This window comes from Salvelinus alpinus, chromosome 3 (genome assembly GCF_045679555.1).
Source record: "Salvelinus alpinus chromosome 3, SLU_Salpinus.1, whole genome shotgun sequence".
NCBI classification, from domain to species: domain Eukaryota; kingdom Metazoa; phylum Chordata; class Actinopteri; order Salmoniformes; family Salmonidae; genus Salvelinus; species Salvelinus alpinus.
Window position 1 is genome coordinate 76617444 of NC_092088.1, and position 129030 is coordinate 76746473.

Consider the following 129030-nt stretch of genomic DNA (forward strand, 5'->3'; position numbering starts at 1 on the left):
TTCCATACAAGGCCTTGCTGGAAGAAGCTGCGGGAGTACATGCTGAGAAGGTGCAAGATGTGTTCCGCTGGTCGAACCACCCATTCAACCTCGAAAGCTGCTCACCGTCAATTGAGGCAGATGCCTGTGAAATTGTCATGGACTGGCAAACTACCTCCTATCCTTCTCCTGGTTCTCTGTCAAAGGAAGCGGTGTCAGCAGTCCTGAGGTCGCAAGAGGAGGCTGGTCTACAGAACTGTGCGCTGCTACTGCCTCAGCTCACTCAGTCACTGGTGCCATCTGAGATGTCAGATGTGAGAGTGCTGTCCCGTGACGACCTGATATCAAAGCAGCGCCAGGATGATGCACTCGCCAGAGTTGTCTTCTGCGTGGACAGGGGCCGTAGACCTTCTAGGAGGGAACGTGGCCATGAACCAATCGAGGCTCTGCGGATTCTGAAGACCTGGGAGAAGCTCACTCTGAAAATGGGTGTACTATATCGCGTTACCAAAGGTTTGCTGTCAAAGAGGAAGACGTACCAGTATGTAGTACCCACCTCAATGAGGGCGACAGTTTTGAAGGGTGTCCACGATGAAGCCGGTCATCAGGGGCAACAGCGGACGTTGTACTTGACGAGACAGAGGTTCTTCTGGCATGGTCTGGAGTCGGATGTGAGAGAGTATGTCAAGACCTGCAAGAGGTGTGTGTTCAGTAAGGCCCCCGAGCCAGAGGCCAGAGCTCCACTGGAGAACATCATCACGACTGAGCCCCTCGAATTGGTGTGTGTGGACTTCTGGTCTGCTGAAGACTCCAACAACAAGTCCTTGGATGTTCTGGTCGTCACTGATCATTTTACTAAGATGGCCCATGCCTTCTTGTGTCCGAACCAATCAGCTAAAGCAGTGGCCCTTCAGCTGTGGAACAACATCTTCTGTGTGTATGGTTTTCCTCGTCGTATCCACTCCGACCAAGGGGCCAACTTTGAAAGTATTGCTGAGTTGTTGAGTGCTGCAGGAGTCCAGAAGTCGCACACAACTCCCTACCATCCGATGGGGAACGGGGGAGTCGAAAGGTTCAATAGAACGCTGGGAAACATGATCAGGGCTTTACCTACGAGAGCGAAGCACAGGTGGCCCCAGAAGCTGAAGTCGTTGACCTTCGCCTACAACTGTACAGTCCATGAAACCACGGGCCACGCCCCTTTCCAGTTGATGTTTGGGAGAACCCCACGTCTGCCTGTCGACATGATGTTTGGTACGGTGCTACAAGACTCAAATGTTGTAGACTATGATGAGTACGTCAAGTCCCTGACGAGAGACCTGAGGGAGGCCATGGAGACTGTACAGTTGTCGGCAACCAAACAGCTGAAGAGGCATGCGGGCCTCTACAACAGGAAGATCAGAGGAGCTCCGGTGGAGGTCGGTGATCGGGTGCTGCTGGCGAATAAGGGTGAACGTGGAAAGAGGAAGCTGGCGGATCGCTGGGAGAACAACCTCTATATTGTTACGGAGAAGAATAGTGACATCCACATCTTTAAGATACAGAACATGTCGACTGGCCAGGAGAAAACGGTCCACCGTAATCTGATAATGCCTGTAAACTTTTTGCCTCTCCCTGACACTGCCTTAGAGACACCTAATACGAGAGACCGTGAGGATCCGAGTGAGGAGATGGAGGACTCATCCATGAATGATATACCAGAAATGGACATCGGTGAGAGGACTAGTGTGTGGGTATCAGAACAGACCTCGGAGGAAACACAGTCGGAGCCCTCTGAAAAAGAGACCCTAGATGTGCTGGAAGATGGGCCACTGGCGAGGGACCCTCAGAACTCACCACATTCTGAGGGTGCCACTGGTGGCACAAGCATGTCAGAGGTAACCTTTGGAGAAGAAATGTCCGAACCCTCTGAAGAAGAAAGGCATTCTGAAGATGCCACTGGTGGCACAAGCTCCAGCAACAGTCACAGAACCTTTGACCTTGACTACCCATCGACTGTGGACAGTGACCCACCAATGGTGGTTGTAGTTGAACAGGTTAAACGTAATGATAACTCTGTTAGGACTGTCAGGTCAGGGGCTGGTCGAGTTAGGAAACGCCCAGTGAGACTCATTGAGACTATGCAGACACAGAGGGTTTTTCATACAGAATTCATTAGAGTACCTGTGTGGGTGTAGGATTAGAATCCAAGTCTGTAGCCACATTTTTTTTTTTTTTTTTACTTTTAACTTTCAAGAGACCCTATAGAGGTAATGGGTCAGGGGTCATGTAGGCCAAGGTTTTTCTGTCTGAGGTTCTTATTGTCACTGAGTGTACTGAACATGTAACAGGCATGTTTTCCTACGGGGTCTTTGAATTCCCCTAATTCTCTTTAGAGAATAGTCTTTGCACTGGAATATTTGGTGACATATATATTGCAAGGTATTGCATACCTCATTTAGTTTCTTTGTAGTATGCAAGTGTAATTCAGCAGGGGAGAATGTAACAGGGTTGGTTATGTTTCCACTTGCCTCTAAAGAAATGTGTATTTGATGTTCAAGCATTCTTATTGGTTAGTTCAACTCTGATGACAATAAGGGGTGTTGTGATTGGCCCCGCTTGCAGATAGGGGGAGATCGCGAACGTCAGGTCTTCCCAGTATGAAAATGTGATGCAAGGGGTAGGTCACGTTCTGAATACTGTTTTCTATTTTCTATTTTACAATGTGTACAAGTTTGCTGTACGTTACTGATTTTATACATGTGTGGGTATATGGTACCTGTTAGGGATTGAGGGGCTTTCTGGGATGTGCTTTGGCATATGATTGCTGTAAATAATTGTGTTAGCTAGCATACACCGATGTCATGGTCACATAAGCCACGGCTAACACAGTTGTCTTCATGCTACAGATTTTGCCATCGATAGCCATCAACACTGTTAAGTCCTGCACAACTAACGTGCTGTTTCCCATTTAACAACAGCAGAAATAAATGATGCTCAACTGGGACTACTGGCCGAAGTTATTTCTTTTGTGAAAACACAACGCATGGGGAGTACATTATACATCTGTTACATTCATTAAATAAATATGAACACGTACCACGCTGCACCTTGGTCCTCTCCTTCCAACAGCCGTTACATTTGCTTTATGAGTAGTGAGTGATCCTAGAGTGGCAACACATACATTCTAAGTGACTTCAATGAGTCTTTCTCCAATCTGATTGTTTTATACTGTTCAATTCAACTTCAACCAAAACAAATTTCAGCACTTATATCATTTCTGCATTTCCTGCACTCATTTGCAGTGGTGGAAAAAGTACCCAATTGTCATACTTGAGTAAAAGTAAAGATACGTTAATAGAAAATTACTCAAGTAAAAGTGAAAATCACCCAGTAAAATACTACTTGAGTAAAAGTCTAAAAGTATTTGGTTTTAAATATACTTAGTATCGAAAGTAAATGTAATTGATCAAATGTACTTAAGTACAAAAGTATAAATAATTTCAAATTCCTTATATCAAGCAAACCAGATGGCACCATTTTATTTTAAATTTTAAATTTACGGCTAACCAGGTGCACACTCCAACACACAAACATAATTTACAAACAAAGCATCTGTGTTTAGTGAGTCCTCCAGATCAGAGGCAGTAGATGACCAGGGATGTTCTCTTGACAAGTGTGTGAATTGGACCATTTTCCTGTCCTGCTACGCACTCAATGTAACGATTACTTTTAGGTGTCAAGGCAAATGTATGGGATAAAAAGTACAGAATTTTCTTTAAGAATGTAGTGAAGTAAAAGTTGTCAAAAATATTTAAAAAGTAAAGTACAGATACCAAAAAAAAACGACTTAAGTAGTACTTGAAAGTATTTTTAATGAAGTACTTTACACCACTGCTCAATTGAGATCATTTCCACACAGCCACGTAGGGCTGCACGATATGGGCAAATAATATAGGATTTATTGCGATTTGACTTGCGAATTAGAGCAAAACTGTTGGAATCATGGAAATAGAATGACTATTCTAATTATATAGTTAGAATATAATAGTGAGCACTTTGAATACAGTGTTGTTTGAGAGTACAACCAATTAAAATGACAGGGCGGTGTTATTGTGACAGGATCTAAAGTGTTGATACGTGTTTCCTAGGGGACCCTATAAGCTTTGGCTACATTGCATGTTTTCTCTTAGCTACTTCATGTTGCTAACATATTCTTGCTTTGCATATTCCTGTTTGATTTAGAAGATACTGTCGCACAAAGAACATACTGATTTAGGTCTACACCATCACTGGTATTATCAGGCTGTATTAGGTAGCTACGTTTGCTCTTACTCGGTACGTTTATTAGCTGTCTATTAGTGGCTAACAATTAGCGTCTCGCAAGATTTAGGGCAATTTGCTAAGAAAATACAAACTAGCTGTTTGCTGATGTAAGAAACACAAACTAATAGTGTCATTATAGAACGCTAGTGAATTTATATTAAGAAGCAAAGTGAAAACAGCATTGTTGTTGTCAACATTGTTGCATGTGCTGCATTGACCATGCAGACTGAACGCAAATGTCTAACGGTTGAGGAAATATCAAATGCGCTCCTTGAATAACAGGGGGCGTGGCTAGGTCTGTGTGGAAAGTGGCACGGCGAGAATGCGGAGAGAGATGACTCAAGTAGTGAAGTAAACCATAAAAATTGACAGTACACATGGCGTATCACATTTAACAAACCAAACATTCAAATACCGGTATAGAAGGTAAAGTAAAAACCCAAACCGGGCCCTGCCTCAATTCCGGTATATTATAAAATACGTATACCGCCCAGCCCAAATTCATTTCTATTACTGTTACTGTTAGATAACTGGAAGGATTTATGTACAACCATTTTTCATCTAGCTGACGTTAGTTGGTCATCTACATGTCACTAGCTATACATTTAGTTATATGTCTGTCACATTGAGGTATCTAGCTATAAGTTAACTCTGATCAATCAAATTAATCAGTGTAAATAATTATTATAGCTGGGGTCATCATCCGCTAAGGTAAATATAAAACATCTCAGATAATAACTATTTGAATTTGCACATAAAATAACCTGAAGCTAGTTTTAGTTTTCCTAACACTGACATTTTTCTCTTTATGTCTTCATAAGGGTTACCTCAGTGAAAGCCAACAATCTTCTCCAGTTGGAGCAGTTGGATGGTTGACCACTGAAAGCCCTGACGCCCTACACTTCGGTGAAGCCCGTGAGTCAAAGTATGTTAAGCTTTGGTTGACATTTGAGAAAGCAAGAAATGGTAGTTATGCTGAGCTCATAAAAATGTACCTCTTCAATTTACCTCTCCTAATGACTTTAGGAGCGTCAACTGTCCGGCCCACCCAGGAGGTATCCCATCCACCAGAGCCAGGATCAGTCTGATTCTCTGTGCTCTGAGTCAGAAGGGGACCAGTTTGAGGTAGGATGTATTTAAAAAACTGTTGAAAAGTACATATCTCGCCTTCATAACACTGCACTAATCCATCAAATGTTCTCACAGGTGGCTTGCGTCAGACTGGAGGAACAGGGGCAGGTAAGGCCAGCTGCTCTCTGTGGCCAGATGGAGGACCTTCGGGGGGTCATTCTTCCGTCACACTCCTGGTTAGACAATTTTACAATTGATCATGCTCAAGCTCTTTTGCATGTGCAGCATCCAGAAGTAGGAGGTCTCCTCACGGTGGGCGGCATCGCCATGCTGCCAACAGTACCAACACTGGCCCAGGGGTTTATCCAGATAGTCAGTCTCAAGGCTAACCACTGGGTCACGGTAAGTCACCTCCGCTGCCAGGTATGTACTGTTAAGGTACAGTGGGGAGAACAAGTATTTGATACACTGCCGATTTTGCCGATTTTCCTACTTACAAAGCATGTAGAGGTCTGTAATTTTTATCATAGGTACACTTCAACTGTGAGAGACGGAATCTAAAACAAAAATCCCGAAAATCACATTGTATGATTTTTAAGTAATTAATTCGCATTTTATTGCATGACATAAGTATTTGATACATCAGAAAAGCAGAACTTAATATTTGGTACAGAATCCTTTGTTTGCAATTACAGAGATCATACGTTTCCTGTAGTTCTTGACCAGGTTTGCACACACTGCAGCAGGGATTTTGGCCCACTCCTCCATACAGACCTTCTCCAGATCCTTCAGGTTTCGGGGCTGTCGCTGGGCAATACGGACTTTCAGCTCCCTCCAAAGATTTTCTATTGGGTTCAGGTCTGGAGACTGGCTAGGCCACTCCAGGACCTTGAGATACTTCTTACGGAGCCACTCCTTAGTTGCCCTGGCTGTGTGTTTCGGGTCGTTGTCATGCTGGAAGACCCAGCCACGACCCATCATCAATGCTCTTACTGAGGGAAGGAGGTTGTTGGCTAAGATCTCGCAATACATGGCCCCATCCATCCTCCCCTCAATACGGTGCAGTCGTCCTGTCCCCTTTGCAGAAAAGCATCCCCAAAGAATGATGTTTCCACCTCCATGCTTCACGGTTGGGATGGTGTTCTTGGGGTTGTACTCATCCTTCTTCTTCCTCCAAACACGGCGAGTGGAGTTTAGACCAAAAAGCTCTATTTTTGAATCATCAGACCACATGACCTTCTCCCATTCCTCCTCTGGATCATCCAGATGGTCATTGGCAAACTTCAGACGGGCCTGGACATGCGCCTGCTTGAGCAGGGGGACCTTGTGTGCGCTGCAGGATTTTAATCCATGACGGCGTAGTGTGTTACTAATGGTTTTCTTTGAGACTGTGGTCCCAGCTCTCTTCAGGTCATTGACCAGGTCCTGCCGTGTAGTTCTGGGCTGATCCCTCACCTTCCTCATGATCATTGATGCCCCACGAGGTGAGATCTTGCATGGAGCCCCAGACCGAGGGTGATTGACCATCATCTTGAACTTCTTCTATTTTCTTCTATTTTCTAATAATTGCGCCAACAGTTGTTGCCTTCTCACCAAGCTGCTTGCCTATTGTCCTGTAGCCCATCCCAGCCTTGTGCAGGTCTACAATTTTATCCCTGATGTCCTTACACAGCTCTCTGGTCTTGGCCATTGTGGAGAGGTTGGAGTCTGTTTGATTGAGTGTGTGGACAGGTGTCTTTTATACAGGTAACGAGTTCAAACAGGTGCAGTTAATACAGGTAATGAGTGGAGAACAGGAGGGCTTCTTAAAGAAAAACTAACAGGTCTGTGAGAGCCGGAATTCTTACTGGTTGGTAGGTGATCAAATACTTATGTCATGCAATAAAATGCAAATGAATTACTTAAAAATCATACAATGTGATTTTCTGGATTTTTGTTTTAGATTCCGTCTCTCACAGTTGAAGTGTACCTATGATAAAAAATTACAGACCTCTACATGCTTTGTAAGTAGGAAAACCTGCAAAATCGGCAGTGTATCAAATACTTGTTCTCCCCACTGTATATGACTCTAGTGGTCATGACACCACCCCAAAGTTTCTCTCACAACTTACCTCTCATCTTTCCCAGGGACCTCTTAACTAACCTCCAGTTAGTGTTTGCATATCTAAAGGTTCTAGATTTGTGTGTGTAATATGGCAGAAGTCTCCTGGAGTCCATTACACAGCAGGGTTGAGTCATCACCATATTGCTACACCTATCTAAGCCCCATCAGGTCAAACACTACAGAGATAGAGTAGGGGGTTGAGGGCCTTAATTAAAGGTTGAGGGCCTCCTCATCCTTTAACTCTTTCTCTTCTCTCCCTCCAGACGAAATTCTTCATCTAGTGACTTCTCATTGCCCAACAATCTGCCCACTCATCCCATCCCCTCCTCCATGTCATTATATAATTTAAAGCTACTGTTATTGTCATGTCATTATCTGCTAATAAAGTTTGCTAGCCGTATCATACTGGGCATATAATATGTGAGATACACAGATTAACTAAAAACACTAGCACTGCAAACACTCAGAACAAAGAGAGCAGCAGTGCCTGGACTTCGCAGTCTTCCTCTTCAAGTCCCCCTTCCGAGACTGCCTGTTGAGAACAAGTGACAGGCAGAACCTCCCAACCACACAGCACCCACCTCTTTATTCCACACACCAGAATTAAGTATTTCAGTCTGATTGCCATGTGAGTGCACAAAAAATAATCTGTGAAAAGAAATTAATGACACTGTATACCAACAAGTTTATGTATTAAATCTTAAATATTGCCAGGTTGGTTTTCACAGCTGTTTCATAAGGTGTTTATTATTGTAAGTTGTAAGGTATCCTTTGGTAGTATTTATTTGTTCCACATTATTCATTGTTGTATCCTACGACCAACAATAGATTCATATATATTCAACCACAAGGGTGTACCAATGAGCCGTGTGAGATAGAACAAAATGAATCATAATAGAGGACTACTGAAATGATGTTATGTCAGTGTAGACAAGGGAAGGGCAGGTTAAAATAAAAACATGACAGCCAGACAAGCCAGCTTATGAATCAAAGGGATTTGCATATAAATGGATTGGAAATTAACTGACTGTGATCTCTAAATTAAGTAACTTTAATGTGTCAAGCAGATTACACGTTTTCTTTGCCATTTCCGAAACATAGCAAAACATTTAAGACATGGATTTCATGTTGTAATGTTAACAAGGTACCAAAAAGTAGTTAGAATTAATGTTTTCATTTGATTAGCTAAACCAAACTTGTTAAAACAGCTAAACTGTTGCAAAACTCAGCCTTGTTTGAATAGCAATGATGAAAAGAACTTCATTTAGACTGCAACAATATCCAAAATTCTAATCATTAGGTCACCACACTGTTGATATAGCAATGAACGCTAATAGTTTATCGAATACCATTGTGACGTATAGGGGGACACTATTTGGCATGACAGGCCCCTCAGGGGTGCGTGCTCAGTCCCCTCCTGTACTCCCTATTCACCCTTGACTGCATGGCCAAGCACGACTCCAACACCATCATTAAGTTTGCTGATGACACAACAGTGGTAGGCCTGATCACTGACAGTGATGAGACAGCCTATAGGGAGGAGGTCAGAGACCTGGCAGTGTGGTGCCAGGATAACAACCACTCCCTCAATGTGATCAAGACTAAGGAGATGATTGTGGACTACAGAAAAAGGAGGACCGAGCACTCCCCCATTCTCATTGACGGGCTGTAGTGGAGCAGGTTGAGAGTTTCAAGTTCCTTGGTGTCCACATCACCAACATACTATCATGATCCAAACACACCAAGACAGTTGTGAAGAAGGCATGACAAAGCCTAGGAGACTGAAAAGATTTGGCATGGGTCCTCAGATCCTCAAAAAGTTCTACAGCTGCACCATCGAGAGCATCCTGACTGGTTGCATCACTGCCTGGTATGGCAACTGCACTGCCCACAACTGAATGGGTCTCCAGACGGTGGTGCGGTCTGCACAACACATCACCGGGAGCAAACTACCTGCCCTCCAGGACACCTACAGCACTCGATGTCACAGGAAGCCCAAAAAGATCATCAAGGACATCAACCACCTGAGCCACTGCCTGTTCACCCCACTACCATCCAGAAGGTGAGGCCAGTACAGGTGCATCAAAGCTGGGACCGAGAGACTGAAAAATAGCTTCTATCTCAAGTTAAACATCCAGCCATCACTAACACAGAGAGGCTGCTGCCTACATACAGACATGAAATCATTGGCCACTCTATCAACGGATCACTAGTTACTTTATTAATGTCACTTTAATAATGATGTTTACATATCTTGCACTACTCATCCCAGATGTATATACTGTATTTTATACCATCTATTGCATCTCATCTATGCTGGTCGGCCATTGACCCATCATTATATTTATAAGTACATATTCGTATTCCATCCATTTATTTACATTTGTGTGTTTAGGTAGTTGTTGTGGAATTGTTAGATTACTTGTTAGATATTGCTGCACTGTCAGAACTATAAGCACAAGCATTTCGCTACACTCGCAATAACATCTGCTAACCATGTGTATGTGACCAATACAATTTGATTTGGATTAGTGCTGAGAGATTAGTGCGTTTTGAGGTCTGTTCGGTTTCGATTATTTAAAAATAATCACGGTTTTCAGTTTCGACCAAAAAAAATAAACATGACATGCGCTATGCATTATGCGTGGTTGAACGCTGTAACAACACACCATACAACAATTAAAGTTCCATGATGGTAGTGACTGCCCATTACTGCTTATCACTTATTAACAATCAGTTATACTTTACTTTAATAAGATATTTCAGTTGTACATTTGTTTTATTTGATGACTTTATTATTTTATTCCAAGTCATCATCTCATCTCTATAGAGCTACTGCCTATGCTGTCTGACAAAATCACTATTTTAGAAGTTCTTCAAAGTAAATATGACTGCTGAATACCAACTATCAATCACTTAGATCGTGTATTTTCATGTAGAGATATCTCGCGAAGTAACAGTTATCTATCCCTCTTGATCTTGCATCTTCTGACTCTTCTCTCCGGCTTCTGACTCTTCTCGCTTGCTTGCCTAAACGAAACACACAGAAAGGCGCACAATGGATTGGGGTCATTGTAGTTAATTACCACGGTTTCTGCACTAAACTATGTAGAATTTTGGACTGTTGGAAACTACAACTCCACCATCGCACAGTTCGAGCTGATCTGATGTATTTTATCTCCAGAGAAACTAGGCAATTTGCGCATTGAGTTCACAGAAATAGAATTCAAATAGTTGAACCGATGTGTAAAAGCCAAGGCCTACAGGTGTGAAATGGAAAACAACATCAGTCTATTCCATATAAAACAACGTTGTCTTCTCTCCGAAAGGTTGCTGGATCGAATCCCCGAGCTGACAATGTAAAATTCGATCGTTCTGCCCCTGAGCAAGACACTTAACTCACTGTTCCCCGGGAGCCGAAGACGTGGATGTCGATTAAGGTAGCCCTCCGCACCTCTCTGATTCAGAGGGGTTGGGTTAAATGCGGAAGACACATTTCAGTTGAAGGCATTCAGTTGTACAACTGACTACAACAACCAGCAATTAACCACAACATAATTAGGCCCGGAAGGTGTTTACATGAGACTGATGTCGATGGCCAAATTGGGGTGTGAATTGATTTTAAAGTAAGCCTATTGTGATTTAAATTAATCCGAATGCAATAACAAGAACCACCCCGGGAGAGTGAGCGCACCACCCCAATTGTCAATTCCGAGTTGATGATCTACCTAAAACCACAGCACCGAAAGTGCTTGACTCATAAATATCCTATTAAATTACTAGAGGGACTATGTGATCATAATCCCTCAAAGTTATAGATTAGGACTAAATGGCAGCCGTCTTGGTCAGGGAGAATTATCATTATAATTATAATTTCTAATTATTTGGTTTGACTAAAGCAGTGACGACTCGGATACCACGGTTTCTGCCTCCCGCCCCGCAGACACGAAGGGAAGTTTGACTCTCTCGCTGTCAGCGCAGCGGTGAATGCCGGTTTGTTTGGCCACCAGCGAACAGTTGCGTTTCTGCTCTACGTGTACATGCAAGGTGTGACAAATGCCATCAAGCGTAAACTACTCCTGGAACAATTAAACAGCCCACCCTTGGATTTGAAAGGAATTACATAGACTTCGAGTGATTGGCTTTGGTTTTTGGCTTGTTTCTGTTGTTGTTCCGTCTTGAAGAGACTGAGGAATAACTGCCAACATGTCTAGGGATCATGACAATGTGAATAAGCTGACCGAAAGTACATACAAGGTAAGCAGGCTTTTTGTTAGGCTATGTTCTCATCATCATAGCTCCCCATTTCTCCACCTTTATAACAACATGGTTTCCGTATGGCCAATGTCCATCGTCGCCTTTGGCAATAGCAGTAGGCACCATATTGGCTTCAGTTTTAGGGCATAACCAGTTAATTATTATTATAGATACATAAACCCATTCCAAAATATGGCCATAAACTTGCACAGTGCGTATGGTGAGAGCACGGGTACACTTGTGACTCGCCCGTGAGAGCGAAAAAGCGCAGTGGAGTAGGCCTAACATTTACCTTTCCAAATAACTGAAAAAACAATAATTTGTCATTTGTCAATTTAAAATGTGGCCAATAATCCATATCTTCTTGTTAGTTCATCAATTATAAGGCCATTTGGTGTACTTGCGTCAAGCTTATCACATGCCAGCAACCCCCACCAGTTCAGTACTCTGCATGTGAAGTCAAAAGTGTCAGAAACACTAATTCCACATTGTTTATGACGTTCCACAGTTTCAGCTGAAGATAAACCTGTTTCTCTCTGTTTTAATTTGTCTTCCTCCTGTTTTCTCTCTATCTGGCATGGTGCATCTAGGCCTAATGCATACCTGGCAGTTCATTGTTCTGTTGAGGGTGTGCCTGGGGAATTGAAACAGGGACTCCAGTTCTGAACAGCATTTTATTGTGGGCCATTTGAATACGAGTAGGATTGGGTTTGGTTCAATCTGCCCTGTTGCTGCAAATACTTTGTGTATAACTTTGCTCCCACAAAGTTGTAAATTGTGAAGGATCGTGTTAATGATTAAAATGTTTTATTTCAGCTTGGAGTTATTTATAGAATTAACACTAACATTTAAACACTTTATTTATGATGACATTGAGACAATCCTTTATTCTGAGTTGTTTATTAGAAACGTCTCATGATTTATTAACTTATTATTGGTCTCTGTGTATCCACTCCACAACAAGAGATAGAAATTGTGTTTTTGAAACAAAAGATGTGAAGAATAGTTACACTCACTGCCAGTATTATATTGTTCTGCCCCCTCTTGCAGAATGTGATGGAGCAGTTGAACCCAGGACTGAGGAACCTTGTCAATTTGGGGAAGTCCTATGAGAAATCTGTAGCCGGTAAGAACATGTCAATGGAGGATGGTTTGAGTCGGGTTCCTCTCAAGGTGTCTTCCTTCAAGAGAGTTGGTCCTTGCCTGTTGCCACTGTGCTGCTTCTTGCTTTTCTGTGATCTAGTCCCTGTTATATTTTTACATTTAGCAGATTCTCTTATCCAGAGCGACTTACACTTAGTGCATTCATCTTCAGGTAGCTAGGTGAGACAATCACATATCACAGTTAATTCATTAATCTTCAGATAGCTAGGGGAGACAATCACATATCACAGTTAATTCATTCATCTTCAGATAGCTAGGTGAGACAGTCACATATCACAGTTAGTTCATTCATCTTCAGATAGCTAGGGGAGACAGTCACATATCACAGTTAGTTCATTCATCTTCAGGTAGCTAGGTGAGACAACCACATATCACAGTTAGTGCATTCATCTTCAGGTAGCTAGGTGAGACAGTCACATATCACAGTTAGTTCATTCATCTTCAGATAGCTAGGGGAGACAGTCACATATCACAGTTAGTTCATTCATCTTCAGGTAGCTAGGTGAGACAACCACATATCACAGTTAATGCATTAATCTTCAGATAGCTAGGGGAGACAATCACATATCACAGTCGTAGTACGTTATCAGAAAAGTCAGTGCTAGTAGGAAAAGACAAGTGTGAGTGTTTGGGGATTTAGTCAAGGCAATCTGTGAAGAGGTTACTGGTTATTGTCACTTTGTGACAAATGTTGTTATAAACAAGGGTTATATGAACAAAATGTGATTTATTGTCCCAATTTCTGGACAAAAGTTAATTAGATGTCTCACATGATACAGTAACAAGCTTACTTTTACACTCTGGTTTCAGACACTTAGCCACGACTGGCGCAAGGGGCTGAATATGGTATCATGTAGAGATTGAGGAGATCCATTCATTTGATTGTGTTTGTTTGTCTCCTCACAGTGATGACTCTTGCTGGGAAGGCGTACTTTGATGCTGTGTCAAAGATAGGAGAGACTGCTTCCGTGTCCCCTGTCTCCAGAGAATTGGGTAAGTACACACACACATACAGTTGAAGTCGGAAGTTTACATATACCTCAGCCAAATACATTTAAACTCAGTTTTTCACAATTCCTGACATTTAATCCTAGTAAAAATTCCCTGTTTTAGGTCAGTTAGGATTACAACTTTTTATTTTAAGAATGTGAAATGTCAGAATAATAGTAGAGAGAATTATTTATTTCAGCTTTTATTTCTTTTATCACATTCCCAGGGGGTCAGAAGTTTACATACACTCAATTAGTATTTGGCAGCATTGCCTTTAAATTGTTTAACTTGGGTCAAATGTTTTGGGTAGCCTTCCACAAGCTTCCCACAATAAGTTGGGTGAATTTTGGCCCATTCCTCCTGACAGAGCTGGTGTAACTGAGTCAGGTTTGTAGGCCTCCTTGCACGCATACGTTTTTTCAGGTCTGCCCACAAATTTTCTATAGGATTGAGGTCAGGGATTTGTGATGGCCACTCCAATACCTTGACTTTGTTGTCCTTAAGCCATTTTGCCACAACTTTGTAAGTATGCTTGGGGTCATTGTCCATTTGGAAGACCCATGTGCGACCAAGCTTTAATTTCCTGACTGATGTCTTGAGATGTTGCTTCAATATCTCCACATAAGTGTCCTTCTTCATGATGCCATCTATTTTGTGAAGTGCACCAGTCTCTCCTGCAGCAAAGCACCCCCACAACATGATGCTGCCACCCCCGTGCTTCACGGTTGGGGTGGTGTTCTTTGGCTTGCAAGCATCCCCCTTTTTCCTCCAAACATAACGATGGTCTTTATATATTTTTGTTTCATAAGACCAGAGGACATTTCTCCAAAAAGTACGATATTTGTCTCCATGTGCAGTTGTGAACCGTAGTCTGGCTTTTTTATGGCGGTTTTTGAACAGTGGCTTCTTCCATGTGAGCGGCCTTTCAGGGTATGTCGATATAGGACTCCTTTTACTGTGGATATAGATACTTTTGTACCTGTTTCCTCCAGCATCTTCACAAGGTCCTTTGCTGTTGTTCTGGGATTGATATGCACTTTTCGCATCAAAGTACGATCATCTCTAGGAGACAGAAGGTGTCTCCTTCCTGAGCGGTATGACGGCTGCGTGGTCCCATGGTGTTTATACTTGCGTACTATTGTTTGTACAGATGAACTTGGTACCTTCAGGCATTTGGAAATTGCTCCCAAGGATGAACCTGTGGAGGTCTACTATTTTTTTTCTGAGGTCTTGGCTGATTTCTTTTGATTTTCCCATGATGTCAAGCGAAGAGGCACAGAGTTTGAAGGTAGGCCTTGAAATACATCCACAGGTACACCTCCTATTGACTCAAATTATGTCAATTAGCCTATCAGAAGCTTCTGAAGCCATGACATAATTTTCTGTAATTTTCCAAGCTGTTTAAAGGCACAGTCAACTTAGCGTATGTTAACTTCTGACCCACTGGAATTGTGATACATTGAATTGTAAGTGAAATAATCTGTCTGTAAACAATTGTTGGAAAAATTATTTGTGTCATGCACAAAGTAGATGTCCTAACCGACTTGCCAAGACTATAGTTTGTTAACAAGAAATTTGTGGAGTGGTTGAAAAACGAGTTTTAATGACTCCAACCTAAGTGTATGTAAACTTCCTGAATTCAACTGTACATACATACATACATACATACATACATACATACATACATACATACATACATACATACATACATACATACATACATACATACATACATACATACATACATACATACATACATACATACATACATACATACATACACTGTAATGAATCTGTCATTCGTCCTAGACACAGGTTGTTATTCCCTCTCTTGGTGCTGACTCACCACCCATTATGTTGAAGTGCTGCTGGAGACATTGAGATGACCCATTTTCCCAGATTTTTATGATCCATTAGGTAGCTTCTTATGTTTGTCACCATCCTCCATGATGGACTGCTGGGTGGATAAGGCCAACAAATGGCTTCATCTGTGTTCATGTCACATACATTATCCTTATAGTGGCTGTTATCCACAGAACATTAACAAATATAAGGTATTTTTCATGATAATGATGTTTATTCTGTAGTGCTATAGAACTTGAATTGCCTGGTAGCAGATCAGTTTGTGTTTCCAGCCAACTGAATCTAACGTTACAAAATGGAACACCAAATGCGTCCAGAACATTGCTTTAGAATGGGGAATGTCCATTTGAGGAATTCTAATTAAGTCTGGAGCTGTTCCTACTCTATTTCTATGGTTCCTCCTCTGCTGCTCAGACTGGCCTCAGTCAGCGAGACTGGCCACAGTCAGCGAGACTGGCCACAGTCAGCGAGACTGGCCACAGTCAGCGAGACGGTGTGAATTCTCTCACGCGTTACAGAGCAGGGCAGCAAACACATTGAACAAACAGACTGACAGAAGAGGACACTATTCCCACCATCACATCTATCTTTCCCTCCATCTGCTACCCTTCTCTCCTCTTCCCCTCTCAGGGGCCAGAGTAAAGATTTTGTTGTTGTCAAGATATAGACGCTGAAATTGCTGGAGTTTGATGAACAACATTTTGAGTGTGACCCCTTGTTCGATTTTATTTATTGTTGTTCGGAACATGTTCATGCTCCATGATGTAAAACAAGACAGTGTGACCTCAGTAGACCAAACCTCATGTCTGTGTGACCTCAGTAGACCAAACCTCATGTCTCTGTGACCTCAGTAGACCAAACCTCATGTCTGTGTGACCTCAGTAGACCAAACCTCATGTCTGTGTGACCTCAGTAGACCAAACCTCATGTCTGTGTGACCTCAGTAGACCAAACCTCATGTCCCTGTGACCTCAGTAGACCAAACCTCATGTCCCTGTGACCTCAGTAGACCAAACCTCATGTCTCAGTGTGCCCTCAGTAGACCAAACCTCATGTCCCTGTGACCTCAGTAGACCAAACCTCATGTCTGTGTGACCTCAGTAGACCAAACCTCATGCCTCTGTGACCTCAGTAGACCAAACCTCATGTCTGTGTGACCTCAGTAGACCAAACCTCATGTCTGTGTGACCTCAGTAGACCAAACCTCATGTCTGTGTGACCTCAGTAGACCAAACCTCATGTCTGTGTGACCTCAGTAGACCAAACCTCATGTCCCTGTGACCTCAGTAGACCAAACCTCATGTCCCTGTGACCTCAGTAGACCAAACCTCATGTCTCAAGTGTGACCTCAGTAGACCAAACCTCATGTCCCTGTGACCTCAGTAGACCAAACCTCATGTCCCTGTGCCCTCAGTAGACCAAATCTCATGTCTCAGTGTGCCCTCAGTAGACCAAACCTCATGTCCCTGTGACCTCAGTAGACCAAACCTCATGTCCCTGTGACCTCAGTAGACCAAACCTCATGTCCCTGTGACCTCAGTAGACCAAACCTCATGTCCCTGTGACCTCAGTAGACCAAACCTCATGTCTCAGTGTGCCCTCAGTAGACCAAACCTCATGTCCCTGTGACCTCAGTAGACCAAACCTCATGTCCCTGTGACCTCAGTAGACCAAACCTCATGTCTCAGTGTGCCCTCAGTAGACCAAACCTCATGTCCCTGTGACCTCAGTAGACCCAACCTCATGTCTGTGTGACCTCAGTAGACCAAACCTCATGTCTCAGTGTGCCCTCAGTAGACCAAACCTCATGTCCCTGTGACCTCAGTAGACCCAACCTCATGTCTGTGTGACCTCAGTAGACCAAACCTCATGTCTGTGTGACCTCAGTAGACCAAACCTCATGTCTCTGTGTGCCCTCAGTAGACCAAACCTCATGTCTCTGTGTGCCCTCAGTAGACCAAACCTCATGTCTGTGTGCCCTCAGTAGACCAAACCTCATGTCTGTGTGCCCTCAGTAGACCAAACCTCATGTCTCAGTGTGCCCTCAGTAGACCAAACCTCGTCTCAGTGTGCCCTCAGTAGACCAAACCTCATGTTTCAGTGTGTGTTTTTTGTGTTCATCAAAATAAATGATCTACGCTTACCACGCTGCACCTTGGTCTGATTCTTCCATCAACGAGCGTGACAGTTGTTAACAGATAGAACAATCAGCGTATCCCTTAATGCGACTTGGCATTTTTTGATAAGGAAGTCATTGACTGCTAACCGCTAAGATACATTCCTGAGTGTTTTCACTTCAAAGAAAACTGCTGGGCTTTCAGATGTTTTAGATGTGTGAAATCTGTAGGAAATAACTTTAAACAGAAAATCTGACATCTATTTATGTAGTCCTATTAACTTTTGTGTCACGCCAACCTCCCTCATTTCAATAGGAGAATTTCATACAATTGAAAAGTACAGTCCATGACTAAATTCCAACTCAAATGAATTAGTGGCTCTATTGATTTCATTTTGGCTCAAGGGAATTGAGCAGTAGAATGACCTGGCTCTGCAAACAGGGTCAGAAAGAAACTGTGAAGGAGCCCAGATGGCCAGCCTCCTTCCTGGTATTCAGTGTCATGGAAAGACCTGATTGTTGTGAGAAACATACTGTCCATGTCTCATCACAAGGGAGTACATACAGTGCCTTTTCCATATTTTGTTGCATTACAGCCTGATTTTTAAAATGGATTAAATTGTGATTTTATGTCACTGGCCTACACACAATACCCCATCATGTCAAAGTCGAGTTGTTTTTATAAATGTTTACAAATTAATTAAAAATGAATAGCTGAAATGTCACATAATAAATTGCATGGACTCACTCTGTGTGCAATAATAGTGTTTAACATGATTTTTGAATGACTACTTCATCTTTGTACCCCACACATAAAATGATCTGTAATGTCCCTCAGTAGTGAATTTCAAACACAGATTCAACCACAAAGACCAGGGAGGTTGTCCAATGCCTTGCAAAGAAGGGTAGAGGAAGGACCCGACTAGAATACAAAGAAAATATAACTATTGTAAAATAGATTGTGACTGTAAAATGTATAGAGTATGTTTCAGCTGGAAGTAGAAGCCTAAGTGTTATTGTTCATTATTTTACTCCAATTAGGGGAGGGGTGGTACGGTTAGTGGAAAATATATTTTGTAAAGATAAGTATAGTACCAGTCAAAAGTTTGGACACACCTACTCATTACAGGGGTTTTATTTATTTATACTATTTTATACATTGTAGAATAATAGTGAAGACATCAAAACTCTGAAATGACACATATGGAATCATGTTGTATCCAAAAAAGTGTTAAACAAATTAAAATATATTTTATATTTGAGATTCACCCTTTGCCTTGACAGCTTTGCACACTCATCATACACACTCAGTATATATACTGTATATTTACCCAAAAATATATGGGAGATTGGAAATGATGTAGACAATTACAGTGATGGAAGCTACAATCTATCTGCAATATTAAAGCTGATCAACCCCCTAAAACATAAAAAAATAAATACTAAACAAAATACAAAGAAGGGCACCTATTTGTGGATGGGTACAAAGAAAAACAGACATTGAATATCCCTTTGAGCATGGTGAAGTTTTTATTCAATTTTTTATTTCACCTTTATTAATTAGTTATTAATTACACTTTGGGTGGAGTATCAATACACCCAGTCACTACAAAGATACAGGCATCCTTCCTAACTCAGTTGCTGAGAGGACGGAAACCGCTCAAGGATTTCACGCTGAGGCTAATGTTGACTTTAAAACAATTACAGAGTTTAATGGATGTGATAGGAGAAAACTGAGGATGGATCAACAACATTGTAGTTACTCCACAATACGAACATAATTGACACAGTGAAAAGAAGAAAGTCTGTACAGAATACAAATATTTCAAAGCAGGCCTCCTGTTTGCAACAAGGCACTAAAGTAATACTGCAACAACAAAAAATCAAAGCAATTAACTTTTCGTCCTGAATACAAAATGTATGTTTGGGGCAAATCCAACACAACACATTACTGAGTACCACTCTCCATATTTTCAAGCATATTGGTGGCTACATCATGTTATGGGTATGCTTGTAATCGTTAAGGACTGGAGAGTTTTTCGGGATAAAAAAATTTACGGAATGGAGCTAAGCACATGCAAAATCCTAGAGGAAACCTGGTTTAGTCTGTTTTCCTCCAGATACTGGGAGAATAATTCACCTTTCAGCAGGACAATAACCTAAGACAGAAGGCCAAATCTACACTGGAGTTGCTTGCCAAGAAGATAGTGAATGTGGCCGAGTATACAGTTTTGAGGTAAATCTACTTGAAAATCTATGGCAAGACCAGAAAATGGTTGTTTAGTAATGATCAACAACCAATGTGACAGAGCTTGAAGAATTTTGAAAATAATAATGGGAAAATGTTGCACAATCCAGATGTGGAAAGCTCTTAGAGACTTACCCAGAAAGACTCACATCTGTAATCGCTGCCAAAGGTGCTTCTTCAAAGTATTTACTCAGGTGTGAATACTTATGTAAATTAGATATTTCTGTATTTCATTTTTAATACATTTGTAAACATTTCTCAAAACATATTTTCATAATGTCATTATGGGGTATTGTGTGTACATGGGTGCGAAACATTTTTATTTAATACATTTTAAATTTAGGCTGCAACAACACAATGTGGAATAAGTCAAGGGGTATTAATACTTTCTGAAGGCACTGTACTTTACATGCAATACTACTTTAGGGATAGCTATCATAAAGTATCTCTAACTGGTTCATAGTATGTGTAGGAACATTCGTTTTTTCCAGGGAAAACTAGTCTAGGCCCTAAGTATGTATTTATCATTCTGGTGAGGGAAATTATGAATTAGCATGATCACAATAATCTCATATTAGTCCCCCATCAGTGTTGTGCTTGTAGAATGTCAAATCGTGTGTTTACTATTCATAGTGCTAGCTGGCTTCTAATAATCGATTTCCTCTATTGGGAAAAACAACATTTACACTGGTCTCTATGGGATCGCATTACTGTACCACGGCAACATCACAAGAAATAGGCAGGTTATCAAGGCCGGAACCGTACTGAAGAATGGTGTGCTCCCTGCCCTTCCACCTTTTCTTCACAAGCTGTTTGTCAAAACCTCCAGCAAAGTAGTTACAACAATACTGATCCAGAGCTGTCACTCTGAGAAAAATGGTAATTACGTCCAGAAATGTAGACTATTTCTTATTTGAGTGAGGACAGGAGGAACTCAGTAGGAGGTGCGTTGGCTTTTTCATTCTGATAGTGAGTCTAGTAAGTTGGTGACAGCTTTTTGGTTCAGAACGGAACAGATTTTACTGAAGGTGACGTAGTGTTTTTTGAGGCTATGTTGAATTTCTAACCTGAGAGTTGATGGTGTGTGATAGGAATGCTTAGGTTGCATCCCACTGCACTGCCGTCCATCCATCAGCTGTGTGGGAGACAATTCATCAACCCTCCTAGGACATGGCGTCAGTGTGAGTGTCAGGGATCCCAAACATTTTCCCCAAAGTGGGCAAAAATATGACCCTGCTTCTCTCTCTCTCCATCTCACACGAACTCTCTAGGAATGTGTTGTTCTCAGGATGGACACTTTGGTCCTGTTTGAATACTTAGAAAATGCATCCTTCTCTTTCTACCTCCCTTGGAGGGATCACCAGTGGTGGAAATAGTACCCAATTTTCATACCTGAGTTAAAGTAAAGTTACATTAATAGAAAATGTCTCAAGTCAAAGTGAAAGTCATCCAGTAAAATACTACTTGAGAAAGTCTAAAACTATTTGGTTTTAAATATACTTAAGTATCAAAAGTAAAAAATAATGTAATATTTCTTATATTAAGCACATCAGATGGCACGGTTTTCTTGTTTTTAAAATTTACAGATAGCCAGGGGCACACTCCAACACTCAGACATAATTTACAAACTAAGCATGTGTGTTTAGTGAGTCCGCCAGATCAGATGCAGTAGATGACCAGGGATTTTCTCTTGATAAGTGCGTGAATTGGAGCATTCAACAATGTAATGAGTACTTTTGGGTGTCAAGGAAAATGTATGGAGTAAAAAGTGTCTTATTTTCTTTAGGAATGTAGTGAATTTCAAAGTAAAAGTTGTCAAAAATATAAATAGTAAAGTATAGTACTATTATTTTTACTTAAGTACTTTACACCACTGGTGATCACTGATGTGACATGAATTAACATATTTTTTCACCGTTTGTTTTCTGGTTTTAATTTCGGGCATTTAAATGGTAGGCTATTTTTTTGTCAACTTGTCTATAATAAGATATATGCAGCTTCTCTTCTGTCATAACATCTTGCCTGCCTAAAGTGGTGCTCACTAGATCAATGTAATAAAACGATAGAATGAATGCAATAATCTGTCATCAGTAAAGTTCTCTTTCATTCTTCTTTCTTGTGGAGTGAGGACGTTTAGGGGCCGGGGAGAAAATGCAAGATCCTTCCCGTGCAAAATGTCCAAATTACATCAGTTTGACCAGTTTTAAGGAAACGAAAAGCTGTGAAATTATTTTTCTGATTAGATTTCAGTTTGTCTTGGATGCATTTATGTGGTTGAAATACTGTCAGCTTCTATGTTTCAGTGTCAATCACTGAAAAGGATTGCGATCCCTAACCGCGCATTCACATTCTCTCAAGAGATGCTGAATTAAATAATAGTTTCTCCACTCCTGTTACTGAGACAAAAGGTAAATATTCTGTTAAATTTTACTGCACGAAATACTTAATTCTGCAGGAGTTAATATGATATACGGCTACATGTTTGTGGTTATAGGCCTACAGTTAGTGTCTAGATTTCAGTTATTTACATAAACTTTAAAAGTGAGCAAACCAGGGGGTGTGGCCGCACCTGCCGCACCCTTCTGCCGTCCTTGGAATCAATGTTTTCACCAATCTATCCAAAACGTTTAAATCTATGAGAGGGATTTCACACTTCAGAAAGACAAGTGAGAAAGTGAACACTTCCTAGGGAGTATGGTAGGGAGTCAAGAGACAGCCAGGGCCATTGGCTGCTCATTCACCCATGATGCCTCAGGCTTTCTGATCTATCACACTCCTTTCACTCACCAAACAATCCCATGCCCTCCCTAACCCCACACACCCTTCCTTGCCCCACATACTTGCTTTCTCCAGACTTTTTTTTACCATGCCATTAACCTAATCTTCAAAGGACATACCCCAAACAATTTAATACATTTCCATATTGCATTCTGTCTCTGCTGTTCATGTAGTTAAGCTTGTACTGCACTGTACAACACATAGACATCTGCTATAGAACATATTATGTGATACATCCTTCTGGCAAACTCCTCCCCCACCCACCTCGTGACACATCGATTAGCAAGTGCCGAATTATGAAATTCTGTATTTCATTGTTTCTTCCTATGTCATTGTCAATTAGTTTTGTCAGCATTTTTATCCAGTTTCTAAAGTCAGAGTCTCTAAACTCATTCCCTCCATGGGTGGGTTGTCTGAAGGATTGTAAAGAGGACATTACTGTCCATGACTAACTTATTCTATTATGTCTACTGTGTGTGTGTGTGTGTGTGTGTGTGTGTGTGTGTGTGTGTGTGTGTGTGTGTGTGTGTGTGTGTGTGTGTGTGTGTGTGTGTGTGTGTGTGTGTGTGTGTGTGTGTGTGTGTGTGTGTGTGTGTGTGTGTGTGTGTGTGTGTGTGTGTGTGTGTGTGTGTGATCCATTTTCTGTGGATAACAGCCACTCTAAGGATAATGTATGTGTGACATGAACACAGATGAAGCCATTTGTTGGCCTTTTCCACCCAGCAGTCCATCATGGAGGATGGTGACAAGCATAAGAAGCAACTTAATGGATCATAAAAATCTGGGAAAATGGGTCACCTCAATGTCTCCAGCAGCACTTTAACATAATGGGTGGTGAGTCAGCACCAAGAGAGGGAATAACAACCTGTGTCTAGGACTAATGACAGATTCATTAGTGTGTGTGTGTCTGTGTCTGTGTAAAATGTAATTAAATTATATTTGTCAGATGCTTCTTAAACAACAGGTGTCGACTAACAGTGAAATGTGTACTTACGGGCCCTTCCCAACAATGCAGAGGAAGAAAATAGAGAAATAATAGAAAAGTAAAACACATAATACTGAAATACACAATGAGTAACGATAACTTGGCTATTTACACAGGTTACCAGTACCGAGTCAATGTGCAGGGGTACGAAGTAATTGAGGTAGATATGCACATATAACTAGGAATAAAGTGACAGATAATAAACAGCAGCAGCAGCGTGTGTGATGAGCCAAAAAAGTTAGTTAAAAAAAGGTAAATGCAGTTACAGTTGGAGTCGGACGTTTACATACACCTTAGCCAAATACAATTAAAATCAGTTTCTCACAATTCCTGACATTTAATCATAGTAAAAATTCCCTTTCTTGGGTTAGTTAGGATAACCACTTTATTTTAAGAATGTGAAATGTCAGAATAATAGTTGATAGAATGATTTGTTTCAGATGTTTTTTCTTTAATCACATTCCCAGTGGGTCAGAAGTTTACATACACTCAATTAGTATTTGGTAGCATTGCCTTTAACTTGATTAACTTGGGTCAAACGTTTCAGGTAGCCTTCCACAAGCTTCCCACAATAAATTGGGTGACTTTTGGCCCATTCCTCCTGACAGAGCTGGTGTAACTGAGTCAGGTTTGTAGGCCTCCTTGCTCGCACACGCTTTTTCAGTTCTGCCCACACATTTTCTATAGGATTGAGGTCAGGGCTTTGTGATGGCCACTCCAATACGTTGACTTTGTTGTCCTTAGGCCATTTTGCCACAACTTTGTAAGTATGCTTGAAGTGAAGTGCACCAGTTCCTCCTGCAGCAAAGTACCCCCACAACATGATGCTGCCACCCCCGTGCTTTACGGTTGGGATGGTGTTCTTTGGCTTGCAAGCCTCCCCTTTTTTCCTCCAAACATAACGATGGTCATTATGGCCAAACAGTTCTATTTTTGTTTCATCAGACCAGTGGACATTTCTCTGAAAGTATGATCTTTGTACCCATGTGCAGTTGCAAACCGTAGTCTGGCTTTTTTATGGTGGTTTTGGAGCAGTGGCTTCTTCCTTGCTCCACGGCCTTTCAGGTTATGTTGATATAGGACTCATTTTACTGTGGATATAGATACTTTTGTACCTGTTTCCTCCAGCATCTTCACAAGGTCCTTTGCTGTTGTTCTGGGATTGATTTGCACTTTTCGCACCAAAGTACGTTTATCTCTAGGGGAATGAATGTGTCTCCTTCCTGAGCGGTATGATGGCCGGTTGGTCCTATGGTGTTTATACTTGCGTACTATTGTTTGTACAGATGGACGTTGTACCTTCAGGCATTTGGAAATTGCTCCCAAGGATGAACCAGACTTGTGGAGGTCTACAATTTTTGGCTGAATTCTTTTGATTTTCCCATGATGTCAAGCAAAGAGGCACTGAGTTTGAAGGTAGGCCTTGAAATCCACAGGTACACCTCCAATTGACTCAAATTATGTCAATTAGCCTATCAGAAGCTTCTAAAGCCATGACATCATTTTCTGGAATTTTCCAAGCTGTTTAAAGGCATAGTCAACTTAGTGTATGTAAACTTCTGACCCACTGGAATTGTGATACAGTGAAATAATCTGTCTGTAAACAATTGTTGGAAGAATTATTTGTGTCATGCACAAAGTACATGTCCTAACCGACTTGCCAAAACTATAGTTTGTTAAAATTAAATTTGTAGAGTGGTTGAAAAACAAGTTTTAATGACTCCAACCTAAGTGTATGTAACCTTCCGACTTCAACTGTATATACAGTAGCGAGGCTATATACAGGCACCGTTTAGTCGGGCTAATTGAGGTAGTACGTACATGTAGGTATGGGTAAAGTGGCTATACATATATGGTAAACAGAGAGTAGCAGTAGCGTAAAAGAGAGGTTGGCGGGTGGTGGGACACAATGCAGATAGTCCGAGTAGCCAATGTGCGGGGGCACCGGTTCGTCGGGCTAATTGAGGTAGTATGTACATGAATGTATAGTTGAAGTGACTATGCATATATGGTAAACAGAGAGTAGTAGCAGTGTAAAGAGGAGTTGGGGGGGGACAATGCAAATAGTCCGGGTAGCCATTTGATTACCTGTTCAGGAGGTTTCCAAACGCCTGAAGGTACCACGTTCATCTGTACAAACAATAGTACGCAAGTATAAACACCATGGGACCACGCAGCCGTCATACCGCTCAGGAAGAAGACGCGTTCTGCCTCCTAGAGATGAACGCACTTTGGTACGAAAAGTGCAAATCAATCCCAGAACAACAGCAAAGGACCTTGTGAAGATGCTGGAGGAAACAGGCACAAAATAATCTATATCCACAGTAAAACGAGTCCTATATCAACATAACCTGAAAATCCGCTCAGCAAGGAAGAAGCCACTGCTCCAAAACCACCATAAAAAAGCCAGACTATAGTTTGCAACTGCACATGGGGACAAAGATCATACTTTTTGGAGAAATGTCCTCTGGTCTGATGAAACAAAAATAGAACTGTTTGGCCAAAATGACCATCGTTATGTTTGGAGGAAAAAGGGGGATGCTTGCAAGCCGAAGAACACCATCCCAACCGTGAAGCACGGGGGTGGCAGCATCATGTTGTGGGGGTGCTTTGCTGCAGGAGGGACTAGTGCACTTCCCCAAATAGATGGCATCACAAGGAAGGACAATTATGTGGATATATTGAAGCAAGATCTCAAGACATCAGTCAGGAAGTTAACGCTTGGTCGCACATGGGTCTTCCAAATGGACAATGACCCCAATCATACTTCCAAAGTTGTGGCAAAATGGCTTAAGGACAACAAAGTCATAGTATTGGATTGCCATCACAAAGCCCTGTCCTCAATCCTATAGAAAATTTGTGGGCAGAACTGAAAAAGCGTGTGCGAGCAAGGAGGCCTACAAACCTGACTCAGTTACACCAGCTCTGTCAGGAGGAATGGGCCAAAATTCACCCAACTTATTGTGGGAAGCTTGTGGAAGGCTACCCAAAACGTTTGACCCAAGTTAAACAATTTAAAGGCAATGCTACCAAATACGAATTGAGTGTATGTAAACTTCTGACCCACTGGGAATGTGATGAAAGAAATAAAAGCTGAAATAAATCATTCTAACAACTATTATTCTGACATTTCACATTCTTAAAATAAAGTGGTGATCCTAACTGACCTAAGACAGGGAATTTTTACTAGGAATTCTGAAAAACTGAGTTTAAATGTATTTGGCTAAGGTGTGTGTAAACTTCTGACTTCAACTGTAGCCTCACTACTGTTATTGTTCACTGTCTTTTTACTGTTGTTTTTTTATTTCCTTACTTATCTGTTGTTCACCTAATACCTATTTTTTACTTAAAAATTGCACTGTTGGTTAGGGCCTGTAAGTAAGCATTTCACTGTAAGGTCTACACCTGTTGTATTCGGCGCACGTGACAAATAAACTGTGATTTGATTTGTAATCCATGATAGTTTGCAAGCCCTGCCACATCCGACAAGCCGGTATAGTAGGATTCGATCTTAGTCCTGTAATTATGCTTTTCTTGTTTGATGGTTCGTAGGAGGCCGTAGCAAGATATCTAAAAAGTGTCTGGGTTAGCGGCAGCTCTAGCCTTTAGCTCAGTGCGGATTATGGCTTCGGGTTGGGATATGTGCGTACAGTCACTGTGGGGATGACATCGTTTATGCACTTATTAATGAAGCTGGTGACTGACTCCTCAACGATATAGGATCAATCCCAGAACATCTGTGCTAGCGAAACAGTCCTGCAGCTTAGCATCCGCTTCATCGGACCACTTCTGTATAGAGCGTGTCACTGGTAATTCCTGTTTGAGTTTTCGCTTGTAAGCAGGAATCAGGAGCCTAGAGTTATGGTCAGATTTTCCAAATGGAGGGCGAGGGAAAGCTTTGTATGTGTCTGTGTGTGGATCTAGAGTTTTATGCCTCTTGTTGCACAGGTGACATGCTAATAGAAGTTAGGTCAAACGGATTTCAGTTTTCCTGCATTAAAATCACTGGCCACTATGATAGTCTTCATCCAGATCGAGGTTAGTGATTGCTGTCTGATGTCCTGAAGATCTTTTCGTTCCTAGGAAACGATGGCGGAAAAACTATCTACAAAAAAGTTAAAATCAGTGAAAAAACACACAAAATAGCAGAATTGGTCAGGAGACCGTAAAACAGCCACTATACACTCCAGTACTATTAGCCTTCTCAAGGCTGTGTGTGTGCGTGCACGTTAGCTCTATGGGCCTGGAGCTGAGTGACACCAATCTCTGATTCATATCCATGTAATATCAGAGAACAAAGACTTCCAACCATGGCAACATCACAACACTCACTCTCCCTACCTGTCATTGGAATGTGTGGCTTCAAGATTGCGATATCGTTGGCCGTGACTCAGATAGGTGTTGTCCATATTGCGTCAGACTCTTGCTGTGACATGACCCTGTACGATTTATCATTATTGTTTTATGAGAGTGACGACTATCTCGAAGTGCAGCGTTACTATCTCAATGTTCAAATGTCACTGCTTTGTTCACATTGTGTGAATTAGGCCCTTTGTCACACATGTGCATTAGGTCCTGTGTGGCTCAGTTGGTAGTGCATGGTGTTTATAACAACAGGGTTGTGGGTTTGATTCCCACAGGGGACCAGTATGAAAATGTATGGACTCATTACTGTAAGTTGCTCTGGATAAGAGCGTCTGCTAAAATATAAATGTAACTGCACGTAGCTCAGTCAGCCATAGATACAAAGGTTTAAGTTTATTCCAATGCTGTTTAGCATATTAGTAATACAGGTGCGTATGAATAACCTGAACAGATCACCTGTTGAAATCTATTGTAATTTGTCATCTAATAAAGTTATGTTTTTCCACACCATGTTTCTCTATTAGAGTCTTATGAGGGAACGGCAGGTATTCTGTTACCAGAGGCCTACACCGTTCATAAACTACATCACCTGGTAACAATGTGAAGGATGATGGACATAGTTTTCTGTGCTATCAAAACCACCATAAACCACAGAGGTATAAGGATGTTTCAATAATAATGATCAAGTCGTTATTAAGTCACTGTAAAACCAGACATCACAATGAGACTATGGCCACCACCTAGCACTATCTGAAGACATCTAGGATAAGGCTGGGATACAAGTCTTATCATCATTACTGGGTGGTTTCCCAAATGACCCACCACAAACAGACAGTCAGTCAAGCTGTGAAGCCTTTGATTATAGTGGATGTAACTATAGCTGAATGTAAGGCTAGTATTATTCATTCTTATATTGTAGATGAAGCAGTGTTTGGAGATGTACACATATACCTATCTATACAGTATTATGAACAATACTATGTATCCTTTACTGGGTACACTCTTAGAAAAAATGGTTCCTAAAGGGTTCTGCAGCTGTCCCCATAGGATAACCTGTTTTGAGTCCAGGTAGAATACTTTTTGTTTGCAGGGAGAACTATTTTGAGTTCCATGTAGAACCCTCTCTGAAAAAGATCCTACATGGAACCCAAAAGGGTTCTAGGGATCTACCTGGAACCAAAAATGGTTCTTCAAAGGGTTCTGCTATGGGGACAGATGAAGTACCCTTTAAGGTTCTACATAGATTGTCACGCCCTGACCTTAGAGAGCCTTTTTATTTCTCTATTTGGTTAGTTCGGGGTGTGATTAGGGTGGGCGTTCTAGTTTTTCTATTTATTTGCTGTCTATTGTTGTCTCTGATTGGGGATCATACTTAGGCAGCCTTTTTTCCCCATTTAGTTTGGGGGATCTTGTTTGTGTGTAGTTGAGTACTGCACTGCATGTAGCTTCACGTTCGGTTGTAGTTTATAGTTTTTTTCGTGTTCGTCAAATAAAATGATGTACGTTTACCACGCTGCACCTTGGTCTGATTCTTCCATCAACGAGCGTGACATAGATAGCACTTTTTTTCTAAAAGTGTAATAATATGTATCCTTATCAGGGTAGGTCAATCTGGAGACAGCAGAACCAGATTCAGTTGTAATGTTTTGAGAGAGAGAGATGTATTTTACAGAAAACCCTGTAGCACACAGATCACTGAGACTAAGACCAGAGCAATGTGGAGGATTACAGGGTCAAATGTCCTTAGCTAGTCATCTGCCTGGTTAAAACATCTTTTATTTTATTTTAATTTTTTTTACCCCAATTTCGCGGTATCCAATTGGTAGTAGTTAGTCTTGTCTCATCGCTGCAACTCCCGTACGGACTCGGGAGAGGCGAAGGTCGAGAGCCATGCGTCCTCCGAAACACAACCCAACCAAGCCGCACTGCTTGTTGACACAATGCACATCCAACCCGGAAGCCAGCCGGGTTGGAGGAAACACCATACACCTGGCGACCTGGTCAGCGTGCACTGCGCCCGGCCCGCCACAGGAGTCGATAGTGCGCGATCAGACAAGGATATCCCTGCCGGCCAAACCCTCCCTAACCCGGACGACGCTGGGTCAATTGTCCGCCGCCCCATGGGCCTCCCGGTCGCAGCGGTTAAAACATCTTAAGATGGAGAGGAGTACAAGGATGGAGGGGGGAGAGAGAGGGAAAGAGAGAGAGGGTCGAGAGTAAAGGAGAGGGGGAGAGCGGAATAAGGGAGATGGGATGTCAGAGGAAATCAGCAGGTGATGTTATGAAAACCATCCCTCTCACTACAAACCATCCCTCTCACTACAAACCATCTCTCTCACTACAAACCATCCCTCTCACTGCACACCATCCCTCTCACTGCACACCATCCCTCTCACTGCACACCATCCCTCTCACTACAAACCATCCCTCTCACTACAAACCATCCCTCTCACTACAAACCATCCCTCTCACTACAAACCATCCCTCTCACTGCAAACCATCCCTCTCACTGCACACCATCCCTCTCACTGCACACCATCCCTCTCACTGCACACCATCCCTCTCACTACAAACCATCCCTCTCACTACAAACCATCCCTCTCACTACAAACCATCCCTCTCACTACAAACCATCTCTCTCACTACAAACCATCCCTCTCACTGCACACCATCCCTCTCACTGCACACCATCCCTCTCACTGCACACCATCCCTCTCACTGCACACCATCCCTCTCACTACAAACCATCCCTCTCACTGCACACCATCCCTCTCACTGCACACCATCCCTCTCACTGCAAACCATCCCTCTCACTACAAACCATCCCTCTCACTGCACACCATCCCTCTCACTGCACACCATCCCTCTCACTGCAAACCATCCCTCTCACTGCACACCATCCCTCTCACTACAAACCATCCCTCTCACTGCACACCATCCCTCTCACTGCACACCATCCCTCTCACTGCAAACCATCCCTCTCACTACAAACCATCCCTCTCACTACAAACCATCCCTCTCACTGCACACCATCCCTCTCACTACACACCATCCCTCTCACTGCAAACCATCCCTCTCACTGCACACCATCCCTCACTACAAACCATCCCTCTCACTACAAACCATCCCTCTCACTACAAACCATCCCTCTCACTGCACACCATCCCTCTCACTGCACACCATCCCTCTCACTGCACACCATCCCTCGCTCTGCAGCCTGTTTGAACACCATCCCTCTCATTCTGCAGCAGGCTGTTGTTGGTGCTGTATATCAGCCTGCCCAGAGCCCAGCAACCCCCCCCCCCCCCCCTGATGTGCAATGGCAGCATTTACCACTACGTACTATTGACTATCAGAGGGCAATGTTGTTGAAGCTGTAGTCGGCCAGAGAGGTACAGCTCTGTATAAGCAGGCCTGCCTGGGGTCACACCAGGTGTGTGTGCGTGTGCGTGTGCGTGTGCGTGTGCGTGTGTGTGTGTATACTCAGTGTGTTTGGGTTGAGTCTGTTAATATGTTCTCACAGGCCCAGTCGTGGTTTTGACGTATTGAATTAATACTGAGGTGATAGGAGTGATTGGACGGTGGTTGCAGGTGTTTGCAAAGGGAATAGAAAAAAACACTAACTCATATACAATATTACATTGTGTCAAAAGCAAACCTGTTAGTGGCAGGTGGTTCTAGAATGCACCACAACTAATTCTTAACAATATGCTGGAATATTATTACAGTATACTCTACAGAACCTCTAGATGTCACCCCATTGTGTCTTGTCTGCTGTCATTGTCTACTTCTGTTTACAGCATGACTGCTATTGTGCCATGTTCCTCTATGGCGTTCAATGGTTGTTTTTTCTGTCCCTGTGTCAGACAATGTGGATCTGATCAGTAGCGACTACTTAGTTACCACTGTTCAAACATTACTGTCCGAAAAGTCATCCATGCAGTATGTAAAAACTCCTCATGATGTAAAATACACATTACATTTTGATAAGGGCTAGAGTAAGCTTTGTTCTTGACCACAAGTAACAGTTGCTTCTGTAAGCATAGGGAAAGAACAGATGCAACAGCTTTGAGGTGAAAACCCATTGTCCTCCTCGTGACGTCTCAGCCTGTCCCATGCCAGCTAGGCTATCAGGGACATCGTTGCCGCCAAGCAATGTGAGGAGAAAGGATCATAGATGTCCACAGCATATTCAAATGCAGTAGTTTCCCTTAGCCTGGTTGTCTTACAGTTTCTGCATTGATTCCACACTGATGTATCCTAGTCAACAGTATGTTGACTAAAGCGAATATAGACTAGCAGGACTGTGACTGGCACCCAGGCTAGATGTCCCTTACCTGTGTATGATGTATGATCTGTTTTCTACAGGTGTGGTTCTGATGGAAATCTCTGAGGTGCACAAGAAGGTTCACCTGGAGCTGGAGGAGAATGTAAGTTGCCCAGCTGACCTACTGTCACTTCTTCTCTTAGTAAAATAGTAATTATTTCTTTTTTGTTATGTAATTACCATTTTACCATCTAATTGCTAATTAAGTGGCAGACTGAAGTCAAGGGTTACCATTCTCTTTGACCTGGATTGTGTGCTCATGTCCACCCACATCCATAGGGCCATCCTATGCCAACTCTCTCTTTCTCACTGTGACTAGTAATTAGCAGGCCTCCCTTATCCTCTAAACACACCCAGAACACAAAGCCTAGTGAGAAATACCACCTGGACACAAGACAACTGTTACTTGCCGCTCTTGCGGCTGAATGGAAGCAAGTCTCCGCAGCCATGTTCCAATATCTAGTGGAAAGTCTTCCCAGAAGAGTGGAGGCTGTTATAGCAGCAAAGGGGGGACCAACTCCATATTAATGCCCATGATTTTGGAATGAGATGTTAGACAAGCAGGTGTCCACATACATTTGGTCATGTAGTGTTTCTGTAAGAGGGAAAGAAGGAGAAAGTAGTCAATGTTTAAAAAAAAAAAGACAGACCTGTTGTTGGAATTGTCCTTACTGAGAGAGCCATTATCACAGCTATATTCCTCTGGCTCAGCCTCACAACTGCTATCCTGATGTCACCATCCTTCCATGATTATTATTGTCATACGTTTATATATCGACTTGAACTACATTCTTTTCTTTTCAGTTCAAGCAGTTCCACAAAGAAATCATTTCTGAGCTGGAGAGGAAAACAGAGATGGATGTCAAATATATGACTGTAAGTACCTTGACCATTGTAGGACCTTGGCAAGGGACAATGTAATAGCAAGGAGTGTGTGAGTGCATCCGTGTTTGTGTAGGTGTCTGTATGTCTACGTGTACAGGTATGTGAGTACACACTAAAACATGGTCTCCAGGGCCTCCCGAGTGGCGCAGCGGTCTAAGGCACTGCATCGCAGTGCTAACTGCGTTACTATAGATCCTGGTTCAATATCGGGCTGTGTCGCAGGGAGACCCATGAGAAGATGCACAATTGGCCCAGCGTCCTCCGGGTTAGGGGAGGGTTTGGCCGACCGGGATGTCCTTGTCCCATCGCGCTCTAGCAACTCCTGTGGCGGGCCGGGCGCATGCACGCTGACACGGTTGCCAGGTGTACAGTGTTTCCTCAGACACATTGGTGCAGCTGGGTTAAGCGTGCATTGTGTCAAGAAGCAGTGCGGCTTGACAGGGTTGTGTTTCGGGAGGATGTACTTGAGTTGCAGCAATGGGACAAGACTTTGGGGATAAAAAGGGGTAAAAACAACAAAAAAACAGTCTCATATCTCCTCCTCAATATTACCAATATCCTCTATCCCCTCCTCAATATTACCAATATCCTCTATCCCCTCCTCAATATCACCAATATCCTCTATCCCCTCCTCAATATTACCAATATCCTCTATCCCCTCCTCAATATCACCAATATCCTCTATCCCCTCCTCAATATCACCAATATCCTCTATCCCCTCCTCAATATTACCAATATCCTCTATCCCCTCCTCAATATCACCAATATCCTCTATCACCTCCTCAATATCACCAATATCCTCTATCCCCTCCTCAATATCACCAATATCCTCTATCACCTCCTCAATATCACCAATATCCTCTATCCCCTCCTCAATATTACCAATATCCTCTATCACCTCCTCAATATCACCAATATCCTCTATCCCCTCCTCAATATTACCAATATCCTCTATCACCTCCTCAATATTACCAATATCCTCTATCACCTCCTCAATATTACCAATATCCTCTATCACCTCCTCAATATTACCAATATCCTCAATATCCCCTCCTCAATATTACCAATATCCTCAATATCCCCTCCTCAATATCACCAATATCCTCTATCACCTCCTCAATATCACCAATATCCTCTATCACCTCCTCAATATCCCCTCCTCAATATCACCAATATCCTCTATCCCCTCCTCAATATTACCAATATCCTCTATCCCCTCCTCAATATCACCAATATCCTCTATCACCTCCTCAATATTACCAATATCCTCTATCACCTCCTCAATATTACCAATATCCTCTATCACCTCCTCAATATTACCAATATCCTCTATCACCTCCTCAATATCACCAATATCCTCTATCCCCTCCTCAATATTACCAATATCCTCTATCACCTCCTCAATATCACCAATATCCTCTATCCCCTCCTCAATATTACCAATATCCTCTATCACCTCCTCAATATTACCAATATCCTCTATCACCTCCTCAATATTACCAATATCCTCAATATCCCCTCCTCAATATCACCAATATCCTCTATCCCCTCCTCAATATTACCAATATCCTCTATCACCTCCTCAATATCACCAATATCCTCTATCACCTCCTCAATATCCCCTCCTCAATATCACCAATATCCTCTATCCCCTCCTCAATATTACCAATATCCTCTATCCCCTCCTCAATATCACCAATATCCTCTATCACCTCCTCAATATCCCCTCCTCAATATCACCAATATCCCCTCCTCATTATCCTCTATCCCCTCCTCAATATCTTCAATATCCCCAAAGTCCTCTCCATCAAACTTATCTTATCCTCTGTATCTCTCATCCAGGCAACATTCAAGCGGTACCAGTCAGAGCACAAAATGAAGCAGGACTCTCTGGAGCGCTCTCAGACGGACCTGAAGAAGCTGCGGAGGAAGAGCCAGGGAAAACAAGCCACCAAGTATGAGAAGAAGGAGAACGAGGTGAGACTAGAACCTGATTTCAAATAATCAAGGAGAACCTGATCTGAATTAATCAAGGAGAACGAGGTGAGACTAGAACCTGATCTGAATTAATCAAGGAGAACGAGGTGAGACTAGAACCAGATCTTAGTTAATCAAGGAGAACGAGGTGAGACTAGAACCAGATCTTAATTAATCAAGGAGAACGAGGTGAGACTAGAACCAGATCTTAATTAACCAAGGAGAATGAGGTGAGACTAGAACCAGATGTAATCTAATTTCACCAAGTGGACAGTGATCAGACTGTCCACTCAATGCACCTTGGGTATACTAGTCAGAAAAGGCCCTTGTCCCACTTTTAGAATTTTCTCCATTTTGAAATGGGGTGTCTTTTTTTTTATTTTGGAACAACATGATCAGCTGAGAAGTGACTCTGTGTCCAGTTCGTTTTTTCTGATGGTGTGAGCATGTACTTGGGTTCCTTGAGTTTCTCAGAGGGCTATAGAGAGCACTTTAACAGATGGTCACGTGACTTTACCCTCATCCAAAACCACCTTTTTCTCTATGTGTCTCAATATAAAAACCAGACAGACCATTATTGCTCTTGGTTGCCATGGTTGTCATGTTTTGTTTTCACAAACAATGCCGAACCCTTCTATGGACTTCCTTATAAAGTAATGATTTACACACATGGAGCAGTAATCCACAGAACAGGGGTTCCCAATTACATTCAGCCACGGACCGATTTATTTTCTTGAGTGGATGGTCGGGGGCCCAGAACATAGTTATAAATACTTTGTACACTGCAAAATAACCACAATAATCCCAAACAGATACTGTATAGTATTTCACAAAAGCAGAATCATTTCAAACCTTGATTACATTGGGATACGATCACATATACAGTGGGGAGAACAAGTATTTGATACACTGCCGATTTTGCAGGTTTTCCTACTTACAAAGCATGTAGAGGTCTGTAATTTTTATCATAGGTACACTTCAACTGTGAGAGACAGAATCTAAAACAAATATCCAGAAAATCACATTGTATGATTTTTAAGTAATTAATTTGCATTTTATTGCATGAAATAAGTATTTGATACATCAGAAAAGCAGAACTTAATATTTGGTACAGAAACCTTTGTTTGCAATTACAGAGATCATACATTTCCTGTAGTTCTTGACCAGGTTTGCACACACTGCAGCAGGGATTTTGGCCCACTCCTCCATACAGACCTTCTCCAGATCCTTCAGGTTTGGGGGCTGTCGCTGGGCAATACGAACTTTCAGCTAACTCCAAAGATTTTATATTGGGTTCAGGTCTGGAGACTGGCTAGGCCACTCCAGGACCTTGAGATGCTTCTTACGGAGCCACTCCTTAGTTGCCCTGGCTGTGTGTTTCGGGTCGTTGTCATGCTGGAAGACCCAGCCACGACCCATCTTCAATGCTCTTACTGAGGGAAGGAGGTTGTTGGCCAAGATCTCGCGATAAATGGCCCCATCCATCCTCCCCTCAATACGGTGCAGTCGCCCTGTCCCCTTTGCAGAAAAGCATCCCCAAAGAATGATGTTTCCACCTCCATGCTTCACGGTTGAGATGGTGTTCTTGGGGTTGTACTCATCCTTCTTCTTCCTCCAAACACGGCGAGTGGAGTTTAGACCAAAAAGCTATATTTTTGTCTCATCAGACCACATGACCTTCTCCCATTCCTCCTCTGGATCATCCAGATGGTCATTGGCAAACTTCAGACGGTCCTGGACATGCGCTGGCTTGAGCAGAGGGACCTTGCGTGCGCTGCAGGATTTTAATCCATGACGGCGTAGTGTGTTACTAATGGTTTTCTTTGAGACTGTGGTCCCAGCTCTCTTCAGGTCATTGACCAGGTCCTGCCGTGTAGTTCTGGGCTGATCCCTCACCTTCCTCATGATCATTGATGCCCCACGAGGTGAGATCTTGCATGGAGCCCCAGACCAAGGGTGATTGACCGTCATCTTGAACTTCTTCCATTTTCTAATAATTGCGCCAACAGTTGTTGCCTTCTCACCAAGCTGCTTGCCTATTGTCCTGTAGTCCATCCTAGCCTTGTGCAGGTCTACAATTTTATCCCTGATGTCCTTACACAGCTCTCTGGTCTTGGCCATTGTGGAGAGGTTGGAGTCTGTTTGATTGAGTGTGTGGACAGGTGTCTTTTATATAGGTATCGAGTTCAAACAGGTGCAGTTAATACAGGTAATGAGTGGAGAACAGGAGGGCGTCTTAAAGAAAAACTAACAGGTCTGTGAGAGCCGGAAATCTTACTGGTTGGTAGGTGATCAAATACTTATGTCATGCAATAAAATGCAAATTAATTACTTAAAAATCATACAATGTGATTTTCTGGATTTTTGTTTTAGATTCCGTCTCTCACAGTTGAAGTGTACCTGTGATAAAAATTACAGACCTCTACATGCTTTGTAAGTAGGAAAACCTGCAAAATCGGCAGTGTATCAAATACTTGTTCTCCCCACTGTACCTCTTTATTTACGAGTGGGAATATATATTCCTAAATTCCTGGTGATTTTTTTTGTCTTTTATGTCCCAAAATTGTTTTAAAAAATTGGGTGGGCAAATAAAATCCAATTTGGTCCACGGGCCGTCTATTGGAGAATCCTGCCAAAGAGGATTTAAAGAAAGAAGTTTATGAAGTTTGTATTGACAGTAAACCGAGGGAAAGTCATAGGCCCAGCTGGCTCCTTGATCTTGCCACACACCGCAAGGAGGAAAAACTGTACATAAAAAGTGCACAGATGGAAGGGAAATGAACACTACACATGCACAGTACCACCACACCTATAGCTGCGGGGAGAGTCTTTGTGTTAATGTCAATGCCGTCACTGCCGTGCCCCTTCACGCATAAAGCAACACTGAAGGCTCATCGAGAATCAGATGCCTCTCATCACATTAGAATGGACAGTGTGTTTTAGTGAATGTGGGGAGTGGGAGCACTGTACAATCTTGTGTGAGTATTGTGCTCTCAAGTGTTGACCGGCTATGGGTACAGCCGACTCTGGAGTATGAAGTGTGCACCTAGGAGCTGGTAGTTTGCCTGGAGTTGGTTGGTAGTATACACTCACTGACAGGCTTCACAGGATGTAGTGGGACTGGGAACGGGTGAAGAGTTTATACATAAAAAAATGTTGCCTTAAATGGCAACAGTGGTGTCTGGTAGCATATTTAGCCACTAACAGTAATCCGAGGATACAGAGTAATAGTCTTCCTAACCATAGACTTCTTTATTAAATCAATAGGACAAGGTGAGAGATGGGCCCTAGGAGATGCTGTCTGTTGATGAAACCCACTGTGAAACCCACTCTGGCTCTGCTCAATAACTCCTCTTTCACTCGTGCTTTATTGACTGGTTTCATCGGTCCGACGTTGATGAGTGTCAGTGTGTGAGCTGGGTTTCTTTTTAACATGCAACACATGTTCTATTATTATTCTGACTGAAATCCTAGAAGCACTAGCTAACTGGGAGTTCGGAAGAGGAGAATGTTGTCTCTCTCTATCCCAGAAGCGCTAGCTAACTGGGGGTTTGGAAGAGGAGACCCCTATCTCTCTCTCTCTCTTCAGTTTCATCTCTTCTTAATTGCTTTTTGGTTGTAATCTTGTTATTAACCATCTTTGTTTCAGTCTGTATATTATCTTTGCCTATGAATGGCACCCTTTAAAAAGAGGGCTGTAATCTAGTCTGATCTTGGTGAAACTAATAGACAGTGATGTATTGTGGCTTGATATGTGGACAGAAACTCCTATGAATATTACACCTGTTGATTAGATAAGGGCCAACCCATACACACTTAGTAGTCATGTATCAGACTGTATTTAGTTTGATCTGCTGTGATCTACTTTGGGTCAGTTGTCAGAAGATATAAATGGATGAAAAAGCTAACAACCTGCGCTCTCCAAAGTAATGCATGAATGCCTTTTAATAGATAGATTATAGATGAAGTAGCATGGATCGATAATGGAATTTCCCCACATCTGTCTTTTTCAAACCTCTACAGGAGAGCACACCTTACACCGGTTTTAAGGTCTCTGCACTGACTGCCTGTGAGTTTTAGAATTCATTTTAAGATTCTTCTATTGGTTTTGAAATAAATCCATGATTGTGTGTCAGACATGCTTTTAAGACATGTCAGACATGCTTTTAAGTTATGTACCCAGTAGGTCCCTCAGGTCCTCTGGATCTGGCCTTTTAACTATCCCAAAGCCTAGGACCAAGAGGCATGGAGAGGCAGCCTTTAGTTATGATGCCCCCAGCCTCTGGAATAGCCTGCCAGAGAAACTGAGGGAGGCCCAAACTGTGATCTTAAAACACACCTTTTTAGCTTTGTTTTTCCTTAGGGTGATTTTTAGTCGTTCAGTTTTGTTATTCTTTTGTTTTTTTATCCGCTTATGTTTGTGTAGTAAATATTGACGTTTTTATTTTCATTGATTTTATTCGTTATTTTCCTTTGAAGCACATTGCGTTGTTGCATTCCATTTCTGAAATGAATAAAGCCTGATTTGATTTGATTTGCTGCAACATCTGAGCTCAATTAATTATCTCTCCGTATGTCTGTCACTCTCTCTTTCCCCACTCTCTCTTTCTCAGTCTTCCAGTCTTTGAGTGATTGTTTGCAGTAGAAATGAAGCTCCATAGTTTAGGTGGCGTGGCCCCATCATTGGGGTAAGAGAGAGAAACAGTGAGAGAGAGATAATTAGAGAGAACTGGGCTAGATATTAAAGGAGGGTCTGTGACAAAACCACAAAACAAGAACCCTAGAGACGAAAAGTCTGTCACTGTCATCAAGACAACTGGAAAAAAGGAGAGGGGAGGAGGGTGAAACAGAGAGTGAAAGTTGTTTCAAAGAGGACCTGAGCTGTCTGTGTGTAATGTCAGTTCCGTGGTCTGCTTTGTGAGGGTGTTTCAATACTGAGTCAATCGCTGGGAAGGCGTGTGTTCTGCATCCCAAATGGCACCCTATTCCCTATATAGTGTACTACTTTTGACCATACACTACATTGGGAAAGGGGTGCTATTTGGGATTTAGACACAGGTTCTTTCAGCAGAGTTATTGAGTTTCTACAGGATAGAGATGATGGAGTAACAACAGGGGGTGAGATGGAGACAGACAGCAGAGACTCATTATTCGCCTCCCAAGTGGCGCAGCGGTCTAAGGCACTGCATTGCAGTGTTGCGGTGTCACTACAGCCTGGGGTTTGAACCCAGACGGTGTCACAACCGACAGTGAGTCCCATAGGGCGGCGCACAATTGGCCCAGTGTTGTCCGGGTTAGGGGAGGGTTTGGCTGGGGGGGCTTTACTTGGCTCATCGTGCTCTAGCGACTCCTTGTGGTGGGCCAGGCACCTGCAAGCTGACTTTAGTTGTCAGTTGAACGGTGTTTCCTCCGACACATTGGTGCAGCTGGCTTCCGGGTTAAGCGAGCGGCTGTTAAGAAGCGCGGCATGACTCGACCTTCGCCTCTCCCGAGCCCGTTGGGTAGTTGCAGTGATGAGACAAGATCACAATTGGATATCATGAAATTGGGGAGAAAAAGGGGGTAAAATTACAAAACAAAATGTATGGATATATTCAAAAATAGAAAGAAATCTCATTATTCAACATTATTCAATATAAGCCCGAACATGACCTGAACAGTTAAGCAAGCCGCTTATTTCTGAGCATGCTATTACAACCTTACTGAATGGTTTAACAGTCAGTCTCCTCCCCTGTATCCTCTCATCAGTACCCTTATGGAAAAAACACATGATTTCACATGGAAAATCACATGATTTCACAGGTGACATTTCCATGTTTTGCACATGTGAAATCATGTTAAATCATATGTTTTCGAACACTTTACATGTGATATTTCACGATTTTCACATGTAATTACATAACCTTTCACATGTGGATTCGAATTTTCATATGAGATTTCACAGGTGATGCCCCGCAAACAAAAATGGGTTGTTATAATACACACACAGTGCTTTTTACATACAGTTGAAGTCGGAAGTTTACATACACTTAGGTGGTAGTCATTAAAACTACTCCACAAATTTCTTGTTAACAAACTATAGTTTTGGCAAGTCGGTTAGGACATCTACTTTGTGCATGACACAAGTCATTTTTCCAACAATTGTTTACAGACAGATTATTTCACTTCTATTTCACCGTGGGTCAGAAGTGTACATACATTAAGTTGACTGTGCCTTTAAACAGCTTGGAAAATTCCAGAAAATTATGCCATGGCTTTAGAAGCTTCTGATAGGCTAATTGGCATCATTTGAGTTAATTGGAGGTGTACCTGTGGATGTATTTCAATGCCTATCTTCTAACTCAGTGCCTCTTTTTTTGCTTGACATCATGGGAAAATCAAAAGAAATCAGCCAAGACCTCTGAAAAAAAATTGTTGATCTCCACAAGTCTGGTTCATCCTTGGGAGCAATTTCCAAATGCCAAAAGGTACCACGTTCATCTGTACAAACAATAGTACGCAAGTATAAACACCATGGGACCACACAGCCGTCATACCGCTCAGGAAAGAGACGCGTTCTGTCTCCTAGAGATAAACGTACTTTGGTGCGAAAAGTGCAAATCAATCCCAGAACAACAGCAAAGGACCTTGTGAAGATGCTGGAGGAAACAGGTACAAAAGTATCGACAGTATATCCACAGTAAAACAAGTCCTATATCAACATAACCTGAAAGGCCGCTCAGCAAGGAAGAAGCCACTGCTCCAAAACCGCCATAAAAAAGCCAGACTTTGGTTTGCAACTGCACATGGGGACAAAGATCATACTTTTTGGAGAAATGTCCTCTGGTCTGATGAAACAAAAATAGAACTGTTTGGCCAAAATGACCATCGTTATGTTTGGAGGAAAAAGGGGGAGGCTTGCAAGCCGAAGAACACCATCCTAACTGTGAAGCACGGGGGTGGCAGCATCATGTTGTGGGGGTGCTTTGCTGTAGGAGGGACTGGTGCACTTCACAAAATAGATGGCATCACGAGGCAGGAAAAGTATGTGGATATATTGAAGCAGCATCTCAAGACATCAGTCAGGAAGTTAAAGCTTGGTCGCAAATGGGTCTTCCAAATGGACAATGACCCCAAGCATACTTCCAAAGTTGTGGCAAAATGGCTTAAAAACAACAAAGTCAACAAAGCCCTGACCTCAATACCATAGAAAATTTGTGGGCAGAACTGAAAAAGCGTGTGCGAGCACCGAGGCCTACAAACCTGACTCAGTTACACCAGCTCTGTCAGGAGGAATGGGCCAAAATTCACCCAACTTATTGTGGGAAGCTTGTGGTAGGCTACCTGAAATGTTTGACCCAAGTTAAAGAATTTAAAGGCAATGCTACCAAATTCTAATGGAGTGTATGTAAACTTCAGACCCACTGGGAATGTGATGAAAGAAATAAAATCTGAAATAAATAATTCTATCAACTATTATTCTGACATTTCACATTCTTAAAATAAAGTGGTGGTCCTAAACTGACCTAAAACAGGGATTTTTTACTATGATTAAATGTCAGGAATTGTGATAAACTTAATTTAAATGTATTTGGCTAAGGTGTATGGAAACTTCTGACTTCAACTGTACATATTTGACACACTTTGTTGTGTATGTTTATTTATACAGTAATTATTATTCAACCTGTTATTACCTGGGATTTGAACTCACAACCTCTTGGTTCACAGCATTCCGACCTTCCTGCTACACCACAATGTCTGTGTCAGTAACGCATTTCACCTGTATTCCTACACTTTAAACTTCAAAGTAAATCTCAGTGTTGAAAATACTCTCAAGAAAAACTATTATATTTATCATAGTGATTCAGGAGTATCATTAAACCAGAATAATAATAAAATTGCTGAGATAAGTAAATTAAATCAATGTTGAGAGAATAGTCAGATTAACTGATAACTAAAATAACAGTCAGATGGCACTCTGTCGCTAAGTGCAGAGATGAATTATAGGGAATAAATATTTAGGAGGATGTTACAGACTTGATGGTGCAGCATAAAGAACAGCAACTCCAGAAGTTGTGACCTCAAATCCCAGGTTGGGTCATAGTTTAGCAGAACAGTGATAACACATGAATTGTAAATTGCACATTTGTGTGTTCCAAAACCATGTTTTTACATCTGAAATATCATGTGAAGTGTTCCAAAAACACATGTTTTCACATGATTTTTTCACATGTGAAATATCATATATGAATGGTTCCAAAAACACGTTTTCACATGTGAATTGTCACGTGTAGTGTTCCAAAAACATGTTTTCACATGTGAAATATCACATAAGAGCTCAATTCGCTCTTATGTAGCAAAACATGAAATTGTGTTTTTTACATTGGGTAAAAGTGAAGACTCAAAGCTAGAAAATTGTATATCATATATTACAGTTGAGGGACAATGGGAAAGTAATTCTGCTATGAAAGTTGATGAACTTGTAACCTCACTTCTGAGAAAATGGATCTTGAATATTTTTGGTACACCTGCTGGAGAGATCTTCTTTGTCTACACCCATTCAGCATTGTTCACACCCTCTTAAGCTTTAGCCCCACCCATCTCTTTAAGGATTCACGTGAGGCCATGTACTAATCAACCAAGGATTTCAAGACTATAGGCTAGTTTATACTAAGGGCGTGTTCGTAAATTCAATTTACATTTTTTACATTTTAAGTCATTTAGCAGACGCTCTTATCCAGAGCGACTTACAAATTGGAAAGTTCAGACATATTCATCCTGGTCCCCCCGTGGGGAATGAACCCACAACCCTGGCGTTGCAAACGCCATGCTCTACCAACTGAGCCACACGGGACCACGTGTGGCTCAATCTGGAGTGCCAGACTGTGCTCAGAGTGTGCTGTGGGTGTTCGTAAACTCAGAGCGTTCAGAGCACACATTGGACGCTCTGGCCGAAGAGTAGGGTTGATCCGAGCGTTCTGACCTAACAACAGTCAAGCATCCAAGCTAACTGGCTAATGTTGGCTAGCTTGCTAGCTACTTCCAAACACAAATGAGGGAACAGCTCACTCTGACCATTTTACTCACCCTAGCAGAGCTGTTTAGGCTGTTTTTATGTTATCCAGAGCATTGGTGACTGCAACTGTGCTGCTGTCAATAATTGAATTACATTTTTTTGCCAACGTTTACTGACACCAACGAGTGTTGAGCGTTTGTAAATTCGTCTGTTATTCTGCGCTTGGATTTACCAGCTACACTACCGGTCAAATGTTTTAGAACACCTACTCATTCAAGGGTTTTTCTTTATTTTTATTACTTTCTACAGTGTAGAGTAATAGTGAAGACATCAAAACTATGAAATAACACATATGGAATCATGTAGTAACCAAAGAAGTGTTAAAAAAATCTAAATATATTTTATAATTGAGATTCTTCAAATAGCCACCCTTTTCCTTGATGACAGCTTTGCACACTCTTGGCATTCTCTCAACCAGCTTCATGAGGTAGTCACCTAGAATGCATTTCAATTAACAGGTGTGCCTTGTTTATGTAATTTATTTCCTTCTTAATGCGTTTGAGCCTATCAGTTGTGTTGTGACAAGGTAGGGGGGTATACAGAAGATTGGGGTAAAAGACCAAGTCCATATTATGGCAAGAACAGCTCAAATAAGCAAAGAGAAACGACAGTTCATCATTACTTTAAGACATGAAGGTCAGCCAATCTGGAAAATATCAAGAACTTCGAATGTTTCCTCAAGTGCTGTCGCAAAAACCAAGCGCTATGATGAAACTGGCTCTCATGAGGACCGCCACAGGAATGGAAGACCCAGAGTTGCCGCTGCTGCAGAGGATAAGTTCTTTAGAGTTACCAGCCTCAGAAATTGCAGCCCAAATAAATGCTTCACATAGACACATCTCAACATCAACTGTTCAGAGGAGACTGTGTGGTCGAATTGCTGCAAAGAAACCACTACTATTAAGATGCTGCTGTGCATTTTCGAGTAGCTTAACCCTTTCACACGTACCATCACACGGGTGTGATGTTCTACAGTGGTCCCTGAAGCGTACGGTCACACCCGTGTGATTAGAACACTCATTTAGAACGCTCGTTTAGAACGGCCAGTTTCGAATGACGCAACAATCAGCGTTTGAGCTGGCCACACTTTTTTCAGAAACTATTTACACAAACACAGTCCTTACAAAGTTATGTCCAGAATGTGAGCAGTTTATTTTTGGATTCAATGTTCAGATATTCACAGAAGAATATATAGCATAACACAATCATCCTAACCGGAAAAATGTAGGCTACATTTGTCCTAGCGCTGAGGAAAGATTGACCCAACACAAGCAGTCATATTTTCTAACTCTCGGCTGACATAAACTACAATATGAATTAGCTAATAGCAATTACTATGTATAATTAATCACATCACGGGTGAGCACACCATTGATCGAAATAATTAGGTAAAGCACTTTTTAGAAATCGAAAGTAATCCGACGATTAGTTTCAGCGCGCAGCCATGCATTTTTTTCCTCACAGAAACCGAAGATAATAAGAGAAGACAGATGAGTTTGGTCTGTTTATAGTATGCATGTTGAAGGGGTGTGTCGTCTACCGTCGTTCACATCCCACCATTCATTTCCGGAAGTCCTCAAAAAACGAGTGAACTCTTACTCACCTCATTTTGTTATAACATATTTGGTCAAACAGACGATTATGTGAACCCAGAATGCATTGAATGTCAACAAACATGACTACACAGCTGGAATTAGCTTAGCTCATCATAATCAGTACAACCTTCAAAAAAGTATTTTACACACATAATATGTGCCCATTACAATCTGTGCAAGAATCGGAATGCATGATTTGTCACCTAGATTTGAAAACATGTGAATAAAACCGTAAATACACAAATAATTGCCACACAAAACATTTTCTGATAGTGATTTATTGATACAAGTGGCGCGTGCCGGCAGTCAACCACGTACCCTCTCACTCTAAACCATTCAGTGTTGTTGTTTATGTATGTAGCTAGTGAGATGAGCTGAAGCATTAGCAATGTCTTTCAAAAGGAGACAACAAACAAATGTGGAAATTCTGGAGATTTTAAAAAATTCTGACAATGAGTCTGAGTATGAAAGTCAGGAATCAGATTCTGACAGTGACAGTGAGGAGCTGCCCCCCAACCTTGTAGCCATTGAGAACCCTGAATCTGAATTTCCCTTGTCCACTGACAAAGTCCCAGTTCCCTTTGAAGATGCTGGTGGTGATGGAGGCATACCAACAGTGGATGAAGTACAGGAGTTCTGTGGTAGCTGGAAGGCCACCAGTCATTTCACCCCTCCTGGCCCTGCTGTTTCACCCCTCCTGGCCCTGGTGTTTGCTTTGATGAGTCCCAGTCTGGAGTGCAACGCCCCTTGCCATTTCCAACTGAGGCAGAGTGCTTCAAGTTGTTTCTGACAGAGGAGCTGGTGGGAGACATAGTAGAGACCAATCGCTATGCCTTGGAGCTACAGGATAAGAGAGAGCCAGGAGTGGGGGACAACCACAATTAGTGAAATGTATACATTCCTGGTGACAGTAAAGACTGCTTTCTAGTTCTGCTGCTATGACTGCATTTCATCAACGCTACTACCATCCTAAATGACCCGTTATACAAAATAAGAAATGTTAACAGCTGGCAGTAAAGTGGCATGACAAACGAGACGTCCATGTCCTCTCCACTGTCCATACAGCAACCATGTCGGCCACAGGGAAGGTGGACCACCTGACGGGAGAGAAACAAACCAGACAGAGAAACATCAAACCAGACTGCGTTCTTGACTATTACCTCAAAATGGGGGCAGTGGATGATAAACAGCTTTGTGGAATGCACTCAGAAAACGACCAAGTGGTATAAGATATTTTTCAATTTTTCCAGGGTAGCGTCAAAATACAACATGCCAATACTTCTGACGCATTTAGCATTGTTTTACAGAACTAATAGAATAATGTAACTAGATACATAAGCACGATTGAATATAACACCATAAAAGGTGAGTAACGTTACCTCGCGTGTCCGCGGTTATAAGGAATATATACAAATATATTATGCTCCATTCACACAGTGAGCTATAGTAGAAACGGTATAACACGACACAATAACGTAATTAGGCACTTACTTTGATAGAAACGCAGTCTTGATTTGAAGATGGGTGTCTGGAGTGACGCCTCTAGCACTGAGACGCTGTGCCACTTGGGAGTCATAAGGCCAGGGTAGCTTCAAAATACAACACATGCTAATACTTCCCTGACGCAATTAGCATTGTTTTCCAGAGCTAATAGGAGAATGTAGCTAGCTACCTAAGCATTGAGTATAACACCATAAATGTTATGAAATGAGTAACGTTACATCGCGTGTCCGCGGTTATAAGGAATATACACAAAAACATGATGCTACAGTAGAAACGACATAACACGACATGCAGAAACTATTATAACGTAATAAGGCACTTTGATAGAAACGCACACATTTCCAAAGGTATTATTGGTAACGAAAACAACTTTGATTGCGATAAAGGCGACAGGTGGAAAATATGAACACGTGTATGCAGGACGGCAGATGAGTAAATGTCTGCAGACTTGAACTGCACAAACAATTGAGAAGTGTTTGGGGAATTTTGTCCGGGTCAGAAATGTCAAAAAAATTAATTGGTCCGCAAAAGTAAAAATGACTACTTTTATGTGAATGAATGAGGCGGAACACACCTCATTTCAAACTGTTATTAGAAAATAAAAAACTTGTTAGAAATAATTTAAAATTGACAAATAAAAACAGGCTGCGTGCTTTTGTTTGAGGGCAGCGCGGATGAAATGTACTGTTACATAACAAACACATTCTGGAATGGAGAGAACGTTCTAATATCACGTGCATGAAAAAACTCACGCTGGGGCGACCGTTAGAGATATTTGGAACTCACGCATGAAAGGGTTAATGGCAGCTTGTTCACAGGAAGGTCATGTTTACATTTCAATAACTTAGTGTTAAAACCTTTCTAGCCCCGGCGTTCCGCTAGCGGAACTCCTCCCACATTCCACTGAAAAGGCAGAGCGCGAAATTAAAAAAATATTTTTTAGAAATATTTAACTTTCACACATTAACAAGTCCAATACAGCAAATGAAAGATACACATCTTGTGAATCCAGTCAACATGTCCGATTTTTAAAATGTTTTACAGCGAAAACACCACATATATTTATGTTAGCTCACCACCAAATACAAAAAAGGACAGACATTTTTCACAGCACAGGTAGCATGCACGAAACCAACCAAACTAACCAAGAACCAACCAAACTAACCAAGAAACAACTTCATCAGATGACAGTCCTATAACATGTTACACAATAAATCTATGTTTTGTTCGAAAAATGTGCATATTTGAGGTATAAATCAGTTTTACATTGCTGCTACCATCATAGCTACCGTCAGAAATAGCACCGAAGCAGCCAGAGTAATTATAGAGACCAACGTGAAATACCTAAATACTCATCATAAAACATTTCTGAAAAATACATGGTGTACAGCAAATTAAAGACAAACATCTTGTGAATCCAGCCAATATTTCCGATTTTTTTAAAGTGTTTTACAGCGAAAACACAATATAGCATTATATTAGCTTACTACAATAGCCTACCACACAACCGCATTCATTCATCAAGGCACGTTAGCGATAGCAATAGGCACGTTAGCGTTAGCGAATAAACCAGCAAAATATATTAATTTTCACTAACCTTCATAAACCTTCCTCAGATGACAGTCCTATAACATCAGGTTATACATACACTTATGTTTTGTTTGAAAATGTGCATATTTAGAGCTGAAATCAGTGGTTATCCATAATGCTAACGTAGCATCTTTTTTCCAGAATGTGCGGATATTTCTATTAGACTCTCACCTATTTTGACCAAATAGCTATTCATAAACATTACAAAAAAATACATGCTGTATAGGAAATGATAGATACACTAGTTCTTAATGCAATCGCAGTGTTAGAATTCTAAAAATATCTTCATTACGACATAAGGCTTATGTTATAGCGAGAGAGTGGCCAAAACCTGGGCGCAAAACTACTAGTACACAGTTCGACAGATAAATGAAATAGCATCACAAAATGCTACTTTTGGTGATCTTCCATCAGAATGTTGTACAAGGGGTCCTTTGTCCAGAACAGTCGTTGTTTGGATTTAGAACATCGTTTTTCCCTCTTGAATTAGCAAGCACACTGGCCAAGTGGCGCGAAGCTCTCCATCGTCAACAAACACAGACAACGCAACACGCCTAACGTCCCGAAAAAATTTCAATAATCTAATAAAACTATATTGAAAAAACATACTTTACGATGATATTGTGACATGTGTCAAATAAAATCAAAGCCGGAGATAGTATTCGCCTATAACGACAGCTTTCCAGAAGGCAATTCCAGGTTCATCTTCGCGCTTTCCAGAAAACAGGAAATGGCAGACACGTCATTCCAAGAGGATTTATTCCTCCTCAGACCAAGATAATCACTTCATTTCTTCTCTCACTTCCTCTTGACATCTAGGGGAAGGTGTATGACGTGCATGTATACTCATACGTATCATGCCCATTTATAGGCAGGCCCTTGAACAGAGCATCATTTTCAGACTTTCCACTTCCTGGTCAGAAAGTGTGCTGCCAAATGAGTTCTGTTTTACTCACAGACAAAATTCAAACGGTTTTAGAAACTAGAGAGTGTTTTCTATCCAATAGTACTAATAATATGCATATTGTACGAGCAAGAATTGAGTACGAGGCCGTTTAAATTGGGCACGATTTTCCCCCAAAGTGAAAACAGCGCCCTCTGTCCTCATCAGGTTAACCACAGTAGTTACAAGTGGGTTTTTGTCAAATTCACAGCAACTTACTGTAGCTGATCCATCACACTCACTGACCTGATAGTCTGGTAGGAAAGTGAGTATTTCAATTACATGGTGACTGCTTTAAAGGAAATATCAAATCAAAATGTATTTGTCACGTGCTGAATACAACAGTGAAATGCTTAATTACAAGCCCTTAACCAACAATGCAGTTAAGAAAATACCTTAAAAAAGTAAGAGATAAAAGTAAAAAATAATTAAAGAGCAGCAGTAAAATAACAATAGCGAGGCTATATACAGGGGGTACCGGTACAGAGTCAATGTGCGGGGGAACCGGTGTCAAGATAGAGGTAATATATACATGTAGGTAGAGTTATTAAAGTGACTATGCATAGATAATAACAGAGTGGCAGCAGCATAGAGGGGGGGGGGGGGGGCAATGCAAATAGTCTGGGTAGTCATTTGATTAGATGTTCATGGCTTGGGGATAGAAGCTGTTTAGAAGCCTCTTGGACCTAGACTTGGCGCTCCGGTACCGCTTGCCGTGTGGTAGCAGAGAGAACAGTCTATCACAAGGGTAGCTGGAGTCTTTAATTTTTAGGGCCTTCCTGTGACGCCGCCTGGTATAGAGGTACAGGATGGCAGGAAGCTTGGCCCTGGTGATGTACTCGGCCATACACACTACCCTCTGTAGTGCCTTGTGGTCGGAGGCCCAGCAGTTGCCATACCAGGCAGTGATGCAACACGTCAGGATGGCCTCAATGGTGCAGCTTTAACACCTTTTGAGGATCTGAGGACAAATGCCAAATCTTTTCAGTCTCCTGAGGGGTAATAGGTTTTGTCGTGCCTTCTTCACGACTGTCTTGGTGTGCTTGGACCAGGTTTGTTTGTTGGTAATGTGGACGCCAAGGAACTTGAAGCTGTCAACCTGCTCCACTACAGCCCTGTCGATGAGAATGGGGGTGTGCTCGGTCCTCGTTTTCCTATAGTCCACAATCAACTCCTTTGTCTTGATCACGTTGAGGGAGAGGTTGTTTTCCTTGCACCACACGGTCATGTCTCTGACCTCCTCCCTAAAGGATGTCTCATCATTGTCGATGATCAGGCCTACAACTGTTGTGTCATCTGCAAACTTAATGATGGTGTTGGAGTCGTGCCTGGCCGTGCAGTCATGAGTGAACAGGGAGTACAGGAGCGGACTGAGCACGCACCCCAGAAGGGCCCCCGTGTTGAGGATCAGCGTGGCAGGTGTGTTGTTACCTACCCTTACCACCTGGTGGTGGCCAGTAAGGAAGTCCAGGATCCAATTGGAGAGGGAGGTGTTTAGTCCCAGGGTCCTTAGCTTAGTGATGAGCTTTGATCGCACTATGGCGTTGAACACTGAGCTGTAGTCAATGAATAGCATTCTCACACAGGTGTTCCTTTTGTTCAGGTGTGAAAGGGCAGTGTGGAGTGCAGTAGAGATTGCATCATCTGTGGATCTGTTTGGGCGGTATGCAAATTGGAGTGGGTCTAGGGTTTCTGGGATAATGGTGTTGATGTGAGCCATGACCAGCCCTTCAAAGAACTTCATGGCTACAGATGTAAGTGCTACGGGTCAGTAGTCATTTAGGCAGATTACCTTAGTGTTCATGGGCACAGGGACTATGGTGGTCTGCTTGAAACATGTTGACATTACGGACTCACACAGGGAGAGGTTGAACATGTCAGTGAAGACAATTGCCCGTTGGTCAGTGCATGCTCAGAGTACACGTCCTGCTAATCCGTCTGGCCCTGCGGCCTTGTGATTGTTGACCTGTTTAAAGTTCTTACTCACATCGGCTGCGGCGAGCATGATCACACAGTCGTCCGGAACAGCCAATGCTCACATGCATGTTTCAGTGTTACTTGCCTCGAAGCGAGCATAGAATAAGTTATTTAGCTCGTCTGGTAGACTCGTGTCACTGGGCAGCTCTCGGCTGTGCTTCCCTTTTTAGTCTGTAATAGTTTGCAAGCCCTGACACATCCGACGAGCGTCGGAGCCGGTGTAGTATGATTCGATCTTAGTCATGTATTGACACTTTGCCTGTTTGATGGTTTGTCGGAGAGCATAGCGGGATTTCTTATAAGGTTCTGGGTTAGTCCCGCTCCTTGAAACGGCAGCTCTACCCTTTAGCTCAGTGCGAATGTTGCCTGTAATCCATGGCTTCTGGTTGGGGTATGTACGTACAGTCACAGTGGGGGACAACGTCATCGATGCACTTATTGATGAAGCCAGTGACTGGTGTGGTGTACTTCTCAATGCCATCGGAAGAATCCCGGAACACATTCCAGTCTGTGCTAGCAAAACAGTCCTGTAGCTTAGCATCTGCTTCATCTGACCAATTTTTTATTGCCCAAGTCACTGGTGCTTGTTGCTTTAGTTTTTGCTTGTAAGCAGGAATCAGGAAGATAGAATTATGGTCAGATTTGCCAAATGGATGGCGAGGGAGAGCTTTGTATGCGAAGTAAAGCTGGTCTAGAGTTTTACACATTTTACATGCTGGTAGAAATTAGGTAAAATTGATTTAAATTTCCCTGCATTAATGTCCCCGGCCACTAGGAGTGCCGCCTCTGGATGAGCATTTTTCGTGTTTGCTTATGGCCGTATACAGCTCATTGAGTGCAGTCTTAGTGCCAGCATCGGTTTTTGTTGGTAAATAGAGAACTACGAAGATCTACATCATGAGATGCTCTTCCTCAGGCGAGCAAAACCTTGAGACGTCCTTAGATTTCCTGCATGAGATCACGTGTGCACATGTGAAATTAATGTTTTTTTTTCCATAGAGGGTGTCTGGAGACAATCTCATACATATTGTCCCCACCCCACCCCACAGTAACCCATAACCCTTAATAACCTGTCCCCTCCCCCACCCCACAGTATTTAACCCTTTTTGACCCCCCGTGCCCCCCTTTACTGACCTGTCTCCCTTCCTCCTCTTCCCCTCAGTATATAGAGACCATCTCGTCACGGCAGAGTGACATGCAGAAGTTCATCGCTGACGGCTGCAGAGAGGCCCTCCTGGAGGAGAAGAGACGATTCTGCTTCCTGGTCGACAAACACTGCACGTTCTCTTACCATGTCACCACCTTCCACGAGAAGGTACTGCAGTACTGCACGGAAGGGTCCTTTAGTTAACCTTTAGTTAACCTTTAGTCCTTTAGTTCTTGAGTCCTTTAGTTAACATTTAGTCCTTTAGTTAAGCTTGTCTTAAAGGTAGACTCAGTGATATGGCATCATCATACACAGCGGGGAGAATTCACATCATCAACAACAGAATTTAAATCCACCAGAATGGACACTATTGGTTGTCCCAGATTTGTGCCCTCCCTTGAGGCATCATGCCCACCTTGGGGTTGATATGGCTGAGATGCTATGTGTTGTTCAGCACTGCAACCACTGCTCCTCCTAACCTGGCCATATAAGTCAATGGTTACCAGTGTTGGGATTAGTTACTTGGAAAAGTAATACATTACATATCACTTGTTATATTTAACACAAGTAACATGCTACTTTAAAATATTACTTTGTGTGGAACGTAACGCGTTCTTTCATGAAAAACATCTCCAAATCTCGCTGTTTGTTTGAATGTTGAGGGAGCAAGGCAAGCAGCGTGCGCTTTACCAAAGATAGGCTATTTACTAACTCTGGTTTGATCACTAGTTTCTCCTTAAATCTGTGGCGCTGCTTTCCTGTGCTAGACTTCAAGTCCTGCGCTATATATGGGCTGCTTGATTATCTATATATAGAGTAGGCTTACATCGGTACAGCTTTCCTATCTTTTCATTCAAAGTCTTTATTTCAAGCCGCCAGTTCTGGTTATAAACCACAAGTACAGTCGTGGCCAAAAGTTTTGAGAATGACACAAATATTAACTTTCACAAAATCTGCTGCCTCAGTTTGTATGATGGCAATTTGCATATACTCCAGAATGTTATGAAGAGTGATCAGATGAATTGTCCCTCTTTGCCATGCAAATGAACTGAATCCCCCAAAAACATTTCCACTGCATTTCAGCCCTGCCACAAAAGGACCAGCTGACATCATGTCAGTGATTCTCTCGTTAACACAGGTGTGAGTGTTGACGAGGACAAGGCTGGAGATCACTCTGTCATGCTGATTGAGTTTGAATAACAGACTGGAAGCTTCAAACGGAGGGTGGTGCTTGGAATCATTGTTCTTCCTCTGTCAATCGTGGTCAACTGCAAGGAAACACGTGCCGTCATCATTGCTTTGCACAAAAAGGGCTTCACAGGCAAGGATCTTGCTGCCAGTAAGATTGCACCTAAATCAACCATTTATCGGATCATCAAGAACTTCAAAGAGAGCGGTTCAACTGTTGTGAAGAAGGCTTCAGGGCGCCCAAGAAAGTCCAGCAAGCGCTAGGACTGTCTCCTAAAGTTGATTCAGCTGCGGGATCGGGGCACCATCAGTACAGAGCTTGCTCAGGAATGGCAGCAGGCAGGTGTGAGTGCATCTGCACGCACAGTGAGGCGAAGACTTTTGGAGGATGGCCTGGTGTCAAGAAGGGCAGCAAAGAAGCCACTTCTCTCCAGGAAAAACATCAGGGACAGACTGATATTCTGCAAAAGGTACAGGGATTGGACTATTGAGGACTGGGGTAAAGTCATTTTCTCTGATGAATCCCCTTTCCGATTGTTTGGGGCATCCGGAGAAAATCTTGTCCGGAGAAGACAAGGTGAGCGCTACCATCAGTCCTGTGTCATGCCAACAGTAAAGCGTCCTGACAACATTCATGTGTGGGGTTGCTTCTCAGCCAAGAAAGTGGGCTCACTCACAATTTTGCCTAAGAACACAGCCATGAATAAAGAATGGTACCAACATATCCTCCGAGAGCAACTTCTCCCAACCATCCAGGAACAGTTTGTTGACGAACAATGCCTATCCCAGCATGTTGGAGCACCTTGCCATACGGCAAAAGTGATAACTAAGTGGCTCGGGGAACAAAACATTAATATTTTGGGTCCATGGCCAGGAAACTCCCCAGACCGTAATCCCATTGAGAACTTGTTGTTAATCCTCAAGAGGCAGGTGGACAAACAAAAACCTACAAATTCTGTCAAACTCCAAGCATTGATTATGCAAGAATGGGCTGCCATCAGTCAGGATGTGGCCCAGAAGTTAATTGTCAGCATGCCAGGGTGGATTGCAGAGGTTTTGAAAAAGAAGGGTCAACACTGCAAATATTGACTCTTTGCATCAACTTCATGTAATGGTCAATAAAAGCCTTTGACACTTATGAGATGCTTGTAATTATACTTAAGTATTCCATAGTAACATCTGACAAAAATATCTAAAGACACTGAAGCAGCAAACTTTGTGGAAATTAAAATTTGTGTCATTCTCAAAACTTTTGGCCATGACTGTACACAGACCCAAAGAGATCAAATCAAATTTTATTGGTCACATACACATGGTTAGCAGATGTTATTGTGAGTGTAGCGAAATGCTTATGCTTCTAGATCCGACAGTGCAGCAGTATCTAACAGGTAATATCTAACCATTCCACAACAAACCCGAATACATACAATTTAGTAAAGGAATGGGATAAGAATATATAAGTATAAAATATATGGATGAGCAGTGACAGAGCGGCTAAGATGCAATAGATAGTAAAGAATAGATAGTGAAGGATACAGTACACATTATATACATATGAGATGAGTAATAAGAGATAAGTAAACATTCTTAAAGTGGCATTGTTAAAGTGACTAATGTTCCATTTATTAAAGTGGCCAATGATATCAAGTCTGTAGATAGGCAGCCACCTCTGCTAGTGGTGGCTGTTTAACAATCTGATGGCCTTGAGATAGAAGCTGTTTTTCAATCTCTCTGTCCCAGCTTTGATGCACCTGAACTGACCTCGCCTTCTGGATGGAAGCGCCTTTTTCGCCACACTGTCTGTGTGTGTGAACCATTTCAATTTGTAGGTGATATGAACACTGAGGAACTTAACTTTCCACCTTCTCCACTGCTGTCCCATCGATGTGGATAGAGGGGTGCTCCCTTTGCGGTTTCAATCATCAAGTCCACAATCATCTCTTTTGTTTTGCTGAAATTGAGTGAGGCTATTTTCCTGACAGCACACTCCGAGGGCCCTCACCTCCTCCCTGTAGGCTGTCTCATTGTTGTTGGTAATCAAGCCTACCACTGTTATCATCTGTAAACTTGAGGATTTAGTTGGACCCGTGCATGGCCTCACAGTCGTGGGTGAACAGGGAGTTAAGGAGGGGCCTGAGAATGCACCCTTGTGGGGCCCCAGTGTTGAGGATCAGTGGAGTGGAGATGTTGTTTTCTACCTTCACCACCTGGGGGTGGCCCGTCAGAAAGTCCAGGACCCAGTTGCACAGGGCAGGGTCGAGACCCAGGGTCTCAAGCCTAATGACGAGTTTTGAGGGTACTAGGGTGTTGAATGCTGAGCTGTAGTCAATGAACAGCATTCTTACATAGGTATTCCTCTTGTCCAGATGGGATAGGGCAGTGTGATGGCGATTGCATCATCTGTGGACTTATTGGGGCGGTAAGAAAATTGAAGTGGGTCTAGGGTGCCAGGTAGGGTAGAGGTGATATGATCCTTGACTAGTCTCTCAAAGCACTTCATGATGACAGAAGTGAGAGCTACGATAGTAATTTAGTTCAGTTACCTTCGCTTTCTTGGGAACAGGAACAATGGTGGCCCTCTTGAAGTATATGGGGACAGCAGACTGGGATAGGGATTGATTTAATATGTCCGTAAACACACCAGCCAGCTGGTCTGTGCATGCTCTGAGGACGTGGCTAGGGATGCCGTATGGGCCGGCAGCCTTGCAAGGGTTAACACGTTTAAATCTTTTACTCATGTCGGCCACAGAGGAGGAGAGCCCACAGTCTTTGGTAGTGGGCCGCGTCGCTGGCACTGTATTGTCCTCAAAGCGCTCAAAGAAGTTGTTTAATTTGTCTGGAAGCAAGACGTCGATGTCCGCGACGGAGCTGGTTTTCTATTTGTAATCCGTGATTGTCTGTAGACCCTGCCACATACGTCTCGTGTTTGAGCCGTTGAATTGCGACTCCATTTTGTCTCTATACTGACAGTTTGCTTGTTTCATTGCCTTATGAAGGGACTACCTACACTGTTTGTATTTGGTCATATTTCCAGTCGCCTTGCCATGATTGAATGGGTGGTACGTGCTTTCAGCTTTGCACAAATGCTGCCATCAAGCCACGGTTTCTGGTTAGGGAATGTTTTAATAGTCACAGAGGGTACATCTGGAATCCAATTGGTCAGACCAGCGTTGGATAGACCTAAGCACGGGCACTTCCTGTTTTTAGTTTCTGCCCATAGGAGGGGAGCAACAAGATGGAGTCATGGTCAGTTTTGCCAAAGGAGGGCGGGGAAGGGCCTTGTATGCATCGCGGAAGTTAGAGTAGCAATGGTCGAGTGTGTTACTCGCTGGTGGTCAACAATCAATATGCTGATAGAATTTAGGTAGCCTTGTTCTCAAATTAGCTTTGTTAAAATCCCCAGCTACAATAAATACACCTCAGGATATATGGTTTCCAGTTTGTATAAAGTCCAGTGAAGTTCCTTGATGACCGTCTTGGTATCTGCTTGCGGGGGAATATACACGGCTGTGACGATAACCGAAGAGAGTTCTCTTGGGAGATAATACGGTCTGCATTTGATTGTGAGAAATTCTAGGTCAGGTGAACAAAAGGACTTAGGTTCCTGTATGTTGTTACAATTACACCATGAGTCGTTAATCATGAAACATACACCCCCCGCCCTTCTTCTTACCGGAGAGATGTTTATTCCTGTCAGCGTGATGCACTGAAAATCCCATTGGCTGTATGGACTTCGACAGCATGTCCCCAGATAGCCGTGTTTCCATGAAATAGAGTATGTTACAATCCCGGATATCTCTTTGGAAAGCAACTCTTGCCCAGATTTCGTAGACTTTGTTAAATAGGGACTGGACATTAGTGAGTAATATACTCTGGAGCGGTGGGTGGTGTGCGCGCATCCGAAGCCTCACTAGAAGACCGCTCCGGCACTCTCTCCTCCAGGGGCGTTGTTTTGGGTCGGCCTCTGGAATCATCTCAAAAGCCCTGGGAGGTGCAGACAAAGGATCCGCTTTGGGAAAGTTGTATTCCTGGTCTTTGTGCTTTTAAATTGACATCTCTCTGATATCCAATAGTTCTTCCCTGTTGTATGTAATAACACTGGACTAACAATGTAATAAATAATACATAAATAACAAAATACTGCACAGTTTCCTAAAGACTTGAAGCGAACCTGCCATCTCTATCGACGCCATCTAGGGCACACTTGCCACTAGGCGGGAAATCCCTCTATGGGCTTTGCTATCACAGAAGCGATCGATGGCAAAATCAGAGGTGCACCCTCTATACCTTTCTATGGACAGCAGGTGTCATGACATTTCTCCAAACAGCCTTTCTCCGCTTGCTCAACTACTAAATGAGGAAACAAGTCAATATCAGATCATGGAAACACATACCCGGTAGAGATATGATTCTGAAAGTAACTCACACATTGTTTGACAAAGTAACTGTAGTAATACTACCCTGTTTGAACAAGTAAGATGTGACTTTACTCCATCCCCCAACACGGCTGGTTATGAATGCTTTATAAAGCTTTATTATTCCTTTATAACCTGTTTGTATCTGTTTGTATCTATCTGCCCTGTAGGCCAAAGAGCTGCTGGCAGTGAAGCTGCCCAGCTGGCAGGATAAATGCAAAGATGCCACCAAGGTCCCCGACACAGTATTGACCATGCTAGAGGGGCTCCGCACCCCCATGTCTGGGACCCCAGAAGCCTCGCCTCTCGTCGAACGCTACAACAGGGTGAGTGGGATGTCAGTGTGACGTTATGGCAGTTATTACATTGTTGTTACAATACTATTACAAGAGAAGGACAACATATAATCATTCACCTCTTTGTTTGGTTTCAAGACTTGCCTCTTCTCATAAGTGTGACCGACCGGGACAATTTGGTCTTATGTAGCAAAATTTGAAATTGTGTTTTTTAAATTGGATGAAAGTAGAGATTCCGAGCTAGAAAATGGTATATCATACACTACAGTTGAGGAACAATGGGAAAGTAATTCTGCTTTGAAAGTTGATAAACTTGTAACCCCACATTTGAGAAAATGTCCCTTGTTTTGGTACATCTACAGAAGAGCTCTTCTTTGTCTACATCCATTCAGCATCGTTCACACCCTTTTAACCTGTCTGGCTCCGGGGTTCCGCTAGCGGAACTCCTCCCACATTCCACTGAAAAGGCAGAGCGCGAAATTCAAAAAATATTTTTTAGAAATATTTAACTTTCACACATTAACAAGTCCAATACAGCAAATGAAAGATACACATCTTGTGAATCCAGCCAACATGTCCGATGTTTAAAATGTTTTACAGCGAAAACACCACATATATTTATGTTAGCTCACCACCAAATACAAAAAAGGACAGACATTTTTCACAGCACAGGTAGCATGCACAAAACCAACATAACTAACCAAGATCCAACCAAACTAACCAAGAAACAACTTCATCAGATGACAGTCTTATAACATGTTACACAATAAATCTATGTTTTGTTCGAAAAATTTGCATATTTGAGCTATAAATCAGTTTTACGTTGCAGCTACCATCACAGCTACCGTCAACAATAGGACCGAAGCAGCCAGAGTAATTATAGAGACCAACGTGGAATACCTATATACTCATCATAAAACATTTCTGAAAAATGCATGGTGTACAGCAAATGAAAGACAAGCATCTTGTGAATCCAGCCAATATTTCAGATTTTTTAAGTGTTTTACAGCGAAAACACAATATAGCATTATATTAGCTTACCACAATAGCCAGAAACACAAGCCATTTACCAGCAGCAACAGTTAGCGATCGTAACAAACCAGCAAAAGATATATAATTTTTGACTAACCTTGATAAGCTTCATCAGATGACAGTCCTATAACATCAGGTTATACATACACTTATGTTTTGTTCGAAAATGTGCATATTTAGAGCTGAAATCAGTGGTTATACATTGTGCTAACATAGCATCTTTTTCCCAGAATGTGCAGATATTTTTCTAAAACTCACCTATTCTGACCAAATAACTATTCATAAACATGACTAAAAAATACATGTTGTATAGGAAATGATAGATACACTAGTTCTTAATGCAATCGCCGTGTTAGAATTCTAAAAATAACTTCATTACGACATCCAGCTTACGTTATAGCGAGAGTGTGCCCAAAATCTGGGCGCTACCTAATAGTACACATGTTCGACAGATATATGAAATAGCATCATAAAATGGGTCCTACTTTTGATGATCTTCCATCAGAATGTTGTACAAGGGGTCCTTTGTCGGGAACAATCGTTGTCTGGTTTTAGAATGGCCTTTTTCCCTCGCGAATTAGCAAGCAAAACTAGCCAAGTGGCGCTAAGCTGTCCATCTTCACCAAACGCAAAGAACGCAACACGTCTAACGTCCCGAAAAAATTTCAATAATCTAATAAAACTATATTGAAAAAACATACTTTACGATGATATCTTCAAATTTATCAAATAAAATCAAAGCCGGAGATATAAGACGTCTATAACGATTGCTTTATGCGCTTCCTGAACAAACAAATTATGGGGTCATGTCATTCCAAGCTGTCTCTTTTGACCATAGAAAGAGATTGAGACCCCATTTCACCTCTCACAGCCTATTGACATCTAGTGGAAGGCGTATGAAGTGCATGTATAGTCACAAATCTCAAGCAAAATTATAGGGAGGCCCTGGAACAGAGCCTCGATTTGAGATTTTTCACTTTCTGACAGGAAGTATGCTGCAAAATAAGTTCTGTTTTACTCACAGATATAATTCAAACGGTTTTAGAAACTTGAGAGTGTTTTCTATCCAATAGTAATAATAATATGCATATTGTACGAGCAAGAATAGAGTACGAGGCCGTTTAAATTGGGCACGATTTTCCCCCAAAGTGTAAATAGCGCCCTCTGTCCTCAACAGGTTTTAAGCCTTAGCCCCACCCACCTCTTTAAGGGTTCACATGTGAGGCCATGTGCTAAACAGAGTGAGTACAGTAGTGTACTAAACAACCAACTATTTCAAGACTAAAGACTGATTTATACTACATCTATCGACATGTCTGTAGACAGTTGTTGCAGTGACATAATGAACATTCTATTGTCGTCCGACATCAAACTTAACTTGTCGTTGTCGTTATGAAAAAGTAGAAACACAAAAACGAAAGGCTGCATGATATCAGCAGCGTGGTGGTCCAAAATAGCATAACTGGTGTATTTTAACACCAATAAACCCACCCGTTTTTTAAACATTTTTCAGTATATGTCAATCTAGCAAACCAGGCAAGTGAAAGCAGCTTTCTAAACAATGTTTTGGTTAGTTTCTAGCTTGTTAGCGAACGTTAAGTTAGCTGGCTAGACAGTTCAAACAATGACCATATCATATGGCTGACGACGTCTTAACTTTAGCTAATTTGTATTCATTATTACAGGAAAATAAACTCACAACAAGATCATTATTTACAAGTTAATGGCAAGCTAATTACAGAAAATAGCTTACAGTTGTGAGTGTGACGAAATAAAAGCAGGGCATTCTACAGGAGAGTTTTCAAACTTGAACACTGTCTCGTTGGCCTAACGTTATATTTTAATTTGACTTTGGTGCAGGTCATGTTGTTCTTCACATTACCGTCAGGTAAATACACACTATATCAAATAAAATCTAAGTTTATTTGTCACATTGCACAGCATAGATAGGTGTAAACGACACTGAAATGGTTACTTGCATAGTAGAGTCTTTTGTTTAAGCATGTAACTAGCTAAACTATGAACCATAATCGCAACTCATAACGTTACTACCCTGCATGAATCTGCAGGTAGCTAAAGCTAACCAACTAGGTTCAAAGTTAGCTAGCTAGGTAACATTAGGCTATAACTAGGAATGCAAATGGCTCTGAGATACAAACAATATTATTACTATTACTAGCGAGCCAGCTAACAGTATGCTTTAACTTGCAATGAAAACGACTTTCTGACAAAAACGTATAATATCTGAAAATGTAGCTAGCTAGACTCTCTTACCCGTGTACATGGATAAACGCTTCTCCCTCTCTGTCACGGATGCCATGGTTGCCCTTAGTTTGAAGATGTAATCCGTAGACAGGAGTTTTATACAGCCTTCTGTGTGTTCTCTTTTCGACTCCCTCCGGATATTTGCAATCAAATGCCCGGATTTTCTCCGTCTCCTTAGCTATCATACTCTGCTTCCACCAGGTATTCCACTGATTTCAAAACTCGGTCCTCCAGAAAGTGGAGAGAATTAGCAACACTTTTGCAGTTCTTCGTGATATCTTTTTTTTTTAAACACGTTAGAAAGGACTACCTACACATACTGAGCAGCTTATGTTATAGACAGAAGCGTGCATGTCCAGCCCATCCATTATCTCAGCCAATCAAAAAAAAAAAGATGTTTAAAATAAATGTTCAAATGCCTCTCCTGGGAAGTAGTGACGCGCGACATACGCCTAGTTTCCTGAAACGAGTCACAAATGGTATTTGCTCTTCTAGATGCATTGCATGTACTGTGGCTTTCATGTTTTATGTTTTCTCTGTCCTCAGAACAACAGGGACCCGATGGTTCCCCCACCAGCCCCCCAGCTGAAGGCCCAGACCAGTCCACTGGCTAATATGTTCAACCAGGACGTCCCCCACGCCTCCTTCACATCCACATCTACATCTACATCAGACCACAACTCAGGTACTACTGCAGCCTCACACCTTAGGCTTCAGTCTTTGGATTGAAGTTTGAATATGTGTTACATTGTGTGTGTAGTTGTACTCTGTATAAAAAAATTGAAAATATTATGTTTTGGTAGCTGTTAGTTAATACAGAGATTCTGTTTAGCTTTACGAGTCCCATACCTCTTTCCCCATGTAAGTATGCTGCCTTTCGTAATCTGATCTATACAAATTGATAAAAAAGATGACAGTATAGCATTTGGTGGCTGTCCTAATCTACATGTAATCTTGTTTGGAAATATTTTATCTTGTGCGCTGGGACATTATTGAGTACGTCTGCTCGACAGAATATATACGGAAATCTTAAAAGAAGGTTCAGGATGGCATCTTAATTTCCTTCAAGTTGTGCTGCATGTATCCATTAATCCTGCTAATGTATCTATTCTTACTTCATCTAGTGTTTGTTCTCCATGTCTTCTCTTATTGAATGTCTAAATTACACAGAAGATTCTGCTGCAAAACCAATTCCCCTCTTTAATGATGCAATAGTTCTTCTCCGTGTGGCCATTTAGACCAGGGTTATAAATCACTAGCTATAAGCCATGTCTCGTTCCTCCGTGATATACTTATCCATGTATTATTTTGAACTCTGCTATTGTAAATATAAAATATTTCAGCGAGTACTTGCTGTCTTTCTACATTTTGATAATAAAACATATTGAACTTGAACTTTGACCTTCCAGACCAGGGCAGTATGGAGAACAGTGGAAGCCTGTCTCTATCCCGGTCAGTGTCGATGGGTTCTGGGCTGAACGTGGGCAGGAAGCCACGGGTCAGGACCATCTTCCCCCACACGGCCGGCAACAACGACACACTCCTGTCCTTTGATGATGGTGACATCATCATACTGCTCATCAAGGAGGAGAAGGACGGATGGCTATACGGAGAGCTGGAGAAGACCCAGCAGTAAGTCACTTCATGAAGCATTATTACACCTTTATAAACGCTTTCTAGCCTGGAGAAGACATGGCAGTAAGTCACTATTTACTGGTTATTTAGGGTTTATGAGGCTTTATGAAGGTTTATTACACATTTTTAGAGGCTTATTGACCTGGCAGTGAGTCACTGTGTATTGAGATTTTGTTCAACTTTATTACAATTTTACAAAGATTTATTACACCCTAATTAAGGCTTATTAACCAGGAGAAGACTCGGACGCAGATCTAAGGTCTCTCAGTGAAGTTATGCAATCTGTCACAGTGCTAGAGGTTATACCACTATTACCCTAAGCTTGCTAGCTACCACAACTGTAAGCGGTAGAAAGTAACTGAGCTCTTAGGGACACATGGCTTTGCTCTCCATCTTGTTGGTGGCCTCACTTGGCTGGTTGGTTTTTTGGGACATATAATGATGAATGTTGATGTGGAAACGCAACAAGAAATTCAACGTGTGAGAGGGTGGTGAGGGGTTGTTAAAAGGTAGTTTGGTCAAACCACACCTTTGAAAGACCATTGGCGATTGTGATTTCTACGCATACACAGACTGTGTGGAGAGAAAAGGATGAATGCCAACCCGTCTTCTTGAAACGCCATCTTTGTTTATGTTCTTTCATCTCTGAATACAGTAAAGGTAGAGCGTGGTACCAGCTGAATGTAGCGCACCCATTATCTTTTGTTAAGGCCACAGAGAACGATGGCTCAAAGCCAACTTAGTAATTATGTGTTTATGCTTTTATGGCTAGTCTACTGTATGGCTGTATCTCCCTTCTTCTAGCTGTTCATTAAAGTCATTAGTGCTCATATGTACGTGAACGATCAGGGAGAGAGAGCCAGATAAGATGAGGGACAGAGTCTGACAGACCAACCAACCTGCACATGTCCTCTATGCTAATTGTTATTGTTCAATGTATGGTTATTTTGACCCTTGGTTGTTGTTGTTACTGTTGTCCCGTTGACAATATTGATTATTAATTATGTTAATATTGTAAATCTCCAAAGTAAGCTTTGCATCTCAAAAAATATGTACATATTTAGATCATGCCAATAAAGGGGGGGAGAGAAGAGAGAGATTTAAGCTTTAAGCAGAGATGTTAGTCTGCCTACTGACATTTTCTTTCTGAAACAAATTAGCAAAGAAAGTCAATTTCCTGTCCCTTTGGCATAGACAGACATTATTACAGCTTTGGGAGTTTAATTTTATAACTAGGCAAGTCAGTTATGATCAAATTCTTACTTACAATGACAGACTAGGAACAGTGGGTTAACTGTCTTGTTCAGGGACAGAACAACAGATTTTTACCTTGTCAGCTCAGGGATTTGATCTAGCAACCTTTCAGTTACTGGCCCAACACTCTAACCACTAGGCTACCTAGTGGATGAAATTGAAGTTGCTTTTAATGTTATCAGTGACAGGTTGTCAAGGACAGGGACTTGGAACATACAAGTAAACAGAGAAAATTTGTTTCTTAGCAACCCGTTTAATATTAGTATAATATTTGAGATTATAAAAAAATTGATATTTACTCACTTGGGAACAATTTCTGTACTTCTCAACTTGAAACAGTGTTTTTGAAGCTGAATCTATCATATGTTTGATGTGTGTTTGACATACCTTCAGGGACATTTGGCTTACTGCAAGTGAGAAGAACTGTTCTTTTTAGTTGTGATGTTCTTCATTGTTGTTTTATTGGGCTAATATTTTGGTGTGTCTGTGTTTGTTTCAGGCGGGGCTGGTTTCCCTCATCTTACTGCCGACCTTACAATGAACCACTGATCTCAAACAGGTAAGACACATATAGCCATGTGATGATCTTATGATATTGCTTACACCTACCCTCTCAAATCTATAGGGGGCTTTCAAGAAGTGTCTAGAAACAAGGTTATTTTGGGCCAGGTAAAGTCCTAACATTTGTGTGTATCTGTCTATGTCTACAGTTTGGGGACACCGGTGCGTCGTCTGAGTGTGGCCAGTCTTCCGGAACAGGAGGAGGAGGAGCCTGTTTTGCTGCCGCCGCCAGACTACAGCGACAGGACAGGGAGCAGCCCTTTCAGCCTGGTCAGCGCCTCCACACCCTCACCCAAAAACACGGTCAGAACCCAGTCATCCCTTCCACATTCTTACCTAACAATACAGTCAGCAGGTCACCTTAAAGTGAAAATCACAGTTTGTTGGACTCATTTCAACGTTAAACCACCTACAAGGTCTCTGAAACGTCTGAACAACTTTGATTTTGATGTTGTCTATTAGCCCATATGCTGGGAAACGGTCTCCTTAGGGTGAACGTTAAACCTTCACCCTCTCCTCAGGTTTACAGTTGGCTGACCTAATGTGGAAGACATTTTATTTGTGTATTTTCACGTGGGCTAGTTAGGGAAGGACTCCCACCACCAAGCACACTTTAAGCTAGGTTATGACAGAAACAAGGCCTAAATGTCTTGATGCTGCCACTGATAATTGAGAGAGAGAAATAAAAATATATTTAAAAAATGCTCCCTGCCTGGTTTTGTCTCTGTGCAGGAATGAAGGAGGGAGGAAGAGAGGGAGGGAAGGACAGAGGACCAGGGGGGTATAGGCCTACACAGAAATCTTGCTCAACCACACATCTTCAATTAGAACCTGCACTGTGTCAGCTGGTTTGAGAATTAAGTAATCATGGTGTACAGAGCTATAGGCCCTCTCTCGCTCCATCTCTCGCTCGCTCGCTCGCTCGCTCTCTCTCTCTTTCTCTCCCCATTTTTTCTCTCTCGCTCTCCCCATCTCTCTCTCTTCTCATCGCTCTCTCTTCCCATCTTGCACTCTTTCTCTCTTTCTCTCTCTGTCTCTCTCTCTGTCTCTCTCTCTGTCTCTGTCTCTGTCTCTCTCTGTCTCTCTCTGTCTCTCTCTGTCTCTCTCTCTCTGTCTCTCTCTCTCTGTCTCTCTCTCTCTGTCTCTCTCTCTCTGTCTCTCTCAAATCAAATCAAGTTTATTTTATATAGCCCTTCGTACATCAGCTAATATCTCGAAGTGCTGTACAGAAACCCAGCCTAAAACCCCAAACAGCAAGCAATGCAGGTGTAGAAGCACAGTGGCTAGGAAAAACTCCCTAGAAAGGCCAAAACCTAGGAAGAAACCTAAAGAGGAACCAGGCTATGAGGGGTGGCCAGTCGTCTTCTGGCTGTGCCGGGTGGAGATTATAACAGAACTATGCCAAGATGTTCAAAATATTCATAAGTGACAAGCATGGTCAAATAATAATCATGAATAATTTTCAGTTGGCTTTTCATAGCCGATCATTAAGAGTTGAAAATAGCAGGTCTGGGACAGGTGGTGGTTCCATAACCGCAGGCAGAACAGTTGAAACTGGAATAGCAGCAAGGCCAGGTGGACTGGGGACAGCAAGGAGTCATCATGCCTGGTAGTCCTGACGTATGGTCCTAGGGCTCAGGTCCTCCGAGAGAGAGAAAGAAAGACAGAATTAGAGAGAGCCAAGATTTTCAAAATGTTCATAAATGACAAGCATGGTCAAATAATAATCAGGAATAAATATCAGTTGGCTTTTCATAGCCGATCATTAAGAGTTGAAAACAGCAGGTCTGGGACAGGTAGGGGTTCCATAACCGCAGGCAGAACAGCTGAAACTGGAATAGCAGCAAGGCCAGGCGGACTGGGGACAGCAAGGAGTCATCATGCCCGGTTTGCCGTGACGTATGGTCCTAGGGCTCAGGTTCTCCGAGAGAGAGAAAGAAAGAGAGAACGAGAGAATTAGAGAGAGCATACTTAAATTCACACAGGAGACTGGATAAGATAGGAGAAGTACTCCAGGTATAACCAACTGACCCTAGCCCCCCGACACATAAACTACTGCAGCATAAATACTGGAGGCTGAGACAGGAGGGGTCAGGAGACACTGTGGCCCCATCAGAAGAAACCCCCGGACAGGGCCAAACAGGAAGGATATAACCCCACCCACTTTGCCAAAGCACAGCCCCCACACCACTAGAGGGATACCTTCAACCACCAACTTACAATCCTGAGACAAGGCCGAGTATAGCCCACAAAGATCTCCACCACAGCACAAACCAAGGGGGGGCGCCAACCCAGACAGGAAGATCACGTCAGTAACTCAACCCACTCAAGTGACGCACCCCTCCCAGGGACGGCATGAAAGAGCACCAGTAAGCCAGTGACTCAGCCCCTGTAATAGGGTTAGAGGCAGAGAATCCCAGTGGAGAGAGGGGAACCGGCCAGGCAGAGACAGCAAGGGCGGTTCGTTGCTCCAGAGCCTTTCCGTTCACCTTCACACTCCTGGGCCAGACTACACTCAATCATATGACCTACTGAAGAGATAAGTCTTCAGTAAAGACTTAAAGGTTGAGACCGAGTCTGCGTCTCTCACATGGGTAGGCAGACCGTTCCATAAAAATGGAGATCTATAGGAGAAAGCCCTGCCTCCCGCTGTTTGCTTAGAAATTCTAGGGACAATTAGGAGGCCTGCGTCTTGTGACCGTAGCGTACGTATAGGTATGTACGGCAGGACCAACTCGGAAAGATAGGTAGGAGCAAGCCCATGTAACGCTTTATAGGTTAACAGTAAAACCTTGAAATCAGCCCTTGCCTTAACAGGAAGCCAGTGTAGGGAAGCTAGCACTGGAGTAATATGATCAAATTTCTTGGTTCTAGTCAGGATTCTAGCAGCCGTATTTAGCACTAACTGAAGTTTATTTAGTGCTTTATCCGGGTAGCCGGAAAGTAGAGCATTGCAGTAGTCTAACCTAGAAGTAACAAATGCATGGATTAATTTTTCTGCATCATTTTTGGACAGAAAATTTCTGATTTTTGCAATGTTACGTAGATGGAAAAAAGCTGTCCTTGAAACAGTCTTGATATGTTCGTCAAAAGAGAGATCAGGGTCAAGAGTAACGCCGAGGTCCTTCACAGTTTTATTTGAGACGACTTTACAACCATCAAGATTAATTGTCAGATTTAACAGAAGATCTCTTTGTTTCTTGGGACCTAGAACAAGCATCTCTGTTTTGTCCGAGTTTAAAAGTAGAAGGTTTGCAGCAATCCACTTCCTTATGTCTGAAACACAGGCTTCTAGCGAGGGCAATTTTGGGGATTCACCATGTTTCATTGAAATGTACAGCTGTGTGTCATCCGCATAGCAGTGAAAGTTAACATTATGTTTTCGAATAACATCCCCAAGAGGTAAAATATATAGTGAAAACAATAGTGGTCCTAAAACGGAACCTTGTGGAACACCGAAATGTACAGTTGATTTGTCAGAGGACAAACCATTCACAGAGACAAACTGATATCTTTCCGACAGGTAAGATCTAAACCAGGCCAGAACTTGTCCGTGTAGACCAATTTGGGTTTCCAGTCTCTCCAAAAGAATGTGGTGATCGATGGTGTCAAAGGCAGCACTAAGGTCTAGTAGCACGAGGACAGATGCAGAGCCTCGGTCTGACGCCATTAAAAGGTCATTTACCACCTTCACAAGTGCAGTCTCAGTGCTATGATGGGGTCTAAAACCAGACTGAAGCATTTCGTATACATTGTTTGTCTTCAGGAAGGCAATGAGTTGCTGCGCAACAGCTTTTTCTAAAATTTTTGAGAGGAATGGAAGATTCGATATAGGCCGATAGTTTTTTTATATTTTCCGGGTCAAGGTTTGGCTTTTTCAAGAGAGGCTTTATTACTGCCACTTTTAGTGAGTTTGGTACACATCCGATGGATAGAGAGCCATTTATTATGTTCAACATAGGAGGGCCAAGCACAGGAAGCAGCTCTTTCAGTAGTTTAGTAGGAATAGGATCCAGTATGCAGCTTGAAGGTTTAGAGGCCATGATTATTTTCATCATTGTGTCAAGAGATATAGTACTAAAACACTTAAGTGTCTCTCCCGATCCCAGGCCCTCGCAGAGCTGTGCAGATCCAGGACAGCTAAGCCCTGGAGGAATATGCAGATTTAAAGAGGAGTCCGTAATTTGCTTTCTAATGATCATGATTTTTTCCTCAAAGAAGTTCATGAATTTATTACTGCTGAAGTGAAAGCCATCCTCTCTTGGGGAATGCTGCTTTTTAGTTAGCTTTGCAACAGTATCAAAAAGAAATTTTGGATTGTTCTTATTTTCCTCAATTAAGTTGGAAAAGTAGGATGATCGAGCAGCAGTGAGGGCTCTTCGGTACTGCACGGTACTGTCTTTCCAAGCTAGTCGGAAGACTTCCAGTTTGGTGTGGCGCCATTTCCGTTCCAATTTTCTGGAAGCTTGCTTCAAAGCTCGGGTATTTTCTGTATACCAGGGAGCTAGTTTCTTATGACAAATGTTTTTCGTTTTTAGGGGTGCAACTGCATCTAGGGTATTGCGCAAGGTTAAATTGAGTTCCTCAGTTAGGTGGTTAACTGATTTTTGTCCTCTGACGTCCTTGGGTAGGCAGAAGGAGTCTGGAAGGGCGTCAAGGAATTTTTGTGTTGTCTGAGAATTTATAGCACGACTTTTGATCCTCCTTGGTCGGGGTCTGAGCAGATTATTTGTTGCGATTGCAAACGTAATAAAATGGTGGTCCGACAGTCCAGGATTATGAGGAAAAACATTAAGATCTACAACATTTATTCCATGGGACAAAACTAGGTCCAGAGTATGACTGTGGCAGTGAGTAGGTCCAGAGACATGTTGGACAAAACCCACTGAGTCGATGATGGCTCCGAAAGACTTTTGGAGTGGGTCTGTGGACTTCTCCAAATGAATATTAAAATCACCAAAAATTAAAATATGATCTGCTATGACTACAAGGTCTGATAGAAATTCAGGGAACTCAGAGAGGAACGCTGTATATGGCCCAGGAGGCCTATAAACAGTAGCTATAAAAAGTGATTGAGTAGGCTGCATAGATTTCATGACTAGAAGCTCAAAAGACGAAAACGTCATTTTGGGCATTGAGAGAAATACACTGCTGTTAGGGATGCTATGGTAATAGAGTAGGCCTTTCTCACCCCTCTTCTCCCCCTTGCCCCCTCATCTGTTCTACCCCTTCCCCACCTTTCACCCTTTCCTTCCTACAAGTCCCATCCTTTCTTGCTTCCATTCTTCTTTGCCCCCCCACCCACCTTTGATCATGTGATTGTGAAGAGGTGACTTTGCTTGTCGCTTAAAGATTAATGGTCCCTGATGTAAACCACTGTCTGGGGCCTCTCCCATAGCTGCCCATTCACCCTCACTCCTGGACACTGTCTGCCCTCTAGTGTAGTGGTTGTGTTAGGGCAGGCTATTCTTGGAATAGGTTGAGGAGGCCAACAGGAAAAAAAATTGCAGTGCAAAAACTAAATTCTCTGAAAGTGACCCATGTGTTATGTTTGCCCTGACCGTTGGTGAATCTATTCAATCTATTCTTCTGATTGATAACAGCCTTATCCACTGTTAGATTGGATCTTCAAAACATCAGATAAGGATAGAAAATGAACACAACTTACTTTCTGAGAGTGCTGGCAATTGTTGGTTCAATAGATACACATTTATACATCCTAAATTACCTTAAACATAGCTACGTAATCAGTTAACCGTCTGTTTTAAAACTATCTTCATCACACTCACTTGCTTGGGGTTTCGATAAGATTTCCATCTACTCAGAGAAGAGGTGTGCTGTGTGCTGGCCTTTCTAGACATTCTAGATTCCTGACACCCAGCATGAGATCATTGCACTCTCCGTCTCCATACATCCCAGAGTTCTTCACTGAGGAGTGATACAACACTGACAGCTGCAGGGGGATAATGCAGCATGTAGTAAATATACACAGCATGTATCATGACGTAAGTGTTTCTCTTTCTTTTTGTTAATAGATCTCTCTACCCAATGAGGTTGGAAAGGTTCCCTTTCTGGGGTAAGTTTTATAATAACTCTGTTATAACAATATAACCTCTCACATGATTTTGATGGGAAATAATAATGAATTCACATATGACAATGTTATTTTTAAATGATATTTTCCAGAGGTGGGAATCCCTTTGCCACTGTCAAACTGAGACCTACAGTGACCAACGACAGATCAGCACCCAACGTCTAATAACCAGAGCTCATCCAGACAGAGGAATGATAAAACACCACCAACACTACAGAATCACAGTCCAACAAGATGTCCAGAAAGCATGGATTCTACTCCGCTTCAGCAAACCAGCTCCATTGTGGCCAGCTCCGTTGTAGCCAGCTCCGTTGTAGCCAGCTCCGTTGTAACCAGCTCCGTTGTTACTAGCTCCGTTGTAGCCAGCTCCGTTGTAACTAGCTCCGTTGTAGCCGAGCCAGCTCCGTTGTAGCCAGCTCCGTTGTAGCCGAGCCAGCTCCGTTGTAGCCGAGCCAGCTCCGTTGTAGCCAGCTCCGTTGTAACCAGCTTCGTTGTTACTAGCTCCGTTGTAGCCAGCTCCGTTGTAACCAGCTCCATTGTACCCGAGCCAGCTCCGTTGTTACTAGCTCCGTTGTTACTAGCTCCGTTGTTACTAGCTCCATTGTAACCAGCTCTGTTGTTACTAGCTCCGTTGTTACTAGCTCCGTTGTAGCCAGCTCCGTTGTTACTAGCTCCGTTGTAACCAGCTCCATTGTACCCGAGCCAGCTCCGTTGTTACTAGCTCCGTTGTTACTAGCTCCATTGTAACCAGCTCCGTTGTTACTAGCTCCGTTGTTACTAGCTCCGTTGTAGCCAGCTCCGTTGTAGCCAGCTCCGTTGTAGCCAGCTCCGTTGTTACTAGCTCCGTTGTAGCCAGCTCCGTTGTAGCCAGCTCCGTTGTTACTAGCTCCGTTGTAGCCAGCTCCGTTGTTACTAGCTCCGTTGTAGCCAGCTCCGTTGTAGCCAGCTCCATTGTAACCAGCTCCGTTGTAGCCAGCTCCATTGTAAAACAGAGTAGTGAAGTGACAATGATTATGGGCAGTGCTGAAACATAATAAAATCCAGGCTACCTTCCTGACTCTTTAGCGTTCAGATTGTTTTTTAAATAAATATATATACAGTCGCTAATGAAAGTCTACACACCCGTTGCAGAGTCTTCAAAGTTTGTTGCGTTAAACTGTAATCTACAAAGGGAATAAATGTTTTTTTCTACTGACCTGACGCCTTACAACCTACTTCACATTTTCAGACTGAAAGATAAATTATACAACACCCCAGAGTTAATACTGGGTGGAAGCACCTTTGGCAGCCATTACAGCTGGGAATCATTTGTTGTTCTATTAGGGCAACATTTATCCATTGTTTTGGCAAAATTGCTCAAGCTCATTACATTTGGTTGGGAATCATTGATGGACACCAATATTCAAACCTTGTCTTTGATTTTCAAACAAAGTTAAGTCAGGACTGAGAGTGGACTACTGAGGAACACTCAACACCTCTTGGAAAACATTTTGGCGTCTTCGGCATTAACATTTGTGTAATTGTTCCGCAAAAACAACTATCCCAGGGTTAGGTTTTCAGAAGACTGAGGCAGGGTTTCCTCTAACTTCTTACCTGGACTTTGCTCCTTTCATATTTATTTTGATCGTGACAAACTCCCCAGTCCCTGCCGTTGACAAGCATACCTATAACATGAGTTATATGATCATTTACTGATCTTGAGCAATTTTGACAAAAACGATGGATATATATTTCCCTAAGAGTTGTCGAGAGTTGATAGAATCTTATTCCAAATGATTCACAGCTGTAATGGCTGCCAACAGTGTTTCCACCAAGTATCAACTCTGGGGTGTGAAGACATACACAATCAAGACTTTTTTAAATTTATTTCTTTTATTCATTTTGAACACTTTCTATAATTTCTTTCACTGAAAATGTGGATTAGGTTGTGTACATCGGTAGGAAGGCAAAATTATTATTAGTTTATTTTTGTAATATTTTTTTACAAAATGTGAAGACTGCGAAGGGTGTGTTGACCTTCACTAGGCACTGTATTCTGTCTGTAGTAGTTGTAGGAATGAGGAACAGGGACACTAGTTGGGGAAAGAAGTGCTACATTTTTTGCCATACTTATTTTTTCATTATTACGTAACCATTTTTCAATGGGGAGGCTACTATTTATGCATACGTTTTAAACAAATTAGAGATGTATCATTTTTTTTTAAATTAATTTAATCTTAAAAAAGTCTACTCAGCCCCTACTAAGTGTATTGAGTGTAAACAGTGAGAGTTTATGGAAGAATGAATATAGCTCATGTAAGTTATGTTTAAAATGAACATACGTGATTTTTGATTAGCCATAGAATATTAAATGAATGTATGCTGAATGGGGAATGGATTGACATATGGACTCTGCTATGCTATTTCTTCATCGTTTTAAAAGTATTTTTTTTCATACTTGTTTAAAGGTTCATGATGTTTATTGTTTAAAGGTTCATGATGTTTATAAAGTTGTAAGGAGACAATTTATCTTTGTTTGTTTTTCATGGTAAGCTGAAGACTGTGTTTTACAAATACACAATTGTTGTAAATCACAATAACATTGTTATTGGTAGAAATAGCGTATGAACCATGCAGTATGCAGTATATTGAAAGAGTATATAGGTTTTTCTCTTCCTTCAGTGTAGAGGAATTCATGATACACACTGCTGTCCATGATAATTGACGATTCCCAGATAAGTTTATGGTTCCTCTTCTATCTCTGTTCAGATACTGATGTGTATTCTGTCATTCTCTAAAGGTGACAAGGAAAATGCTTTACCATGGTGTTCTGTAGACTAATGTTATGTTATCTCACAGTTAAACAGGATAAACCTTACATGGTCTTTATTTTTAACAATTTTTTTTATTCATGTATTGTCTTTGCAATTTACTGCCATAACCTACTGAATATCTGTATGAAGATTGTATAACTGAAAATCTTGTATGTCCCTTAATTAATACATGAGATGAAATTGAGAATTTGGTTGTCTTTTATTGAATGAGACGTTTTTATTTTATATTGAACGAATGAGTAGGCTACCATTCTTTCCTGACCCATAGTAAATAGCTTTAAGTTATGTTAATTTGATTACCATAAACACTCACATTAATGTCTAAATAAAGATGTATATGTTTACCACTAGAGTCTGTTTGCATTGCTACTTTGTTGGTCATAAGACACATTTAGAAGGAAAAGCATGACACAATGCTGAGGGATTGTCAATAGGACATTACTGTCCATTATGTCCACTCTCTACTCCTAGAGGTTATATCTTGTGTGTGTGTGTGTGTGTGTGTGTGTGTGTGTGTGTCAATGCGGAGCTACACAGAGCCCTCTGCATTGTCACAACATTTGGTCACAACATTTGAGAGGCGCACGACGATGCGGTACAGAGCTCATGTTGGCCTCTGCGTGCCTCCAGAGGATTCGCAATTGCGTCACACCATTCATATGGCGCCTCCGACCACATTTTCGGATCAAGTATACATTGACTCTTACATTCAGTGCAAGCCACACATCACAGTCATTGTAAGTAAAACTTTCCTCAATATACCAGCTATAAGAAAATTCAGTGCTGGTAAGGAAAGACAAGTACATTGTCGATTGTATTCTATTCTTTTATCCAATGCTATCAGACCTTGTACTGCCCTTTAATAACTAAACTACGAGCGTTACCTACTGGACAAATGTAGCTATTGGTTCATTTTGGTGCAGCAGCCAATCTGCGTTTACAGTAAAACCCAACACTTCCTGTTTCGGATTAGGAAACGATTGCAATGTAAATAGATACAGTAGTGGCTAACGTGAAATCACTGTATATTCAATCTGATATGCCGGATGAATTGCAGTGATTTGCGTGAACTGCCATACCGTTTATGAGAGGGAGCACAAGGTAAGTGATGAGCTACTGCTAACTTGCAACCTATTTAATTTCTGGTTTTGCAGTGGTAAACCTCCCTATAAGCAACATAATGTCATTCAGTTATGCGGTTGTAGATTGACTGACAGCAGCAGCCAGCTAGCTATATTATGCAAAAATAGCAGACTACCTGTTATAAACTTAGCTGGCTAATACTAGTTTAGAGTGCTTTATAAGCCAACCGAAGCCGAGCTATATGTCACTTAGCAAGATTGTACTATCTACAATGTATCCATGTTGATCATTCACTGCGCTATTACAATGTAACAAATGTCATTCATTTTCCACAGTATTCTCGCAACAAGTTACAATGTTGCAGTTTGCTTGGTGGGTGACAGTTGTCGCTAAAGAGACTGTCGAGTCAAGTGGGCTATTAAAGATCATATCTCAGCTCGGTCCAGACAGTACACAGAGGTCTCTCTCTGGCTACATCACTTTATTACTTGCTAGTGACAGGGGCTACGCCTTTGAAGAGCATCACTCGCTCCAGACATTGCATAATATACAGGAAGCAAAAGAGAGGAGGGGTGTTAGTTTTAACATAAAAACTTAGCAAATCCCCTTTAAAATGATTAAGTTATTCATGATAAACGTCATACTATATTTCTGTTATGCCACATAGACTATGGTGTAATGACCACAGTGTTCAGAATATGGGGCAGTGATGAAGACACGTGACTCAGTCTACCTGAGATGTGGTTTAAATAGTGTAAACAAAGCACTGTTGTATTAATTAAAGATGCACTATGCAGAAATCACTTCGCCATTTCCTAGTTGCTAAAATTCGAATAGTTCGCCTAATTTCAGTTTATGTGACAAAAAAAGCTAGTATAGTGTAGAGAATAATTGTATAATCTAAACCGTTGTGAAATATCTTTGTATCATCTAAATATTGTTGTGTTGTCTAAACCACTGCGAAATATATTTTCCATAGCCAAAATTATTGTATTTTCAGCTGTTTTAATCTAGTGTACAAAACCGAAAGTAAAAGATGCAAAAACTAAATTTAAGAGTGGGAAGCATAGAAATAGTGCACATAGAACAGGCTCCCAAGTGGCCCAGCGGTCTAAGGCACTGCATCTCAGTTCAAGAGGCATCAATCACCACAGTCCCTGCTTCAAATCCAGACTGTATCACATCTGGCTGTGATTGAGAGTCCCATAGGGCGGCGCACAATTGGCCCAGCGTCGTCCGGGTTTGGCTGGGGTGGGCCGTCATTGTAAATAAGAATTTGTTCTTAACTGACTTGCCTAGTTAAATAAATGTAAAATAATGACAGATCTATAACTCACATTTCGGGTTGCCCCTAAAGTTCATATTGCAGCTTTAATCATGGTTATTATTGTAATCTCACAGCATGATCCCTAAATCACAACAACAACATAGAACAGTGCCCCTAGTCCAGTGGTTGCCAACAACAACATAGAACAGTGCCCCTAGTCCAGTGGTTCCCAACAACAACATAGAACAGTGCCCCTAGTCCAGTGGTTCCCAACAACAACATAGAACAGTGCCCCTTGTCCAGTGGTTCCCAACAACAACATAGAACAGTGCCCCTAGTCCAGTGGTTGCCAACAACAACATAGAACAGTGCCCCTAGTCCAGTGGTTGCCAACAACAACATAGAACAGTGCCCCTAGTCCAGTGGTTCCCAACAACAACATAGAACAGTGCCCCTAGTCCAGTGGTTCCCAACACAACATAGAACAGTGCCCCTAGTCCAGTGGTTCCCAACAACAACATAGAACAGTGCCCCTAGTCCAGTGGTTCCCAACAACAACATAGAACAGTGCCCCTAGTCCAGTGGTTCCCAACAACAACATAGAACAGTGCCCCTAGTCCAGTGGTTCCCAACAACAACATAGAACAGTGCCCCTAGTCCAGTGGTTCCCAACAACAACATAGAACAGTGCCCCTAGTCCAGTGGTTCCCAACAACAACATAGAACAGTGCCCCTAGTCCAGTGGTTCCCAACAACAACATAGAACAGTGCCCCTAGTCCAGTGGTTCCCAACAACAACATAGAACAGTGCCCCTAGTCCAGTGGTTCCCAACAACAACATAGAACAGTGCCCCTAGTCCAGTGGTTCCCAACCTTTTTATTTTACTGTACCACCAACAGAATTTTGCTCTGCCTGGAGTACTCCTGAAGTACCCCCTCATGTGCATTTTACCAGTGGGTCTATGGTCTCATGAGTCTTCTGAACTACCCCCTGTGGATAAGTCCTAGTACCACTGGTTGGGAACCACTGCCCTAGTGCAGTGGGCAATGAATAGGTCAGGATGAAGCTGGCACAGTTTACACACTGATGTAAGGTCAGGTTGGCTTTTTTACCCCCAAATGGATAGACTTGGGTTGGATGAGATTATCTTAAAGCTGTGACTGCCTGCTACAATCAAAGGGACAAAGAGACAATATACACTGAGTGTACATAGACTGACCAGGTGAATGCAGATGAAAGTTATGATCCATTATTGATGTCACCTGTTAAAACCACTTCAATGAGTGTTGATCAGTGTTCCCTTAACTGGCGGTCTGCTGGTCGAATATGGCCCGCGGGTGGTTTTATTTGGCCCCACAAGTTTTCAGAGCAAAAAAATGTAATAACCAAACTTACATTATTATTTTTATTTGTAATTTTATTGTTACACATAAAATACTATTAAAACACCAGGAAATCAGCTTATAAGTGATTTAAGTTTAAGAAATCAGTTCCCAAGTATTCCCACACATCATATACAATTTGTAAGTCGCTCTGGATAAGAGCGTCTGCTAAATGACTTAAATGTAAATAAGCAAGGTTTGAAATTATTATGTTTTAGTCAAATATTATATCTGTTTGGGCTTCTTGTGGTTGATTTGCAGTGTACAAAATATGTGTCATTTTTGTTTGTGCAGCTCGTTCCAGTTGCTAGCTGCAGCGAACTGAGAATATGAGCAACCCAGGGATGTGTGTGCTTTAGGGACCTTTAACAGAATGTGACTGGCAGAACGGGTGTTGTATGTGGAGGATGAGGGCTGCAGTAGATATCTCAGATAGGGGGGAGTGAGGCCTAAGAGGGTTTTATAAATAAGCATCACCAGTGGGTGTTGCGACAGGTATGCAGAGATGTCCAGTTTACAGAGGAGTATAGAGTGCAGTAATGTGTCCTATAAGGAGCACTGGTGGCAAATCTGATGGCCTGCTGGCTTGACCCTGAGGTAAATGTCCTTATTTTTAGACCAAACAGTTGCATTTTTTAAATGAAAGCAGTGCATCTTACTTTAGTAAGTCTCTCCTTAGGCCTGAACATGCCTGTGTCCCTGCTGTGGGCAGTGGATGTGTATGGGCGCGTGTACAGCTTGTCCACCAGAGGGCAGCAGTGGGAGCAGTGTCGTGATGCTGTGTTAGAGTTTAAGAGGGTGACGGCCGTGCAGCAGTGTTGCTGGGGTATCGCCTGTGACCATCACATCTACCTGAATGTCCACTCTAGTGATGTTCCCATTCGCTACCAGGAGGAGGCATTCGAGAACCAGGTACAGGGTGTGTGTGTGTGGGGCGGGGGGAGGGTGGGCTGTGTGTGTGTGTGTGTGTGTGTGTGTGTGTGTGTGTGTGTGTGTGTGTGTGTGTGTGTGTGTGTGTGTGTGTGTGTGTGTGTGTGTGTGTGTGTGTGTGTGTGTGTGTGTGTGTGTGTGTGTGTGTGTGTGCCTGTGTTTGTGCTTCTCTTGCACCTGATGCATTTATGGTTCTTGTAACCCTCTCTCTCTCTCTCTCTCTCTCTCTCTCTCTCTCTCTCTCTCTCTCTCTCTCTCTCTCTCTCTCTCTCTCTCTCTCTCTCTCTCTCTCTCTCTCTCTCTCTCTCTCTCTCTCTCTCTCTCTCTCTCTCTCTCTCTCTCTCTCTCTCTCTCTCTCTCTCAATTCAATTCAGTTTCAATTCAAGGGCATTATTGGCATGGAAAACATATGTTAACATTGCCAAAACAAGTGAAGTAGATAATAAACAAAAGTATTTTAAAATATTTGCAGTAAACATTACACTCTCAGAAGTTCCAAAAGAATAAAAACATTTCAAGTGTCATATTGTCTATATACAGTGTTGTAACGATGTGCAAATAGTTAAAGTACAAAAGGGATAATATTGGGTTGTATTTACAATGGTGTTTGTTCTTCAATGGTTTTCTTGTGGCAACAGATCACAAATCATGCTGTGATGGCATACTGTGGTATTTCACCCAGTAGATATGGGAGTTTATCAAAATTGGGTTTGTTTTCTAACTCTTTGTGGATCTGTGTAACCTGAGGGAAATATGTGTCTCTAATATGGTCATACATTTGGCAGGAGGTTAGGAAGTGCAGCTCAGTTTCCATCTCATTTTGTGGGCAGTGTGCACATCGCCTGTCTTCTGTTGAGAGCCAGGTCTGCCTATGGCGGCTTTTCTCTATAACAAGGCTGTGCTCACTGAGTATGTACATAGTCAAAGCTTTCCTTAAGTTTGGGTCAGTCACAGTGGTCAGGTATTCTGCCACTGTGTACTCTCTGTTTAGGGCCAAATAGCATTCTAGTTTACTCCATTTTTTTGTTAATTCTTTCCAATGTGTCAAGTAATTATCTTTTTGTTTTCTCATGATTTGTTTGGGTCTAATTGTGTTGATGTCCTGGGGCTCTGTGGGGTCTGTTTGTGTTTGTGAACAGAGCCCCAGCACCAGCTTGCTTAGGGGACTCTTCTCCAGGTTCATCTCTCTGTAGGTGATGGCTTTGTTATAGGTTTGGGAATCGCTTCCTTTTAGGTGGTTGTAGAATTTAATGTCTCTTTTCTGGATTTTGACGTCTCTTTTCTGGATTTTGACGTCTCTTTTCAGGATTTTGACGTCTCTTTTCAGGATTTTGGCGGCTCTTTTCTGGATTCTGACGGCACTTTTCTGGATTTTGACGGCTCTTTTCTGGATTTTGGCGGCTCTTTTCTGCTCTGCTTGCATTGTATGGTGTGTACACGCAGGGTATATTTGCAGAATTCTGCATGCAGAGTCTCACTTTGGTGTTTGTCCCAATTCTTGGTTGGTGGACCCCAGACCTCACAACCACGAAGGGCAATGGGTTCTATAACTGATTGAAGTATTTTTTAGCTAGATCCTAATTGTTATGTCGAATTTGATGTACCTTTTGATGGCATAGAAGGCCCTTCTTGCCTTATCTCTCAGATTGTTCACAGCTATGTGGAAGTTACCTGTGGCACTGATGTTTAGGCCGAGGTATGTATCGTTTTTTGTGTGCTCTAGGGCAACGGTGTCTAGATTAAATTTGTATTTGTGGTCCTGGCGACTGGCCCTTTTTTTGGAACACCATTATTTTTGTCTTACTGAGATTTACTGTCAGGGCCCAGGTCTGACAGAATCTGTGCAGAAGATCTAGGTGCTGCTGTAGGCCCTCCTTGGTTGGTGAAAGAAGCACCAGATCATCAGCAAACAGTAGACATTTGACTTCAGATTCTAGTAGGGTGAGACCGGGTGCTGCAGACTGTTCTAGTGTCCTTGCCAATTTGTTGATATATATGTTGAAGAGGGTGGGGCTTAAGCTGCATCCCTTTCTCACCCCACGGCCCCGTGGAAAGAAATGTGTTTGCTTTTTGCCAGTTTTAACCCTAAACTTGTTGTTTGTGTACATGGAATTTCTAATGTTGTATGTTTTCCCCCCAACACCACTTTCCATCAATTTGTACAGCAGACCCTCATGCCAAATTGAGTCGAAGGCTTTTTGAAATCAACAAAGCATGAGAAGACTTTGCCTATGTTTTTTGGTTTGTTTGTCAATTAGGGTGTGCAGGGTGAATAAGTGGTCTGTTGTCAACTAATGTGGTAAAAAGTACACTTGACATTTGCTCAGTACATTGTTTTTACTGTGGAAATGAACTTGTCTGCTGTTAATGATAATGCAGAGGATTTTCCCAATGTTGCTGTTGACACATCCCACTGTAGTTATTGGGGTCAAATTTGTCTCCACTTTCATGGATTGGGGTGATCAGTCCTTGGTTCCAAATATTGGGGAAGATGCCAGAGCTAAGGATGATGTTGAAGAGTTTAAGTATAGCCAATAGGAATTTGTGGTCTGTATATTTTATAATTTCATTGAGGATACCATCAACACCACAGTCCTTTTTGGATTGGAGGGTTTTTATTTTGTCCTGTAGTTAATTCAATGCACTGGAGAATCCAGTGGGTTCTGGTAGTCTTTAATAGTCTCTCTATATATATATATATATGTATCACATCCGGCTGTGATTGGGAGTCCCATAGGACGGCGCACAATTGGCCCAGCGTCGTCCGGGTTTGGCTGGAGTAGGCCATCATTGTAAATAAGAATTTGTTCTTAACTGACTTGCCTAGTTAAATAAAAGTTAAATAAAAAAATATATATAATAATAAAAAATAAATACATCTCCCTCTATCTCTCTCTCTCTTTCTCTCTCAGCGATGGAATCCCATGGATAACTTCTCGGATCGCTTGTTGCCGAGCGACCGCTGGCAGTGGAGTAACATCACAGGACTGGAACACCAACCCCTCGACAGCTTCTTTCTTCCCTCGACCAACTGGGAGTGGGAGGGGGACTGGTACATCCACGACAACTTTGGAGGAGAGCCCACAGAGAAAGAAGTGAATGTTCTCTCTCTTTCTGTCTTTCTCTCTTTTCTGTATCTTTCTCTCTCCTCTCTTGCCTCCTCCATTTTATATGTCCCCTCTATCTCTATTCTCTCCCTCTCTCTTTCCCTCTCTCTCCTTCTCTCTCCCTCTCTCTTTCCCTCTCTCTCTCCTTCTCCCTCTCTCTTTCCCTCCCTCTCCTCTCTCTCCTTCTCTCTCTCCTTCTCTCTCTCCCTCTCTCTGTTTTTCTTCCCTCCCTCTCTGTCAATGTCTTACCCCTCACATACAGTGATCTCCAACAGTAGACTAGCTAGGTTTCCATCCAATTGGTGACAGATTTTCATTCCAATATTCTAAAATCTGCATAAAACAATATGCCCATTTTCCCACCAGAGATGTTTCCATCAAACTGACTTTTTGTGGATAAAATGCTGTGCATGATGATGTAGTGCACATAAAAATAACTTTTTACATTCATTTCTCATGTACCAAACATTTTTTAAATGGGTTTCCATCACATTTTAAAATGTACTAATGGTTTTGTCACAAAAACTGTTGCATTGTATAGAAAATGTGCCCACTCTGGTCTTGGCACTTGTGCTCTAGCCAACAGCTGGCAGATACAGTGGGTAGGCTACCTATATTATGAGATTATTATTCATAAGAGCGATCATCATGTCACCAGAATAAGAACCTCGATATGTATTGGATAGGTCCATCAAGTTCATCACCTTGCACTTTCACCACCCTGTGAAGTTCATCATAACTTATTTCATCTGTAGCCTAATGAACTGCATGCTTTCCCCAGTCATAGTGGGAGGGCCACACAACATATCATCGATATCATGGTTATTTTCACTGCTATTTCTTGCATAATTAATTTTACAGACGCAAAAAGATCCCACCATGTCGAAAGAACAAATTGTCTGTCGGCATTTATAAAATTGTACCCTCATTTCATGTTTCCATCAGCCCGGTCTGGACTTTTTCCATGCGTCAGGTAATTCATCTGCATGAAATGGTTGGATGGAGTGAACTTAGTGACACATTTGTTGTTGTTTTGGCTCTGTACAACACTTTGGATTTGAAATGATACAATGACTACAAGATTAAATTGCAGACTGGCAGATTTAATTTGAGGGGATTTTCATCCATATTGGGTAAACCCTTTAGAAATTACAGCCCTTTTTGTACATAGTCCCCCCATTTTAGGGGAACAAAAGTATTGCGACAAATTCACTTATGTGAATTAATGTAGTAAAAAGTGAAGTATTTGGTCCCATATTGATAGCACGCAATGCTTACATCAAGCTTGTGACTTTACACATTTTTGGATGCATTTGTTGTTTGTTTTGGTTGTGTTTCAGATTATTTTGTTCCCAGTAGAAATTTATGGTAAATAATGTATTGTGTCATTATGGAGTCCCTTTTATTGTAGATAAGAATATAATATATTTCTAAACACTTCTACATTAATGTGGATGCTACGGTGATTACAGATAATCCTGAATGAATCGTGAATAAGGATGAGTGAGAAAGTTACAGATGCACAAATATCATACCCCCAAGACATGCTAACCTCTAACCATTACAGTAACAGGGAGGTTAGCAAAAACATAACTTTGTACTACTTTAATACACATATAAGTGAATTTCACCCAGGACTTTTGGTTTCCTAAAATGGGGGGACTATGTACAAAAAGTAATTTCTAAACGGTTCACCCGATAATGATGAAAATACCCTCAAATGAAAAAGCTGACCGTCTGCACTTTAACCTCATAGCCATGGTATCATGTCACATCCAAAGTGCTGGAGTACAGAGCCAAAACAACAACGTGTCAGTGTCCTAATACCGCTGGAACGGTCTGCAGGGTTGGACCTATGCCATGGACTTTCCTGCCACCTACACCAAAGACAAGAAGTGGAACTCATGTGTCCGTCGCAGGCGATGGATCCGCTACAGGAGGTACAAGGCCACGGACACCTGGGCCAAGGTGTGTATTTGGAGAAATATAATCACCTGCCGCAACCAGGATGTAACTGTGTACCTCTGCAGTGTACAGGCTTTGTATTGTACTCATCATGTACTGTAGTTTACAGCATATGTATGCATGCGTGTGTGTGTGTGTGTGTGTGTGTGTGTGTGTGTGTGTGTGTGTGTGTGTGTGTGTGTGTGTGTGTGTGTGTGTGTGTGTGTGTGTGTGTGTGTGTGTGTGTGTGTGTGTGTGTGTGTGTGTGTGTGTGTGTGTGTGTGTGTGTGTGTGTGTGTGTGTGTGTGTGTGTGTGTATTGAACTGTCTCTCTCTCTGTTACCAGATCCCGTCAGAGGGTCACAGTGGTCCCCTTCCAGACCCCTTTAATGACATCAGCTGTGGAGGCTGGGAGATCAGTGAGGAGCCCAGGGGGAGGTTGTCTCTGTGGGCCGTCTCTCTACAGGGCAAGGTAACACATACACTAACACATACACACAAACACACACACAGACACACACAGCTCAGAGGGGGAGGTCATATCTTCAGAGATCACAAAACACTGCCAGGTTGTACACAACTCTAATGTATTTCTAAATCATTTGATTGACTGGTTGTTTGATCTGGGTCATTAGGTGTGGTTTCGTGAGGGTATCCACCACCACCGCCCAGAGGGGGATGGCTGGGAGGAGGTGTCTCTGCCTGGGGAGGTGGTGCAGATCAGCTGTGGTCCAGGGGACCTTGTCTGGGCCGTGCTCTGGGAGGGACAACTCATTGTCAGGGAGGGCATCACCAGAGACTGCCCACAAGGTGACTGGTTGACAGAGGAAGTGTGTGTATCTGTGGATGTGCATGTTAGAGAGACACAGAGAGACAGAATGCTTGTGTCTGTTTGTGTGTGTGTGTAATGGAGAGAGAGAGAGACAAAGCGAGAGATAAAGAGAGAGACAGAGAGAGCGAGAGAGAAGGAGAGAGCGAAAGAAAGAGAGAGATAGAGAGATGAAGAGAGAGAGTGTACTGGTCTCATGGCCCCATTACTCATCTTCTCTCCCTGCCAGGCTCCTCCTGGGTAGTGGTGGACTCTCCCAACCCAGAGGCCGGGGCCATCCACGTGGCTGTGGGGGACAACGTAGTTTGGGCTGTCACCAAGGATAACAAGGTAAGACAATACCACTGTGTCCATAACTGAACACTCATTTCTATGCTTCATTATTGGACATAATGATACTAATAGATTTCATTTAAATAGCACTTTTCATTACATGAAGAATCTCAAAGACGCTTAAAAAATGAAACAAAAAAATGATTATGAATTTATTGATGATAGTTAATGTGGTGCTGGACAATGATGAACATGAGCTAAAGGAAGAATTCAGGCAAAAAACACAAATGTCATTTTAATTCCGCCACATGTCTACCTCTGGTTATGAATCATTCAGTCATGACTGTTTCCCTGATGATCTTCTGTCGGTACCTGTTAGGTATGGTTCAGACGTGGCGTCAACTCCTATAACCCCCGTGGTTCAGGCTGGATCGGGATGATCGGGGAGATGGTCATGATCAACGTGGGTCTCAACGACCAGGTAAGGAACCATGACCTAACTATTTCCTCTGCTTATTCAACTAATTATAAAGTTCCCTTAGACTCTCATAGCCAAGCCTTACGGCATGGGCTTAATATCATAAACTGTATATTAATTAATGAATACATTTTGCATAATGATTAAAAGGCTGTTTAGTAATGGAGAACAAACACAGTGTCATGTTAGTTTCTTGTCTGGCTCTCGCCTCATGTGTTCTGTCCCGTCCAGGTGTGGGGTATCAGCTGTGAGGACCGAGCAGTGTATTTCCGTCAGGGTGTGACCTCCAGTGAGTTGAGTGGTAAAGCCTGGAAGGCTGTCAACGTGCCCCGAGGCGGAGACATCAGGTCCCACTCCTCCGCCAGCAGTAGCAGTCTGCACAGGTGGGCTGGGGACATGAACACACACATAAACACACACACATTGTTTTCACTGCTTGGGCAACCTCGGCTGCATAAAGCGATTAGCCAAGCAGTCTGCCAGCTGGGTGCTCTGTGTAATACTAATAGTTTATCTCTCTCTTTCTCTCTCTGTCTCTGTCTGTCTCTATCTGTGTGTGTCTCTCTCTTTCTCTCTCACACAGTGCTGGTTGTTTCTTCAGTGGAGAGGTGCGAGCACAGTCTGTGATGAGTGAAGACTCAGACACAGAGAACGGTCCACAGAGGGCAGTCCTAGAAGTAGGGGCCTGCCCCTCCTCCCCTACCCCCGATCCCCCTCCCGTTGACCCCGACATCCCCAAACCACGCATCCCCAAGGTCACCAGCGACAGCTTCATTTCCGAGATGCTCGCTGACCGCAAGGTCAAACGGGAGGGGGCCACCACTGCCGTCACCGTCGGTCCCTCTATCCCAGAAGAGGAGGCCTCTCTTCGGGAAGCAGGTGCCAAGTCTCCCCCTCCGGCCCTGGTTCTGTCCCCCAGCCTGTCAGGAGGGCCTGGGGACCCCCAATGGAGTAACGTAGACCTAGAAGAGGCCCAGACTCACCTGGCTGTGGGGCCTGCTGGGGTGAGAGGGGACGCGGCTGACACCTGTAGCCTGTCTTCTGTGGCCACCTACACCCTGTGTCAGGAGGAGCCGTATGGGGCGGATGAACACCCGCTCTGGGCATGGGTCAGTGGAGGAGGCTGTGGTGTGGACTGTCACTCCCAGCTCAACTGGTTCAACTCTGCCACAGGTGAGACACATACTGTAGATATTGTATCGCCCTGAAATTATATTTCTCCTGCATATCAAAACAAGCCTAGCAATATACAAAACTCCAGCTCCAATTACACCAGAACACACCCTTCTGGCTGATGGAACAGTGTCCCTGTGCTTGTTGTTGTTGTTGTTGAACCACTGGAGTGGTTCACTCACATGTTGTTGATAAAGATTTTGATCTTTGTCTATTTGTCTCTCCCAGCCCGGACATCATCAGTCCAGTCCATGAGTCTGTCCATCAGTCCAGCCCAGACAGCTGCCTGGCGGAAACAGATCTTTGAGCAGCTCAGCGAACGCTCCAAGAGAGAGATGGACCACTTTAAACACTACGAACAGGCCATAGAACAGGTACCGACAACTTAAACGTCCTTACAACTTTAAACACTACGAACAGGCCATAGAACAGGTACCGACAACTTAAACGTCCTTACAACTTTAAACACTACGAACAGGCCATAGAACAGGTACCGACAACTTAAACGTCCTTACAACTTTAAACACTACGAACAGGCCATAGAACAGGTACCGACAACTTAAACGTCCTTACAACTTTAAACACTACGAACAGGCCATAGAACAGGTACCGACAACTTAAACGTCCTTACAACTTTAAACACTACGAACAGGCCATAGAACAGGTACCGACAACTTAAACGTCCTTACAACTTTAAACACTACGAACAGGCCATAGAACAGGTACCGACAACTTAAACGTCCTTACAACTTTAAACACTACGAACAGGCCATAGAACAGGTACCGACAACTTAAACGTCCTTACAACTTTAAACACTACGAACAGGCCATAGAACAGGTACCGACAACTTGAACGTCCTTACAACTTTAAACACTACGAACAGGCCATAGAACAGGTACCGACAACTTAAACGTCCTTACAACTTTAAACACTACGAACAGGCCGTAGAACAGGTACCGACAACTTGAACGTCCTTACAACTTGAATGCTTGCAAATGCTTTTTCTGGTTGCCATGATGAAATTAGTTTGTTTATGACTTGTTCTTGTTGTATAGAGGTTCATTAGTCTCCCTCCCTCGTCACCTCCTTCTCTCCCTCCCTCCCCCCTCCGTCCCCTCCTTCTCTCCCCCCCCCCGAATCCGTCCCCTCCTTCTCTCCCTCCCTCCCCCCTCCGTCCCCTCCTTCTCTCCCCCCCCCCCCCCAATCCGTCACCTCCTTCTCTCCCTCCCTCCCCCCTCCGTCCCCTCCTTCTCTCCCTCCCCCCCAATCCGTCCCCTCCTTCTCTCCCTCCCTCCCTCCTCCGTCCCAGTCTGTGTGGGTGAAGAAAGGGACCATGCAGTGGTGGAGGGACTGGAAGCCCCATAAGTGGGTGGACGTGAGGTTTGCCCTGGAGCAGTTCTCAGGACCAGAGGGAAACCAGGACGGCGTCCTCTTCCTCTACTACAACTTCAACCAGGAGAAGAAGGTGAGGGGAGAGCCACAGTGCGTGTGTGTGTGTGTGTATTTTGGGTGATTTGTAATTAGTTATTTATTCATAATTTTTCTCCCCTCTTCCTCTCCTCCCTCTATCCAGTACCTGCATGCGTTCATCAACGAGGTGACTATCTTGGTGCCGGTGCTGAATGACTCCAAACACACGTTTGCCATCTACACAGCAGAGAGGACCAAACAGAGGTGGCCTATCAGACTGGCTGCTGCCACCGAGCTGGAGATGCACGACTGGGTAGGTTATATGATCACTGTCTTACACCTGAACCAGACACAGATTACAAGTTCTCAATTTTCACTGAATATCATATGTTCATTCATAAGGAAATGTCATGCTAAATAAAGGATGGTGAAAGGGTTATTCCACATTTAATAAAGCATCAGATGTAAGGATATTTTATATGACCCTATGTAGCATGACTTTGCCTCTATGTAGGGCTTATGAAGACTCTGCATGCTATCCTTTATAAGTTGTAGTCTGGGAATGTTTTGACTGTCTCTCTGTACCCCCAGCTGGCCCTACTGAGTGTGTCGTGCTGTGACTCCCGGGGGATCCAGGGTCCCCCCTCTAAACAGGCCCTCTGGTCAGTCACCTGTAAAGGAGACATCTTCGTCTGTGACCCTTCACCTAGCCTGGAGGCCTGTCCCTACCCCACACCCTGCGACCAGATGTAAGACACGTCCTCTGGGCTGTTATCGATGCTTTATGAAGGCTTGATAAAAACTTTATGATGGATTTATTATTTATAGATAAATAGATATTAGATTATGCGCTTACCAACTGAATAGTCTTGACTGTCTGAATATCTTTGACTGTCTGAACAGTCTTGACTGTCTGAATAGCCTTGACTGTCTGAATAGCTTTGACTGTCTGAATAGCCTTGACTGTCTGAATAGTCTTGAGTGTCTGAATAGTCTTGAGTGTCTGAATAGCTTTGACTGTCTGAACAGTCTTGACTGTCTGAATAGCCTTGACTGTCTGAACAGTCTTGACTGTCTGAATAGTCTTGACTCCGGTAAGACGAGGGGGGACGGTCTGTGCATATTTGTAAACAACAGCTGGAGCACGAAATCTAAGGAAGTGTCTAGATTTTGCTCGCCTGAAGTAGAGTATATTGTGATAAATTGCAGGCCACACTACTTGCCTAGAGAGTTTTAAGATATACTTTCGTGGCTGTTTATTTACCACCACAGACAGATGCTGGCACTAAGACCGCACTCAGTCAGCTGTATAAGGAAATAAGCAAACAGGAAACCACTCACCCAGAGGCGGCGCTCCTAGTGGCCGAAGACTTTAATGCAGGGAAACTTAAATCAGTTCTACCAAATTTCTATCAACATGTTAAATGTGCAACCAGAGGGGAATAAAATCTAGATCACCTGTACTCCACACACAGAGATGCGTACAAAGCTCTCCCTTGCCCTCCATTTGGTAAATCCAACCACAACTCTATCCTCCTGATTCCTGCTTACAAGCAAAAATTAAAGCAGGAAGCACCAGTGACTCGGTCTATAAAAAGGTGGTCAGATGAAGCAGATGCTAAACTACAGGACTGTTTTGCTAGCACAGACTGGAACATGTTCCAAGATTCTTCCGATGGCATTGAGGAGTACACCACATCAGCCACTGGCTTTATCAATAAGCGCATCGAGGACGTCGTCCCCACAGTGACTGTACGTACATACCCCAACCAGAAGCCATGGATTACAGGCAACATTCTCACTGAGCTAAAGGGTAGAGCTGTCGCTTTCAAGGTACGGGACTCTAACCCGGAAGCTTACAAGAAATAAGCTTCTAAGCTGCTATGCCCTGCGACGAACCATCAAACAGGAAAAGCGTCGATACAGGGCTAAGATTGAATCATACTACACCGGCTCCGACGCTCGTCTTATGTGGCAGGGCTTGCAAACTATTACAGACTACAAAAGGAAGCACTCGCCTACCAGACGAGCTAAATCACTTCTATGCTCGCTTCGAGGCTAGCAACACTGAGGCATGCATGAGAGCATCAGCTGTTCCGGACGACGATGTGATCACACTCTCCACAGCCGACGTGAGTAAGACGTTTAAACAGGTCAACATACACAAGGCTGCGGGGCCAGATGGATTACCAGGACGTGTGCTCTGGACATGTGCTGACCAACTGGCAGGTGTCTTTGACTGACATTTTCAACATGTTCCTGATTGAGTCTGTAATACCAACATGTTTCAAGCAGACCACCATAGTCCCTGTGCCCAAGAACACAAAGGCAACCTGCCTAAATGACTACAGACCCGGAGCACTCACGTCCGTAGCCATGAAGTGCTTTGAAAGGCTGGTAATGGCTCACATCAACACCATTATCCCAGAAACCCTAGACCCACTCCAATTTGCATATCGCCCAAACAGATCCACAGATGATGCAATCTCTACTGCACTCCACACTGCCCTTTCTCACCTGGACAAAAGGAACACTTATGTGAGAATGCTATTCATTGACTACAGCTCAGCGTTCAACACCATTGTACCCTCAAGGCTCATCACTAAGCTCAGGATCCTGGGACTAAACACCTCCCTCTGCAACTGGATCCTGGACTTCCTGATGGGCCGCCCTCAGGTGGCGAGAGTAGGTAGCAACACATCTGCCACGCTGATCCTCAACACTGGAGCTCCCCAGGGGTGCTTGCTCAGTTCCCTCCTGTACTCCCTGTTCACCCACGACTGCATGGCCAGGCACGACTCCAACACCATCTTTAAGTTTGCGGACAACACAACAGCCTGAACACCGACAATGACGAAACAGCCTATAGGGAGGAGGTCAGAGACCTGGCCGGGTGGTGCAGAATAACAACCTATCCCTCAACGTAACCAAGACTAAGAAGTGGACTACAGTCAAAGGTGGACTGAACACGCCCCCATTCTCATTGACGGGGCTGTAGTGGAGCAGGTTGAGCGCTTCAAGTTCCTTGGTGTCCACATCAACAACAAACTAGAATGGTCCAAACACACCAAGACAGTTGTGAAGAGGGCACGACAAAGCCTATTCCCCCTCAGGAAACTAAGAGAAACTAAAGATGTGGCATGGGTCCTGAGATCCTCAAAAGTTTCTACAGCTGCAACATCGAGAGCATCTTGACTGGTTGCATCACTGTCTGGTACGGCAATTGCTCGGCCTCTGACCGCAAAGCACTACAGAGGGTAGTGCGTTCGGCCCAGTACATCACTGGGGCTAAGCTGCCTGCCATCCAGGACCTCTACACCAGGCGGTGTCAGAAGAAGGCCCTAAAAATTGTCAAAGACCCCAGCCACCCCAGTCATAGACTGTTCTCTCTACTACCGCAGGCAAGCAGTACCGGAGTGCCAAGTTTAGGACAAAAAGGCTTCTCAACAGTTTTTAACCCCAAACCATAAGACTCCTGAACAAGTAATCAAATGGCTACCCGGGCTATTTGCATTGTGTGCCCCATCCCCCCCAACCCCTCTTTTACGCTGCTGCTACTCTCTGTTTATCATATATGCATAGTCACTTTAACTATACATTCATGTACATACTACCTCAATTGGGCCGACCAACCAGTGCTCCCGCACATTGGCTAACCGGGCTATCTGCATTGTGTCCCGCCACCCACCACCCGCCAACCCCTCTTTTACGCTACTGCTACTCTCTGTTCATCACATATGCATAGTCACTTTAACCATATCTACATGTACATACTACCTCAATCAACCTGACTAACCGGTGTCTGTATGTAGCCTCGCTACTTTTATAGCCTCGCTACTGTATAAAGCATGTCTTTTTACTGTTGTTTTATTTCTTTACTTACCTATTGTTCACCTAATACCCTTTTTGCACTATTGGTTAGAGCCTGTAAGTAAGCAGTTCACTGTAAGATATTCGGCGCACGTGACAAATAAACTTTGATTTGATTTGACTGTCTGAATAGCCTTGACTGTCTGAATAGCCTTTCATTTAAAATGTTATACTTTTCCTTACTTTGTCTTCAACCCCACGTTGTGTGTCTGCAGGTTCTGGCATCAGGTGGGGGGCCACCTGCGTCTGGTGGAGTGTAACAGTCTGGGGGTGGTGTGGGGTGTTGGCTACGACCACACTGTCTGGGTCTACACCGGCGGCTATGGAGGGGGATTCTTGCAGGGTAAACACACTAAATATACACTAAACATAAACCTACTGGACTGGACTGGACTTAATGCATACGCTAAACATAAACCTACTGGACTGGACTTAATGCATACGCTAAACATAAACCTACTGGACTGGATTTAAAGCATACGCTAAACATAAACCAAGTACTGTATAGCCACTAATACAGTGGGCCAAAAAAGTATTTAGTCAGCCACCAATTGTGCAAGTTCTCCTACTTAAAAAGATGAGAGAGGCCTGTAATTTTCATCATAGGTACACTTCAACTATGACAGACAAAATGAGGAAACAATATCCAGAAAATCACATTGTAGGATTTTTAATGAATTTATTTGCAAATTATGGTGGAAAATAAGTATTTGGTCACCTACAAACAAGCAAGATTTCTGGCTCTCACAGACTTGTAACTTCTTCTTTAAGAGGCTCCTCTGTCCTCCACTCGTTACCTGTATTAATGGCACCTGTTTGAACTTGTTATCAGTATAAAAGACACCTGTCCACAACCTCAAACAGTCACACTCCAAACTCCACTATGGCCAAGACCAAAGAGCTGTCAAAGGACACCAGAAACAAAATTGTAGACCTGCACCAGGCTGGGAAGACTGAATCTGCAATAGGTAAGCCACTTGGTTTGAAGAAATCAACTGTGGGAGCAATTATTAGGAAATGGTAGACATACAAGACCACTGATAATCTCCCTCGATCTGGGGCTCCATGCAAGATCTCACCCCGTGGGGTCAAAATGATCACAAGAACGGTGAGCAAAAATCCCAGAACCACACGGGGGGACCTAGTGAATGACCTGCAGAGAGCTGGGACCAAAGTAACAAAGCCTACCATCAGTAACACACTACGCCGCCAGGGACTCAAATCCTGCAGTGCCAGACGTGTCCCCCTGCTTAAGCCAGTACATGTCCAGGCCCGTCTGAAGTTTGCTAGAGAGCATTTGGATGATCCAGAAGAAGATTGGGAGAATGTCATATGGTCAGATGAAACCAAAATAGAACTTTTTGGTAAAAACTCAACTCGTCGTGTTTGGAGGACAAAGAATGCTGAGTTGCATCCAAAGAACACCATACCTACTGTGAAGCATGGGGGTGGAAACATCATGCTTTGGGGCTGTTTTTCTGCAAAGGGACCAGGACGACTGATCCGTGTAAAGGAAAGAATGAATGGGGCTATGTATCGTGAGATTTTGAGTGAAAACCTCCTTCCATCAGCAAGGGCATTGAAGATGAAACGTGGCTGGGTCTTTCAGCATTACAATGATCCCAAACACACCGCCCGGGCAACGAAGGAGTGGCTTCGTAAGAAGCATTTCAAGGTCCTGGAGTGGCCTAGCCAGTCTCCAGATCTCAACCCCATAGAAAATCTTTGGAGGGAGTTGAAAGTCCGTGTTGCCCAGCAACAGCCCCAAAACATCACTGCTCTAGAGGAGATCTGCATGGAGGAATGGGCCAAAATACCAGCAACAGTGTGTGAAAACCTTGTGAAGACTTATGTTTGACCTCTGTCATTGCCAACAAAGGGTATATAACAAAGTATTGAGATAAACTTTTGATTTGACCAAATACTTATTTTCCACCATAATTTGCAAATAAATTCATTACAAATCCTACAATGTGATTTTCTGGATTTTGTTTTCTCATTTTGTCTGTCATAGTTGAAGTGTACCTATGATGAAAATTACAGGCCTCTCTCATCTTTTTAAGTGGGAGAACTTGCACAATTGGTGGCTGACTAAATACTTTTTTGCCCCACTGTATATATTTTGATTTGTTTAAGACTTTTTTGGTCACTACATGATTCCATATTTATTATTTCATAGTTTTGATGTCTTCACTATTATTCTAAAATGTAGAAAATAGTAAAAATAAAGAAAAACATTTGACTGAGTAGGTGTGTCCAAACTTTTGACTGGTACTGTAAGTGTTTCGACCTGTCCCCAAATTATTATAGTTGGTTCGGAGTTGGTTTTGGTATTTTAACCTGTGTGTCATGATCGCGTCTAGTGTGGATAGACAAAATCAACAGGCCACGCCTGGGGCCAGTTTGGTCAGGGTACGTTACAACAGGCCACGCCTGGGGCCAGTTTGGTCAGGGTGTAAGGGTATGTTACAACAGGCCACGCCCGGGGCCAGTTTGGTCAGGGTGTAAGGGTATGTTACAACAGGCCACGCCCGGGGCCAGTTTGGTCAGGGTGTAAGGGTATGTTACAACAGGCCACGCCCGGGGCCAGTTTGGTCAGGGTGTAAGGGTATGTTACAACAGGCCACGCCCGGGGCCAGTTTGGTCAGGGTGTAAGGGTATGTTACAACAGGCCACGCCCGGGGCCAGTTTGGTCAGGGTGTAAGGTTATGTTACAACAGGCCACGCCCGGGGCCAGTTTGGTCAGGGTGTAAGGTTATGTTACAACAGGCCACGCCCGGGGCCAGTTTGGTCAGGGTGTAAGGGTATGTTACAACAGGCCACGCCCGGGGCCAGTTTGGTCAGGGTGTAAGGGTATGTTACAACAGGCCACGCCCGGGGCCAGTTTGGTCAGGGTGTAAGGGTATGTTACAACAGGCCACGCCCGGGGCCAGTTTGGTCAGGGTGTAAGGTTATGTTACAACAGGCCACGCCCGGGGCCAGTTTGGTCAGGGTGTAAGGGTATGTTACAACAGGCCACGCCCGGGGCCAGTTTGGTCAGGGTGTAAGGGTATGTTACAACAGGCCACGCCCGGGGCCAGTTTGGTCAGGGTGTAAGGGTATGTTACAACAGGCCACGCCCGGGGCCAGTTTGGTCAGGGTGTAAGGGTATGTTACAACAGGCCACGCCCGGGGCCAGTTTGGTCAGGGTGTAAGGGTATGTTACAACAGGCCACGCCCGGGGCCAGTTTGGTCAGGGTGTAAGGGTATGTTACAACAGGCCACGCCCGGGGCCAGTTTGGTCAGGGTGTAAGGGTATGTTACAACAGGCCACGCCCGGGGCCAGTTTGGTCAGGGTGTAAGGGTATGTTACAACAGGCCACGCCCGGGGCCAGTTTGGTCAGGGTGTAAGGGTATGTTACAACAGGCCACGCCCGGGGCCAGTTTGGTCAGGGTGTAAGGGTATGTTACAACAGGCCACGCCCGGGGCCAGTTTGGTCAGGGTGTAAGGGTATGTTACAACAGGCCACGCCCGGGGCCAGTTTGGTCAGGGTGTAAGGGTATGTTACAACAGGCCACGCCCGGGGCCAGTTTGGTCAGGGTGTAAGGGTATGTTACAACAGGCCACGCCCGGGGCCAGTTTGGTCAGGGTGTAAGGGTATGTTACAACAGGCCACACCCGGGGCCAGTTTGGTCAGGGTGTAAGGGTATGTTACAACAGGCCACACCCGGGGCCAGTTTGGTCAGGGTGTAAGGGTATGTTACAACAGGCCACACCCGGGGCCAGTTTGGTCAGGGTGTAAGGGTATGTTACAACAGGCCACGCACGGGGCCAGTTTGGTCAGGGTGTAAGGGTATGTTACAACAGGCCACACCCGGGGCCAGTTTGGTCAGGGTGTAAGGGTATGTTACAACAGGCCACGCCCGGGGCCAGTTTGGTCAGGGTGTAAGGGTATGTTACAACAGGCCACACCCGGGGCCAGTTTGGTCAGGGTGTAAGGGTATGTTACAACAGGCCACACCCGGGGCCAGTTTGGTCAGGGTGTAAGGGTATGTTACAACAGGCCACGCACGGGGCCAGTTTGGTCAGGGTGTAAGGGTATGTTACAACAGGCCACACCCGGGGCCAGTTTGGTCAGGGTGTAAGGGTATGTCACAACAGGCCACGCCCGGGGCCAGTTTGGTCAGGGTGTAAGGGTATGTTACAACAGGCCACGCCCGGGGCCAGTTTGGTCAGGGTGTAAGGGTATGTTACAACAGGCCACACCCGGGGCCAGTTTGGTCAGGGTGTAAGGGTATGTTACAACAGGCCACACCCGGGGCCAGTTTGGTCAGGGTGTAAGGGTATGTCACAACAGGCCACGCCCGGGGCCAGTTTGGTCAGGGTGTAAGGGTATGTTACAACAGGCCACGCCCGGGGCCAGTTTGGTCAGGGTGTAAGGGTATGTTACAACAGGCCACACCCGGGGCCAGTTTGGTCAGGGTGTAAGGGTATGTTTCATGGCTGTTTTGTCTCAGCTCATGACTATAACCCCTCTCTTGTCTTTGTTAGGTCTGGCCAGCAGCACAGATAACACACAGATCTACACCCAGACAGATGTGAAGTGTGTCTACATTTATGAGAACCAGAGGTGGAACCCAGTCACAGGATATACCAACAGAGGCCTCCCAACAGACCGTTACATGTGGAGTGATGCAACAGGACTGCAGGAGTGTACCAAGGCCAACACCAAGCCTCCATCCCCTCATTGGACATGGGTGGGTACCAGTAACCGGACAAAACATTTCAATTTCACCCCAGGACAATATAACTTTTGAACCTGAACTAAATATGCACAGAGTGCCATTAGATGACTAAAATAGTCCTACAAAGTTTGTTCTGCTAACTGCTCTGTCTCTATCAGGTGGCAGACTGGGCCATTGACTATGGTATTTCTGGAGGGACAGACAGAGAGGGTTGGCAATATGCAGCTGATTTCCCAACGTGAGTGTATCTAACCTTCCCCAATACATATTCATTGGTCTATCTATCACATATCAAGCTGAATCTTTCCCTGCATGAAAGTTGCCATGATATGTGTTTGTTTCTGTCACTATCATGTATTTTATCTCCCTCCCTCTGTATGTACTCTTCCAGGTCGTATCATGGCCACAAGACCTTGAAGGACTTTGTCCGTCGTAGGCGATGGGCCAGGTACTTTATGTCACTACACAACAATCGCCCTGTTCCCTCATCACTATTTGTTTAGTAAGCACACTATGGTCTATCCTCAGTCTGCCCACTGTGTTTAAACAACCCTGGGTTTGAGCTCTGGGGGAAAAAATTGCCTGTAAGCTCAGATCTAGGATCAGCTTTACTCTACCTAAATCCTAACCATAACCATTGGGGGAAGGAAACACAACAACTGATGTTAGATCAGTGTCTAGGGCAGAGTTCTTCAATCCTGGTCTTGGGGACCCACAGGGAGTGCATGTTTTTGCTCCAGCCCAGTATTTACACACCTAATTCAACTGTTGGTACACTGGTCTAGGTGCGACTTAACTCCTATTTGAACAACCCTTGTATTTCCTCTGACAGGAATTGTAAACTGACGACCATAGGGCCGTGGCAGGAAGTCCCACCCATCCCGTTGAGTGACGTGACCATCATCCCGTGTGGAGCTCAGAGCATTGTTGAGCCGATCCCTCTGTGGGCCATCAGTAACAAGGGAGACGTGCTCTGTAGACTGGGAGTCACCCTACTGACGCCTGCTGTGAGTCACACACACACACACAATATGTAAACATACAACACACATGTCCACCATGAATACACAGACATTGTGGTTGATAACAGAAGTGGTTGCGTGTGTTTCTAGGGGACGTCGTGGCTCCACGTGGGCACAGACCAGCCCTTTAAGTCTATCTCCATCGGTGGGGCCAACCAGGTGTGGGCCATTGCCAGGGATGGCTCTGCCTTCTACAGGGGCTCCGTGTCCGCACAGAGCCCTTCAGGTCAGTCAGAGAATCATGCAGAACCCACCGTCTCTGACAGAACCCAGGGATTCTCCTTTCAGTCCTGTGTGTCTTACTGCTAATCAACAGTTCAGTCAAATCACTCAAATGTATTTCTGAAGCCGTTTTTAAATCAGCAGTTGTCACAAAGTGCTTTACAGTATTAGCTCAATGTTTGTTTTCGGGAGGAGCTTACCTCTCTCTGAGTTCTGGTTCCTATCACAGAGATGGACCTAATGATGAGAGAAGACTCAAATCACTGGCTGTTTAATGTACTATTGCCCCCTGTAGGAGACTGCTGGTACCACATCCCCTCTCCAGCCAGACAGAAGCTCCAACAGGTGTCTGTAGGGAGGACATCAGTCTACACAGTGGATCAACATGGTACTACAGACGAGAATGTCATGACTTACTATGACATGGACCTTTATTATTGTCAGACGTCTATTAGTTGAACCATCTCTTCTTTATTTTTGTCATGATTTTTATTTGGTGCTCTCCATCCAGGTAACCTGTGGTTCAGACAGGGCCTGACTCCTAGCTACCCCCAGGGATCGTCATGGGAACACATCTCCAACAATGTACGCAAGGTCTCCGTAGGACCTCTGGACCAGGTGAGCAGAACCTACAATCTAAAACCTGGGTGGTTGTTGTTGGCAGTAATGAATGATAATGACTTTCTCTTTTCTCAAAATTCTAACTTCTTGACATTGCACTGTGTTGAGTAACTCAGCCCTTCTCATTGTTGTTGTGTAGGTGTGGATCATAGCTGACAAGGTGCAAGGCAGCCACAGTCTGAGCTGTGGGACAGTCTGCCACCGTCTGGGGGTTCAGCCCATGGACCCAAAGGGACAGTCGTGGGACTATGGCATCGGGGTGAAACCCTTAACCTTACCTCTAACCCTGACTCACCAACCTGCTTCTGAGACACCAATGACTTTCAATGGAAAGGTTTTCATGGTGGGGGGGCTGTCTGACTCTCTCTCTCTCTTTTTCTCTCTTTTTTCTCTCTCTCTCTCTGTCTCTCTCTGGCTCTCTGTCTCTCCCTCTATCCTTCTCTTCCTCTCTCTCATCAGGGTGGCTGGGACCACATCACTGTGAGAGGGAACTCCTTCGAGGCTCCCCGTGTCCGTATGCCCTGCCTGACACCCTCCCTTACCGCCTCCGTAACAGGCCCCCTCCGCCCCCCTCCACCCCGCAGACCGCTCTCCTTCAGGAACACAGAGGAGAACGGGAACGCTGTCAGGTGTTAAACACACACACACATAGAGTATTTGCCAGTGGACACTGTATCTCTGTTCTGTCTTCAGCCCAACTCTCGCTACAAAAACAACGCCCCAATGCAACTACTCCACCATCCACACTGTACTGTAGCTCCCAGCTCCAGCCTCAACCTCTAAGTGTCTGAAGTAAAACTCTTATTCTGTCCAATCACCTGGTTGTGTTCAATTACCTTTGAACCCTAGCTCTGTGCCCTCAGCTTGACTCAGCCAATCACCTTCTCTCTTCACAACTAGCAGGTCATGTTCAACATTTCCCACATAGAGCACTAGTCATTTTTAAACAGTGTGACTCAGTCTTCGAACATTGCATCATCGTTATTTAAATCTGTGGTCTTAAGATAACTTTTTGTTTTATTTATTGTTATTGTTTGGTTGAATATGTTTTCCTGTGTGTAGGTGTGTACAGTGCTGTATGTGAATAGATGTTCTGTTTATGTTATATTGGTGATAGCTTTAACTTTTTAAAATAGAACGTAACAAGTGTTTTCTGGGGTATTCAATGTTATTGGGCCGATGTATGATTCTGTGAAGTTCGGCGATGTATGATTCTGTGAAAGTGGGCGATCAGTAGTTTTTACTGAATCTGTCCCAATAAGTTACTATACTTCCTACTTTGTACCTGCTGGTAACGTAGAGATTCCACTGGAGTCACATCAAAAACAATAAGGGTTTATTTACCAAGAATAATTTAGGTTATTAATCCTTTGATAGCACATGGCGCTTTTACAGTTATATGCCTTTCCCCTGAATGGTTTGTATCTGTGATGGCCACAGTTAAGAGTTTATATGGCCATGTTCCTAGGGGACAGTTTTTTTCTATAGCATTTTTGTGCTACTCTTGAAAAGAAAGTACATATTCTTATTTTCATAAAAAATGCAAATTGCTTGAAAAATTATGTCTTTGAAAGGCTTAAAAGTTCATTTGTTTGTTTCTCAGGAAAATAAGAGTTTTAACACTATTATCTGCATATTTTTCACCTCCTATGATTTTAGCAGTAAACTATTATCTTTAAACCACAAAGGCTGAAACTATCACGTTTGGGCATTCATTCATCTTACTGCTGTAACTGAAAGATGAAGATCCAATAGTGACTGATATACTGCAACTACAAATCATTAATTGTCCAGAAAACTGTGTATCTGTGAATACTGTCACTTTATCTTCCTATGGCAGTTCCTAATACAACAAGTGCATTGTTTGATAATGACACTGAGTACATACTGCTGTTACTACAGTACAGGATTTATCCTAAAGGAGGGACACATTACACGTATAGGTTGGGATGTGAAGGGGGTACACCATAGCATGAAAATCATAAGTCTAGCAGAGGACTTTTCACTTGAGGATTCCATTGCTTTCATTGATTATGGTGTAAACTAGAATACTATAAGCCGGTACTGTTCCAACTCCAACAAGGGTGTTATTGAGCTATATATTTCTTCCTTCTAATAGTGTGCATGGTCAATGTCCTCTCAATAAATGTGATTATTGATAAGGAAGATTCTCGTTTTACATTTTTCAATTCACACTTTTTTGGAGTCTCAGGAGAACTCAGGTTTACAAAGATATTACAGAAATATCATTCAAACACACATTGTAAGAGCAACATAATTATTACGTTCACCTTTTACACACACACCACTGTTCTAATAACATTTGAAAATATGCCATTTAGCTGATGCATTTATTCCAGGTAACTTACAGTCATGCTTGCATACTTTTTGTGTACAAGTGGTAATTGGGAATTGAACCGATTATCCTGGCATTGGAAACGCCATGCTCTACCAACTGAGCTACCGACATCCATGTCCCAGAACCATAAAAACACAAGATACCATAGGGTCATGGAGATAAAACAACTTGGTCAACACATACTGTACATTTTGACATGTACACATATGGCTCTGTGTAGATCCTGTGGTCTAGCGGTAACAGTGCTGGCTTCTTCTTCCCACCAGAGGCATGAGTTCAATTCCCTGCTCCAACCCTTCAAACTGTTTGTCCCACCTACCTGTCTTCCACTCTGCAATTAAATAACTGTGTCAACCACCCCCAAATAAAATATATACATACAAATATGTTTCTAATAATTTACACTTCATTTAAATTACAGTGTGTATTCTTTCCCTTCCTTAAACAGTACAGTATTTGACTAAAGTCTGTGGGACAAGTATAGGGAAATATATCCTTGTCTTGTACTTGACTGTTGTGTCCAGAGGCAGTCTGTGGGACCAGTATAGGTACGCATATCCTTGTCCTGTATGTGACTGCTGTGTCCAGAGGCAGTCTGTGGGACCAGTATAGGTACGAATATCCTTGTCCTGTATGTGACTGTTGTGTCCAGAGGCAGTCTGTGGGACCAGTATAGGTACGAATATCCTTGTCCTGTATGTGACTGCTGTGTCCAGAGGCAGTCTGTGGGACCAGTATAGGTACGCATATCCTTGTCCTGTATGTGACTGCTGTGTCCAGAGGCAGTCTGTGGGACCAGTATAGGTACGCATATCCTTGTCCTGTATGTGACTGCTGTGTCCAGAGGCAGTCTGTGGGACCAGTATAGGTACGCATATCCTTGTCCTGTATGTGACTGCTGTGTCCAGAGGCAGTCTGTGGGACCAGTATAGGTACGAATATCCTTGTCCTGTATGTGACTGTTGTGTCCAGAGGCAGTCTGTGGGACCAGTATAGGTACGCATATCCTTGTCCTGTATGTGACTGTTGTGTCCAGAGGTAGTGCTCAGCTGGGAAAACAAACATTGTTCCTAAAAGGTTGAAAACATTTATCTACAGCAGGGGTGGCCTGTCCTATCTACAGCTAGGGTGGCCTGTCCTATCTACAGCTAGGGTGGCCTGTCCTATATACACAGCTTGGGCCCCTGTGGGCTACAGTGTATGCTGGAGAATACTATACTTTAACAATCAGTTATTTTACATTTCTGACCAATCAGGTAACTACAGTTAATCACCAGCTAGAAAAATGACAGAATAAAATTAAGAAAACAGATGAAATGGCGCTGGAATGTACTTTGACTTGGGTCTCACCACAAATCAGAATCAGAATCCCACGTGAGATAAACTTTAAGTTCCACTGTTCTAGAAGTTATATCATGGTCCTTTGGGGATTCTGTCTGTCACAGCTCTGGCTAGGCCTTTGTCTAATCTGACATAGTCCACAGGCTGCTGGTGCTCTTTGCCTGTCTGTCTGTCTTCACTTGTACTCCACCATTATGTTTCTGAGAATGAATGTCAAGGGTACAGTGCTCCAAATCACCTCCCACCACTGTCTCATGGAGTTACTGAGGCAAGTTCTTGTGTGCTCCATTTAGTGCATGGTCAGGTATGTCACTATAGCTCACTAGCTCGTCGGAGTATAAGGCTGCCTCTCAGAAGACACCCTTTCCCCATTCTGTGCACTACTTTTGGCCATGGTCATAAGTAGAGTAGCGGTGTACAATATGGTAGATAGGGTTTCAGTTGAGATTCGCTCCTCAAGTCAAGCCTGGATGCTTCAACTCTTTGGCTGTGGAGTTAGCACCTGCAAGCTGTTAACTTTCCTGGCTGAAGCTGTGGATCTGGGTGAGGAACTGAGGCTAGATGTTAGCTCTCCTGGCTGAAGCTGTGGATCTGGGTGAGGAACTGAGGCTAGATGTTAGCTCTCCTGGCTGAAGCTGTGGATCTGGGTGAGGAACTGAGGCTAGCTGTTAGCTCTCCTGGCTGAAGCTGTTGATCTGGGTGAGGAACTGAGGCTAGCTGTTAACTCTCCTGGCTGAAGCTGTGGATTTGGGTGAGGAACTGAGACAGGTTCTCATCCCCATCCTCCTCCAGGTGCTGCTGGTAAAACTGGAGCAGTCTGGCAGCGCTAACCTCTGTCGGTGTCTCACCAGGGGGCAGGCGGGCGCTGGAAATCCCCAGGATGATGGAGGTCAGGGACTTGATGTAGTTCTCAGCCAACGTCAGCGTCTCGATCTTGGAGAGCTTCTTGTCCATTTTGACATGCGGAATGGCCTCTCTAAGAGCCTGGAAGGCGTTGTTAAGTTTGTGCATGCGCTGGCGCTCCCGCTCGTTGCTCTCCAGCCGCCGGACGTTGCGTTCTTTGTTGCTGTTGTGAGACCGTCGGTGTCTGTGGGGGCCGTGGGTGGTGCCACCGCCTCCGCCTCGCTCGCGGTCCCCGCCCCTCAGAATGCCTCTCCAGGAGCCTCCAATACGGACCGAGGCCTCAGAGCCCTCCTGTTCGCTGGTGCCTGGTTCTCTGTTCTCTGGTTCAAGGTCCAGGTCTTGCCCGGTCCAGGGTTTTCTGGATGACTTAGCGGCCTTCCCTTTAGACTTCATCCTTCAGCCTGATTTAGTTACCCCTCTTCCTCACAACAGCCTTGAAAGACAACAGAAACAACAACTAGTTATAGAAAGGACTTGTCAAGGAAGAGATAAGCAAACAAGTGGCAGTGCTTTTGCCCTGAGGGCTACAGTGTTACAGATTAGTTTAAATACTCAAGTTGGAATATGCAGCTTTTTGACCACCATTTTCCCCTTCCACTCTCAAATCAAATCATCCAATCAAATTTTATGTCACGTGTTTACTAAATTAACTAAAGTAAAAAAATAATAATAATAACAATAATGAGCTATATATATTCAGCTTTGTATATATTTCAATATATTTCAATCTCTTTTTTCCATTTTTGAATTAAATATACCTTTCTGCAACTCGCCTCATCCAATGTGGTACGGATCTGCTATTTTTTTAGACCTTATAACTGGAACCTCCATCAGATGCAAGCCATCAGAAGCTTGCCAGCTAATTAGCTACTAGCTATTTAGTCATTGTTAGCCACTGCTAGCGGTCTTTACCTTTAGCTCAGACACCAGCCACTTTAGCCCGGATAATATCTGCCAGTCTGCACAGCGCGCTATCAGCCCTGAGCATATCGGACTGCTTTTCTCCACTACATCACCGGATTCCTGCTGCAAGCTCTGGACCATTACACCGGATCATCGCAGCTAGCTAGCTGCTACCGAGTGGCTATTGTGGCTAACACCCCTGTCCAGAAGCAAGCACCAGTTAGCCTTGAGCTAGCCATGAGCTAGGCCCATCTCCCAGCTAGCCAACGAAGTACACCAACTACAATACCTCTCTTGCCAATTGGCCTGGACCCTTTGTCGACACAGAGCCCCGCCGATCCATCACGACTGGTCTGCTGACGTAATTCAACCGATGTGCTCTCAACCGGCTTCTGCGTTGTGGATGTCGGTGAAGACCCATCTGCTGGCCCCGGCCCGCTAGCTTTCTGAACGCTGTGTCTCCCGCTCGCCTAGCGTAGCAACGACTACCGAACGGCTCCCTGTTTCATCTATTGCTGCTCATTGGCCCTTATGATCACTCGGCTACACAGCTGTGTAGACTGTTCATTAACACTGTACTTCATTTTGTTTATCTGTCGGCCCCAGCCTCAAACTCAGGCCCCATGTGTAGCTAACTGACCCTTTCTGCCCATTCATCGCCATTTACCCGTTGTTGTTGTTGTCTTAGCTGTTTACCCGTTGTTGTCTTAGCCTTTGTTGTCTTAGCTCCCCCAATCAACACCTGTGATTGCTTTATGCCTCTCTCTAATGTCAATATGCCTTCCATACTGTTGTTTAGGGTAGCTCTCATTGTTTTATTTTACTGCGGAGCCCCTAGTCCCGCTCAACATACCTTAGATAGCTCCTTTGTCCCACATCCACACATGCGGAGACCTCACCTAGCTTAACTGGTGCCTCCAGAGATGCAACCTCTCTCATCGTCACTCAATGCCTAGGTTTACCTCCACTGTACTCGTATCCTACCATACCCTTGTCTGTACATTATGCCCTGAATCTATCCTACTACGCCCAGAAATCTGCTCCTTTTATTCTCTGTTCCCAACGCACTAGACGACCATTTCTTATAGCCTTTAGCCGTACCCTCATCCTACTCCTCCTCTGTTCCTCTGGTGATGTAGAGGTTAACCCAGGCCCTGTGTGTCCCCAGGCACTCTCATTTGTTGACTTCTGTAACCGCAAAATCCTTGGGTTCATGCATGTTAACATCAGAAGCCCCCTCCCTAAATTTGCTTTATTCACTGATTTAGCACACTCCGCCAACCCTGATGTCCTAGCCGTGTCTGAAACTTGGCTTAGGAAGACCACCAAAAATTCTGAAATTTCCATCCCCAACTACAACATTTCCCGTCAAGATAGAACTGCTAAAGGGGGCGGAGTTGCAATCTACTGCAGAGATAGCCTGCAGAGTTCTGTCATACTATCCAGGTCTATGCCCAAGCAGTTCGAGCTTCTCTTTTTAGAAATCCATCTCTCCAGAAATAAGTCTCTCACTGTTGCCGCTTGCTCCCAGCTGTGCCCTGGACACCATATGTGAATTGATTGCCACCAATCTACCTCCAGAGTTTGTTCTGTTAGGTGACCTAAACTGGGATATGCTTAACACCCCGGCCGTCCTACAATCTAAGCTAGATGCCCTCAATCTCACACAAATTATCAAGGAAACTACCAGGTACAACCCCAAATCCGTTAACACGGGCACCCTCATAGATATCATCCTAACCAACCTGCCCTCTAAATACACCTCTGCTGTTTTCAACCAGGATCTCAGCAATCACTGCCTCGTTGCCTGCGTCCGTTATGGGTCCGCGGTCAAACAACCACCCCTCATCACTGTCAAACAATTCCACTTCTGCGAGTAGGCCTTTCTAATCGACCTGGCCTGGGTATCCTGGAAAGATATTGACCTCATCCCGTCAGTAGAAGATGCATGGTTGTTCTTTAAAAGTGCTTTCCTCACCATCTTAAATAATCATGCCCCTTTCAAAAAATTTAGAACCTAGAACAGATATAGCCCTTGGTTCACTCCAGACTTGACTGCCCTTGACCAGCACAAAAACATCCTGTGGCGTACTGCACTAGCATCAAATAGTCCCCGCGATATGCAACTTTTCAGCGAAGTCAGGAACCAATATACACAATCAGTTAGGAAAGCAAAGGCTAGCTTTTTCAAACAGAAATTTGCATCTTGCAGCACTAATTCCAAAATGTTTTGGGACACTGTAAAGTCCATGGAGAATAAGAGCACCTCCTCCCTGCTGCCCACTGCACTGAGGCTAGGAAACACTGTCACCACCAATAAATCCACAATAATCGAGAATTTCAATAAGCATTTCTCTACAGCTGGCCATGCTTTACACCTGGCTACTCCAACCTCGGCCAACAGCTCTGCACCCCCCGCAGCAACTGGACCAAGCCCCCCCCCCCCCCCCCCCACTTCTCCTTCACCCAAATCCAGGCAGCTGATGTTCTGAAAGAGCTGCAAAATCTGGATCCCTACAAATCAGCTGGGCGAGACAATCTGGACCCTCTCTTTCTAAAATTATCTGCCGAAATTGTTGCAACCCCTATTAATAGTCTGTTCAAACTCTCTTTCGTATCGTCTGAGATTCCAAAAGATTGGAAAGCAGCCACGGTCATCCCCCTCTTCAAAGGGGAGACACTCCAGACCCAAACTGTTACAGACCTACGTATATCCATCCTGCCCTGCCTTTCTAAAGTCTTCGAAAGCCAAGTTAACAAACCGAGCACCGACCATTTCAAATCCCACCATACCTTCTCCGCTATGCAATCCGGTTTCCGAGCTGGTCACGGGTGCACCTCAGCCACGCTCAAGGTCCTAAACGATATCATAACCGCCATCGATAAAAGACAGTACTGTGCAGCCTTCTTCATCGACCTGGCCAAGGCTTTCGACTCTGTCAATCACCGTATTCTTATCGGCAGACCCAACGCCTTGGTTTCTCAAATGACTGCCTCGCCTGGTTCACTAACTACTTCTCAGATAGAGCTCAGTGTGTCAAATCGGAGGACCTGTTGTCCGGACCTCTGGCAGTCTCTATGGGTGTGCCACAGGGTTCAATTCTCGGGCCGACTCTTTTCTCTGTATATATCAATGATGTCACTCTTGCTGCGGGTGATTATTTGATCCACCTCTACGCAGACGACACCATTCTGTATACATCTGGCCCTTCTTTGGACACTGTGTTAACAAACCTCCAAACGAGCTTCAATGCCATACAACACTCCTTCCGTGGCCTCCAACTGCTCTTAAACACTAGTAAAACTAAATACATGCTCTTCAACCAATCGCTGCCCGCACTCGCTCGCCCAACTAGCATCACTACTCTGGACGGTTCTGACTTAGAATATGTGGACAACTACAAATACCTAGGTGTCTGGTTACACTGTAAACTCTCCTTCCAGACTCACATTAAGCATCTCCAATCCAAAATGAAATCTAGAATCAGTCAACTATTTCGCAACAAAGCCTCCACTCATGCTGCCAAACATACCCTCATAAAATTGACTATCCTACCGATCCTTGACTTTGGCAATGTCATTTACAGAATAGCCTCCAACACTCTACTCAGCAAATGGATGCAGTCTACCACAGTGCCATCCGTTTTGTCACCAAAGCCCCATATACTACCCACCACTGCGACCTGTATGCTCTCGTTGGCTGGTCCTCGCTACATATTTGTCGCCAAACCCACTGGCTCCAGGTCATCTATAAGTCTTTGCTAGGTAAAACTCCGCCTTATCTCAGCTCACTGGTCACCATAGCAACACCCACCCGTAGCACGCGCTCCAGCAGGTATATTTCACTGGTCATCCCCAAAGCCAACACCTACTTTCCGTCCAGTTCTCTGCTGCCAATGACTGGAACGAATTGCAAAAATCACTGAAGTTGGAGACTTATATCTCCCTCGCTAACTTTAAGCGTCAGCTGTCAGAGCAGCCCATCTGTAAATAGCCTATCTAACTACCTACCTCATCCCCATATTTGTTTTTCTGCTCTTTTGCACACCAGTATTTCTACTTGCACATCCTCATCTGCACATATATCACTCCAGTGTTAATTGCTCAAATGTAATTACTTCGCCACTATGGCCTATTTATTGCCTTACCTCCTTACTTCATTTGCACACACTGTATACAGATTTTTCTATTGTGTTATTGACTGTACACTTGTTTATACCATGTGTAACTCTGTCTTGTTGTTTTTGTCGCACTGTTTTGCTTTATCTTGGCTAGGTGGCAGTTGGCCTACCTGACCTACCTGGTTAAATAAAGGGGAAATAAAAACATTTAAAATAAAACTATACAGGGGGTACTTCAGTTTGAGTCCTTATTACTCAGAAAAACAACTACGAATTGACAAACCCAATGAAGTTCTAAAATCAAATCAAACTTTATTCATCACATGTGCCGAATTCAACAAGTGTAGACCTCACCATGAAATGCTGATTACACTGTAATTACATTGTAATTAGCTAATGGAACTAAACCTGCTGTTTATGATGATTAATGATGACTTATATATGTTCTTTACAATAAGACAGAAATATGGCCTTTTTAGAATTGTTTTTATTCAGTTTTAAATGAAGATGTATTTTCATTTGATGTGAAGAAAAATGTAAGAAACACAGTGTCTATCTAATCAGCCAGTGTGTGAAAATGCTATAATGTAATCTCCACCTCTCTTATCCTACTGTAGGCTACCCAGGCCTCCAGATAATATCCAACACAAGGTCACTCTCTTTTAATACAGACAGGGGACAGAAAAGTACAGCACAATTTTGGGGGGAGAGATTTTACGCTTGTGTACTCCATCTCATAACTTAAAGGGGAAATCTGCACTTCAAACAACAAAGTGTCACCCCGCCACTGATTTGGTAAACAGCTGAGGGCTGGCGCTGAAGAAATGTTATCACTTTCAAATTCATAAACAGAGCTATGAATGCAAGGACTGACCATCCATGATATCACAGTTATAGTTTTAAACATGCCTTGAGACTATACATTGTTTGTTTACAATTAAATAGTTTGCAAACAATTGAGTAAAACAAGCATATATTTTGGATTCTGATGGGGTACGACAGTTGCATGTAGCAATCGCAGATGTAGCAATCGCAGATTGCTCCTTTAAATTGCAGATTGCTGTGTGAGATTAACAGTAAACCTGTCTGAGATATAGGCTATCTATGATGTGAAATGTGTGTCTGTGTGGAGGCTGTTGGCCTACATTCATGTAACATGGTAACAATTGAATTCACTGCAAGGGGCTATTCTGCTATACAGCAAGTTATTCTAACAGTTTTTTCACAGCATAAAACCAACTACACACTGTTGTATATACAGAAATTATACATTCAGGATAATTTCATTGTGATGATGAGTTGGGTAACAAAGTAAAACTTTTAGGCTTTTGCTTATTATGAAAAGATTATTAAGGTTAGATTGATAATATTTTATTACAAACAACATACATGTAGCAGTTATTTTTTAACAAGTAAAAAAAATGTACAAATAAATATAGAGGTCAAAATTATTTGCACCCCTGTTTTCAATAGCTTTCAATACCTCACCTTGCGAGGATAATGGCACTGAGCCTTTTTCTAAAACGTTATATGAGATTAGAGAACACATAAGGAGGGATCTTAGATCTCTCGCCTCAGGTAGAGTACCTCATGATAAGCTGTAGACCACACTATCTACCAAGAGACTTTTCATCTGTATTTTACGTAGCTGTCTATTTACCACCACAAACCGATGTCGGCACTAAGACCGCACTCAATGATGGGAATGATGCAGACAATTACATTGGAAGCAACATTCTTTCCGCAATATTAAGCTGATCCACCCCTAAAAAAATAAATAATAATAAATAAATAAATAAAGACCGCACTCAACAAGCTGTATAAGGCCATAGGAAAACAAGAAAATGCTCATCCAGAGGCGGCGCGCCTAGTGGCCGGGGACATTAATGCAGGGAAACTTAAATCCGTTTAACCTCATTTCTACCAGCATGTCACATGTGCAACCAGAGGGGAAAAAACTATAGACCACCTTTTCTCCACACACAGAGACGCGTACAAAGCTCTACCGTGCCCTCCATTTGGCAAATCTATCCATAATTCTATCCTCCTGATTCCTGCTTACAAGCCAAAACTAAAGCAGGAAGTACCCGTGACTCGCTCAATACGGAAGTGGTCAGATGACGCAGATGCTACGCTACAAGACTGTTTTGCGAGCACAGACTGGAATATGTTCCGGGATTCATCTAATGGCATTGAGGAGTATACCACCTCAGTCACCGGCTTCATCAATAAGTGTATAGATGACGTCGTCCCCACAATGACCGTACGTACATATTCCAACCAGAAGTCATGGATTACATGGAATGGAACACTAATCCAGACGCTTATAAGAAATGTTCGAATGACGCTGAGGAGCAATGCTGTTACATCCTATGATTGTTTGCCTGAGGCTGTTGCCGCGCAGGTGCTTGTACGTGTGTACACATGCATATACACACACTAGCATTCAAATGCACACATGTGCACACACACGGACACAGACACACACATACAAATAGTGCCACACATGCACTCAAACGTATTCAGTTGGCCTCACTGTTAAGATTTTTGTTGTCCTGGATGTCTTTTGTTTTTGCATTGTTGTTTTCTTTTGTTGTTTTCCTTTGTTTTTCTCTTTTTCCTCTTTTGTTCATTTTGTTGATTGATGATGCATTGGGGGACGGTGGCTTGGGGGGGGGGGGGGTTGTTGTTTTTTTCGGGGTGGGGGGTAGTTCTCGAGATGGTTGAGGGGCAGCTCTCAGGGAACTGTGGGGGGATATTGGATGGTTGGTGGCCTGGCGGTTAGAAGCATGGCCAGTGGCAGACAGGTCGCTGGTTCTGGCCCCCGTTTTGACTTGGTGGGAGATCTGTTGACGTTCCCTTTTGGGTCACTCTGGATGTGAGTCTGTTAGATGACTGAATGTAATGTAAATGATGAGCGGCTTCACTGTATGTTTTAATATTTTTTATCCCGCTATAGCCTCAGACGAACCATCAAACAGGCAAAGTGTCAATACAGGACAATGATTGAATCCTACTACACCGGCTCTGACGCTCGTCGGATGTGGCAGGGCATGCAAACTATTATGGATTACAAAGGGAAACCCGGGCCGCGAGCTGCCCAGTGACGCGTGGCCGAAGAGCTCTTATTTTAATGTAATTTGACCATAGCACAGGTTCCAATCCAAGTGCCAATGCCATTTAGCAATGTGGATCTTCCAGCATGACAATAACCCCAAGCCCACATCAAAATTCAAAAAATGCAGAACCAAGAACAGATATAGCCCTTGGTTCACTCCAGACCTGACTGCCCTCGACCAGCACAAAAACATCCTGTGGCGAACTGCAATAGCATCGAAGAGCCCCCGCGATATGCAACTGTTCAGGGAAGTCAGGAACCAATACACGCAGTCAGTCAGGAAAGCAAAGGCCAGCTTTTTCAAGCAGAAATTCGCATCCTGTAGCTCTAACTCCAAAACGTTCTGGGATACTGTAAAGTCCATGGAGAACAAGAGCACCTCCTCCCAGCTGCCCACTGCACTGAGGCTAGGTAACACGGTCACCACCGATAAATCCGTGATAATCGAAGACTTCAACAAGCATTTCTCAATGGCTGGCCATGCCTTCCTCCTGGCGACTCCAACCTTGGCCAACAGCCCCGCCCCCCCCCGCTGCTACTCGCCCAAGCCTCCCCAGCTTCTCCTTTACCCAAATCCAGATAGCAGATGTTCTGAAAGAGCTGGAAAACCTGGACCCATACAAATCAGCTGGGCTTGACAATCTGGACCCCCTATTTCTGAAACTGTCCGCCGCCATTGTCGCACCCCCTATTACCAGCCTGTTCAACCTCTCCTTCGTATCATCTGAGATCCCCAAGGATTGGAAAGCTGCCGCGGTCATCCCCCTCTTCAAAGGGGGAGACACCCTGGACCCAAACTGTTACAGACCTATATCCATCCTGCCCTGCCTATCTAAGGTCTTCGAAAGCCAAGTCAACAAACAGATCACTGACCATCTCGAATCCCACCGTACCTTCTCCGCTGTGCAATCCGGTTTCCGAGCCGGTCACGGGTGCACCTCAGCCACGCTCAAGGTACTAAACGATATCATAACCGCCATCGATAAAAGACATTACTGTGGAGCCGTCTTCATCGACCTGGCCAAGGCTTTCGACTCTGTCAATCACCATATTCTTATCGGCAGACTCAGTAGCCTCGGTTTTTCTAATGACTGCCTTGCCTGGTTCACCAACTACTTTGCAGACAGAGTTCAGTGTGTCAAATCGGAGGGCATGTTGTCCGGTCCTCTGGCAGTCTCTATGGGGGTACCACAGGGTTCAATTCTCGGGCCGACTCTTTTCTCTGTATACATCAATGATGTTGCTCTTGCTGCGGGCGATTCCCTGATCCACCTCTACGCAGACGACACCATTCTATATACTTCCGGCCCTTCCTTGGACACTGTGCTATCTAACCTCCAAACGAGCTTCAATGCCATACAACACTCCTTCCGTGGCCTCCAACTGCTCTTAAACGCTAGTAAAACCAAATACATGCTTTTCAACCGTTCGCTGCCTGCACCCGCACGCCCGACTAGCATCACCACCCTGGACGGTTCCGACCTAGAATATGTGGACATCTATAAGTACCTAGGTGTCTGGCTAGACTGCAAACTCTCCTTCCAGACTCATATCAAACATCTCCAATCCAAAATCAAATCAAGAATCGGCTTTCTATTCCGCAACAAAGCCTCCTTCACTCACGCCGCCAAACTTACCCTAGTAAAACTGACTATCCTACCGATCCTCGACTTCGGCGATGTCATCTACAAAATAGCTTCCAACACTCTACTCAGCAAACTGGATGCAGTTTATCACAGTGCCATTCGTTTTGTTACTAAAGCACCTTATACGACCCACCACTGCGACCTGTATGCCCTAGTCGGCTGGCCCTCGCTACATGTTCGTCGTCAGACCCACTGGCTCCAGGTCATCTACAAGGCTATGCTAGGTAAAGTGCCGCCTTATCTCAGTTCACTGGTCACGATGGCTACACCCACCCGCAGCACGCGCTCCAGCAGGTGTATCTCACTGATCATCCCTAAAGCTAAAACCTCATTTGGACGCCTTTCCTTCCAGTTCTCTGCTGCCTGCGACTGGAACGAATTGCAAAAATCTCTGAAGTTGGAGACTTTTATCTCCCTCAACAACTTTAAAAATCTGCTATCCGAGCAGCTAACCGATCGCTGCAGCTGTACATAGTCCATCTGTAAACTACCCACCCAATTTACCTACCTCACCCCCCATACTGCTTTTATTTATTTACTTTTCTGCTCTTTTGCACACCAGTATCTCTTCTTGCACATGATCATCTGATGATTTATCACTCCAGTGTTAATCTGCTAAATTGTAATTATTCGATTTATTGCCTACCTCATGCCTTTTGCACACATTGTATATAGATTCTCTTTTTTTCTACCATGTTATTGACTTGTTTATTGTTTACTCCATGTGTAACTCTGTGTTGTCTGTTCACACTGCTATGCTTTATCTTGGCCAGGTCGCAGTTGCAAATGAGAACTTGTTCTCAACTAGCCTACCTGGTTAAATAAAGGTGAAATAAAAAAAATAAAAAATAAAAAATAAAATAAAAAAAAATCCACAAAGAAATGGTTAATTGACCACAAAATCAGCATTTTGCAATGGCCATCTCAGTCTCCGGATTTGAACCCCATTGAAAACCTGTGGTTTGAATTGAAAAGGAGAGTCCACAAGTGCACGGATATCAAGGACCTGGAAAGATTCTGTATGGAGGAGTGGACTAAGATCCCTCCCAATGTGTCCTCCAATCTCATAAAACATGTTAGAAAAAGGCTCAGTGCGTTATCCTCGCTAGGTGAGGTATTGAAATCTATTGAAAACAAGCATACCAATCATCTTTTTAAATATATATATTACTTGTTACACAAAATCTCTTTCTCTGAACAATTGTTTTAGTATAAAATAATACAATTTTCCCCCTTTCTTGAGAATACAATATAACTCAGTATTTGTATTATTTATTTTATACAATCTTTTTTTGCCAATCTTTACCAAGGGTGCCAATAATTACGGACCGGACTGTATATCATGTTTTTCAGTAAGAAAAGTAATTTTGATTTGAATAGTTGAAAAAACTGTGAACGTCTTAAATTGATGCAACTTCATTGGATTTCCATGAAGAAAAAATGGAATGGACAACAAATTGAAACTTAACTTACCTTTCAAGTGAAAGTAAGATTCCCCTGTATGTAGAAGAATAGTTTTCACCGTGGAACATCGATAATATCTTCAGAATGCACGTTTTGCTTAAGTGGTAGGAGCGTCTGCGGTTCCGCTCCGAGGATGAAGATAACTGTAAACATGTGAGGTACCTGTTGCTGCTGTAATGTACACGTAGCGCTCGCTTAGCCAATGGGAGTGCGCTCCAACTCCGGACATGGTCATCTGTGCCCTGCGCTACCAAAAGCCTCGTTTACACCTGGTCTAACATGCGTCCTTTGTCCTGATCTTATCCGCATTCTGATTGTGCCCACAGTGGAGCCGTTGCATAAATGCAGTGGTGGAAGAAGTACCCAATTGTCATACTTGAGTAAATGTTAAGATAACCTTAATTGAAAATGACTCAAGTAAAAGTGAAAGTCTCCCAGTAAAACACTACTTGAGTAAAAGTCTAAAAGTATTTGGTTTTAAATATACTTAAGTATCAAAAGTAAATATAATTGCTAAAATATACTTAAGTATCAAAAGTAAAAGTATAAATAATTTCACATACAGTATATTGCCGTCATTGTAAATAAGAATTTGTTCTTAACTGACTTGCCTAGTTAAATAAAGGTTCAAAATAAATAAATACAAAAATAAATAAAATATTAAGCAAACCAGATGACACAATCGTTTTTATTTTATTTTGATTTACTGATTATTTATTTACTCTTACTCTTTACTCCAGCTCCAGCACTCAGACATCATTTACAAATGAAGTATTTGTGTTTAGTGAATCCACCAGATCAGAGGCAGTAGGGATAACCATTTTCCTGTCCTGCTAAGTATTCAAAATGTAACGAGTACTTTTGGGTGTCAGAGAAAATGTATGGAGTAAAAAGTACATTATTTTCATTCGGAATGTAATGAAGTAAAAGTAAAAGCTGTCAAAAATATAAATAGTAAAGTACAGATACCCCCAAAAAACAACTGATGTAGGACTTTAAAGTAAAAAAAAAATGACAGGTCCCTCCCTGTATGCAAATTATGCAAATTATTTGAAAAACCGCTCTGGAGGTGGTCAGGAAGATAATATCACAATTAGATCACAATGAGAATGTGGACATGCTCAAGACTGTTAGAAGCAGGTATAAACAGGGCTAAAACTACACTGTCAAAATCAAGTAGAGGCTTTCCACATGTCAGTCCACTTGTTGCACCTGCCCATTCAGTGTCAGAGGGATAAAACATGATTTTTTATGTTGGTTAATCTATTTTAACTGTTTATTTTTCTATTTGCATTCACATCTCAGTGTGTGTGTGCGTTATGTTATGTTATGTTGTGGTCATCAGACCCCTCTGTTACTGTTAATGTGTTCTAGACAAATCCTTGTTGTTACGTTGTGGTCATCAGACCCCTCTGTTACTGTTAATGTGTTCTAGACTAATCCTTGTTGTTACGTTGTGGTCATCAGACCCCTCTGTTACTGTTAATGTGTTCTAGACTAATCCTTGTTGTTACGTTGTGGTCATCAGACCCCTCTGTTACTGTTAATGTGACGGCCGGCCGCCCAACAACCTGCCCGCTTGACCCTATCCCCTCCTCTCTTCTCCAGACCATTTCCGGAGACCTTCTCCCTTACCTCACCTCGCTCATCAACTCATCCTTGACCGCTGGCTACGTCCCTTCCGCCTTCAAGAGAGCGAGAGTTGCACCCCTTCTGAAAAAACCTACACTCGATCCCTCTGATGTCAACAACTACAGACCAGTATCCCTTCTTTCTTTTCTCTCCAAAACTCTTGAACGTGCCGTCCTTGGCCAGCTCTCCTGCTATCTCTCTCAGAATGACCTTCTTGATCCAAATCAGTCAGGTTTCAAGACTAGTCACTCAACTGAGACTGCTCTTCTCTGTGTCACGGAGGCGCTCCGCACTGCTAAAGCTAACTCTCTCTCCTCTGCTCTCATCCTTCTAGACCTATCGGCTGCCTTTGATACTGTGAACCATCAGATCCTCCTCTCCACCCTCTCCGAGTTGGGCATCTCCGGCGCGGCCCACGCTTGGATTGCGTCCTACCTGACAGGTCGCTCCTACCAGGTGGCGTGGCGAGAATCTGTCTCCGCACCACGTGCTCTCACCACTGGTGTCCCCCAGGGCTCTGTTCTAGGCCCTCTCCTATTCTCGCTATACACCAAGTCACTTGGCTCTGTCATATCCTCAAATGGTCTCTCCTATCATTGCTATGCAGACGACACACAATTCATCTTCTCCTTTCCCCCTTCTGATAACCAGGTGGCGAATCGCATCTCTGCATGTCTGGCAGACATATCAGTGTGGATGACGGATCACCACCTCAAGCTGAACCTCGGCAAGACGGAGCTGCTCTTCCTCCCGGGGAAGGACTGCCCGTTCCATGATCTTGCCATCACGGTTGACAACTCCATTGTGTCCTCCTCCCAGAGCGCTAAGAACCTTGGCGTGATCATGGACAACACCCTGTCGTTCTCAACCAACATCAAGGCGGTGACCCGTTCCTGTAGGTTCATGCTCTACAACATTCGCAGAGTACGACCCTGCCTCACACAGGAAGCGGCGCAGGTCCTAATCCAGGCACTTGTCATCTCCCGTCTGGATTACTGCAACTCGCTGTTGGCTGGGCTCCCTGCCTGTGCGATTAAACCCCTACAACTCATCCAGAACGCCGCAGCCCGTCTGGTGTTCAACCTTCCCAAGTTCTCTCACGTCACCCCGCTCCTCCGCTCTCTCCACTGGCTTCCAGTTGAAGCTCGCATCCGCTACAAGACCATGGTGCTTGCCTACGGAGCTGTGAGGGGAACGGCACCTCCGTACCTTCAGGCTCTGATCAGGCCCTACACCCAAACAAGGGCACTGCGTTCATCCACCTCTGGCCTGCTCGCCTCCCTACCTCTGAGGAAGTACAGCTCCCGCTCAGCCCAGTCAAAACTGTTCGCTGCTCTGGCACCCCAATGGTGGAACAAACTCCCCCACGACGCCAGGTCAGCGGAATCAATCACCACCTTCCGGAGACACCTGAAACCCCACCTCTTTAAGGAATACCTAGGATAGGATAAAGTAATCCTTCTAACCCCCCCCCCCTTAGAGTTAGATGCACTATTGTAAAGTGGTTGTTCCACTGGACATCATAAGGTGAATGCACCAACTTGTAAGTCGCTCTGGATAAGAGCGTCTGCTAAATGACTTAAATGTAATGTGTTCTAGACTAATCCTTGTTGTTACGTTGTGGTCATCAGACCCCTCTGTTACTGTTAATGTGTTCTAGACTAATCCTTGTTGTTACGTTGTGGTCATCAGACCCCTCTGTTACTGTTAATGTGTTCTAGACTAATCCTTGTTGTTACGTTGTGGTCATCAGACCCCTCTGTTACTGTTAATGTGTTCTAGACTAATCCTTGTTGTTACGTTGTGGTCATCAGACCCCTCTGTTACTGTTAATGTGTTCTAGACTAATCCTTGTTGTTACGTTGTGGTCATCAGACCCCTCTGTTACTGTTAATGTGTTCTAGACTAATCCTTGTTGTTATGTTGTGGTCATCAGACCCCTCTGTTACTGTTAATGTGTTCTAGACTCATCCTTATTGGGAGACAGGCAGACATAGCCCTGAAAGGTCAACAACTGACTCTTGGTGGTACAGTAACCTGAAAAGGGATGGTTTACACCCCTTTAGTTGGACCACTGGTCTATAAATTGTAAAGGGAGAATGTGTAGTTCACTAGTGGTGAAACAGCAAGGTCCCACTGTTGAGCTCTTCTGTTTATTTGGGTGTTTGTCTTCCTTCAGCAAACACACTTAGTCTTCTGATCCCCAGCGGCGGATCCTGGGGAAACACAAGAAAGTCAGTCAGACTTCTGTATGAAATAAAGTTGAAGTCGGAAGTCTACATACACTTAGGTTGGAGTCATTAAAACTCGTTTTTCAACCACTCCACAATGTTCTTGTTAACAAACTATAGTTTTGGCAAGTCGGTTAGGACATCTACTTTGCATGTCACAAGTAATTTTTCCAACAATTGTTTACAGACAGATTATTTCACTTATAATTCACTGGATCACAATTCCAGTGGGTCAGAAGTTTACATACACTAAGTTGACTGTGCCTTTAAACAGCTTGGAAAATTCCAGAAAATGATGTCATGGCTTTAGAAACTTCTGATAGGCTAATTGACATAATTTGAGTCAATTGGAGGTGTACCTGTGGATGCATTTCAAGGCCTACCTTCAAGCTCAGTGCCTCTTTGCTTGACATCATGGGAAAATCTAAAGAAATCAACCAAGACCTCAGAAAAAAAATTGTAGATCTCCACAAGTCTGGTTCATCCTTGGGAGTAATTTTCAAACGCCTGAAGGTACCAGGTTCATCTGTACAAACAATAGTATGCAAGTATAACACCATTGTAACGGCATTCATCGGAAGAAGGTGAGGACCAAGGTGCAGCTAGATACGTGTTCATATTATTTATTCGAAACTGAACACTGAATACAAAATAACAAAAGGAATAACTGGAACAGACACTAAACAGAAAATAACCACCCACAACTACCAGTGGGAAAACAGGCTACCTAAGTATGGTTCTCAATCAGAGACAACGATAGACCGCTGCCTCTGATTGGGAACCATACCAGGCCAAAACATAGAAATACAAAACCTAGACATACAAACAAAGAATGCCCACCCACACATCACACCGTGACCAAACAAAAAATAGAAACATACAAAGTAATCTACGGTCAGGGCGTGATAACCATGGGACCACGCAGCCGTCATACAGCTCAGGAAGATGACGCATTCTGTCTCCTAGAGATGAATGTTCTTTGGTGCGTAAAGTGCAAATCAATCGCAGAACAACAGCAAAGGACCTTGTGAAGATGCTGGAGGAAACAGGTACAAAAGTATCTATATCCACAGTGAAACAAGTCCTATATCGACATAACCTGAAAGGCCGCTCAGCAAGGAAGAAGCCACTGCTGCAAAACCGCCATAAAAAAAGCCAGACTACGGTTTGCAAATGCACATGGGGACAAGATCGTACTTTTTGGAGAAATGTCCTCTAGTCTGATGAAACAAAAATAGAACTGTTCGGCCATATTGACCATCGTTATGTTTGGAGGAAAAAGGGGGAGGCTTGCAAGCCAAAGATCACCATCCCAACCGTGAAGCACAGGCAGCATCATGTTGTGGGGTTGCTTTGCTACAGGAGGGACTGGTGCACTTCACAAAATAGATGGCATCATGAGGCAGGAAAATTATGTGGATATATTGAAGCGACATCTCAAGACATCAGTCAGGAAGTTAAAACTTGGTCGCAAATGGGTCTTCCAAATGGACAATGACCCCAAGCATACTTCCAAAGTTTGGGCAAAATGGCTTAAGGACAATAAAGTCAAGGTATTGGAGTGGCCATCACAAAGCCCTGACCTTAATCCTATAGAAAATATGTGGGCAGAACTGAAAAAGCATGTGCGAGCAAGGATGCCTACAAACCTGACTCAGTTACACCAGCTCTGTCAGGAGGAATGGGCCAAAATTCACCCAACTTATTGTGGGAAGCTTGTGGAAGGCTACCCAAAATGTTTGACCCAAGTAAAACAACTTAAAGGCAATGCTACCAAGTACTAATTGAGTGTATGTAAAGTTCTGGCCCACTGAGAATGTGATGAAATAAATTAAAGGTGAAATAAATCATTCTCTCTACTATTATTCTGACATTTCACATTCTTAACATGAAGTGGTGATACTAAATGACCTAAAACAGGGAATTTTTACTAGGATTAAATGTCAGGAATTGTGAAAAACTGAGTTTAAATGTATTTGGCTAAGGTGTATGTAAACTTCCGACTTCAACTGTAGTGTTATGGTTCCACAAATATATCTGCCGGTATCTAAAGAGAATGTCAAACACAGGTGAGCAGCTCCCAGCAGCAAAATGTACAGTGGTGATGTCCTTGAGTATTTGTGTGTGTGTGTGTGTGTGTGTGTGTGTGTGTGTGTGTGTGTGTGTGTGTGTGTGTGTGTGTGTGTGTGTGTGTGTGTGTGTGTGTGTGTGTGTGTGTGTGTGTGTGTGTGTGTGTGTGTGTGTGTGTGTGCGTGCGTGCGTGCGTGCGTGCGTGCGTGCGTGCGTGCGTGCGTGCGTGCGTGCGTGCGTGCGTCCTGCTAGGTTTCTTGAAATCAACCCAACCACACTTCAGGTTCTGTGCAAACATTTCTCGATTTTAGTTTCTCCTCAGGCCAACTGTATGTATTTAGTTTACCCATGGGCTCTGATAACTGATAACTACACTGTGCTGGGTATGCTTTAATAATGTGCAAACTAAGCTCTTACAAGCTGGCATAAATACCATAACACACACACACACACACACACACACACACACACACACACACACACACACACACACACACACACACACACACACACACACACACACACACACACACACACACACACACACACACACACACACACACACACACACACACAGGCACAAGGACACACACACACACACACACACACACAGGCACAAGGACACACACACACAAGCATGAACATGCGCATTAGAGTTGAGTGCAGTCCTGTCCTGTCCTCCAACCCTTCTGGTCATAGAGCTGTCCCCAGACTGGACTCAAGGACACACCTTGACATAGATAGACAAATAAAGGGGCCTCTCCCTCTCTTTCCCTCTCTCTCACTTCCTTTCCTTCCCTCCCGATTTCATTGAAATGACATGGAAACAACATTGATTCAACCAGTGTGTGCCCGGTGGGCTCTGTTTAAGTCCACACACACTGTGCAATTTCTTATTATAAAATAATAAAATGGATCAATATTATCTATAACTGATCAATATTATCTATAACTGATCAATATTATCTATAACTGATCAATTTGACCTATAACTGATCAATATTATCTATAACAGATCAATTTGACCTATAACTGATCAATATTATGTATAACTGATCAATATGATCTATAATTGATCAATATTATCTATAACTGATCAATTTGACCTATAACTGATCAATATTATCTATAATTGATCAATATTATCTATAACTGATCAATTTGAACTATAACTGATCAATATTATCTATAATTGATCAATATTATCTATAACTGGTCAATTTGACCTATAACTGATCAATATTATGTATAACTGATCAATATTATCTATAATTGATCAATATTATCTATAACTGATCAATTTGACCTATAACTGAACAATATTAACCATATAATTGATCAATATTATCTATAACTGATCAATTTGACCTATAACTGATCAATAATATACTGTATTATTGACTGTATGTTTGTTTATTCCATGTGTAACTCTGTGTTGTTGTATGTGTCGAACTGCTGTGCTTTATCTTGGCTAGGTCGCAGTTGTAAATGAGAACTTGTTCTCAACTAGCCTACCTGGTTAAATAAAGGTGAAATAAAATAAATAAATAAATATTGTCTATAACTGATCAATATTATCTGTAACTGATCAATACTACCTATAACTGACCAATGTTATATATAACTGATCAAAATTACCTATAACTGATCAATATTATATATAACTGGTCAATAATATCTATTTACTAGACCACTTAGTACATTGTGTAATGATGACGTCATTTGGCCTAAGGCTGAATGTGGCACGAGAGCATTACGTGCGGCAGTGTTAGCTACTACACAGTCCAGTGATCAATGTCACCAGATAGAAGGCTTATGGAGTCAGACACTGTCACAGAGCTTTGTGATGTCAGTGTAACCAACTGACAGGTGGTTTCAAACAATCGGAAATAAAAAATATTTATTTTTCTTCAAGCTAGCGATCCGTTAAATACTGACTCATCACAAAAAGGATGGAGAGAGGAGGGGAGAGTTGGGGAGAGGAGTGGAGAAGAATGGAGAGTAGGAGAAAGGAGGAGAGAGAGTGAGGGAGAGAGAGAGAATAAGTCATTTTTTCCAGGTGGTCAAGGCTCTATTGGTGACAGAAAAACAAGTTTGTATATCCAACCACTTGCCTCACTGCTCCAGGTCAGCGTCAGAGACGTGGGTGAGGACCAGACTGGAAGGTCTCAACTGTGAGCAGGCATGGGTGGATGGACCGCTCCACCTCTGGTGTGGTGGTGTAGAGGTCTGGTGGGGGGATGCTGAAGTATAGTATACTGGACTACGACGTAGATGCAGGGGGCGAAAGTGTGTGCCTTGTGAGGATTCGTAGGCAAGTGAGTAAATAGCCACTACCATCGGTTCTATTGGCCAACGTGCAATCACTGGAAAACAAACTGGATGATCTACAATCGAGACTATCCTACCAACAGGACATTAAAAACTGTTATATCTTATGTTTCACCGAGTCGTGGCTGAATGACGACACGGATATTATAGAGCTGGTGCATTGGCAGGACAGAGCAGCTACGTCTGGTAAGACGAGGGGCGGGGGTGTGTGTCTATTTGTCAATAACAGCTGGTGCACAATCTCTAATAATAAAGAAGTCTCGAGGTATTGCTCGCCTGAGGTAGAGTATCTCATGATAAGCTGTAGACCACACTATCTACCAAGAGAGTTCTCATCTATATTATTCGTAGCCATCTATTTACTACCACAAACCGATGCTGTCACTAAGAGCGCACTCAACAAGCTGTATAAGTCCATAAGCAAACAGGAAAATGCTCATCCGTAGGCGGTGCTCCTATTGGCCGGGGACTTTAATGCAGGCACTTAAATCCGTTTTACCTAATTTCTACCAGCATGTCACATGTGTAAACAGAGGGAAAAAAACTCTAGACCCCCACAGTTACCGGCTTCATCAATAAGTGCATCAACGACGTCCCAACAGTGACCGTACGTACATATCCCAACCCAAAGCCATGGATTACAGGCAACATCCGCACCGAGCTAAAGGCTAGAGCTGGCACTTTCAAGGAGCTGGACAATAATCCGGACACTTATGAGAAATCCCGCTATGCCCTCAGACGAACCATCAAACAGGCAAAGCATCAATACAAGACAAAGATTGAATCCTGCTACACCGGTCTGAGCTCGTTGGATGTAGCAGGGCTTGCAAACAATTACGGACTACAAAGGGAAACACCGCCGCGAGCCGACCCAGTGACGCGAGCCTACCAGATGAGCTAAATGCCTTTTATGCTCGCTTCGAGGCAAGCAACACTGAAGCATGCATGAGAGCATCAGCTGCTCCGGACGACTGTGTGATCACGCTTTCTGTAGCCGATGTGAGCAAGACCTTTAAACAGGTCAACATTCACAAGGCCGCAAGACCAGACGAATTACCAGGGCATGTACTCAAAGCATGCGCGGACCAACTGGTAGGTGTCTCCACTGACATTTTCAACCTCTTCCTGACCGAGCCTGTAATACCGACATGTTTCAAGCAGGCTGGTCATGGCTCACATCAACACCATCATGCCGGAAGCCCTAGAACCACTCCAATTCGCATACCACCCCAACAGATCCACAGATGACGCAATCTCAATCACACTCACACTGCCCTTTCCCACCTGGACAAAAGGAACACCTATGTGAGAATGCTGTTCATTAACTACAGCTCAGAGCTCAACACCATAGTGCCCACAAAGCTCATCACTAAGCTAAGGACCCTGGGACTAAACACCTCCCTCTACAACTGGATCCTGGACTTCCTGATGGGCCACCCCCAGGTGGTAAGGGTAGGTAACAACACATCTACCACGCTGATCCTCAACACATCTACCACACTGGGCCCCTCAGGGGTGCGTGCTTAGTCCCATCCTGTACTCCCTGTTCACCCACGACTGCGTGACCAAGCACGACTCCAACACCATCATTAAGTTTGCTAATGACACAACAGTGATCATCGACAACAATGACAGCCTATAGGGAGGAGGTCAGAGACCTGACAGTGTGGTGCCAGGACAACAACCTTTCCCTCAATGTGAGCAAGACAAAGGAGATGACCGTGGACTACTGGAAAAGGAGGGCCGAACAGGCCCCCATTAACATCGACGGGACTGAAGTGGAGCGGGTCGAGAGTTTCAAGTTTCTTGGTGTCCACATCACCAACAGACTAACATGATCCAAACACACCAAGACAGTCGTGAAGAGGGCACGACAACACCTTTTCCCCCTCAGGAAACTGAAAAGATTTGGCATGGTTCCCCAGATCTTCAAAAAGTTCTACAGCTGCACCATTGAGAGCATCCTGACTGATTGCATCACCACCTGGTATGGCAACTGCTCAGCATCCGACCATAAGGCGCTACAAAGGGTACTGCGTACAGCCCAATACATCACTGGGGCCAAGCTTCCTGCCATCCAGGACCTATTTCCTGGGAGGTGTCAGAGGAAGGCCCAAAAAATTGTCAAAGACTCCAGTCACCCAAGTCATAGACTGTTCTCTCTACTACCGCACGGCAAGCGGTACCGGAGCGCCAAGTCTAGGTCCAAACAGCTTCTACCCCCAAGCCATAAGACTGCTGAACACCTACCTACATGTACAAATTACCTTGACTAACCTGTACCCCCGCACATTGACTCGGTACCGGTACCCCTTGTAAATAGCATCGTTATTGTTATGTAATCTTATTGTGTTACTTTTTATTAAATTTTTTACTTAAGCATATTTAGAAAATATTTTCTTAACTCTATTTCTTGAACTGCATTGTTGGTTAATGGCTTGTAAGTAAGCATTTCACAGTAAGGTCTACACCTGTTGTATTCGGCTCATGCGACAAATAAAATGTTAATTGATTTAATAAGATGGAGGTCGACCATCTTAGTTTTGAGAGTGCTGTCCAAGATGGAGAAGTCATCCTCCCATTCTAAACCAACACCTGTAGAGAAGAGTGAACACAACCACCATCAGATAGAGAGATAGAGACATAATATTGTCCTCTAAGGAGACGACCCCTGAGGTTGACATTTGAGTTAGAAGGTTGACATTGCTTGGGGATTGATCGTTGGTCTCAGGTCTGTGTCTGTACATTTGCATATGGAGTTTGACCCTTGGTCTCTTTGTTGTAGGTTTCTGGTCAGTGACTTTGTAGCTCCCTGGTGGGACTCTCCTATTGAGAATGTTCAAAATGACATTATTTAGATACTGTAGGTATTAAAACATGATTCCGATGTAAAATACCAATTATCTGATAGATGTTACCTGATCCAACACATTGACAGTGACATCTTCAGAGAAAGACACCTTACTCCCATGTCCTGGTTCATCCCCTTCTGATGATGCAGGGCTGGGGGATGGCAAGGTTGCAATGGGGGGCGAAAAGACTGGCCTAGGGGACCCTCTCACCTGAGGAGAGCCAGCACTGGAAGTCTTCATGCCTGCATGGAGAAAAAGGTGATTCTTTCACATAAAATGTAGTTCATTTTATGTTATTCTTCGACATAAAACGAAACATCTATTGAGACATCCATTGTCTCCTTTTACAATGAGCCGTAGCAACAGTATATCTCCTTCAAAAAGAGGAAGTGTTAAAACGGATTACTAAGTGTGCTTTCCATCCAATGACATGGCACCCAGGCAATCATTGGAGAATTTATATTTATAATTTTCTCCTGGCCACTTACTGCAAGGCCTGAATAAATATTGGTGGCCGTCCTCGCAGGCGAACACGCAATAGGAACCTTTTTCCGTTCTGTGGTCACCGGGCAACCGTTAAATGAGTGACTCAGGAAAGGAAACGGAGATGCTGACTCACTGAGCGGTATGACGAACAAATGCAAGAGGCACACCACACACAGCCCAGAAGATGCACACATACACACTCACACACAACACACAACACACACAGCTTTAATCTGTGTCTCCTGTATCACCTAGATCAGCAACTCACTGTGTAACAGGTGTGAGTACGGGGCCACAGCAGCACTGCCCAAAATACCCCTACCAACGCCCTACATACAGACATAGCTAAAACACACACACTCGCACACAGACACACAAATACACACGCACAAACGAACAAACAACGCAAGAATGCGCACACACACGCACACACACACACACTACTATAAAAGAAAGAGGACTGTTAGCTAAAGAACATGACAATGGAACTGCAAAGCAATGGTCAACAACTATTGACACTGTTAGTAAAAGTTACATATCAGAGGCATACCATTGTTCTCTCTCATTAGTTTGCTCCACAACGACCACACCCCTTTTCGGTAGCCAATAAGATGAGGGTCCATCCAGAGACAGGAAACAGCAAACTCATTCTCTGGAGTGAAGTAAGTCTGTCAAGTGAAGATGAACAAATGTAATTTGTCATGTTGCTACATCATGATGCCCTACAACTACAGAACACTACGATGTTATGTTGCAACTTCCTGACATCCAGGTCTATCAATGTGAATTTCAAGAAAAAAGTGACTTAGAGAGAAGGTCAGAATACTACTGTACCTTGTGATTTGAGCCATGGCCACATTCAGAGGGTCAGTAATCCAGGAAATAAGACACTAAAATAGGAATTGAGGAAAAGAGAAAGAGAGAAGAGAGAGAGAGAGAAAGAGAGAGAAGGAGAGAGAGAAATAGGTATACAGTAGTCAGTCCCATGGACTTGACCAGTAGCAGAGAACAGACAGATCAATTAATTGCCTGGCTAATGTAGCAGAGCCTCCTTGGTGAGAGAGACAGTGAGAGGACAATATACATACACACACACACAGAGAGAGAGAGAGACACACACACAAAGCTCTACAGAGAAGCTGCAATGACAATTTTGACTCAAAATCCGAACCTGAACGTTTACAAGAGTGTTTGGAGGAAAGATGGTTTTAGAGGCTGGTGCAACCTCAGGACCCCTTACTATCTTCAGGACTTTCACCATGGCATATTATTACAAGCCTATGTGGGCATGAGTGTCCTCTAGTGGTTCTGTTGATAATAGCAGACAGTCGATGTCAAAGACATGTCACACACTTCAGTGGGAGAACAGCTAGGGCCGTCTAGAAATAGCTACTCTGCCGCTATGTGATTGATTCGCAGGAATCTTAAATATCTAGTTTCAAGTTTATTTGATGTTATGTAATAAATGTTTCTGTACAGATTCAATTCAATTACTACTATCTACTGAATGATGAAATACTGGATTCATTTAGTGAACATATTTTATTGAACCTTTATTTAACGAGGCAAGTCAGTTAAGAACAAATTCTTATTTACAATGAAGGCCTACCCTAGCCAAACCCAGACGACGCTGGGCCAATTGTGCGCCTCCCTATGGGACTCCCAATCACGGCCGGTTGTGATACAGCCTGGAAACGAATCAGAATGCAGTGTCTTGGACTGCTGCGCCACTCGGGAGCCCACACACAGTATATTTCCCATACTCTTTCTGACAGAGGACAAGCTGTAAGGTCCGGTCGCTACTGTCCTCTCCCTGGCAACAAAATCACTGATGCTGGAGTTCTACTTGACACACTCATGCAGCATCAGGATATTGTTCCCAGGGAGACACACACACACACTCGTCTTTCAGGTCCTCTCTGTCCCGGGTCTGAAGAAGAAGGGAAGGAAGGAGTGAAGAGAGGTGTGGAGGAAAGGAGGTAGAGAGAGATGGACAGATGGTGGTTAACTCAAATGGAGGAAGCTGCTTGTGTTTCAACCTAGCCCCTGTGTGTTTCATTAAGGGGTACCCTCCTTCTCTCCTTTCATCCCTCCCTCCCTTCCTCCATTCCTCCCTCCCTCTTCCCGTATAGTCCAGGCATCATGTCACTTAGCCTGCAAACCCTGCTCCTTCTGTTAGGTCAGCCTGATGCTTGAACAGATACTTCACACTTTTTCCACTGAACCTAGCAGTATATCAAATCAAATCCAATTTTATTGGTCACATACATGTGTTTAGCAGATGTTATGAAGGGTGTAGCGAAATGATTGTGCTTCTAGCTCCAACAGTGCAGAAATATCTAACAAGTAATATCTAACAATTACAAACATATACCCAATACACACGAATCTAGTATGATATAGGCCAGGGTTGAAAAAGCCAAATAAAATCTATTTTAATCTAAACTATTTGCGCTGTG

The 129030-nt window shown here is 43.3% G+C and overlaps 3 protein-coding genes and 2 long non-coding RNA genes across 10 annotated transcripts; 3 read left to right on the plus strand and 2 right to left on the minus strand.

Moving 5' to 3' along the window:
• The first annotated feature begins 4950 nt into the window (after positions 1-4950).
• On the plus strand, positions 4951-8164 carry LOC139571355 (uncharacterized). 2 transcript variants are annotated; one of them, XR_011674281.1, is made up of 5 exons: positions 4951-5209; positions 5311-5409; positions 5491-5523; positions 5641-5757; positions 7723-8164. It is a non-coding gene; the product is annotated as an uncharacterized lncRNA (long non-coding RNA). The 2 variants fall into 2 exon arrangements; XR_011674280.1 differs by having other exon boundaries at positions 5491-5757.
• Positions 8165-11149: 2985 nt separating this feature from the next.
• On the plus strand, positions 11150-74964 carry LOC139571357 (BAR/IMD domain-containing adapter protein 2-like 1). Its single transcript, XM_071394154.1, has 14 exons — positions 11150-11716; positions 12767-12842; positions 13787-13873; positions 32594-32655; positions 33357-33428; positions 35280-35414; positions 53240-53392; positions 58998-59153; positions 62967-63105; positions 63830-64052; positions 65809-65868; positions 66020-66173; positions 71906-71946; positions 72057-74964. Exons 1-14 carry the CDS (start codon positions 11666-11668, stop codon positions 72127-72129), a joined length of 1482 nt encoding a protein of 493 aa, XP_071250255.1. The 5' UTR covers positions 11150-11665; the 3' UTR covers positions 72130-74964.
• LOC139571356 (uncharacterized) lies at positions 46325-48347 on the minus strand. The gene is made up of 2 exons (XR_011674282.1): positions 47556-48347; positions 46325-47161 (listed from the first exon to the last, which is right to left on the minus strand). It is a non-coding gene; the product is annotated as an uncharacterized lncRNA (long non-coding RNA).
• Positions 74965-75362: 398 nt separating the features above from the next.
• Positions 75363-101276, plus strand: LOC139571359 (tectonin beta-propeller repeat-containing protein 1-like). Of its 5 annotated transcripts, XM_071394157.1 has the most exons (24): positions 75721-75878; positions 79190-79422; positions 82353-82535; positions 84393-84515; positions 84837-84962; positions 85126-85300; positions 85549-85649; positions 85972-86073; positions 86302-86453; positions 86654-87243; positions 87472-87617; positions 88554-88709; positions 88818-88967; positions 89246-89403; positions 92740-92867; positions 97056-97261; positions 97408-97487; positions 97641-97697; positions 98082-98256; positions 98362-98497; positions 98789-98881; positions 99005-99111; positions 99254-99373; positions 99574-101276. In XM_071394157.1, exons 2-24 carry the CDS (start codon positions 79198-79200, stop codon positions 99748-99750), a joined length of 3666 nt encoding a protein of 1221 aa, XP_071250258.1. In that variant the 5' UTR covers positions 75721-75878; positions 79190-79197; the 3' UTR covers positions 99751-101276. The 5 variants fall into 5 exon arrangements, with proteins under 5 accessions (XP_071250257.1, XP_071250259.1, XP_071250256.1 ...); XM_071394156.1 differs by lacking the exon at positions 75721-75878 and adding an exon at positions 75363-75514 and having other exon boundaries at positions 99254-99738; XM_071394155.1 differs by having other exon boundaries at positions 75720-75878; positions 99254-99738.
• A 571-nt stretch (positions 101277-101847) lies between these two features.
• Positions 101848-115325, minus strand: LOC139571360 (class A basic helix-loop-helix protein 15-like). Its single transcript, XM_071394160.1, has 2 exons — positions 114979-115325; positions 101848-104150 (listed from the first exon to the last, which is right to left on the minus strand). Exon 2 carries the CDS (start codon positions 104108-104110, stop codon positions 103535-103537), a length of 576 nt encoding a protein of 191 aa, XP_071250261.1. The 5' UTR covers positions 104111-104150; positions 114979-115325; the 3' UTR covers positions 101848-103534.
• Positions 115326-129030: the final 13705 nt, after the last annotated feature.

Coding starts and splice junctions, on each gene's coding strand:
- LOC139571357 (XM_071394154.1), top strand. CDS start 11,666: ATGTCTAGGGATCATGACAATGTGAATAAGCTGACCGAAAGTACATAC. Junction 11,717..12,766: donor TGACCGAAAGTACATACAAG/GTAAGCAGGCTT, acceptor CCCCTCTTGCAG/AATGTGATGGAGCAGTTGAA. Junction 53,393..58,997: donor TCACCACCTTCCACGAGAAG/GTACTGCAGTAC, acceptor TCTGCCCTGTAG/GCCAAAGAGCTGCTGGCAGT.
- LOC139571359 (XM_071394156.1), top strand. CDS start 79,198: ATGCCTGTGTCCCTGCTGTGGGCAGTGGATGTGTATGGGCGCGTGTAC. Junction 97,488..97,640: donor TATGCAGCTGATTTCCCAAC/GTGAGTGTATCT, acceptor GTACTCTTCCAG/GTCGTATCATGGCCACAAGA. Junction 97,698..98,081: donor CGTCGTAGGCGATGGGCCAG/GTACTTTATGTC, acceptor TTCCTCTGACAG/GAATTGTAAACTGACGACCA.
- LOC139571360 (XM_071394160.1), bottom strand. CDS start 104,110: ATGAAGTCTAAAGGGAAGGCCGCTAAGTCATCCAGAAAACCCTGGACC.